Here is a 127,683-nt window from a genome sequence, read left to right as displayed (position 1 = left end):
CCGAGGGCAACCTGACCCGTTGTTACGGTGCTGACAACGGCGGTCAGGTACCGTTCTTTCTCCATGGAAACTTTGTTTCTAGGCGTTCCCATCCAAAACGGTTATGGCCGCGTTTGCACTGCTTTGGGCACATTTCGGTTACGAGAAATCCAAGCCCGGACTTGCACCCGTGCCGTCAATGGTGACATCCTCGGGTACTGTTGTCCTCCTTGGAGGGCACTGTTGTCCTCCTTGGAGGCATTGACGAGTGACCACGTTCATTGGTGGCGGCTGCTTCACGAAGTTGAAACTCAAATGTTGCTACATCTTATTATTACTAATTGGAGGTTCTTTTTAAAATCTCCAAGTGAAACCATCCAAAATTCTAAGTGGACACTCTAAAAAAAAAGAAATTATGAAATTCTCACAAAAACGCAAAACATCTAGCCATCAATCGGTAGACACAAATAATCATAGCCATTGGATCTATTATGTTTTTAAAAAAATTATCCACATATGCTATTATAAAAATAACCTAAAGTAAACCCCTAAATTTATATATAAATTACCCACATTTGCCATTATATAAAATAAACTGAAGTAACTCCTAATCTTCATCAAAATTACCCACTTATACCATTATAAACAATATTTAAAATAACCCTAAAATTTGCAACTAAATTGCCCACCATTAATAATTAAAAAATTACTTAAATTAACCCCTTAAATTTGCATTTATATTACCCACATATGTTATTATTAAAAATAACATGAGGTAATCCTACATTTGAATTCAAATCACCTTATTGAAAAATATACACTAATATATGATTCTAAATCATCTATTTTTTACACTATTGTTATATGATATAATAATTAAAGTATATACGCATGATGTGTGTCAACATTTATAAAGATATAAAGGAAGTGATGATAATATATATTTCTATGTTAAAATTATAGCTCAAACTTAAGGTCCATTAAACAAATTCAAGAGCATACCTATGATGCAAAGTGAAAAGTTAAAGATTATAAATGTGGATGAAAACAGTAATTACTAAATAAAATATATCACAATCGGATGAATATAATAAGTATATATCTATATAAGTATTGTGCTCAAATATTTAATAAATGAGAGGTAGCTTATGGTAATAGTTTGGTAGCAATGTGACCTCATTGTTTTTCCATTGGAGACTCCACATTAGTTCTCATGAGACACGCTAGAAAAAAAAAGAGATAAATTCTATAAATTCTCTCGAAAATCAAAATTATCAAACATTTATCATGTAAACTCTAATAAACATAGTAATTGGTATGTTATATTTTCTAAAATGTTACCCACCACTATCATTATGAAAATATTTTAAAAGAAACCCTAAAATGAAATCTAAATTACCCAACTCGACCATAATAAAAAATAATCTAAAGTAACCCATAATCTTCATCCAATTTACTCGTGCATATCACTATAAAACATAACTTAAATGCCATTTTAAATTTGTATGTAAGTTACCCATATATGTTGTTATTAAAAATAACCTAAAGTAAACACTTAAATCCTAATCTAATTATCTTAATGTGCATCGTATATAAATGTCCAAATTTAAACTAATATATGATTCTAAATTATCTATTTATATCATTGTTAATATAGAAATACTAAGTTAAAGTATATACGCATGATGTTTGCCACCATTAGACCATTTATACATATATGTGAAGTGAAAAAAATATTGATTTTTATGCTAAACACAATGTATGGAGGTGCAATACAAAATGTAAAAAGTGTGAATATGGATGAAAAAATGTATAGAGTAATTACTAATTAAAAATCAATTACAACTGGATAAATATAAGTACACACATCTATATGAGCATTATGTTGAAGTATTGAAAAAATAAGAAAGTAGTAGGTAAACAATTTTAGTTATTATCTATATGAGCATTATGTTGAAGTATTGAAAAAATGAGAAAGTAGTAGGTAAACAATTTTAATTATTAGTTCAAGGTTTAATTTTTAAATAATTTTAAAATACAATAGCTTTTAAGAAAACATTAGCCTGTGCGGAATCACGGGTTGATGGACTAGTTCAGGGAACATGGGGGGATAAGGAAATCGTCAGCTACGACCCAAACGAAGGCACATATAAAATAGTGATGCATGCTTGTATGTCACACAAGGCTAGAAGGCAATTGAGCTCGAATTTATACTAACAAGGCAATGATTTATAAACATATGTGATAGTAATTATTAATCCATATAAATATAACAAAAACGTGCATGTATGTTACATGGTTTCAAGGGTTGTATTTCGAGGACAATAAATTGGAAGTTAAAAGAAAAGATCTTCAAAGTCACCAGTGTATGTTGTGGTAAACAACATTTAAATATAGCAGTAGATAATGTGTTGACGCAAGGAGTTACGCCAAATACTCAAGCACTCAAACGTCTAGTGCAGCGCCTCCGCACAAACCGATTAGACTAGTTTGGAGGCGAGTTTCGCTGGTGAGCCCGACGAGGGACTAGCGAATACTCGTCCGGGAGGGATCCCACCAGTGCAAACGTACCTTGGGTTATTCTAGGGTTCAAGTCACCTAGAACATTCTCAATCACTGTTGACACATAGGAAGAACAACAAGATAGGGTTGGAAAAGATAAGGCAAAGAGGAAAAGGTAAAAGGCAAACTAGGAGTTTGGTTTGATATGATCAATTGGATAACCTTTACAAGTTCCGTGTTAAAATACAACTCCTAATCAAACTGGTCTCACCATCCTAACAAATCAATTTGACCGGTTTTCTGAGGTGCAGATCTTCCCGAAGTCATAACTCCATCATCTGATCTCTGAATCGCATGTTCTACATATGCATTTTAATCTTCTCATCAAGAGCTAACCGGTTTACACACCTGTCCGACCAGATCTGCCAATTTTAATCGTCAACACATGCCCTCCTATTTTTTTAGCAAAGCATGCGTGCTAGAAAATACTCCTCTAGACCAAAATTACCTAAGGACAATGATGAACAATACATCGACTGTATATATTTTTCTATGGGCGATAACAATCTATAGGCCACAATACTGTTTGCACTTTCGTCAGGTTGGTGCTACATGAAAGGGCAGCTGCTGGTGGTGTACGAGTACATGCCCAATGGGAGCCTCGATCAGCACCTGTTCCGCAGGGGCATGCACGAGAAACGGCCCATTCTCAGGTGGGAGAGCCGTTATGGCATCGTGGGACGTCGCGGCAGGCCCCTCCACTACGTTCACCAGGAGTACGCCCAATTTGGTGCCACTTTCTATTTTACCAACAAGTTTTTTTTTCCTCTGGACCATATATCCTCAAGAAGAACAAGCTAAGAAACTCCTTGTAACGAGGATCCAAGATCAGAGCAATAAATAGTAAGTTGTTCAGATCCTCTTTATCCTCCTAATATTTACTGAACTTCTTCTTTATTAGTTCAGACATTGTGGCTATAATAAATCACTATGTCTAGCAAGTTCTTTCAGCTTTGATTGCATCAGAACAAACTCATGAAAGAAACCACTTGATGTCACATAAAGAGAACCAAACAGACGCACTGTAACTTTGTGGAATATCTTCAAAAAATGAGTAACACGCCTAGCATTACGCCAATCAGACACAGATGAAGGAACATGACCCTCAAAGTATGTTTTGAATTGCTTGTTCTCCTTGTTTAACCTTGCAAATGCCTTCTCAAATATAACCGCATTATCATGTCGTGTGAGAGGAAATTGTAGAAATTTAGTTTGAAGTAGAGCTAAAGATCAAAAAGAGGCATGCAACTTATCAAAGGCACTAAACAATCTTAAATCTCTTTCCTTCCTGTCGCTTGCAAACGATAGACTTACAAATATAACAAATGCACTTCACGTGCTAAGGATCTCAAATAACCTCGTCAGTCATCACCCTCACATAGCAGATCTCATGGACGTCAAAATAAAAGGGAGAAAAGGATTTGGGAGTATGATCCGTGGGACTGTTGGAGCCTCAACCTTAGTGATGTTTTTGGTATCTATAGTACTAAAATCTCTAACCTTAACCTCTCATCAGAAGCAAGCAAGCAACATTCGATCCATTCATCCGTGCAAAGGAAAAGGGAAGCGCAAGGAATTGGGACGAGAGGAGTATGGGGATCAAATGAACTAACCTTCATAGTCACGCAGAGGGGATTGGATCGCCGCCTGCAGGGGATGACGAGCGGAGCTCGGCGGTGGCAACTGCGCCGATGCCGCGGCCATTGCCGATTTCGCAGGTGGCCTGGCGGTGGCGACAGGGCAACTCCTTCAGATACGTACATGAATTAGATGGGTCAGCTGAGTTGGGTTATGTACCTACCCAATAGGATATATACCCAATAGGATATATCAATAGATGGGTGGACCTGAAATCCAACCCAACCCTGGATGTAGTTTTTTTATCCAGATTGGGTTGGGTCTACACGGATGGATTGGGTGGGTCGCTTGACCCATGCACAGACCTAGTACTGAGGATATGATTGCTTCCTCGCCCTCTCCTACGGCTGAAGTGTCTTTGCGAAAGAAGTTCTGCTCTATTTTATAGCACCCTTTCGCGTTTAACATAATCCCTAGATAAATCTTGAGCACAACTGCACAAGTGACCACATAATAATACGAGCACAATCGTCTAGGCATGCATGTGTACAAAACCGAGCTAAACATGACTAGATCTACCATGCTCAAAGGATGGGAACACCAAATACACGAACCGAATTCATGACGGCCCCTACCAAATTCATGATTTTCAAAACGCAAGGACAAAAATGGGACAGATATTTGCACTCATATCCCTAGAGAAAGTACAAGGCATAAACTGTTGAAATGAATAGCTGGATGTTTCAAAATAACAATTTATGACTAAGAATTCAGGGGCTTAATTATTAGATATATTTAAAAGTTTCCATTACGAAAATTAAGATCATGTTACAATTTACTCAGTACATCTGAGTAACATGTAACATGACCTTAACTTTCGTAATGGAAGAGAAAAACAGAGCAACGAAGTGCACCTCCTCCTTGAAAGATGAATGCCAGCTTCTCATACATCCTCTGTTCTGCCACTTTGTCCATTATTCTCTTCTGAACGTCAGCAACTTTTCAAAATTTATGTTAGCAAGCCCATTTAGCAAGTAGCACTACACGACTTGTCTGCACTAATTTTAGAGATCGCATTGTGATCAAATTTTTCTAGTGGTGTCAAATCCTAACCACATTCGGACTATTAAGAATATTGACAGACATTGTCATCTTTGTAGCGGCAAACGTTCATTCTTTCAACTAATTTGCAAATGCTTCGCTATCGCCCCTATCGAATTCATGAATTTCAAAACGCAAGAAGATGAGAAGCACAGGAATCGGACACATTTCCACTCCATTGCCTAGGAAAAGTAGAACTATTTATGCTCAACAGAGACTTCGATATAAAGAAAAGTTCCCATGACCTGATTAAGACCATGTTACATATTATACCTGAAAATTTCATACACCCAAGGCAGATTTAGCATCCATTGATCTACTAAGAACTTTACTTCTTCCTTCCATGGGCAGCAACGAGAAGTTCAGCCATCATTGTTGTGCTGTTCGCCATCAGATCCTTGAACCCCTCCGTCTTCATGACCGTATCAAGATTTTCACATGACCCTCCAGCAATGAACTCCATGCACTTAACCTTGAGCTGAGAGCAGCCTTGCTGCTCTGCTAGAGCCAGCATTGTCGCTGCAGTGCTAGTGTCGATTGCAAATGCGAGCCTTTGCTCGCACAACACCTTGAGCCTGTCCAGCTGGTACCTATCAGCGGCTACAACCAAATGCTGAGCCAAATTCGCTGTCGCTGTCTCCATCCTATCGAGCTCCGGTACCGCATCAGTGTAGATGAAGCGAAGCATGGCCCCAAACACAGAGGGCTCCATCCCACGGATCTTGACGCGTCCAGAGCTCTTCTCCTGCATCTCTCCGAAAAACTCGGCCATGAAGACAGGGGACCTTGCAGCCAGCACGTTCTTGTGCGCGGCGAAAGACTTGCCGGACACGGGGAACGTCACGTCCGCTCCCACCTTGCTCTCCAGGAGTTCACCAAGGTGTTTGGGAAGGTTAGGGGACGGCACCAGGATATCTTGAATACAGTGACCGTGCATTCCACTGTCATAGACTCGTTCTTGATGTAGCCAGATGAACGTGCTTCCGCCGCTCTCAGGAGCGCAACAATGGCAGACGAACCTGAGGGATGCTGAAACGACGCAGCCGTAGTGGCCTTTGCTGCCGATGGTCAATGCTCCCGGTTGGATCTACCAGCCGGCAGCTTAGAGCCACCCTCACTCTGTTTGCGCCGGCGTCGCTGAGGAAGACGAGCGTGAGTGCGATCCGGTGGTCGCCGGAGAAGAATCTCCAAGGGTAGAATAAACAGATTTCCCACTCGTACCCATCAACTTCACATCTGCATCCAAGGGTGGTCATGGCGCCGGTGTGGTTGCAGCCGTCGATCTTGAGCCGGAGCGTGGAGCACGCGCCGTCACCGAGGTGAGTGCGGGAGAGATTCATCACGGCGGAGCCCTACGACCGAAGGATTGGGTGGGAAAGGGATGAAAATGGCAGTGTTATGGTTCTTTGGTGTGATCCAGTCGCTGCTCGCCGGCACAATTTATAGCGACTGCGCGCTCGGGTACAGTGGAGAGGCGGTCAACCTCTCTCTCAATATGGAGACGAACCGATGAGGCGAGCAAATGCAGCAGAAGATCATGCGTCACCGCTCACGGGTCCAAACGGTCCAAACTGATTTGTAGACCCGAGCGCTTCATCTACTTGCCCTGCGTAGGAAAGGCTCACTACTAGAGAAACAGCCATCCCAGCCACCCCATCACCACCGGTTTTCGGCAATCCAGCAGTAATAACTCATCACCGCCGGTTTTTTACATAATCTAGCGGTAAAAAATGAAACCGGCGGTAATGATTTAACATCATGTCCGGTTTGTAATACGAGCCAGCAATGATGTCTCCCTCGGACCCAAATTTTTTATGAAATCCTATTTACCATCCACTCACGTCCACGCACCCCCTTCCTTCTGCGACCCCTTCCCCCACCCGCACACCCTCCTCTCTCTCTCTCCCCACTTCTTCTCCAGCGCCGTCCCTCTCTCTCCCCACTTCTCCAGCTCTCCCTCTCCTCCCTTCCCCAGCCGGCCGGCCGGATCCCCCTCCCTCCCTCCCTCTCCTCCCTCTCCTCTCCTCTCCTCTCTTCCCTGGCCGGCAGGTTCCCCTCTCCCTCCCTCTCTCTCCTCCCTCCCATGGTAGATCTCAACCCCTCCCTCTCCTCTCCCCCAGCCAGATCTCTGCCACCCCTTCCCTCCGCGCGCCCCTCACTCGCCGGTTGCAGCGAGGAGCGAGCGCGGCGGCGCGGGCGCGGCATGCTCGGAGGCCAGGGATGCGGGCGCGGCGTGCTCGGAGGCTGACGGGCGCAGGCGCAGCGGGGCTCCGCGGCCGTCGAGCGCGGCCTCAGCTAGCAGCGCAGTGGCAGGTACCCCTCTCTCTCTCTTTCCGGGTCACGAGGAGGATGCAGCCGCCGTTGCGCTCCGAGCTTGGCGACGGTTGGATCCGGCCCGCCGTGTCGCTCCGAGCTCCGTCAACGGCTTGATCTGGCGGTGGAGCGACGGTAGGGCAGCAGCGGGGATTTTTTTTTGTTTTTTTAATAAGGCTTCACCGCCAGTTCCAAAACCGGCATCACAACTGGTACCTCCATTACTGTCGAATTTCATATGACAGATCCTAAACCGACACTGAAGGAGGTTTTGGAACCGGGTGATGGCATTTTCTCTAGTGGTGGCTCTGTCCAGTAGGAGCTTGACACCTCATTATCTATCACACCCAAAAATTCCTATTTTGGATTGTGAGTAGAAAACACTAAATAAAATAAATATTTTTTATTTTCTTAATTTTACCAACCTTAATTTAATTTGTTGTCAATTTAGATAGGTAAAATAGTTTTCTAAAATTTTAAATTAAGGTTACGTGGGATGTTGCATTCATGCTGGTTCAATAATATTTTGAATGAAAAATGAATTTAAGTTGTTGTTTTAAAAAAAATAACGATTAGGTTTTCGTTTAATCCAAATCTTGTAGTAGTCATAATTCAATTCTTAAACCTTTTGTGCCGGCTCTTTTTTAATCCTGGTTCAACTTTCTATTTCCTTTCTTTTACTGGCCGAGCCACCTTTCTCTCTTTTCCTTGTCAATTTTCTTTCTTACCATTTTCTTCCTTCAGCCTTTCCAGCATGCACGTACGTGAACTATAGTGCTCAAACAAGCTAGCATCCAGGACCTTCACGTACGTCAGCATGCAATACAACAAGTCCATCCTCAAGCCAAGCCCACAATACATGCTTACCTGTTCCTCTCCTTCAACCTCACGACGTTTCGCGTCGTCGTTCTGGCAGCCTGAATGTCTGCTAGTGCATCTTCAATGAGCACCCATGCCCATGAATGAGCAAAACGGATCTCACTTCCGCATCGTGATAATTTCCTTGCACTCATGATCACAAACCGCCGCCTGCCAACAGCCTTTGAGCTCCAGGACGTTCAGCTTCATTCTCCCCTCGACCCCTCGTGCTGCCTATAAAAACAGAAGAACTCAGGCATCCCTCACGCTATCTCACCACGAATAATTGGGAGGAAGAAGGATTTCAACAAACATGTAGCTGGCATATGTTACCTCATCTTTCTAGCAGGCACAAAAGATGCTTCTTTGTCTATCTTTATCTCTCCTTCCAAGCTGTGTCCCAAAAAAATGACTGAGGACAGTAATTAATAATTAAATAAGATGCAATACTAAGAGATAAGGATACAGAAGAAGAAGAAATGACGGACCTCCGTGTTCCTTGCAGATCAGCCTTTTCTTTACTCCAAAACATCTAGAGCTGACTCAGTTCTTTCTCTTCTCCTAATTATTTTTTAGATACAAAGGGGTATTTAGAATTGACTTGCATCACTACTGAACATCTTGGCGAGCACGCAAGCATTAATATTCAGAATTGACCCACACCAGTACTGAACATCCTTTCTAGCGCAAGCAGGAATTGTATCAAACAGGTGTTAGGCAGAATGAAAACTAAATGCAGTAGAGTAGATCAAAGTTGAGATTAATAATTCCGTTGATTAAATCAATCAAACAACTCATCCATCACAAGATTAAAGGAACTGCTGAGGGGGGAGAGATAAAGAGATCTGGAAAATGGAAATTGAGAAGGAACGACACTTACACCGATGTCATTGACGGTGTTTTGCCGCCGGGATGTGTTCCTCCCCACTACCCTTGTGCGACCCCGCCGCTGCAGGCCTCGGAACCGCATGGTCTTCCGGGGAAGGGAGGGAAAAGGGTGGTGGTGGCTAGGGTTTTGAGCATGATTCGCCCGCGCGGGGCTACTGCCGTTGCCGCCGACCGGCGTCGGCGCCTCCCAACCGACTACTCCCACCCTCCGTCGCGCATGGCCGCTCCTTGCTGCTGGCTTGGGGGAGCGGGGCCAGCGAAGAGGTGGACGGGGATGGCCAGCGAAGTGGTGGACGGAAAAGAGCTCGAGAGCGCAACGAGCAGCAGGAGAGGAGGGGCCGTTGGAGTCCTCGGGCTCCTCCGCCGCGGATCCGGCGTGGTGGCGCACGGAGGCAGCGCGGTCTGGGCGAAGGGAGCACGGCGTGGCGGCGCACGGAGGGGGCGCGGTCCCGGCGGAGGAGGACGCGGGGTGGGTCACGGAGAGTCGGCCTCGGCGGCGGTGGCGGCGGGCTGGGGCTGTGTGAGATGAGGGGAGCCGAGGGGGAGCTTTTGCATAGTTCAAACGTTTGGCTTAGCAGATTTTGCCACCGCTGGTTTCGCCGATTTTCCATCAATAACACCTGCAACCTTGTTTTTTTGCCACTATGCTATTTCTAATCCATTTTAATTTTCTCTCCCATACATACCCACGTGAAATGACAATCTTATCCCTTATCTCTTATTACAAAGGATTCCTCCTTGGATGGCTAGTTCATTCAGCTCCCTCATTCGAGGAAGACAGAGCACTTCGAGGATCAACAGTGGCGATCTTGGAGGGAGGGTTTGCTGCTCCAGCCGAGGTACGTGGTCCCAATGGCGCTCCTTCCGATAACCTTTATAGTCTGAGTTCTCAATTTCTCCTCTTTCTCGTTGACCTGAAACCCTAGGTTTCCGATGCCGGTGAGGAGAAGCTAACGACGACAAGAGCGGGCGATAGAGGGTTGTGCCCTAGCTTGAAGGACAACACTGTTGGGTAATTTCTATTTCTCAAACCATCTTTTCATTCTTTGTTGTTGCGTCGTGCATAAGGGGAACTGATGTTAGGTTGAACTCTAACTCAGTTCATCCCTTTATCTTTGTTAGGGATAATCCAGATAAGGTTTTTAGTATTTCGATTAGAGTAGTTCCCTATGTTGCGAGTCTTGATGATGGAACTGTCAAGCAGTATGAAAGGCAAGATCAGGATTGGGATGTGTCCTTGAATGGGTACACAATGGATAGTTTTCTTGGAGATCTCAAGTAGAGAGGTTGCATTGGGTTAGTACACAAGAGCCTCGCATCTGGTGCACTGACATGACCACAAAGACCTAAGAAAGGGTTCAAATTAGTGAGCATTTGTTAACCATATTCAAGGATAGATGGTCTGTAAAGTGGGTGTGCTTTTTAGTTGAAAATGTTGAGATAAGAAGTAGTTTTTCATGTCAGTCAAGTGTGACTTTCTCGAACAGTGGCACGCAGGAACCACTTCTGCTTGAGTCAGTGCCATGTGGGCTACCTAATTTTGAATCGATTGATTGGGACCCACTGGTAATTTAGGAAAGCCATGATGAGGAAGGAAGAATTGAAACCATTGGACAAGATAAATTGTATGTTATTTTGGGATTGAAGGATGAGGATGAAAGGGTGAAGAAGGCCGTAGAGGCTGCAGCACAAGCTGCTGAAACCCAAGGAGGTACCATGCCATTGGACATAGAGGGTGCAACCATTCCAGTGGATGATATCATACTAGAGGAGTTGCATATAAGTTATGACAAGGATAATTCACAAATGAAACTTGGCCTTTGTTACCCTGATATGGATGAGTTCAAGTTGGCTAAGACAATATGCAATCAATGAGGAGTTTGAATTGGGTACAAAGAAATCAGATCAAAAGCGATTTAGAGGGTTCTGCACAGGTGAAGATTGCCCTTGGAGAATAGTCGGCAATCATCAAAGTAATAAGAAAACTATCATGGTACTAACTTGTTGTTTTGCATGTGTTTGTAGTGCCTGACCTGTAGCTATTTTCGTGTTTTCACTTGCTCATATGAACTAATTTTCACTGCAATTTGATTGTAGATCACCCTTTTAGTGGATAAACATGATTGTATATCAACTAGTAGAATAAAGACTATTACAGCTTCAAAATCCTAGGTGGCAGCAAAAGTTGTCCCTATCCTCATCAAGGATAAGAAAATGGGTGCTAAGAAGTTGTAGAAAAAGTTGGAAGATGACTACAATATCACTATTGGGTATGATAAAGTATGGAAGGGAAGGGAGATGGCTTTGAAACAGATATATGGGTCATGAAAAGAGAGTTTCCATACATTGTATAGTTGGAAGGTAGAGATTGAGAAGTGTTGGGGGGAAATATTAACGATCTCCCCTAGCCCATGGAATCAACAAAACGTAAAGGCCCAGGCCCACCTAAGGTGGTAAGATTGCCGTCGGCCCAATATGGGAGGGAGAGGCCACGTTCCGCCTCACCCGACCCGGAGTCCCGAGGTCGGACGTTCCCGACCCCTTGAAGACTAAATTCCGCCTCGCCCGACCCAGAGGACCGAGGTCGGGAGTGCCCGACCCCCGCCACAAAACTCCGCCTTGCCCGACCCTGAGCGCGGGGGTCGGACTCGCTCGGGTCCACAAGACAAATATCCGCCTCGGGCGCAGACTGGAGGATCAGGGTGCCGATCTCGTGGGTCCCCCTATCGACCTCACCATAAATGCGTCGCGACCCTGTCATGCAGAAAGGGAGTGGAACCCCCAACGTAACCTGTCACGAATACCCATGCGCGACCGTGCGGCGCGAGCTGCAGTGGCCGCGGCTCCCTCTGATTTGCCGCAGGGTACTCATGGCCCGCCCCGAACGGCACAGGAGGGCGCTCCGCTCGTTCTCGCGTCCCGCGCTCCCGATGGCAGGGATGCGACATCCGCGTCTCACGGGTAATCAGCAGGGTAACAGAATCGGCCATCCTCCCCGGCGGGCACAGATGCCAAGGCTGAGGATCATCATCGTGCTCGGCAGCAACGGCGACCGGGGAGATCATCGACAGGATCTGGAAGAAACCGCCCTCCCTCGACGGACGCGCTGACAGGGACCGGAGGCCAGAGCAAGAGCGGCGGCCCTGGGACCCTCTCCTTATGCTATATTTTACTTAGCTTATCTCTTTTACTTCTCCTCATGCCTGGCTCATCTGTAACCCCGAGCTCCCCCTTCGCGCTATAAAAGGAGGACCGGGGGCCCTGAGACAGGGGACTCTCTCCCTCAAGCAAGTAGAACACACTCACACCCACTTAGAGCATCGTTGCACTCTCAAGAGACCTGGGATCAGCTCCCTCTCTCGCACTACTGTAACCCCTACTACAGAACCCCGCGTGGGTAACACGAGCAGCTCCCGATACTGGACGTAGGGCCTTCCTCTACCCGAACAAGTCTAACCTCGTGTCTCCCACGCCACCATCCGAAGCCTTACGCGCATAAAAGAAATTTACTAGTCTAAGTCTCGATCCACAAATCTTGACAACGACAGTTGGCGCGCCAGGTAAGGGACCTTTGCACATACATCTCCGACTTCAGATGGCCAGCCACGACGCCAGCTTCGCTCCGGGCTCCCTGATCTGCTTCAGGAGTCTGGACTTCCTCGCCACAAGGGAGGGGATCGAGCTGATCCCTCTCCTCGTCTTGCCCGCTCGCCCCACCATCCCCGGCTCCGCCGCCGGGACAGCGGCGAGCGGCCAGGCGCGCGCCGGAGGGCCTTTCCCAGGGGGTCGGCTTCGGGTTGCGCAATGCCGCGGTGACCTACGGTCGCCTCCTGACGCGGTCCATGACCATGTCACCCGCAAGCAGCAAGCTCGCAGGCGTGGTGAGGACGATCTCCGACACCGGTTCCGACAATGGGAGCCACCACCCCTCGCGCGAGTGCCTCATGGCCGACGTACACTCCGAGGGGTCCAACGACGACGGCGCCGAAGGGAGGCAGAGGACTCCCCCACCGCGCGCCGCGGCTACGACTGGGGCCCTTGGCAAGGCCCCGGTGCGACCTCGGCAGCCGGAGGCGCGCGCGGCGTCCCGCTAGGAGGTCGAGCGCCCCCGCCACAAAAGCGGAGCACGACAACGGACGCGCGACGTCCAGTAGCGCATCTGCACGGACGAAGAATGCCCTCAGCTCTTCGCTTGCGCCAGCCAGAACATCGTTGCCATGGCAGCTCTACTCCGATGACTCCCCGAGCCGGCGACGCCCGAGGAGCAACGGGCGCGCCAAGAGGTGCACGACCTGCTCGAGTGCGCCGCTGTCCAGTAGGCGGAAAGCTCCGCGTCCCGGCGACGCGGGCAAAACACCAGCAGGGCAGTTCCCGAGGCGCCTCCGGAAAGGCGGGGGGAGTCTGTCCACTAGCCCCTTCCTAGGCAAACCGGGCCGCGTCCGCCCGACGGACACCACCACCCACAGGAGGTGGGGCTCGATCCGTTCATCGACGCGTCGGCCCTGTCCGCGACACCCTGGACGCGCGGAGGTGCTCCCGCGCAGATAGGGATGATGGGGTGCATCATGGCTACCACGTCCACCGCGGCGGGTGCTACGACAGCGAAGAAGACCACAGCCCGAGCCCTGACCCAGCGGGGCCCCGGGCCTTCCCCGCGCGCATCCTGAATGCGCCGTTTCCTCCGCGCTTCAGGCAACCGATGAATGTGGCTAAATACTCGGGGGAGACGAACCCCGGGGTATGGCTCAGCGACTACCGGCTTGCATGTCAGGCCGGTGGGGCGGACGATGACTTGTTCATCATCCGCAACCTTCCACTCTTTCTAACCGACTCAGCACGAGCCTGGCTGGAGCATATCCCTTCAGGTCGGATCCGCTGCTGGAATGACTTGAAGGAGATATTCATAGGAAACTTCCAGGGCACGTACACGCGCCCCGGCAACTCCTGGGATCTTCGGAGCTGCCGCCAGGGATCAGATGAGTCCCTCCGGGACTACATCCGACGCTTCTCCAGGAAGCGCACTGAGCTCTCCAACATTGCGGACGCCGACGTCATAAGGGCCTTCCTGGCAGGAACCTGCTGCCGGCCCCTCGTCCACGAGCTAGGGTGCCGAGGCCCGCGAACCACGGAGGAACTCCTCAATATTGCCACCAGCTACGCCTCGGGCGAAGAGGCCGTTGGAGCGATCTTCGACCGCTCCAAAGGCAAGGCAAAGCAGGAGGAGGATGTTGATGAGGGCACCTCCAACCGCCAGCAGAAGAAGAAAGGCAAGCAGCGGCGCGAGGCTCCCCTCGTGGCTGCTGTTGAGCGCAAGCGAGGACAGCCGCCCCAGAGGGCACTCCCGGCTTCTTCGACAAGCTGCTCGAGGGACCATGCCCAAACCACGAGTTCCCCCGCAAAACACGCCTACAAGGACTACAACCTCATGAAGAGGTACTTCGTAGGCAATCCGGTGAAAGGCGACCGGAAGCGGAAGCCTGACGAGGAGAAGAAGGACGACGAGGAGAAGGAAGACGGCTTCCCCAAGGTGGACGGCTGCTTCATGATCTTTGGCGGCCCGGCGGCGTACGACTCCAAACGCCGTCAAAAGCTGGAGCGTCGTGAAGTCTACGCGGCCGAGCCTGCGACGCCAGCCTTCCTCGACTGGTCGGCATCCGCCATCACCTTCGACCGGTCCGACCACCCGGGACGCGTCTGGCATCCGGGACGCTACCCTCTCGTCGTCGACCCCATCGTCGGCACGACGTGCCTCACCAAGGTGCTCATGGATGGAGGCAGCGGCCTCAACATCCTCTACGCCGAGACCCTCGACGCCATGGGGATTGATCGCTCCCGCCTCCGCCCCAACAAGGCGTCGTTCCACGGCGTCGTGCCAGGGAAACAGGCAATGCCACTCGGGCAAATCAACTTGCCCGTCACTTTCGGGACCCCTTCCAACTACAGGAAGGAGGTCCTCACCTTCGAGGTGGTAGGATTCCGCGGAACCTACCACGCCATCTTGGGGCGGCCATGCTACGCCAAGTTCATGGCCATCCCCAACTACACCTACCTCAAGCTCAAGCTGCCGGGGCCCAACGGGATCATCACCATCGGCACGTCTTTCCAAAAGGCGTATGAGTGCGACGTGGAATGCTGCGAGTATGCCGTAGCCATCACCTTCACAGGAGATTTGGCGGTCCAACTCGCGGAGGGCGCCGAGGATCAGCCCGACTCCAAGCAGTCGGCCACCCCCTTCGAGGCCACCGAAGGCGTCAAGGAGGTCCTTCTCAACCCCAGCAGCTCCGACGGCCGGACCGTGCGGATCGGCGCTACCCTATCTCCCAAATAGGAAAGCGCGCTCGTCGACTTCCTCCGCGCGAACAGCGACGTCTTCGCGTGGAAGCCCTCGAACATGCCCGGCATTCCGAGAGAAGTCGCCGAGCACTCCTTGAACATCAAGGCCGGCTCCAAGCCAGTAAAGCAAGGTCTGCACCGCTTCGACGAGGAGAGGCGCAAGGCCATCGGCGAGGAGCTCCAGAAGCTTTTGGCGGCCGGATTCATCAAGGAAGTGTACCACCCTGAGTGGCTAGCTAATCCTATTCTTGTACGAAAAAAGAATGGGAAATGGAGGATGTGTGTTGATTATACCGGTCTCAACAAGGCGTGCCCAAAGGATTCGTTTCCTTTGCCACGCATAGATCAGATAGTCGACTCAACCGCCGGGTGCGAAACCCTTAGCTTCCTTGACACGTATTCCGGCTACCATCAAATCGCGATGAAAGAGTCCGACCAGCTCGCTACCTCTTTCATCACCCCCTTCGGCCCCTACTGCTACGTTAAGATGCCATTCGGCCTAAAAAACGTGGGGGCTACGTTCCAGCGATGCATGCTGAAATGTTTCGGGGACCTCATCGGACGGACCGTTGAGGCTTACGTCGACGACATCGTAGTCAAATCCAAGAAGGGCGACCAGCTCATCCCTAACCTCGAACTAGCCTTCGAAAGGCTGAGGGACAAGCGTATTAAGCTCAATCCCGAAAAATGCATTTTCGGGGTTCCGAGGGGCATGCTGCTAGGTTTCATCATCTCCGTGCGCGGCATCGAAGCCAATCCGGAGAAGATAGCGGCCATCAGTGACATGGGGCCAATCCAAAATATAAAAGGAGTCCAGCACGTCATGGGATGCTTGGCGACTCTGAGCCGCTTAATCTCGCGCCTTGGTGAACGGGGGCTCCCTCTCTATCGACTCCTAAAGAAGATTGACCGCTTCGAATGGACCGATGAGGCCCAAGAGGCACTTGACCGACTCAAGGACCTCCTGACGAAGGCCCTGATCCTAGTCCCGCCGACCGACGGCGAGCCCCTCCTGCTCTACATCGCAGCGACCACCCAGGTGGTTAGCGCGACCCTAGTGGTGGAACGAGAAAAGGAGGCACACGCCCTCAAGGTGCAACGCCCGGTGTATTTCGTCAGTGAAGTCTTGTCCGAGTCCAAGGCGTGCTACCCACAAATCCAGAAGCTCATCTACGCCGTCCTCATCACGAAAAGGAAGCTGCGTCACTACTTCACCTCCCACCCGGTAACAGTTGTTTCGTCGTTCCTACTAGGCGAAGTGATCCGGAACTAGGACGCCACGGGACGGATCGCGAAGTGGGCGCTCGAGCTCATGGACCAAGGCATCACCTACGCCCCCCGCACCGCCATCAAGTCCCAGGTACTCGCCGATTTTGTAGCAGAGTGGACGGAGATCCAAACACCATCGGCGTCGGAGAAGCAGGAGTACTGGACAATGTACTTCGACGGATCGTTGATGAGGGCCCGTGCCGGAGCGGGCCTCATCTTCGTCTCTCCTCTAGGCGTGCGCATTAGGTACATGATCCGCCTCCACTTTCCTACGTCCAACAATGTCACCGAGTACGAGGCCCTCCTCAACGGGCTTCGCATCACCATCGAGCTGGGCATCCGTCGGCTAGACATCCGGGGCGACTCTCAGCTAGTCATCGAACAAGTCATGAAGGAGTGGAGCTGCCACGACCCCAAGATGGCAGCCTACTACAACGAGGTTCGCAAGCTTGAAGACAAATTCGACGGGCTGGAGCTCAACCACGTCGCAAGGCGCTTCAACGAGGCAGCCGGTGAGCTGGTAAAGGCAGCGTCCGGCCGAATGCCCGTACCCGACAGAGTCTTCGTCAGTGACCAGTTCAAGCCCTCAATCCGTTACCAAGAACCGGCGAGGGTCGGCGAAGCGCCACCAGCTCTGGACTCGGGGGAGGTCGGCAGCGCGCCACCTGTCCCAGGCCCGGGCGCCGGCCATGACAGGGTCGGCACGACTTCACCTGTCTCAGTCCCGGAAGCCGACCCCTCCGACCCCGTGGTCATGGAAATCGCTGCAGACCCTACGGCGGGGGCCGACCCCCCACCCGATTGGAGAGCCCCGTACCTCGACTACCTCGTCCGCGACACGCTCCCGGCGAACAAAATGGAGGCACGTAGGATTGTGCGTCGTGCCAAATCCTTCGTTATTATCGACCAAGAGCTCTACAAGAGAAGCCACACCGGTATCCTCCAGCGCTGCATCCCAATCGGGTAGGGAAAGGCACTGATTCAAGACATCCATGCCGGAGCCTGCGGCCATCACGTCGCGCCAAGAACCCTTGTTGGTAACGCCTTCCGGCAAGGTTTTTACTGGCCAACAGTGGTCACCGACGCCACCCACGTGGTCTGCACCTGCAAGGGGTGCCAGTTCTTCACGCGCCAAACCCATCTGCCCGCGCAGGCGCTCCAAACCATCCCCATCACGTGGCCCTTCACGGTCTGGGGGCTGGATCTCGTAGGGCCCTTCAAGAAAGCGCCCGGGGGCTTCACCCACCTGCTTGTCACCGTCGACAAGTTCTCCAAGTGGATCGAAGCATGACCGATCGCGTAGATCAAGTCCGAGCAGGTGGTACAATTCTTCACCGACATCATCCATCGCTTCGGAATCCCCAACTCCATCATCATGGACAACGGCACGCAGTTCACCAGGAAGAAATTTCTCCAGTTCTGCAACGACCACCACATCCGAGTGCACTGGTCGGCCGTAGCACATCCCTTTACGAATGGGCAGGACGAACGAGCCAACGGCATGATACTCCAGGATCTCAAGCCACGGATCTTCGACCGCCTCAAAAAGTTTAGCGGATGGTGGGTCGCGGAGCTTCCCGCAGTCCTTTGGAGTCTGAGGACAACCCCCAGCCGGGCGACTGGCTTCACCCCGTTCTTCATGGTTTACGAGTCCGAGGCCATCCTGCCCACCGACCTGGAGTACGGATCGCCAAGGGTCAAGGCATACGACGAACAAGGGAACAAAGCATCGCTCGAAGACGCACAAGATCAGCTCGATGAGGCACGCGATGTGGCCCTGCTGCACTCGGCCAAGTACCAGCAGGCTTTGCGATGTTACCACAGCCGCAGGGTGCAAGGCCGAGCCTTCAACGTCGGCAATCTGGTGCTCCGCCTCGTCCAGGATAACAGGGGTCGGCACAAGCTGACTCCTCCGTGGGAAGGTCCCTTCATCATCGCGCAGGTACTGCGGCCAGGCACCTACAAGCTAGCGACCCCCGACGGACAGATCTTCAGCAATGCTTGGAACATAGAACAGCTAAGGCGTTTCTAACCCTAGTTTTCATTTCCAAGTTTTGTACATGAACTTTTCTGTAAATTTAAAGATTTTTTATGGAAAAAAGAATTTTGAGCTGGTCCCATTCAAGTTTCACGTTGAACTCAGGGATATCCGACCCTGGTTTCGTTCCAGGGCCGCATATCCCTCGGGGGCTATCAGGGGCTCCGGCTCAAGCCACTTGGCACCATCTCAAAAATGTTTTCATTTCCCGAGCCAACCCTCTTTCTGAACTTTCGGGCATGAAAAGGAGAGAGCGCATGAACGGTGTTCAGGCAAGACTGATCGGACTGCGAAAAACCTACGCCCCAGCGGCTACGGTGCCCTCGCTCATCAACGCTTACTGACACGCCCGACAACGCGCTCTAAACTTTCCAAGTCCGAAAAATAAGAAAGTGGATCGGAAACTTTTTTACGACAAGTTATGGAAAAGGCCTCTATGGCCATCACAAAATGAGTCTAGAACTAACGTATTTACACCTTGGGCGCCAGCCCGATACAGTTAACTCGTCGGGGGATCTTCAGGAGGGATGGCTTCATCCTCCAGGAGCTTCGCCAAGGCCTCCGCCGGGTTGAACACCGACGCGTCGATCTCGTCCAGCTCACCCTCGGAGTAGCCGACGGCGTATCCTCCGCTCATCCCGGCGAAGTTGATGCCGGAGTAGTGAGAGCCGAAGACCCCGAAGGATCGCCGCACGCCGGTGTGGAGCGCTTCCACGGCGATCTCGCGGGCTCGGCGGTACATCCCGAGGACACGAGCCGTCAGCGAGCTCGTCCCCTCCCCCTGACCACACTGAGGCCGTCGCAGACCATGCGGACCGCATCCCGCAGGGTGCCGTGCTCAGTGCGCTCCGCGTCAAGCACCTCCCTCAGCTGGGCGATTTCATCTGTAAGGACCACCCGGAAAGACCCAACAAATCAGAAACCGCCGCAACACCACAGAGACAAAGAAACGAAGAGAAGTCTCACCCTCGGACCGGGCCTTCAGCTCACGCTCCCGATCGGCCCCCTGGGACACAGCGGTCTGGAGCCCCTGCACTTGCGCCTGGAGCTGACCGACCTCTGCGCCAAGCTCGGCTGCCATCTTCTCGGTCTCGCCCTTCCGGGCCACCTCGAAGTCCCGCTCCTGCCAGGCCTTTTGCCGCTCGCGCCGGATCCGCTCGACGGTCTTATGAAGGGCATCAAGATCTCCCCTCAGCTGCGCGAGCTCCTCGGCATCAAGGCAGGCCCTCTCGGCAGCAGCGGCCTGGAGCTCCTCGCGGTCGAGGCAGGCCTTATCGACGACGGCTTGGAACATGACCTCCGCCCGCCGCGCGTCCTCCTGCGCCGCTTGCTCGCGCCTCTGCAGATCGTTGATGACCTGCTGGACGGCAGCAACCTGCATGGTCAGCTCCCTGGTCTGCTGCCTCTCCAAGTTGAAGCGCTCCCAGAGCCCCCGCTCCAGCCGGAGGAAATCGGATTTCCCCCAACTGCATTCATGGAGAGCCTGCAAAGCAATACGCCATCAGTGATAAAGCAACGGAAAGGAAACAACCACCAACGGAAAAGGTATCGCACTTGGCTACCAGGGAGGACGACGCTGTCCAGCTCCCCCAACACCGGGGATAGAGCCGCGCGGGCGTTAGCAGGCCGCCCTGCACCGCCTGCCACTTGCGCCATTCCACGGCGTCATCCAAGGTGAAGAGGTGTCTTGGCGGGTCGTCACGAGACGACCAACGCAGGACGGACCCTCTCCACGCGTTGGGAACGGGAGTGGCCGAGGCAGAGGCGGGAGCCGACCCCGACGCCGCCGTCGAAACGGGCTCCATCATCCCGTAAGCCGCCGGGCTCGCCGACAGTCCCAGCGCCCGCGCACCTGCCCCCATTGGGGCCGCCGTGGGCCCGCCCGATGGCGCCACTGCCTCTGACACGGACGGCGGAGCAAGTATCCCCGTGGCCATCTCGCCCTCCGTTGCGACCGCCGAGGCAGGCTCCTCCGCCCCTGTCGGGGCCTCTGGAGCAGGCACCTCCGCCTCCGCCGCCGGTGCCACCTCCGTCGGGACCCCCCGGGCGGAAGTCGCGGGTCCGTCACCACCGCCTCCACCGCCGCAGCCGTCGGGGCGGGCATCCCAGCCTCCCCCGCTGTCGCCGTCCTCGCCGTGGCTGCGAGGGCAGGCTCTCCCTACTCTGTCGCTGTCGCCATCCCCGTCGCGGCCGCTGGGACATCCGTCCCCATTTCCGTCGCCGCCGTTCCCTCTGCCTCGTCGGCGTCGAGGTCGATCACCTCCCCGGCCTCAGGGCCCCGGGGAACGACACTCTGCACCGCGGGGTCAGCCGAGGAAGCGGAAGGCGAAGCGAGGTCCACGCCCTCTCCCGCGCCCGATGGCTTCACCACACCACCGGTCGCCATCACGGGGGCCACTTCCGCGGTGGGACCCACGACCTCACCAGGAACCCCGCCGCTCGCCGCGGGCGGGGCTGCAGTCCCTCAGCATGGGCGGACAACACCCGCAGCGCCTTCTTGGGCGCCAGCTGCAGAACGAGGCCACGGGGGGCGGCGCTACGAAACAATCAACAAACATCAGCGGAAACAAACGCAATGTGTGGGAAGGAGCGAGGTTCGCAAGGAAATCCAACTCACGTTCCTCCAGTGCAAGGACGGCGTGCGCGCTTTGCCTCCGAGCCAGACGCTGACCCCAGGACGTCCGGCAACGGCCGCTTGCCGCCGCTCCTCTGCTCCTGGGCCGCAGGCGCGGGGGCGGGGGCGGGCTCCGTAGACCCCTGGGGAGCGCTCCGTGCCGACTCCTGGGGAGCGCTCTGTGCCGACTCCTGGGCGGCGCTCCACGCCGACCCCTGGGGCATGGCCCCGGAGCTTTGCGGGACCAAGCCCCGGGTGGACGGTCCACCCGCTTCATCCCTCGCGATCATTTGAGAGCGCGTCTCCCGAATAACGAGCGCGCCTGACCGGGGGGATAGGACAAGCTCCTCCTCCTCCTCGTCATCCTCCTTATCTTCCTCCTCATCATCGTCATCGTCATCATCATCGTCGTCCAACACGACCTGCCCTCGCCGCCGCCGTTGGAACTCCTTGGCGGCCCTCTTCTTCTTCTTCGCCGTCTCCTTGTCCTTGCGGCGCTTCTGCTCCTCAGCAAGGAGACGGTTCTGCAGCCGCCGATCGGCATCCTTCGGCACCAGCGGGCGTGAGTCCACGACCCGGGTCATGCTGCCCTGCAAACACAAAAAGGCCCGGCGTCAGAGCAACGACCAAGAAACACGAAAAAAGAAGGTCGGCGCACAAAATCCTTACCACGTCGATCAAGTCCTCGTCCGGGCGCATCGTAGGGTGCCCGGGCACCGGGTAGTCAGCATCCTTGTCCTCCAGCGTCTCCCAAATCCGCTGTCGGATCTCGGAGGCGGCAAGCGCACCCGTCGCAAGGACGGTACCCTCGGTCGGCGCGCCCGGAGTCATGTCGGCGAGCGAGCGGACCCGGAGCATCAGCGGCGCCACCCGCCGGGCGTGGTACGCCACGATGACTCCGGCTCTGGTCAACCCCCTCCCCTTCAAGTGCTCAATGGCCTGCAGCAGGCCATGGATCCGCTTCTTCTCCTTATCGACCGGGTCGTACGCCCACATCTCCGACGCCACCTCGATAGTGCGGCCGATGAACTCCGGCAGGGGGGAGTTCGAGTAGTTCTTCACGTAGAACCACTGATTATGCCACCCCTTGTGGGACACTGCGGTCTTCATCGCCATGTACTCTTTGGAGCGAGTATAGCGAAGGTGGATTCCGGCGCACCCTATCGGCACCGGGGGCGACCGCTGCTGGCTCCCCTTCTTCTCCGCCTTCTGGTACAGGCTGACCATGAAGAAATACTTCCACAGCGAGAAGTTGGGCTCGATGCCCAGGAACCCCTCGCACAGCGCGACGAACACCGCGATGTGCTAGATCACGTTGGGGTTGAGGTGCTGCAGCTCAAGCCCATAATAATGCAGGAGCCCGCGGAAGAAGTGGCTCGGCGGAGTCGCGAACCCCCGCTCGTGGAAGTGGGCGAAGGAGACGATGTAGCCGGCGGGCGGCGCCAGCGCCTGCTCTGACCTCGGAAGCTCCCACTCGCCCGCCTCCGTCCTCTCGCACAAGAGGCCCTTCCTCACTAGGCCTTCAGCGCGCGAGGAGTTGAAGTGGGAAATCGCCCAGGATCCCATCGCCGGAGGAGGAGGAACTCGATGGGGGATGGGGAGAAAGGGCGCGGCACTGAGCGGACGAAGACGAAGCGGGCGCAGATGGGCTGAGGGTGTGCGAGGAAGGCGAAAAGATTCGAAAGCAGATGGCGGGTGGAACAAGTGAGGCGAAGCCCTCGTTTTATAGGGAAGGCGCGAGGGAAGCAGAACTGACGCCCTTGCCGCAATAAATGCGGCGCCAGGTATGCTCCCGTCACGCCCGCTCTCTTTTCGGAAACCGCGCGCACGATCTGCAGCAGAAACATCCTCTCCTCCCTCGATCCGCGGGTCGGCGCCCTCCGAAACTTCATCTCCCGGAAGACACGCACACGACGTCCCCCACGTTCGGCCCAGGACGCGACATCCGCTACGATTCAGCCCAAGGCCTATCAAAAGGTAAAGAGGGATACGGGGCTGAAAACACCCCTACAGCCCATCATGATCCAGAGGTTCGAAGGCTGGCCCGCCGCAGGTTCGACAGCCGCCTCAGGATACCCCCGAGCAAGCGGTGAGAAGGGACGGGTCCGCTAGCGACCATCACCCGGGCGCGCGACAGCCCCGGGCGTCTCAATCTCACATTCGAGTCCGGACCGGCATCAAAGTTCATGGTTTTTCCCGAAGAAAGGCAACGAGCCCCCGGATCCGACCGAACGGACTCGGGAACTATATGAACTGGCCGGCCGGAGCCTGGGGTACACCACCAGCTTGGCCCAAGCCGGACCCCCCCGAACGGGGACCGGGATCCCACTCGAATCGACCCGTTAGTAGCTCAAAGAGCACCATAGTTCGTCCGATGAGGATAGCGTGGCACGGCTCGCCTCCTCCGTCCTAGCGAACAGACGCTTGAGGGTGAACGAACAAAAGTCGACCCAACCTCCGACCGGTCCCCTGCAACGCGCGGGGGCTCGGGGGCTGGCCTCGCAACCTAAGGCCACGCGGGTGGTCTCGACTTAAGGCTCGCAGATGGAAGGGTACGACCAGAAGTCCCCCCGTGCCGAGTAGCGCACAGGATGAGTCGTCCAATTAATCCCCTTAGTCAACACCATCCGAACAACTCCCCCTGTCCCGGATCAACTGTGAGGATCCCGTACTGGTGACCACATCAGCCTCTGGAGGAGCGTTCCCGCTCCACCACAGGCTCGGGGGCTACTGTTGGGGGGAAATATTAACGATCTCCCCCAGCCCATGGAATCAACAAAACGTAAAGGCCCAGGCCCACCTAAGGTGGTAAGATTGCCGTCGGCCCAATATGGGAGGGAGAGGCCACGTTCCGCCTCGCCCAACCCGGAGTCCCGGGGTCGGACGTTCCCGACCCCTTGAAGACTAAATTCCGCCTCGCCCGACCCGGAGGACCGAGGTTGGGAGCGCCCGACCCCCGCCACAAAACTCCGCCTCGCCCGACCCTGGGCGCGGGGGTCGGACTCGCTCGGGTCCACAAGACAAATATCCGCCTCGGGCGCAGACTGGAGGATCAAGGTGCCGATCTCGTGGGTCCCCCTATCGACCTCACCATAAATGCGCCGCGGCCCTGTCATGCAGAAAGGGAGTGGGCCCCCAACATAACCTGTCACGAATACCCATGCGCGGCCATGCGGCGCGAGCTGCAGTGGCTGCGGCTCCCTCTGATTTGCCGAAGGGTACTCATGGCCCGCGCCGAACGGCACAGGAGGGTGCTCTGCTCGTTCTCGCGCCCCGCGCTCCCGATGGCTGGGATGCGACATCCGCGTCTCACGGGTAATCAGCAGGGTAACAGAATCGGCCATCCTTCCCGGCGGGCACAGATGCCAAGGCTGAGGATCATCATCGTGCTTGGCAGCAACGGCGACCGTGGAGATCATCAATAGGATCTGGAAGAAACCGCCCTCCCTCAACGGACGCGCTGACAGGGACCGGAGGCCGGAGCGAGAGCGGTGGCCCCGGGACCCTCTCCTTATGCTATATTTTACTTAGCTTATCTCTTTTACTTCTCCTCATGCCTGGCTCATCTGTAACCCTAAGCTCCCCTTTCGCGCTATAAAAGGAGGACCGGGGGCCCTGAGACAGGGGACTCTCTCCCTCAAGCAAGCAAAACACACTCACACCCACTTAGAGCATCGTTGAACTCTCAAGAGACCTGGGATCAGCTCCCTCTCTCACACTATTGTAACCCCTACTATAGAACCCCGCGTGGGTAACACGAGCAGCTCCTGATACTGGACATAGGGCCTTCCTCTGCCCGAACCAGTATAACCCTGTGTCTCCCACGCCACCATCCGAAGCCTTACACGCATAAAAGAAATTTTACTAGTCTAAGTCTCGATCCACAAATCTTGACAACGACAAGAAGGTATCTCCAGGAAGTGTTGTTGAGATTGATACCAAGGTTGTACAAGGGAGAGTTTAATTTCGTAGATTTTTTTGTGCAATGGCCCCTTGCATTGAGGGATTCAAGTCTGGTTGTAGGCCATACCTATCCATTGATGGAACTGCACTTAATGAAGGTGGAATGGTCATTTAGCTTCTGCTACAGGTATAGATAAAAATAATTGGATGTATCCAATAGCCTTTGGATTCATAGATTCAGAGACTAAAGATAATTGGGTTTGATTTATGAGTCAGCTCAGTAAAGCAATACGGAATGCTTCCCCTGGCCATCTGTACATATGCTTGTAAAGGTTTGGAAAATGCAGTTAAGCAAGTATCCCCTTAAGCTGAACATAGGGGATGCTTTAGACACTTGATGCAGAACTTCATCAAGAAGTATTCTGGTGACACATTTGGACAGATGTATCCTGCTGCAAGAGCATATAGAACTGTTGTTTTTGATCATCACATGAAAAAAAATTTGGATGCAAATTCTAAAGTGGAGAAGTACCTAGCTCAGTACCATCACCTGAAGTGGATGAGGTGTGCTTTCAACCTAGCCATCAAATGTGATTATATAACAAATAATATTACTGAGATGTTTAATAACTGGGTAAAAGATTATAAAGACCTGCCTGTTACAGAGCTAGCTGACAAGATAAGGGAGATTATAATGGTACTATAGGATAAGAGAAGAAGGATGGGAGAAAGGTTTCATGGATGGTTATTACCAACTTTACGGCTTCAGCTAAGGGCAAGGACTAGAGGATTAGGACACCTGAGAGTTGTCGATTCTGCTAGATTTTCTGTAGAAGTTTGGGATAACAGTAGAGATAACCATGTGAGGGATGTTGTCAAATTATTGGACAGAACCTACACTTATGAGGAGTGGCAACACACAGGTAAACCATGTGAATATGCCTTGGCTTTTCTGACGACACAAAAGCAGGTCACATTCAATGATTATGTTCAGGAGTACTTATCAGTTCAAAGGTTTATAGCAGCATATCAAGGAGTGATTGAACCAATGACTGATAGAAGTCGGTGGTCTAAGGTCGACCTTGGCTATGTCTTAGGGGCACCTCTTGGGAAAAGGGGAGTAGGAAAACAGAGAAAGAATAGGATCAAAAGCTTCCTGGAGGGGGGTAGCAGGAAAGGGAAAGTAGGAAAGGATAATGAGGAAGAGAAAGACACAGAAAGGGAAAGGAGAAGATAACGATTAGAGGCCCAATGACATGCTGAAGATGTGGATTCAAGGGTTGTAGACAGGCTAGCTACAAATGCCCACTAAATGGCACAAAAAATAAGCTGAGGAAGCCTAAGAAAAATAAAATAAAGCAGTTGAGAATTGATTCTACACCTGTGAAGTCCAACAACACAAGGGATCCACTACTAGAAGATAGCCCTAGGTGCTCACAAGAAGGTAATGATGCTCCTTCTTGTGCTAAAATTGCTTCGTATCATTGTTTACAACTTTACCTAATCTATTTTTATTTTTATATGCAGGCATCTAGAGATTCTTAGGGGAGAAGGCACTTCCAATCAGAGCACTGCAGCACCTCCTGCTACTCCAAGCACACCAACAGCTTCAGTTAAGACTGCTGGCAAGACTGCTACTAAAAAGATTACTCCAAAGAAGAGGAAAAGGAACCTGGAAGACTGCTACTAAAACCCTCTCTTTTATATCATGAAAGTGCTCTATTTTGTTGAGCCATCTAAATTGTGTGATGACTCTGCTATTTTGTTCAGCCATCTAAACTATGTGATGACTGCTATTTCAAATTATGGTCTGTATGCTAAATGGTTGCATCCTGAACCTTGCAACGAAGTTGACTGAATTTGTGAACTCATTATGAATGAATGAACCATGATATTGTTGGGTGTAAAATTAATTCTCAATGTTTCATGTCAATCGGACTGCAGCACATGAATTTTGGCAGGGGCGACACTAGGACCTGGTCTGCCGTGGCACTCATCCTGTCAGTACTCGAGAACAGCTTCGAACAGCCTTATCTGGAACGTGAGCACTTAGGAAAGGTGTAAGGGGTAAGATTGTCATTTCACGTGGGTATGTATGGGAGAGAGAATTAAAATGGATTGGAAACAGCATAGTGGCAAGAAAAACAAGGTTGCAGGCGTTATTATTGGCAAATCGGCGAAGCCATTGTTGGCGGTGGCAAATCGGCGAAGCCAAACGTTCGAACTGGCAAATAGGCAAAAAGCTCACCGAGGGGAGGGGGATAGGGTTTCACAAGCAGTAGATCCGTAGATGGCGGAAGAAAAAAATGGGGGTGGAGGGCAGACCAAAGGCGTAGGGAGGAGCGAGGAAGACCCATCAGGCAGAGTAAGGGCGTGTTTGGGACTGCTCCGCTCCAAGCTTTGAAGCTCCGCTCCAGATTTATCTTGCCAAACACCTCCAGCTCCACTAGCACAACTCCAGAAAAAAGGTAGATCTAGGGGCCAACTCCAAGGTGCTCTGAAAACACTAGTTTCAAACCTTCTCTTGGAGTTGGGTGGAAATTACCCACCAATGCCACTGGTTACACATACCGTTTCACGGAGGAAAAAAAGATCGAGGTTTTCCTCCCCCCGCGCGCCTGTTTCTCTTATGTCACCGCCGCCTCCCCTCCCTCACGAACTCCTCCGTTCCACCCGCTGGCTCCCAGGGGCACTCTGCCTCCGCGACATCGCGGACGTCGCTGTCGCTGTCCACCAACATCATCGCGCGAGCAGTCCTTGTAGGGGCAGTAGGTCGTCTTGGCCCTCAACAGCATGGCCTCGCACAATGCGACGCCCCACTACTCAAAGACCTCCCGGGGCAGAATGCCTTCACAGAGCTCCGGGTCTAGCGCGCCGCTCCTCGGGGCACCGGATGTCAGCAATCCGCTCTTGGATCTTGGCACCGACGTAGCGCACCAGGCAGCCACCGCAGAGGGCGTGCACGCAGCCCCGACCAGCGCGGTGCGCGTCCGACAGCGGCACTGCGTCCATGCAGATATTGCAAAAGATGAGCAACGTCGCGGCGGCGGTGGCGAGGGGCGTTGACAGCCGGGACGACAACGAGGTGTAGGAGCACTCACCTTTGTTCTGAGCCGAGGATGCCAGAGTTGCTGCGGCATTATATCATCGAATATCGGGAAGAGCTCATCGTCATCGTCGTTTCGCCCGTGGGCAAGGATGGAGAAGTAGAAGTCATTGACCTCGCCCACGAGGCCCGCGCTGGAGGACCCGGCTGCCATTTCGTGCGAGGCTAGCGGCAGCCGGGAAGGCGGTTCCGTTCGCACGCTGAGAGGCCAAGGACAGAGCAAGAAGGCCTCCAAGGCAGCCAAGAAGAATGAAGAAAAGGATGTGGCTGGAAAAAAAAACCACCCAAGGGCAAGAGTGGCTATTCCCACTAGTTCCTACAATTCCTGGAGCTGGATTTGTATCCGGTAGCCAAACAGGTACATAGCTCCTTATTTTTCTGGAGTTGGTGGAGTGGAGCTAAAAAAGATGGAGTTGGTGGAGTGGAGCTGCTTTTTTTTAGCGGAGTAGTCTCAAACAGGCCCTAAAAAAGGTATGATGATGTTTTTTTCTCCCTTTTGGTTTTTTAGCCGTAGAGATAGTGCATTATGCGTCCATCTCTAATAATTCTCCAAAACACAAATTGCATATGGATCCACTACATTAGTCTTATGAGCATTTAGTTGTTTGCATTTTCTGGCTTTAGTTTGAATTAATCAGAATTCAATATTGTCCAAAATTTTGACAACTCCTCTCAATTTGTGCTCTTGCATGTGTATATGTGCTATTTGTTCTTATCCGTGTGTATATACGAGAGCGATTCGTTGCATGTGCATTGCCTTTTCTTCTAGGTTTCATATCATCATTACTAATGTGCTACTTTGATTGATCTTCCAAGATGTAGATATTGGATTGATTTACTGCAATCTACTACTTCTACTTAAAAAGATGGAGTTGGTGTCTTTGTGCTCCCATCCATGGGCTCCCGGTTGGACAGTTCTAACCGCTAGCGTAAAACAACGCTACAAATATTGATGAAGGAAAATTTCAGAGCAGGCGTTTTGTGAAAACGCCTCAAAAAGTGCATTCTAAGACATACTCATGGCACTTTCTAATACTTCAGCAGCCGATTCTGCTAATACTACCTCGAAACATATTTGGGGGCAGTTTACTCAAACGCCTAGACGACCCTTTTGAGACGTTTTACAGAAATGGCCTTCCTTCAAAGCATTTTACCGAAGACACATGCTAGGGAGAATGTGTCTTCTAGTTGTGTTCAACGGACCGGAAAAGGACATCAGGACATATCATCCATGACATCCATATGCTAGCGAGTCCATTGGAGTTCACCCCGGCTGGCGGTTGAAAGAGACGCCGCCATCAGAGGTCTCGCTTGCCCTTGACCTGTCATCAGCAGCAAAACTTGACGGCCCTGCCATGAATGCTGGCAGTGGCAGATGAGGGGTCTCCACATCCCTAGACTGCAGGGCCCTCATCGCCTCTGCGATCGATGGCCGTTGGGTTGGGTCTGGGTGTGCGCACCAGAGCCCCACGAGTAGCGCACCCTTCATCTGTCCCCGATCAACCGCCGTGGATTCCTCCCTGAGAGCCACATCCGCTGCTTCAAGGATGGCTTCACCATTGTTCTTGCCCCATACCCATAACAGCAACGGGGTGACCATAGTTTGATGGTCTACAACAGCTGGACGCCGTCCTGAAACGATCTCCAGCAAAACAATGCCAAAGCGGTAGACATCCGACTCTCTGCTCCGCTTCCTCGTCGTGACAAAGTCTGGGTCCACATACCCTGGTGTTCCAGCTATGTTACATGTCGTCTTCAACTCGATCTCATGGTCAATAAACCTTGCCAAGCCAAAGTCACCTAACTTGGCAACGTACCGTGAGTCCAGTAATATGTTGCTGGACTTGATGTCGCCATGCAACACGCAGGAGCTGCAATCTTCGTGGAGATACTGTAGGGCGCGGTCTAGGTTGAGGATGATCTTGTACCTATGCATCAACAAAAAGTGCGACCGATGAACCAAATAATATTCTTACAATTGAAATCCTCCCAGATAATGATAGAAAAAACAATGTGAAATACGGAGTAGTAAGGCCCCGTTTGGAGACAGGGACTAAAGTTTAGTCCCTGTCACATCGAATATTTAGATACTAATTAGGAGTATTAAATATAGATTAATTATAAAACCAAGTGCATAAATAAAGGCTAAATCTATTAAGCCTAATTAGTCCATGATTTGACCATGTAATGCTATAGTAAATATGTGCTAATCATGGATTAATTAGACTTAATAGCTAGATTCGTCTCACGAATTAGCCATGATTTATGCAATTAGTTTTATAATTAGTTCACGTTTAGTCTTCTAATTGGTATCCAAACATCCAATGTGATCCGAACTAAACAATTAGTCCATGGATCCAAATACCGCTGAGGTGATCTTCGATCATATCAACATACCTCATGGTCCACAACAGCCAACTCCGCCCCCCATGTAATTAGTTTTATAATTAGTTCACGTTTAGTCTTCTAATTTAGTCTTCTAATTGGTATCCAAACATCCAATGTGATCCGAACTAAACAATTAGGCCCTGTTTGGCATGGCTCCAACTCCGGGTGGAGCTGCTCCACTCCTGAACTCCACACGGAGCCAGCTCCGCTCCAAAACTCCAGAACAAAAATGGGGTGTTTGGCTAGATGGGTGCTCTCAACTCCAAAAAAGATCGATTTCAGTGTGGATTGCCATTGTTGCCCCCTAATTAAGGTCCCACTTGTCATCCTCTCTATCCCATCTTCTTCTTCCCCTTTTTCCACTACACTGTGCTGCACACAGGAGACCCTCCACGGGCGGCGGGGTGGGTGGCGGGCTGGGCGGCAACGGGCGGCGGGGTGGGCGGCGGGGTCGACGGCGGGCGGCGACGGGCGATGACGGGCGGCGGGCGGCGACAGGCGGCGGGCGGCGGGTGTGGCGACGGGCGGCGACGGGCGATGACGGGCGGCGGGCGGCGACAGGCGACGACAGGCGGCGGGCGGCGACGGGCGACGGGTGCGGCGACGGGCGGCGACGGGTGGCGGGCGGTGACGGGCGATGACGGGCGGCGGGCGGCGACAGGTGACGACAGGCGGCGGGCGGCGACGGGCGACGGGTGCGGCGACGGGCGGCGACGGGCGGCGGGCGGTGACGGGCGACGACGTGCGACGACAGGCGGCGGGCGGCGACGGGCGGCGGGCGATGACGTGCGACGACAGGCGGCGACGGGCGACGGGCGCGGCGGCGGGCGACGACGGGCGGCGGGTGGCGATGGGTAGCGGGTGGCGGGTGGCGACGGGCGACGGGGGCGGCGGCGGGCCGCGGCGGGCGGCGACGGGCGGTGACAGGTGGCGAGGCCGGCCGGCCACGGGGGCAGCGACGGGCGGGGCTCTGGCGGCGAGTGGGGCTCGAGAGAATAGAAGGGAGAATAGAATGAAACGTTTTTTGTGTAACCAATGGCATTGGTGGGTAATTACCCACCAACTCCACGAGGAGGTTCAAAAGAGAGGTTTCTGGAGCAACAAAAGAGGTGCTCCAAAACTCCACCTCCATTTGCACTACAGCTCTATGGAGTTGGCAACTCCATGGAGTTTTGGAGTTGGGGTGTTTGGCTGAATTTTTTGATGGAGTTGTTGAAGTTTAGGAGTGGAGCCGTGCCAAACAGGGCCATAGTCCATGGATCCAAACACCGCTGAGGTGATCTTCGATCATATCAACATACCTCATGGTCCACGACAGCCAACTCCGCCCCCCATGCAAATGTTCATCAAGATTACCTTCGGTGACAAGCTCGTAAACGAGCAACAAGCGGTGCTTCTTCCCATCATTGCACCAGCCTACTAGCTCAACAAGGTTGCGGTGTCTGACTTGACTGATGACCTCAATCTCATCCTCAAAAGCTCTCATGCCGATACTAGACGATGTTCCTCGCTTGAACCTTTTTACTGCCACCGATCGGCTTGGATTTGCCAGCTCTCCTCTGTAAACACAAGCATAGCCTCCCTCGCCGAGCTTCCGTTCCTCTGCAAAGTTGCGCGTCGCCTCGGCCAGCTCATGGTAACTGAAACATCTGGCAACATGGGCTGGAGTCTCGTACCCTGTATTGTTCTTTCTTCTGGATCGTCGCCATAGATACACAAAACCGGCGATGACTGCTACCACAACCGCTGCTCCTGTTATTATAACAACAATCTTCCAAAGACTAATCTTGGAGAACGGCGAAGGAGAAGAAGGTGCAGGTGCACGGGGGCCATCCAAGGTGGAGTTGAACGACCAGGCCAGTACCCGGTGTAACTCCGACGACACACCGGTAGCCGCTGAGAAGCCGATGGCCACTACGCTAGGCAAAACTTTCCTCAGGTCGATAATGGAATCCACATGGTAGCTCACGTTACCAATCTGGAGACCAGCAGCGAGGCGCTGCGTGCTGTTTTGGTAGCTGATCTGGCACGTGATCACCAGGCCGGATGTCAGGTTCCTGCCTGGCACTTTGGTGTTGGTATACGCCATGGAGATGAGGGAGTTGACGTCGATGCCGATGTGGTTGTCGCTGTTGTCGTAGCCGGTGTTAAAGTAGGTGTCGAACTCCACCGCCACGGCCCGGTTATCCCCCGTCGCGTTGGTGGTGTCCAAATTGAACAGGCCGAGGCCGCCGCCGCTGCCTGAGGCAGGAATGATCGACGGGTAGTGCCCGAGGAAGAAAGCCATGCCGTCGCCGCTGCTGTGGTTGGTGTCTGGCAAGATTTGGAAGGAGAAAACGGTGGTGAAACTGGTGAGCTCACCGGTGATCTCGTCCCAAATGGCTACCGCTTCCGAGTAGGACGCCCGCCCTACGCTGTTCTCCGAGCCTTTTCTCGTCAGCTCGATCACTTTGTCCTCCATGCGGGTGTCGCCCTGTAAGCTTAAGTTTCCAGCCTTGTACCCACTGCTGGGTTGGGAGAAATCGAAGTCGAAGGAGACAGAGATTGCCTGAGGTACGTAGTAGAGGGTTGACAGCAGCATGTGGCACAGCAAAAATTGGGGTATGGTCATTGCTACCGGCTGTTGTATTTCTGTGGGTCGAGTTGTAGCGTGCTAAACACATGTGTCAGCCCTGTGGACATATATGCACGAAATGGTGGTGTTCTCACTATTTGGCAATGTATGTATGTCCATGGCCTCGGGAGTATCTGTTTCCATTATATATTCATATAATGATTGCTATCTCTCTTGTTTCTAGGAGAATTTAAATGCAAATTGTTGCTTTTGCAAGGGGAAAAATAAAGCTTAATTATAGAATAATGATTCCGTTTCAGCACAGTAATGGTTGGTTAAAGGTTCTTTACAACGAAATGAATTAAGCCTAGCTTATCCTCGCAAAAAAAAGAAGAAGAATTAAGCCTAGCTTGTAAAGATGAACAGAGGGAGTATCATCTGAATGTTTTTATTACCTATGTCGGTATCCTTCGGGACCAATGTAAAAAACAGCAAATAAATATGAAAAGAAAAACAATAATGGATACAACCAAAAGAACAAACTGCAACACCAAATGCAATGTAGTTATTATATTACTAATGCGAACCTGTTGTGTCTTGAAATATATGGAGCCTACCATTAAGGAATTGAATAATACACATTAGCACCTTCTATTTTGAAGGATCAAGTTTTCCTGATTTTACTAGGAGAAGCAGCAGCATAAGCCAAGCAGTACAGCTCCATGTATCCAGAAAACACGGAAAACTACAATTTGTACATCCTGAACAGATCATTTGCAGCTAATCGTGCTTCTTCCGCACCTTAAGCTTCGGGGTCTCCGGAATTCGATTTGGCGATATGGATGGAAATAAACATGCGTGGCCATCTCTGTGCTCGCTTAAGGAGCGAAATGTCGTTCGGGTGGAAAAACATATTCCATCCTCAACAAAAAATCTCGATTGTTTTTGACCCGGGATTAAAGAGGCTTTAATCACAAGTTTAAATTTAGACACCTTCATTCCCGGTTGGTAACAGAGTCCCCATGAGTTACTACAAAAGAATTGCATCCCCGACTCAGTCAGATATGCTGAGTAGGTGAGATGGTAAGGAATCTACAGGAGAGGCTTGGGCTCGCACAGCGCACGCGCATATTTCTCGAGAAAAATCACACGGCTTGCGACGTGCGCGTATGAGGGAGCCTTCCGGGAATTTCTAATATTTTTTGACGCAAAACCCTTTAGTCCCGGTTGGTATTAGGTGTGCCACCCGGGACTAAAGGTCGGGACGAATTATTAGTTCCGGTTGGGAAAATCGAGATTTATGAATTTCCCAACTTAAACGGTCGGAATCTGGTTTATTGATTGATGTAAAGTTTCTTCTTCCATCGGCAAGTTCGACGTAGTTATTCCATCCATCTTCGTTGCATCGTCCTTTTCCGTGTCGTTTTCTACATAACAATGACTCCGGTGGTTAATGACTACAAGATACTACAACATGTCAAATGCTGATCATTCTGATAATTGAATAAATATGCACGTACCTTTTTGTCTTAAAAATCAACTTATTTGTTTGAATCATTATTAATCAAAAGCTAAACAAATCAAAGGACACAAAAAGGTACTGATGACACTATACATAAACACAGAACCACTACTGGAAACTGTTTTTGAAAGGTACAGGAAAATTTATGTTCGTCAGGTTTGAAAGTTTTTTCCCTGTCCACAGAACCTGACAGAGAATATCGTTCAAACCGCCAGGAAAAAAATTCCCTGTCAGCATCCAGCCACCAAAATAATCTCATTTTCTACCGACAGGGAAATTGAACTTCAAGCAGCATTAAATAGAATTTAATTTGATACAGATGCCACATTTCAATAATACAATGATCATTTAAATTTGCTTCTCATACACACCAGAGTGGACACACATCTATCGTTACATTATAGCATATACAATCATGGCAATCCAAATGTTTGGCCATTGTATGAGTTTGAGTAGCAAACACTGTCCTAGCTAGTTGAACTAGAAAATATTTCTGCACAATAAAGATGCATTAAGGTACACATGAATCTGACAGCAGAATCGGCTATAGAGAAACAACAGAATCTATTCTAGACACTCTGCTTGCTGGAAACTGACCACTTCAATCAAACATTCATAGGAAAACCTCCAAACTCATGCACAATATGTGTAAGAGATTGCAAAACCAGTAAACCACTCTACTGAACACAATTAGCATATAATACACCAGCTGCTAAATAAAGGCTTGGATTTGAGATGCTACCTTCAGGTAGAAAATGTCGACCTGAGCCCTTCTTGGCAAACATCTTGGTGCCAACACCAGAGATATCATTGCCTACAGTCAGAAACTTGAGCTCATTGTTTGCTCCACGGAATGATCTACAGCAAGAGGTAGTATTTTCCATGTAAGATAATAAAGCAGGTACAGAACATAAATATGGAAATTTCAGAAACTGATGCTGCATCAGAAGCAAAACATAATGCTCTACAACAAGAGGAGATCGAATAATTGAAAATATTGAAATTATATAAGGCAACCCACACTTGCCTTGTTGTAGAGCATTACAGCTGCACCCACCTGACAGTTACAAGAGTGGGTTGGAAATTCTCCAGTAACTGTATATCGGATACATATCATAAGTTCAAAACTGATATGAATAATTGAAATGAGATACAGAATGATGTTTGTCCAGAATATTTTTGTTGGATAATATCCGGATAGTGTGTCGATTGAATATCTCATTGGGATAGTTGTATCCTAATTCGCTACAATTTTTTTTCTCAGATATACAAGAGCTACATATCATTGCAATAAGAGAAGGGAAGTTAGGCCAAAATAGCCATACAACCATTCACTACAATTTATTAAGCTCCACGTGAGTTTTATCCCATTTTGATACAATTATATATTTTTCCTTACCAAAAATTCGCTTACCTTTTTATAATGTACAATTCTAACTTCATAAATATTCTAATAAACTAAAAGCAAATAAAATGAAAAATTGCGATTTGAACTTCATAAATATTCTAATTAATAATCACTAAAATATTATGTAAATGATACGAAATAATGCCAGATTGGGCTGCCCAACCTGGCCTTGGTCCATTGCGCAATTCACTCAAAGTGTCCAATCTCGGGAAGGCCCAGCCCACCACAGCCTCCATAAACATACATGCATAAGCCCCACCACAGCTCTGCGCCTAACCCTAGGTCCATTGCATCTCCACCAGTTGAAAGCTACGGCGGCTTCATTGGAAGCAAGCTCCTCAACAAAAAAAAAAAAACAGTTGGAAGCACGGCCAGCACCCTCCGCCATGAACATGAAGCACAGCTGCTCCGGGGAGGACTTCCCCGATGAAGCCCGCTACGTGCACCATCTCAAGATCGACGACTTCGCCGTCACCAAGGATGCCCTCCGGGACAACAAGGGTTATTGCATCAAGTCCAGGTGCAGCGTCGATGGCCACGAGTGGGAGATCCGTTTCTACCCTGCGCACTGGCACCTGGGCTACGCGTACTTGGTGGCGCTCGAGCTCGCCTTCCTCGGCGGCGGAGCACCCTCGCGCGGCGTGTCGGCGACCCTGACCGGCCGCCTTGTAGAATACATGGGCTGTAATCTCCGGCCATTATCAGCGATCCTGCCCGCGCAGAAAGTATTCCAGGGTGCCTCGGATTCCCCTCTTCTATTATACATTGGAACCGGGGAAGCCAAAGATGTTCAACCAGCAGCAGGTTGGTTGATTGTGGAATGCACCATCAGCGTGCTCAGAGACAAGGAAGCCGTCGGCACGCCGCCTGCCTCCGACCTGCACCGGCACCTCGGCGAGCTCCTGCGGAGCGAGGCCGGGGCGGACGTCACGTTCTCCGTGTCCGGCAAGTCCTTCGCCGCGCACAAGAACATACTAGCAGCAAGGTCTCCTGTTTTCAAGGCCGAGTTCTTTGGGGATATGGAGGAGAAGACCTCCCAACGTGTTGAAATCAAGGACATGGAACCAAGAGTTTTCGAGGCCGTGCTCCGGTTCATCTACACCGACATGGTGCCTGCTGAACTTGATGATAATAAGCAGCCAGAGGCTACGGCGGCGGGAACCGTGATGGCTCAGCATCTGCTCGTCGCCGCCGACAGGTATGGACTTGACAGGCTTAAGGTGATCTGCGAGCAGAGGCTTGCTCTAGGTATTGACATCGATACCGCAGCATCGACATTAGCGCTAGCAGAGCGGCACAACTGCTCAGGCCTCAAAGCTAAGTGTATCGAGTTCATAGCTGGAACTTCAGCTGAAAATCTTGATGCTGTCTTGGCGACAGAAGGGTACAGACATCTGGAGGCGAGCAGCCCCTCGGTCCTGACTGAGCTTCTCAAGGTTGCCAATCGACGAAAGAGTAGGTCGACATATTTTTAATATGAGCATATGACTAGCATGGGTATTATGTCCATCTTTTAACTTTCCCAAACATAACGTATATCCATCTGCTATCTTGCACGTATTTGTATATGTGCGCTACTTGTTCTTATCATGTGTAGGGCTGACAGAAATTTGTCACGCAAGAATTGCAGTTTCCTAGGTTTATTAAATATATTTATATTTGCTATCTTGTAAAATATTATTTGGTCGATGTACTGCATTCTGATGGAGTTCGTGTCTTTGTGCTCCCCAATATTCCATGGTTCCTATTTCATAACATGAGCATGCCATAAGGCTTGTACTAAGAAAACATGGTAATGGAGAGAGTGTAGAAGCGACATTTTTTATGGAAATAGTAGGGGTTACCCCCCCCCCCCCTACTGGTTATATATTAATAAGCAAAGAGGTTTACAAAGAGCAAGAGAAAGGAGGGATTACACAAACTGATATAGCCAGTGCACAATCACAGAAAAATAGCTATTTTGTGCCCCATGGATAACCATGGTAAATTCATGTTTAAAAACAGCTGCACAATTTGTTCTTATCATGCGTAGGTCTGACAGAAATTTGCCACGAAAGCATTGCCTTTTTCTAGGTTCATATATGTATCACAGTTACTAATGTTCTACTTTGATTGATCTTCAAAGATGTAGAATATTATTGGGTGTTGGGTTGATGTACTGCATTTTGCTACTCTATTTTAAAACAAAGATGGAGTTGGTGTCTTTGTGCTCTCCCCAATCTGCTACTCTATTTCATAACCACAAAGAAGTTTTTTTGGAGGTGTAACAGTAATTTACATGAAAAATAATTCCCACATGCTATCCACTTCCCGCTCACTACACAAGCATGCCCTAAGGCTTGTACTAAGAAAACATGGGTAACAGAGAGAGTGGACAAGCTGACATTTTTATGGAAATAGTAGGCATTAGAGTATTATTAAAATTCATACTTTCCAGTTGAAAATTGGACGCTAATTAGCTTATTTAGCACACCAATAGTTAAAAAAACACAGACAAACACGAACATTGTTCCGGCCCGTCTTGGCTCATGAATGAATGTGGATCCATGACTTCTCTTCTACCTTGCCTTTGCCCACTTCCGAATTGCTGGGATGCCGAAGATTAGTATGAAGGACCGGAAATATTGCATCCCACGAACAATCTGGTAAAGCACCACTTCCTGTAGCGACGGTTTCCGGCTTCTTCCAATTATGGGAAGGGTTAATACAGAATCGATGCCTTCCGATGCCTTAAGGAGCCCACCAAATCCGAGAATAAACATCCAGACAATGATCACAATCGGAATCATATGCGGCTTTCTGGAAGCAGCACCAGGTACAGCCCCAAGGCCAAAGCGGCCACCAGGCTTCTTCCAGAATTCATCATAAAGGTGTATGCAGCATTCATAAGGAACAAGCGGCTCTGGAGGCTCCCAGCAGGCACCCCGGCATAGAGCTGGAGCGAGGTTGCGAATAAAGAGCAGATAAATGCCAGAGTGTTGGAGAGGATAAACGCATCAAAAGCGTAGCTCCCGGCAAGCACTGGTGTGCCGGCGACACCACCAACGTCGCCGGCTGATCGATCGGTAGCCTCCAGGCAATGTAAATGCTGATGCAAATGTCACAGTCGCAATGAGCACAGAGAAAATGGCCATGACTTGCGCTGAAGCTGTTAGATCCTCCGATATCTTGTCCTCGCCTCCTTTAAATTTGGGGTTGATCAAATTGTGTTTTTCATGGAAGAGATCGCCACGACTTTGACCATATGGGGCTGCCAATGTTAATAGTTATTTTCGTATGTGTATTCTTGGATCCTGCAAGAATTAATGTGTATATACATAAATACACATACATATACATACACTCATATAGCTAGTATAACATGCATACTCCCTCCGTTCCCAATTATAGCCTGTTTTGGCTAGTATCAAAGTGCATAGTAAAAACTATGTGTTAAAATGACCTACAATTTGGAACGGAAGAATCCATACATAATAAGCCTTTACAGGCATTGTGCTCCACGAAAGATCAATAGGCGTCATGGCTTCCTCATTCGGTACATCCAAACGTACGTGTGGGTTCCAAATAAGGGGTCCAAAGATGACCTGATCTCCAGCATGGACAGCTCGGTGCAGCGCAGTGTCCCCGTTCTTGTCCTGCACATTCAGGATCGATGACAACTCCGGCATTCCGCACACGTAGTTCACCACAGATCTGAGCTGCTTCTCTATAGATGGCAACGGGCATATTACCCGCAGGTAGAGGAATTATAAACCCGCACCCGCAAGGCAAACCCTGTGCCCGCACCCGCGCCCGCAACTATAGATGGCAACGGGTACAAATTACTCGTGTGCCCGCGGGTAAAAACCTGTTAGAGCGAGGATACGGGTGCCATTTTGTACCCACGGGCATGGGTGCGGGTTTGATTTTATGCTCGCGGGTATAAAAATACCATACCTGTGCCCGCAAACTTGTGAACCCGCCTGACATGTGGGCCACCAGCACAAGTATATAAAAAAAATTTCTAGGGTTCCATGAGTCCCTCCCGCTCCCGCCGCACACCAGGACCTTATCCTCATTCCTCCGGTCCTCTCCTCCCCCGCACGGCCGCACCGCACCACGCCCGCGAATCCCACCGGCCCTCGCTCCCCCCGCCGCCAGCCTGCCACCGCTCCCCGCCATTGCTCCCCTCGCCGCCACTGCTCTCCCTGTCGTGAGGTCCCCGCCGTCCACCCTCGGCGTCCGCAAATCTCACTCCCGCCGGCCTTCGCTCCCCCCGCCACCACCGCTCCTCCCGCCCTTGCTCCCCCCACCGCGAGGTCCTCGCCGGCCGCTGGCCGCCGCCGCCCTCGGCGGCTCGGCCATCGAATCCCTCCGCGAGGTCCCCCCCCCTCCGCTGCCGCAAGGTCCCCCGCCACCACTCCGCCCAGCACCCGGCCACCTCCTCACCGCCACACGGTCCGCCGCCATCTAGCATCTGGCTGGCGGGTACGTGTGTGCCTGCAGGTACACTTCGCCCGCGAGTGACGGGCGCGGGTTTAAGTTCGTACCCGTCACGGGTCGCGGGTGCAAGTACGGGCACAGGGTTTGCCTCGTGGTGCGGGTAATGTGCCCGTTGCCATCTATACCCGTGACCCGTGACGGGTACGAACTTAAATTCACGCCCGTCACTCGCGGGCGAAGTGTACCCGCAGGCACCCACGTACCCGCCAGCCAGATGCTAGATGGCGGTGGACCGTGTGGCGGCGAGGAGGTGGCCGGGCGCTGGGCGGAGCGGTGGCGGGGGACCTCGGGGCGGCAGAGGGGGGAGACCTCGCGGACGGATTCGATGGCCGAGCCGCCGAGGGCGGTGGCGGCCGGCGGGGACCTTGCGGGGGGACCACGACGTAACTGCTCAATGTTCCATGTGTTGTTGAGGATGTTGCCATTGTCGTCCTTCAATCGGTAGGCGCCTGGTCGGATCACTAGGCCACCGTGTACGGTTCTTCTTGTTCTTCTTGCCTCTCTATGTGGAAGGGCCCTCGTCCTGGACTTCACGCTTGGTCTTGCCCTTGTCCCGACCGCCGCTGAAGACCGTCCCGACTGCCTCCTCGCTGGAGGCATGGTTTGTGGTGATGTCAAGCAGGTCGCGGGTGGTCCGAGGCTTGACGCAGCCGAGCTTGTGGACCAAGGATTTGCAGGTCATCCCGGAGAGGAACGCGCTAACGACGTCAGGGAGGGAGTTGCATTGCCTCGAGAACCTGTGGATGTAATCCCGCAGGGACTCGTTGGGCTCCTGTTTGCAACTCTTGAGGTCCCAGGAGTTCCCAGGGCGGACGTAGGTCCCTTGAAAGTTCCCTATGAAGACCTTCTTGAGGTCCGCCCAGTCGTGGATGCTGTTGGGTGGAAGGAATTCGAGCCAAGCTCAAACGAACTCCCCTACACAGATGGGGAGGTATTGCGTGATGAAGTAATCATAATCTGCGGCGATGGCTCAACAGGCGAGCCAGAAGTCTTCCAACCATACACCGGGGTTCGTCTCCCTAGTATACTTGGCAATGTTGGTGGGCGGTCGAAAGCGCTGGGGAATGGCGCTTTTTGATACGACGACCAAAGGCCCGCAGTCCCGGTCTGTTCGGGCTGGGACTCCGGTCGCCGTTCCGGTCGCTCAGTCGACCATCACACCTAGGGTGCACCTCCTCGTGTTCCTCATCGGACCGTTCGTGGCCCGTGCCGCCCGCGCTCACCGACAGTTGGCGCCATCCGTGGGGAAGACGTCGTGCATTCGCGTTTTTGCAGGTCATCAGATGGCACCAACTGTCGGTGCAAAATCTGGCCGACTAGTAAATATTGTAGTTTTGCCATGCGTTAGATCGGATATGACCTAGCACACAATGACACAAGATGTATACTGGTTCGGGCCACGGACCCTACGTCCAGTCGGGGTCAGTCGGTCGACTATATTCTTGAGCCCAGGTGCTCAAAGTTTGCAATGGGGGTACAAACGAGAAAGGGATGAGAGAGTGTGTCCGAGACCTGGTCGAGCTCTGGTCCGAGTGGGAGAGAGTGACCGAGGGCTTAGACGTGTGCTATATGTTCGAGAGTGTGGAGTATGCAGGAGTGATGAAGCCTGAGAGAGCCCGAGTCAGTTCAGATGAGGAAGGCCCATCCCCTTTTATAGTACAAGGGGATGGCCTTACAACTCAGAGAGAGGGGGGGGAGAGAGCGCGGGCGCTGCCTAGTCTTGTCGAGGCCCACGTCGTTGGGTACGGTATGGCCGTCATCCTCGGTCCCTGTTCACCTCGTCAGGCCACTCCGTTGCAGCGGGTAGGTTGCGGCGGCACGGTGTGGGGCGTGTGTAGGGTGTGGTGCGGTACGGTTCCTTGTATGGTAGTTGACCTGGACGCTTCTTCTTATCCATCCACCTGCTCCCTGGGCCCACACCGAACGGGCGTCCCCGGTCGATCGTTCTAGTTGGCCCTGACCGTGTTGGTCGAGGGGAGTGGTGTGGTTGATACGACGCTTCCCCGATCGGGGGAACTCGGTCGGGTAGGATTGCGGTCCGACCCCGACTGGACCCTTCTGGTCGGGCCGCCGACCAGGCATCCTGGTCGGAGGAGTCGGTTAGTGGACAGATCTGGGTCTCGGCCAGCGTTGTGTTGATGGCCGACCCAGGTGCGCGTCACCGCCACGCCTCTTGTTGGACCAAGCGCAGCAGGAAGGCGTCCCATTAGGGATCCTAGGTCTATGGACCCGTCACTCAAGTTTTGGCAAAACTTTGTCATGCCCAAGTTTTGGCAAGCAACCAATCAGTCTCTACATATTTCCCCAACTTGATTTCTACATCATTTATTTCAAATTAGACCTCAACACTTGTTATTGTAATAGCATCACATGGTGGGTGGGGCTGCAAGGACATGTAGTAGCGATAATAACTGAGAGATGGTCGTGGAGGCCATTATCGCGGATCAGGTCGGAGCTCGACGAGCCGCCGCCATTTGTGGGGTATGCAGCCTATGGCAGGAGGGTGACTGAGCTAGCAGCGCAACCGGCAGGCATCGTGGTGTCGGCGTGGCTACTGCTGTGCGTGTCCGCAGCCACCGACGCATGCGTGGTATGTGTGCTAATGTTGGTTCGTTATTCATGACGCGTGCGTGGTGCGCGTGCTTCCCCATGACGACGAGGACACCAAGAGCAGCGACAAACAACAGCGTGCGGGCACAGTCGGAGTTTTGAGTTCTGGCACAGGACACCACTGGACAAGGAGAGAGAGGGAGGCAGGCGCAGGTGGTGGATCAGGGGAGGAAGGCAGGTGCTGGTGGTGGACTGGTGGTGTGGCGAAGGAGGAAGGGCCGCGACGTGGGCGAGGAAGAAAGACCGGATTGTGTTTTCATCAAGAACGTGACGGTTGGAAGAAGCAGGCGTTAACTTCAACGTTATTAGCTAAAGATAAAAATTTGATCCTCCCATATTGTTGGGAGGGAATTAACCGTTGAAAAGAAGAGAGAAGAGATGCTGGAGAACCCGATTCAGCAGGCTCCGTGAAGTCCCACCTCAGACACAACAGCTGCCGTGCTGGCCCGTCCAGCTCAGCTCAGACGGCAGAGTAAGGCCTGGTTTGGTTCACTGACTTATTTTTAAGCATCCGTCACATCGAATGTTTAGATATTAATTCGGAGTATTAAATGTAGACTATTTACAAAACCGATTACATAAGTGGAGGCTAAACGGCGAGACGAATCTATTAAGCATAATTAGTCCATGATTTGACAATGTGTTGCTACAGTAAACATTTGCTAATGATGGATTAATTAGGCTTAATAGATTCGTCTCGCCGTTTAGCCTCCACTTATGTAATGGGTTTTGTAATAGTCTACGTTTAATACCTCTAATTAATATCTAAACATTCGATGTGACACGTGCTAAAAATAAGAAAAAGAACCCAACGTCACCTAAGAAAGCCGGGTCCAGCAGTCGGGCCCCTCATGCTTCCCGAGAGAGAGAAACAGAGAGAGAAAGGGCCCACCACCTTCCCCCTCCGCCTCAGTGAGTCTGCGCGCGATCTCTTTCCTCTCCGCCGCATCCGATCTCGATCCCCCCGACGCGGCGTCCTCCGGTCAGCGCCGCCGCCCTCCTCCCTTCTCCGGCCGCCATCTCGCCGTCGCCGCCATGGTTAGCACCCCCGCCCCTCTCCCCTCCCCTTCTTCTTCCTCTCCTCTCCCCCAGCCACCCACTTCCAACCCCTCGGAGCGGCGACCTCTGGAGCCGACCAAATCTGGCTCTCGCTCCGTTGCGGCCAGCCCGCGGTTCGGCGGTGCGATCGGAGCCGCATACGGCCCTCCCGGATGGGTACGTCGATCTGTAGGAGGGTTTAGCCTCGGACCTAGTGGCTAGTTGTTGGCGCGGCCGGTGGGCGAAATTGCAGGGTTGCCTTAGGTAAATCCGGGCGAAGAGTAAGGGAGATGGTGCTGAATAATGGTGGGGCCACCCGTGCTGGGCAGTAGGCTGTAGCAGTGTAGCTCCTTTCCGTTTGCTAAATTTATTCATAGTTCGGCACTATGTGTGATCCAGATACAGCTTGGGCACAAGGGGACCTTGGTCAATTTCGCTCGAGCTGACTCTGTAGTGGTGGATTGTCAGTCTGAATTGCAGTGGAAACGAATACTGTTGCAACTTGGAAAAGTTTGATTCACATTCACATGCTTGATACTTGAATTCGGATCGAGTGACACAATTTATTTGTTTTTCCTAGCATTGATCATGTATTCAGTTGATTTATGACCATAAAATTTTCTGATGAACATTAATGCCCTGCATATAGAGATTCTAGCTCTTAATCTTCTTCCAATGTGGAAGTATTGGGTACGGGTTTTTCGTGATGTACCATAGGGCTAATGGAATTCTATGGGTATATGAAATCAGAATTATATCATTGGAGCATTCAAGCCACCATGTGACATCTCGATTACATTCTCTGATGGAAGGACCAGGAAGCAGGTACAGTTCTTGATAACCTCATGTTGCTGCCAGTTGGGTTTCAAACTTGAGTTCTGCTTACAGCTTACAAACGGTTGGTTTCTGATGTTGTCATTTCAAAGGTTTCAATTAAGAAGGACAATGGGAAGACAGCAATGGTCCCGGTTTTCCAGAGCCTGGAAACAATATCTGGAGAAGTATGATTTCCCTGTTTCCTTATTCTTATCTACCTTGCTTGGGTTGAGCCTAGTATTCAGTTCAGGTGTAATGGCTTTCAGGTATCAATAGCACCAGTCCCAGGTAAAAGGATTGAACACATGGGTGTCAAGATTGAGTTGCTGGGCCAAATAGGTATGCTATCTTACCCTTGGCTGCTGCTTGTTCTGTCGGTTCCTGCAGCAAGTTAATTACGAAGCAAGTAAACAACAGTTTTGCTTCTGGAGATGCCATCGACACTGTTACTCAATTCCACTGCTGCTTAGGTTATGTGAAGACGGATAGTTATCTTTGTTTGATGTCTTCACGAACAACTAGTTTCTTTTTATTGATTTATTGCATTTTGTCATGCTATTAAGATGTTCTTATGATTCTTCACACTAACTATAGTGCATATCCATTTTTGCTATGTTGCTCTAAGATGGTTGTTGTTTCTGATTTTTTTTTTCTGCACCCACTGGTTACTGTTATATTTATTGTTGCTGAAATGTTGCGCTATACAGTTTTGTTTACATGGCCAGTTACAATCTCCAATTGTAATTGATATATTCCGCATTAAACGCCAACTTCATGCTCTGCATGAATATGACTTATGTCCTGGATAAATATAAAATTTCCACTGTCAATTTAAGAAATTATTCCCTTCTACTGTTTCTACTTTTGGTCCTCCTAGATCCTGATATTTACGATGGGTGACTATTTCTTTACAGAGCTGTATTTTGACCGAGGGAACTTCTATGACTTCACTTCATTAGGTGAGCTTCTGGTGCATGATATGCCAGTACCTCCTACAGTGGATTTGTGCAATGTCTGGACTTGTCTTTAATATTAGAAGTCTGAGAACATTGGCTAGTTAGTAATTATTAATATAATGATATGCAAGCCCTGCCTGTTTGAGAAAGAAAAAGTTAATAATCATTATCCCTGCTGAATTCTCTTTTTGTCATCCTTAGTTTCCCAGCATGATAGTATTCAAATTTTACCATACCATTATCTTGGTATGTTATTCAAATGGTTAAACCTGCGATTTGTTAATAAAAAGAATAAAGCAAAGTGTAGCTTTATGGATCAAGGTTTACGAAGACAACATGAAAAACAAACGAAAACCACTGAGCCTGGTATTACCATTTACCAGGCCTCGCCTTAACCTCATGGAATAAGTCTCAGTCAGTAAACACCCCAAGGAAGACCAAGAACACACGTAACAGAAAGGCATTATAAATGCAAGCTCGAAACTAAAACCAAAATACACAACTGTTCTAATTGCTCTTTCTTTAAAAAAATTGTGGTTTGTTGTACCATATTTGGCTATTTTTATACTTATCAACTCAGATGTCAGTTCCCCTTACTGTTTGCCTACTCTTTTCTTTTAGTTAGACTGCCGATGTAAAATAAATCACCTGGCTAGACTAGAAGCATATGTTAGTAACTAAGTTGTGCCAATAGGATCTCCTGAACTTGTTGTTCTGCTAGTAATGAGTTGGTCAAGTTATTATTACTTATGGTTTCTCTTCATACACATTATTATGATGAGAAGCTATTATAACTTGAAATGCACTGTTCAACTGTGCAGTACGTGAGTTAGATGTTCCTGGTGAAATCTATGAACGAAAGACATATCCATTTGAGTTTTCGACTGTTGAAATGCCATATGAGTCTTACAATGGGACAAATGTCAGACTGAGGTAAGAAAATGCTATGATTTAGATCAGCACTCTTATTATGTTTGTTTTGCATATTTAAATTTTTACTGCCATTATAGTTCTAAATTTCGGTTCTGCGAAAACTCCTTGGTCATGGTTTATATTCGCGCACAGCTTGAAATGTTGAATTTAATTGTACTTGCAAATTGGCTCTGGGTAAATACTGTTAATCACTTAAATTCAGTTTTATAAATTTAGATTGAATATTTCAATGCCAAGATTTATTTTCACAGTACCCACAGGAAGACCAGTTACTAGTAGGATTGGGATTTGCAACCTTGTGTCACAATTTCTGATATCTTATTTTTATTGTATGAATTGGAATACATGGAAGCTTCAAATAAATATGATGTTTACGACATCTTTAACTGCCTTTATAGGCTTGGCATAGGATTATATCATTTCTGTAGTTGGGAATACAGTTTGCCTCTCTGTATGATAAGGATGCATGATTAGCTCACTGTTTTAGCACATATATCTTCCTGTGAAAGATTTTAGGCTATAACAAAGTACAAGTATAACCTTCTCTCATTATTTTAGCCACTAAATTTGAGAGTAAACTGTCATATTTCCTAAATTCTTGCATTTCCATTTGGCTTGAGCAAAATCAATGGTCAATCAAATGTTAACCATAACGTGTGCACTTGAGCGCATCTTACGGCATTTCACTTGTTTGAAATGTCATGCAAGTTCATGATAAGACTGAAATATTCATATGCTGGTTAACATATATAGTAAAGCACCCGTAAAGAACAATAATGTACCCTTGATGCGCTTTCAGGTACATTTTGAAGGTGACTATTGGCAGAAACTATGTTGGGAATATAGTGGAATACCGGGATTTCTGTGTAAGTTGATAACCACCATTATATTTATACTACCTACATGAAAGCTATAGAACCATAGATTTTATAGTATTTTGGAACAATTTCACCAGATTTTTTATATATTTATCACTGTACTCCATTCAATTTTTCCATCATTGACATGAACTAACCCATTTGAGACAATAGATTTTTTTTAATTTTCATGTGTTCCATCAGATTGCATAGTTAATTTTTTCAGAATAATGATCCGTTTTCCTACTTTTCTGGCAGGTACGAAACTACTCTCCTGTCCCTACAATCAATAACAGTATTAAGGTGAGTTCTTAATTTCTTTACTAACGGAAGCTATTTTTAATTTGATGCTTGTAAGATACTTTAATAACTTAGGTTATAACTTAACTGTGTCATATTATACTGGTAGTCTCTCAAATTGACATTGTAGATGCCTTTGTCCTTAGCAATGTTGACCAAATTTCTCTTCAGAGTTCATGTTAGCTTACCTTGCCACAGCAGGTTCTAGAAACCCGTGAAGCCTGGCCCCTCTTTTTTCATGAAAACTGAAAAATCTGGCCAGTTTGATTTCCATAAAATGGAATAGGTCATGGTTTAATGGACACCTTTATCCCCATTGCTTAAGAATGGATACTTTTTTTTATTTTGACATGATCCAGGTATTGAACCTTGAAATATCAGTTTTGATAGTTTGTAAACAAGGAAAGAGAAAAAATTAGCTCATTTTCACTAGCCACCCACGGGTCCTTCCTTTTATGCGGAAAAAACAGGTCATGAACTGTACTGATCTGATATTCTACCACCAGTCTGACATAATTAAAGTTTAGATACGAAGGTGAAGAGAAAATGTTTGGATGTCCAAAGAAAAGCCTTGGGAGTGTCCTGACCCTCCGTACCACTCTTAGATAGTAATATTCCAAATACACTTGTTCATTCTGAGGGTTGTGTCATATAACTCAAATGAGCTTATATTCTTGGGGAAATAATGTTTTTTGTTGTGTTTGTTCTAAAAAAAGAATGTTGTGTTGATGGTTTTCATTTAATAAGCTGATTGCACCAAAATATATATATTAAATAGCCTTGATGTGATGGAGTTTATTAGAGTTACTTCACAACCTTTTTTTTTATGACATGTCCTGGAGAGCAAGTTAAATAATTTATTTTCCTCGCACTCTATTCAGCTATATACTTAATTGCATGCCTTTTGCTATTTAATGTGATTAAACTAAGAATGATCTTTCTAAAAGATAGATGGTCGTGCATTTGATTATGAAATTCATGTTACTGAATTTTCCTTTTCAGATGGAAGTAGGAATTGAGGATTGCTTACATATTGAGTTTGAGTACAGCAAAAGCAAGTAAGATCATAGGCATATGCCTATCTTTTGTCTTTTCCGATAAGCTTCTCTCTATGGAAACCTGCATATCATTCACTTTTTTGCATTTTCCAGGTACCATCTCAATGATGTGATTATTGGGAAGATATATTTCCTTCTTGTCAGAATAAAGATAAAAAATATGGAGCTGGAGATTCGGCGTAGGGAGTCAACAGGATCCGGCTCTAACACATATGTTGAAACTGAGACTCTTGCTAAGTTTGAGCTGATGGATGGTGCTCCTGTCAGAGGTATGGTTTTCCACTTTACAGTGCAGTGAGTGTTTGCTTCGTTGCTGTAAAGCATTCATGTCCATTCATTGAGCTCATGGCTGCACTCTTTCTCACCTGTAGCTTTCAACACCTCAAAAGTTTAAAGCAATAATGTGCCTAAACATTAAGGAATTAACTTGTTAGCAATTTTAAACCTATGTGAAACACTGACAGAACCCAGTTCATTTGAGTTAACTGCTGGTGCTCATGGGAATTCTAAATTGCCGTGGCCACTGATAACTCCAAGCTGCTCAATTAGCTTTTTTTAAAATAAAAAAAAACTAGCAGTCCCTTGTATGCCTTTTGTCTTTTTGCGCGAACCATAGAAGTTGGTCTGGTCTGCATTTGAACTAGGACTAGCTGTATGGATGCTCATCATGGCAAAAGGATCATGATGCATAAAGTGACACCTTTTCTTCAGATCGACACCTATGGTTGGAAGCCTGAATCTGGTCAGATGTGGTTCCTGCTTACCTGCTTTGCCCATGTAGGAAAACCATTTGGTGAGCTGGGAGTGGACTGAATCATGGTCCATCCTTGAATGAGACATGGACGGAACCAGGATCCACCCGAATCCCATCCTATCGAAGCTAGGCCCATAGCATTTTTCAAGGATGTTGGTGGTGTTTCCCAGCATAGCTAATCGAATTGTGTTTGCAGGTGAATCTATTCCAGTGAGGCTGTTCCTGACGCCTTATGAGCTGACCCCGACTTACCGCAACATTAACAACAAATTCAGCGTCAAGTACTACCTGAACCTGGTCCTTGTGGACGAGGAGGATCGGAGGTACTTCAAGCAGCAGGAGATCACAATGTACCGTCTCCTAGAATCTGCCCCGTCTTCTTAGATCCTGGGGCCCGGAGCAGCATGATGTTCACGTCTCAGGTTTTGTATAATGGAGCATGAGGTTAGAGCGATGTCGTGTTTACCTGTATATAACTCCAGAAGAGCGCCCGTCAGTTTGACTGCTGCTATGGCCATGCAATTTGCACTGTCGTGTTGTTTATGTTCCTTTTTTTTTACCCACTCCTTACCTTGCTTATGGCACAACCGTGGTTAGCTGGGGGTGCTAGTGAATCACCTGCCTATTTATTTACCGTTCTTGTGAGGCGTCTGCAAATCATGTTTAATTTGTCGATATTTTTCTGTGGGATGTTAGTTTAGTCTGACAGCAATGTAGAATGTACTATGTTTTCGTAAGTCAAAGTGTCAAATAATGTAGATTTTACTTGGAGCGTCCTGTTAGATGGTAGATTATTTGTGGTTTTCATAATGTAACATGCAAATTCTACTTGTTTTATGCCATTCTCAAGCTGTTCATTAGCAATCTGTTCATGAAGAAGGTGCCTATATATCCAACTGTTGCTCAACTTATATGCTGCTTGATTCCATAAACTTTCAATTCATTGTTGCGAAATGCAAACCATGAAGAGTCCAATGTTCCCTTCCCCAATCCCATGTAAGTTCTAGATCAGCAGTGCAGCAACAAGCCAAACCAAGCAATTAAGCCAACACCAAACAGCATTATTCCCCTATCTATATAATCTTCAGCACATTAACCTTATCTGTACCACCTAGTCATGACCTCAGGCGAGGAGCCAGAAATCTCTCTGGCGCCTGGTGGTGATGAGGTAGCCGCCGCCTCGCCGGCTCTTCCGCCGGACGGCCAGCGCCATGCACGCCGCGTGCTGCACGCAGTAGTCGGCGGCGCTCCCACCGGCTCCGGCTGCCGCGCCGGCCATCCACATCGACAGCAGCCGCCACGTGACGGAGCGCTTCTTCTGGCCGACGACGAGGAGCGACACGCCCAGCTTCCTCGCCGCCTCCACGATCGCCGGGCCACGGTCCTTCCCTTCCGCCACGGAAACCTCCACGCGCACCTGGTGTTACGAAAATTAAAAACAAAAATCAACAGATCAGTCACCGTATGCATAAAACCTTTTTGAAAACAATGTACCAACAGAACTGAAACTTTTTATTTCTAGAATTCACTTGAAAACTAGTTCAAACATAAGTAAGGCTTTTGTCTTGAAACTCTTCTGCATCAGCTTGGGCTCTCAACACAAGGCATCAAAGTCAAAGCTGGAAGGAAATGTTGGGCCATGATCCTGTCTGGGGACATGATGCATGGTACCCTTTGATGATGCTCAGCCACATGCCCCCAGCCCCCCACCCCTCTGCTGTCAGTTGTGATCTTTGCTTGCAATTGCAGCTCTCTGCTGCCTGGCATCTTTTTCCCCTTTGATCTGACAGTAAACGGGGCCCTCTTTTTCAATTTGCTACTGTCTCATACAGAACGCCTTGTTTCAAGGACATGCTGTCCCGCGAGATTTAACTAGCCATGGAACTGTTTTTGTCTGATTATCTCCTATTCCTCTATCACAAAAGGTGTCGGCAAAGAGTTTTTACAGCTTGTTGTTGATAGCGGATCAGAGGCCTGTGTGTGTCACTTGATGTTATTACTCCAGCAGTGGAAGGGACACCTTGGGACATTTTTCATGAAATGCACGAACAAGTGAACATTGAGGCATTGCTTGGAACACCGAGTTGAATTTGACGGTAACATTGACGACAAGTTGTGTCGGCTCCATGAAATTCTTGCGTTCCAAACAGCCTCAACAGTGTCGATACCATGCTACTGATTATAGGTTATAAAATCTATTTTTTAATATGATGAACAATTATTGAATCATTTTTTTCTTTTTAATATGATGAACAATTATTGAATCCTTCTGATGTACATTCATTGGATTCTGTGGCTTGCACCAAAGGGCAAACAGCACAGGAGATGATGTGTTGAGCAGATACTTGCTGTACCAGCCCAAAAAGAAGTCAATTATTTAGGAGGACCATGTATAGCAAAGAGCTATATGGATGGCATCAGATCAAGGACTCCTCTTTATAGACCATCACTGTGGCACTAAATGCATAGCAGTTCTAGCTAATTGGCAACATGAACGCCAATCTTGATGTTGCAATTAGTTGGTAGTTCCGAGAGGAAATTGATGCTGCAATGCAATTAGTGTTCCCTTACATCGTACGTAGCTTGTTTATATAGATTGTGCCAATGCTATTTCTCAATGATGTACACCTAGATACGAAATTTACTCGAACGAACAGAGCAAAGAAGACCAACCAATTTGAATTACTTCATGTGTCATCTCAGTGTCTACACAATCTTAATTACTTGGTAAAGTGCTACTTGGAGCTAGTTCCATCAACAAAAGATAAAATTATAACGACACAAAGAAGATTAGCATGACCGATTGCGCAAAGCTGAATGTTTCATGTGTGATTGCAGTTACCTCTGGTCTTTTGGCCTGGCAGATGCTCCTCATGGCCTCCAGGTGCTGACACCCTCTTGGATCGCGTCCTGATTTGAGATGATCCTCAGTTCGCAATACGCAATTAAGTTTGCAATCACGGCGAGTCAGTTGGTTACGATATATGCAGGCTTACGCACGGTTCTTGCCGTTGCCGCCGCCGCCCCTGACGACTTCGAGCAGGACGAGCGTGTCGCAGGGCCGGACGGCGTGCGACAGCGCCCACTGCAGCGCCGTCCGGGACTCCTCGCTGCCGCCGTCCGCCGCCACCATCACCTTCCTCCCCACGACGACGGCGGCGGCCTCGTTGCCATTGCCGCCCTTCTTCACCTCCTCGTCCTTCACCGACTTGCTGTCGCCGCCGTCGTCGCTGGAACTGACCTCCTTATTGGCGCCACATATCGACGGCGGCGCGGCGGTGGACGCGGCGCCGCCGCCGGCGGACCTGATCCGGTGGAGGCAGAAGGAACGTAGCGGCCTGGCCATGGCGGGTGCGTGCAGCACAGCAGGGGTTTATTTCTTGAAGTGGTTCAGCTTGAGACCCGAGCTAGTGAAGTGGTGGAGAGGAGTGGAGTGCCGCAGCAGAAGAGAGCGAGGGGCAGAGTGGTCAGTGGTGTGATGAACTGGAGGACTGAAGCAGAGTAATTAGTGCTGGCTGGCATGTGGGTCCCGCAGGAGGGGTGGGGGTAAAATCGTAAAAAGGCACAGGGTGATTGTGCAGTTGTTCTTGTCCCATGCACGCTGGGGTGGTTTCGTAGGTCGGCCGGCGGCCACCTGCCCACCTACATTGGCGCCTTTTCATCTCATCTTCTTTGGATTTTTACCTTTCTGGTTGACTCCTGATTACAAGGATGGGTAATTTTAGGAGACATCTACTTATGAATTCGAAACCAGAGTACCATAGACACTTCTGCTGAATTCAGTTTTGAATTTACAGTTCAGTCCCTTGTAGAATAAGCAATGTGAACAATCTCAGGTCCTAACCCAGACAGTGCAAACTGCAATTTAATTAATCTTATTTTATTACAAACAACAGAGTTATCATGAGAAAATATTTAAATTTCAAGAATTCAGACATCTGCTGTTTAATTTAGGGAAAAGTTCGATTTTCAACCTCCAACTACAGCATAAGTCTGATTTTCAACCTGCAACTACAAAACCGGATAGAGAGGGTCATTCAACTGTCAAAACCGGGAAAATTTAACCCTTTGGGTGGTTTCGAGGGTGGTTTTACATTTTCTAGAAATTTAAAAAGTTTTAGTTTAATAAAAAAATCATAACTAATTCATTTCAAAACCTAAAGTTTTTAAAAATTTTAGAAAATGCAAAACCACCCTCAAAACCACTAAAAGGGCCAAATTTGCTCAGTTTTGACAGTTTTATGGCTCTCCCTATCCGATTTTGTAGTTGTGGGTTGAAAATCAGACTTCTGCTATAGTTGGAGGGTGAAAATCAGACTTTTCCTTTTAATTTATGATGATAGTTCTTTTGTAATCCCTAGATCAGACATATCACTGCACTTGATTGGCAGTAGTGTGATCCAAGAAAGACGAACAAGGAAGGGGAGCATAGTTAATTTTGGACATTCTGTCAATCAATCATCATGGCCCATGGATTCCAAGCTACAAATCCCTATCTTATCCTACCATGCTGTTTGGCCATAAAGCCTGACATTGTAGCACGATTTGGTGGACAAAAATGCAGGCTTGTTTTGACAAATGTGTGTCCTTATCTGAATCATGGCCATCTATACATGATTATAAATTGGCCATGAATATATGCAATAAATAAAGTGTTGTGTCACCGACAAGGCCAGCACAGCTCTCAGCTCTGGGTATGTTCACTCATGACAGCACCGTGTGTGTGCTGAACAGGTGATTGTTGTGAGAGGGAGTGTTGTTTTTCTTTTATGTTTGTGTGAAGATGGGAACTGACCATTTCAACAAAAGTTTGCTTGAGTTTCTTGAGGTAGCCGCATCATGATGGCACTTTTTTCATATAAGACTCAGATGTGCCACTAGAAGCTGCTGGTATTTGAACTCCAACATCATGGCAGCTTTAGCATGAAATAGGGAGGCAAATGTCATCATATATAACCCCAAGGTTCCATTCGCATGATTATGATGTAGTAGAAGTCTTTCTAAAAGTTTATTCATGAATGCGTGTTTAATTTTCTTTTGAATTTGATTTTTTTTTATTTACAGAATATCCAAGAGGATTTTTTTTTCCTGAAGTCATTTTTTCTATTCATGAAATTTTGATATAATGGACTTCTTTAGAACGTTTCCTAATATCTTAACAATAGTTTGCTCGCATTATTGCTACCGTGCCAAATGTCAGCATCAGCCTACCGATTTTGGTCAAGGTCTGGCAAATAATTTCAGTGAGTAGAGTGCCGACAAGCGAAGGTAGCAATAATAATATAGCTCACCACGTCACAACTAGGACCAAAGGAGAGCATCTTTCCGTTTACAATTATATTCTGATTTTCTTTCTTTTTTTTTGCGAGGAAGGGCAGCAGTTTTTTTTTTTTCTCCTATCTATCTTCTGGTAGACAGTTAGCTTATATATCTTTGATCCATCAGCAACCCAGTCTATATGTCTAACCGGCCCATAGTGGCCCGTAAACTTCCACGACACAAAAATAATGCGTGCGGTACTGGTTATTGCTTTTTGCTGCCTGTCAGCATCGTGCGTGCTAAGCCCCATGCAGCAAAGCACATTAGCAAGCAACAAATAGCCCCCATAATCATGAAATAAATATATTTTATGACCCTGTAAACACGGGCTATGGTAGTATTTTTTCACCTTGATCTGATGACATTTAATTTTCTTTTTAAAAATAAAATATGAGTCGTATTTAACGTTTTGTGACACTAGATCCAACATTTTTCCAAATATGATTCAAAACTTTGAACCAACTAGTTCAACATTTTTTTTCAAATCTGATTCAACATTTTGAATCAACTAGTTCAACATTTTCTCAAAACTTGTTTCAACATTTTGAATCAACTAGTTTAACGTTTCTTTAAATCAACTGGTTCTACATTTTTTCAAATCTGGTTCAACATTTTTAATCATCTAAATCTGGTTCAACATTTTGAATAAACTAGTTCGATATTTCTTCGAATTAGGTTTCATTTTGAATCAACTAGTTCAACATTTCTTCAAATCTAATTCAATATTTTGAATCAACTAGTTCAACATTTCTTCAAATCTAATTCAATATTTTGAATCAACTAGTTCAACATTTATATGGCAATGTTGCAATAGTATACCTAAATTGTTGAAGTAGTATAACAAAAATGTTGAACCAACATATTCAAAATGTTGATATTTAAAAAAGATAAAAAATAATATAGTTATATTGGATCTCATTTTGTTGAAAAAATTCTAAAGAATATCATGGTTCAAACGAAATTAAAATTGGATAAATTATAAAGAATATCATGGTTCAAACGGAATTGAATTGGATGCACCATTACGGAGAAAATCATGTTTGAAAATTTGGAAATCAAAAGTTCCTACCGCCGGCGATAGCCTGCCAGGCTGGCATAGACCAACCTGTAGGGTGTAGCGTCCTGCACGTGCTCTGAACTGCTGATTAGCCAGCCGGCCAGCCTCTGCCTCTCCTAACACACCCGCATTTGTTTCGTCCGACTGGTTGTTTGCGAATCGTAAAGTGGAACTTTCTTCCGGAAGATGGATAGGAAATCCGGTTTTTTTTTTTCGGAGCATGCATGAAAGGGGGCGGCCCACCATAATCTAACTGCAAGCTGATAGTTGAACATAGCCCAACATGCAAAACATAGCCATGGCGCATGCAGCAGGAGGACTTCCAGTAGGGAAGCCAGACAGCCCAGATAGCTCCCTGGCCCAGATAGCCCAGCTCGAATTCAACCAAGGCTGGCCCGGCCCATACGCACCCAAATTTAAGCCCACATACCAAAAGGCATCCTGGACCCTCTCTGGGCCTGGTTCTTCAGAGCAAGCTCGGGAAAAACAACAACAGCTGCTGACATGACATGGCATGGTCACATGAAGGACATCAGCATGTGTTACAGAAACCACATCAAACAAGAGGCACAAGCTGGAGCTTGCCACCACAAACTTTAAACAACAAACTACATGCCAGATGTTCAGAAACTACAAGGGGAAAAGATTGACATCTAACAACCTGCAGAGCACCAGAAGTTCAGTGCTCCTCTAGCCGCTGGCCGACGGCCGGGGGCCGTAGCATCCACCACGGCAAACCGCCGGTCGCCGTTCCGGGTGGCGCCGCCGGCGGTCCTGGCTCGTCGGAGTCGCCAGCACTGCGGTTTATACCGGCCAGTTTTCAGAATTTTTTTCTTTTCTTTTTCCAGTTGAAATAACTGAAAGAAAGAACGTGCCAAGCATCCGACTCCCATGGATATGTTGAGTTGCTCACCAGATGTTCAGGTTGGGAACGGCTGCTTCTGCTGCAGTAGAGGAAGCTGGGCTGTCCTTGGCGTGCAGGGATGGATCCAATGCAGCCTTTTCCTTCTCATATGAACACAGAAGCACACACCAGGTTACAGGTCAGATCAGCTGCTACTGAGCTGAAACTCTACGAACAATGCCTTGTGAGGTAATTAATGACAAGTCATCTATATATGAATTACTTCAAAGACGTACAACTTCCATGTTCCAAAAACGTGTCAGATATTAGACAGAGATTAGAATGCATCACTTATGACAGAGATTAGCTTGCCTTTACGTAAAAACAGATTAGCTTGCATTTCATAAAAGAGTCCTGAAAACTAAGTGCTGCACTACTCAGGAGGCAGGGATGCTTAGTGTTCCATAGGTGAAAATAAGAAGATTTACCTTCTGAAGAAGACTATTTTGTTCCACCAAAAACCTTTCCTGCAAGAACGGAACACTTCTGATTACTTTCACATCTCACCAAAAAACAGAAGACAAAGGACTAACAAAAACATTCAAGAATTAGAAGAATGAAAGCCGAATAGCATTTCACATGTTGAATAAAAATGTTTTTTCCTAAAAGATGAAAAGGTATAATTGCTTTATTTGGCACTTGCCTTCTTTCGGAGCTCCTCGATCGAGCTGAGCAGGACGTGGTCCTGAAATAAAGTTGGTACCCAAAAAAAAAAGTCACTGCGAGCACTGACGTTGTGGGTAAAAGACATGTACATTCAGCGTTGCATGTGACCTGTACCTTCCTGGATCTGATGTTCCTCAGAGCGCTGTCTATCTGGTGCTCCAGCTGCTGTACCTCTCTGAATGTAAGGGACTCAAGTTGCTCCCCCATGAGATTCCTGAGCCATTGGATAGCATGCATATGACAAGTGTCAGCAGATAAGGGCCCTATTTGTGTTTCATGTATCAGAGCTCTATATGCAATGAGACATGCCGATCGGGTGAACAGGAGTTTGTCCGGCAAGTGCACATGCATCTTCCAGAGGCTGTTTGGTTAATTTGATGCAGCCAAATCAAGCTTGATCTGTTTAACAGTTGTTTTATTTGGTCAGTAATTGTTTGCAGCTCGCATTGTTAATTACCTTTGGCTCTTCTGTAGAGCTTCAATTCTGGACCTCAACTTGATGTGGTCATAGCTCATGTTGCCCTGGAAATTGTAAATGAAGTGTGATTAGTAAGAACAAGCAAGGGCACAAAGTTTTCACAAATCTGATCCCAGATTCCAGCTTAAATTCATTCATATATACCTGCATTTCTTCAGGGTGGTCTTCCATCACATCCCCACCTTCACATAGCAAATACCTCTCCTATCGGTCAAGGATTCTCTCCATGCTGTTAAAAAGAAGAAATTGGGGGGAGATAATTACTAATACCTTATTGTCATCCTATTATTGCTATATCTTTTTAAAAAGCGAGAAATATAATGGAAAGAGATAGTTAAAAATTGATGAATTATCTCCCAATTGAGTTATGTGAAGGTCAATTTACGATGTGATGAAGAAGCCTTCCCCAAATCGACTAGAATATATATAAGCATAGAAGCAGAAAATAAAACCACTGCCCCACAAATCATATATAGACAGAAGAGGGGGTAGTACATGTAAGAGTACAATGCAATCACATCCAACAACTCGATCAATAATCCATCAAGGGCTGAGTAAAGGGACCCACATAGCTAATACTACGTGTGTTTTTCTTTTGATCTTGTCAGTTTCAGGAGCTGGTACAATGAGGCAGAGCACGGTAGATTAATGAAGGCAAAATTTGCTGTAGGACATGTAGAGTAATGTTCATTTGTTGGTGGATACCGTTCAAAACGCTCTAAGCTGATAGACACTTTCATTTGGAGATAATTTGCTGGAAGACACCGTCTCAATTAAAATAATATTTTTTGCCTGAGGAGATGAGAGAAAGGGGATTAAATGTCAAGTTTGCCCCTAGCTCCACCGGTCAGGTCTTTCTTCTTCCTCCCTCCGGCTCCTCTTCTTTTTTCTTCCTCTACCCCACCGATCCCCCTCCCATCTACAAGAAATTAACTCCACAAAAGACAGGACATTCCACAACTTGCGCTCGATACGACCGGACTTTATCCCATATCCTCATCCCGTACGCGCTCTCATCCACTCATTCTCTTTTCTCTTTCTTCCTCCCGCTCCCACCTTTTTTCTACGGCGGAAGCGACGCGTCGCGGAGCTCCTACGGCAGGAGCGCGGTGGCCGGGCGTGCGCTGAGCTCCAGTGACGGATCGAGGGCGGCGTCCTCAGTGCGAGCGTGCGGCACGGCCCGGCCCCGCGAGCTACGCAGCAGCGGCCCGGCGGTGGCGGAGCGGCGTGGCTCCAGGGCGATGCCGACGGTGACGCGCGGGCGAGGCCGCTCACAGGCGGAGGGAGCTCCACGGCCCGGCGAATGCGAGGCGGGTGGTGGTGGCGGGGCAGCGGTGGGCCTCGGCGAGCCTCGCCCACGGCGGATCCAAGCGGCGGCGAGCCTGGCGAGGGAGCCGATCAGAGAAACGGGAACGATCGTGGGGAGGAAGTAGATAGAATTTGGCCGGTCAGGGGCATTTTAGTCCTTTTACTCCATTTCTGTCTCTGCTCCACCGGAAACTAATATTATAATAGATGCGGTGTCTTTGGGCAAATTAACGCAGAACTAGAGTGTCCTCCAGCTAATTGCAATTTTTTTAAGTGTCTCAGAGCAAATCCACGTTACTTTGCATGTCTAGTAGCAAATTTTGCCATTATTGAAATCCAGGCAGCAGTTCATATTTGGGAGCAAGAGGCTAGCCGCTGTCCTTTGCAACTCAGCGACGCCCAAGTGTCAATAATTTCAGGTAGTTGCAGGCGGCACTGTTCTGCTGGACTCCACGAACAGCTTTTGTTAGACATGGATCAGTGTCTGTCAGCTGCCACAGCTCATTCATATCGAGTGGATAGGCAATGAAGATAAAGGTTGTAGGTCATGCTCATTGGTTAAAGCTTAAATTTTAAAGGCATGTAAAACGTACTACTATATATATATATATACACACACACAGCTTGTTCGCTTCAGCTTATTCAGCCGGCTTATCAGCCACCAAATAGTGTTTTCCTCTCACAACAAATCAGTCGTTTCAGCTTTTCAGCCGGTTTATAAGCTGAAGCGAACAGGCTAATAGCGACTAATAATATACTACAATAAAATATAGGTATATTCAGCCTGTTCGGCTGGACTTATAAGCCGGCTGAAAAGTTGAAACGGCTGATTTGTTGTGAGAGAAAAATATTGTTCGGTGGCTGATAAACCGGCTGATAAGCTGAAGCGAACAGGTTAATTGTAAGTTCCTATTTTTTAATAAACAGGTATAGTAGTAAGTGCTTATATAGTGTAATGCCGTAGTCTCTTCAATAGCGTAACCTTCCTGACTAACTGGTTAATGAAGCACCACCACCTTTTTTGACAAGGATTTTGTTTCATTTCTTGAAGAAATGTTTGTAGCAAAGTAAACATTAGAGTCCACTCCATGCAGTGACTACTAAGGACAGGGTTACTGAACACCGTGACGTTTTGTTTGCAAGGACATGTTTCCTTTTTTCTCTCTCTCATCGTATGCATGCATGGAATCTGGGTGTCAGTGTCACTGTACCTCCAGTGGGATAAGCCTGCACTGTGCAACAGGCGGCCTTTCCTCGTCTGAACAGGATCTGAGCTTTCCTTTCGTCGGTCATCACGTGTGCAGTGCAGTGCCGTGTAGAGTACTAGAGTTACAGTTGGGGTACACGGTGGCAGCTGCACAGTGCCGTACAAGGCAGGAAATGGACTGTACGATACTTCCATAAATAGTGCGTACGAGGTGGCCTCCTAATTATTGATATCTATAATCTGGTACTAGGGAGCTGAGCTAGATTCGTGTACCGGAAAAAGAAAGGCATCATGCATATCGATGGCGCCTGGCGCGCGGCGGCCATGCGATGCGATGCAACGCCGGCGATGGACGCACGTAACGGAGATGGTACCTGCCGTGCGCGGCGAAGTCGTGGAGCCTGCCCTTGTCGGAGAAGACGAGCATCGCGACGTCGGCGTCGCAGAGCACGGCGAGCTCGCGCGCCTTCTTGGCCAGCCCGCGCCGCCGCTTCGAGAACGTCACCTGCCGGCTCACGCTGTTGTCGATCCGCCGCACCTCCACCTTCCCGCGCCCGCGCCCCATCTTCTTCTTCGTCCTGTTCCGCCGCGCTAGCTGTCTCTCTCTTTCTCCAGCTCGCCGGCGGCGAGCTCTCTGCTCCGCTGCGCCCGTCGATCAGTGGCCAGACCACGGACGTGCAGGTAGCTTTGGCTGAAACGAGGCTGCCTAGAGCTATAGCCTTTGCGGCTATTTATAGCAGGGGAGTAGGCTGACTAGTAGTAGTAGCAGTTGCCTCTGCGCGGGCGCCGGCGCTGTCGACTGGTGGTTGGCTGCGTCGCCTGCCGCGGTGGGCTGCCACGTACGGCGCGTGGCCGGCGGCCGTAACGAGGCCGGCCGCCGGGCCCGCCGGGGGGCAGGCGGAGGAACAGCCAGATTCCCGTCCTCTTGCCGGCAGGACTGCGCGGAAATGTGGTGGCGGCGTCGCTGATAGGAGAGATCCGTGAGGAGATAGGAGGGTTCCTCTTTTCCTGTCTGCCCAAATGTGCATGTGCATGGGGTGGGACATGCATGGTATGGACTGTGCTGTGTAGTGTGTACTGCAGGTGATTAGGGGGTGTTTGGATACGAGGTGCTAAACTTTAATAGGGTCACATCGGATGTTCGGATGCTAATTAGGAAGACTAAATATGAGGTAATTACAAAACTAATTGCACAGATGGAGTCTAATTCGCGAGATGAATCTATTAAGGCTAATTAATCCATCATTAGCAAATGGTTACTGTAGCACTACATTGTCAAATCATGGACTAATTAGGCTTAATAGATTCGTCTCGCAAATTAGACTCCATCTGTGCAATTAGTTTTGTAATTAGACTATGTTTCATACTTCTAATTAGTATCAAACATCCGATGTGACAGGTGCTGAAGTTTAGTAGGTATCCACCCTTCAATTCCTTGTAACCAGCTAGTCTGTTCAAAATCGTGCTGATTTTTACGGATGGCATCAATCAAAAATTCAAAATGCTGGTGAAACCTGAAAAGGAGTTCATGCAGAGATCGATGCGAAGGTACTTGAGGTATCCTTTCCTTTATGTGGCCATTGTGGTGTTGCTACATCTGTATCTGCAATTCTGCACCCATCTGATGGATTCTGATGAGCCGCCTGGCTGCTGTACGAGTATGGCAGCAGCCTTTCTCCATCTTCGAAATATTCCGCATAGATTGGAGCAAGAAATTAAAAGCACGTACACCGTAATCTTCATGTCAAGAGTTCTGAGGATCGCATGTTTCACATGGGCGACGTCGAATGGGAGGGACACGAATTCGGTGACCAAGAAAAGAATGCAAGCAACCAATCTCGATCAACTCCGTTTTACGGCTGCTAGGATGGCGACTAAGGGGTGTTTGGACCGCCTACTAAACTTTAGCACCTGTCACATCGGATGTTTAGATACTAATTAGAAGTACTCCCTCCATCCCAAATTATAAGTCATTCCAAAAATCTTGGAGAGTTAAAGTTTCTCAAGTTTGACCAAATTTATATGATAATATAATAACATTTATGGTGTCAACTAAGTGTCATTAGATTCTTCATCAATTATATTTTCATAGTATACCTATTTGATGTCATAAATCTTTATAATTTTCTCTATAATTTGGTCAAACTTGAGATGCTTTGACTCTCCAAGATTTTTGGAATGACTTATAATTTGGAATGGAGGGAGTATTAAACATAGTCTAATTACAAAACTAATTGCACAAATGGAATCTAATTCGCGAGACGAATCTATTAAGCTTAATTAGTCCATGATTTGGCAATGTGGTGCTACAGTAACCATTTGCTAATGATGGATTGATTAGCCTTAATAGATTCGTCTCGTGAATTAGACTCCATCTGTGCAATTAGTTTTGTAATTAGCTCATGTTTAGTCCTCCTAATTAGCATCCGAACATCCGATGTGACCCTGCTAAAGTTTAGCACCTCGTATCCAAATACTCCATAATCTCCTGTTACACAAGTGCTACTTGCGTCTTGTTCAGCATATGAGAGTTGGGACGATGATATAGGGTTTTTTTTTTCTATTTATGATGTTGGGCGCTGCGACTTTATGAACATTATTTGCTCCTAAACACCGTCTTTTGCATGCTAAACTGATCATATTACGCAATTAAATGGTATTATTTCCCCTTGACAAAATTGTCAAGGGCTTAACGACTACCTCGCGGTGTGCAATCCTTTATGTATCTGAACATCAGGTGAGTACGCTTTTGATGGACATTTGCTAGTTCTTTATTGGGCTTTACTGAACCATTAGTGAAAATTGGACAAGGATGGCCGTTCCTCTAGTAGTAATCTGTGACGAGATAGTTTTTTTTTTGCTTCCCAAATATGCATGTGATGAGATTGATTGGAAAGATTTTCAATCCAAAAGTGTCAATTTATCATTTATGGGTTAAACCGTTAAAATCGTACCTAAGTGTTTGGAGATATGATTAGCAGTGTATAGTTGGTAGTTGGTTGGAGTCAGATTCCTCTGATAACAGGGGAACCAAATGTTGTCACCATGATGGACAACACACTGATGTCACAGTTATGTGGAGGAAGCATCGATCAGTGTAGGCTTTCAAGTCGCGCTGCAATATTTGATTAGTTGTTCCCATCTGAACCGTCGTCTGCAGCCATTTGGCAGCCTTCTCAATCTTCGAAATATTCTAGACAGACAAGTAATGCATACTAGCAGTTAAATTCGATAAATTACCAAATGGCGAACATATCAATTATCATCATCATAACACATAAGAGATCATGCGATTGTCTCGTTAGCGTTTCGTCAAGAAAATATCACACCTTACCTGTAGTTTCAGTGCGTTTGAAACTGAGAACTCATCTACTGCAGCTGAACATCTGACAGTAACTCATCTATCACCTCACCAATACAGAAAAGATAGAAACTTCTGAAGCTCAACAGAGCTTTGAACAATTTTAGTACAACAATGAGCATTAAACAGCAAACAACGTATCCAATACGACACAACTTGAACAGTTTTATACATCAAAGCATCACTCACGATAATGTCAACATAGTCGTGACGCCCAGTTCCATCAACAAGGATAGAGGTCAGCTCTTAGTACTAGTAGCTGCTGATCGACATACAACACACACGAACGCATGCGCACGCAAACAAGCAATCCGAGCAACGTACATACCATGAGCAGTTTGATAGTTACTCATGGGAATACAAGTTTTTTTTTTGGTTAAGTAGGAACCTTTCTTCCAAGCTCATGGTGGAACTAACAGCAGGTCGGCATCACTTGCCGTCCTTGCTGCCACTGAAAAGATAGTCGAGCGAAGAGCCACCACCTGGAGCAGCTTGCACCTTGGTTGATGGACGGTCCTGCAGCATCGCACGGCAGCTAATATAAGCATAAAATGTTTCATGGTCCAGATTTCTTAGATGTCTCTGAGCATTTTCAGCTCTGTTTCAAAAGGCGGCACTTAGCTCCACGACCTCCACCTAGGCACTAGGCAGACCATCACTGCCTCACCCAGCATCTAGGCATTTTGTCTAGGTACTAAGAGCATTTTCAAGGATTGATTTATATATGGAAATGGGAGAATTGAGGATGGAAGAAGATGAATTATGGTGATAGAACTCATTAATGCCTAATCATGTTAAATACGTTGTTTTTTATACCAAATTCATCTATTTAACATGCTATCGAGGAAAAAACACAATCTCCCAGGAACACCTAGGCGCTAGGATACCTGTTCAGAATAAACGATCATGAACATTGGGTTGTCATATATAAGGTATTTTAGTAAACTACTCACTATTAAGAGTAGAAGTGCATGACAAATTTAAGAATCCAAAGGATTGAAGGGACTATCCATCTGAAAGGCCAAACAACTCAGTAGATAGATTAATGCAAATTGCGTAAGCACGAGACATTGACATTTACATGTGTGGGAAATTTGAAAGTTTCGGGTCACTGCAAAGCATAAGTAGACCCAACAGTCTCAAGCGTTGTTCGAGAAAAAGTAAACCCAAATGTTAGAGTCTTGTCTTGTTTAATTACTAATGCTCACCACATAACAGCAGGCAACATAGATTATTCCCACTGATATTAATGCCATACTAGGATTTAACAGCTATGATTGCAATAAGATGTTACAAACATAACAAGGATGATCTGGGCTCTTCTAACTGTCAGCGATTTACTAAGATAGGTCAGTTGAAAGAGCTTGTCAATGTAACCATTCGTATAAATGCAAATGGAGAACAAATACTATAATCATATTCTTAAGGGTACTCGTTGCAAAATCTAAACGAGCACTTCTAGATCATAGGCTACAAGCAAATTATGCATGAGAGCAAACAGAAAAATTTTCTACATCCACCAGCACAACACCCAATCGCTAGTCCAAAATAGCATAATCAAAATGCCCAAGTGTCATTGGATACTGACCGTAAGGAAATTTCCACAGTTCTGGCCTTCAGCTCTCATGTAATTGTTTGATCTACTACTTTGAATACCAGCTGGGATATCTTTTAGTTTCTCAGCAGAGGACGGAGGTGTTGGCTTTTGAACAGGTGCAGGCTTCTCAGCTGATTTTGGAGCTTCATCACTACCAAAGAGGTAGCCTAAGGAACTCTGACCACCCCCACTGCTAACACCACGACCCATCTTGTTGAAGTTTGTCAATTACTCTGCAAAAATCAGTTTGAGGTATAAGAACAGTGTTATCTCCAGAGGACCCAAAAAAACTTAAGCAGCATGCAACACAATATAAAATTCTAAAGACAGAATCCATGCTTAAAACAACAAAAGGAGTTTCATTGTGCTACTTTTGTTCACCCAATAGACAGTTTACCATCAACAAAACGAAGAATTTTCAGTTGTTGGCATCTAATGACTCAATTTCTTAAGCTAAGGGGGTAGGTCACACTAACACTTTGCTGCATAGCATACCAATAATTAGGTAAACATGAGTACTCAAGTGCCCGCACATACTTCTGACTACTGATCAACCACCATTTTTACCCAATCTAAAGTACTAATTCATATGACTGTGAAACAATCTGTAAAAGGGAAATCCATACATGAGTACAGCTTACTACTTCGGCTTGCTTCCTTTTTAAGCAATGTCGTTGAACCACTTACACAAAATAGTAATAAGCCGGTGCCACAAGATTTGCTCAATTATTGGTTCAGAGAAAAGTGCAAGCCAACTAAAGAAACCTGGTCTGGTACAGCCTATTGATGTATCCACCCCAACTCCCCCTGACGGGTAAGCTATTGACAGTGGCAGCAAACAAGACACGATGGCATTATAAAATTTCTCATCTATAGCGACACAAACAAGGCCAATTGCGTAAAGGCACTGTTCAAAGTTCAAAAATAAATTCCAACATGCGTGCACGCACGCACCGTGGTTCGTCACCGACAAGCCAGAAACATTGCCATTTTTCTTTAAGAAGAAACGCAATAACTAGGAACAGATTCGCGGAATCTCTGCGCCTAAGCTCCTGTTCACAGCAACGAACTGTCGAGAGCGCCGGCAAACCGAGGAACAGATCGAAGACCAGCAGGCTCAAGCAAGAACTGGATCGCACAGCGCGGGATTACCCCCTCTTATCGTCAGGGAATCTAGCGATCCGGGAATCTAGTGATCCAGCAAACAAAGCCTCGCCAGATATCCACCTGAATCAGCACATCGCGATGGCAGATCACACCGCTGGAAGCAGCAAAATGAATGCAAATACACCAGCAACCTACCCCCAAACGTCCAACCCGAAACAGGAAACCAAAACCCACGCCCCAGCGCGCCGAGGACGCGGCATCAGGCCGTCCCAATCGCCAGACTGCCAGGAAATTTGGGGGAAAATCCCCGCCAAACCTCGGGGGAAATGGCGGCAGCGGGGGAGCGGCGATCGGTGCCGGAGCCCGCGGCGGAGCTAGATTCGGGGAGATCACGCACCTCGGTCGCCGGATCCGGGTGGAGGAGGCGGGGGATCCCGCAGCCGCCGCTGCTCGCTGCCCAGAGCCGCAGGTGAGGAAGGCACGGAGGGGGAGCCTCCCTGGTTGGCTCGCCGTGGCTTTTTTTAGTGGAGGGAGTTTTTTCGATACAGTTCCTCAAGTTATCGCTAATTGCGATTGACATTGACATGGCAACCGGGGGGTAATTGTGATTGGTAATTTATGCCGCATTTTATTTATTTTCTCGCCAATTTTTATGTATAGTTGAAATGAACCTAGCCATTTCAACAGTTATGGTAAGTGATTTTGTATACGACACTGATTCCAAACTAAAAGACTTCATAATTGATGTTCTTCACGGGTTATTCCGTGTAGTCCCATGTGTTGGATGTAGATGGTTATACATGTAGATATTCTATAAGTAAGGACTAAAAACTAATACAATTATTTTTCTCTGATTTCTGTTGGCCACACAAAAAGGCAAGTTTATTGTGTAGCATTTTACCATTTATTTGATGGCTAGAGGCCCCATTGTTGGGTGCATTAGGGTCATGGTTTCCAATCAGAGGTGGGTATGATGCAGGGCAATGGCAGGTTCTAATGATCCAGTGGGTGGATTTGATCGACTTGTATAGGTAACAGGGCCCCACAAAAGGATTCTTATGTGTGGATTGTAATTAGAACATGTTGTGATGTCTAGAATTTAGAGCCCAACGAGTATCAGCCATTGGATCATCCTTCCTCATTGCACACGCTCATTCCATTCCCAACAATTGACATGCACCAGGGGACGATGCGGATAGTAATATATGTTGAGCAATATCGGGGAATGGTGATAATATCCGTTGTGTTCGTTTTCTCATCGAAGTTTATATTTTAATATAAATGAGCCTTGCTATCGAAATTGTTGCTATAATAGTTTATTGCTTCGCACCAATTTAATAGAACTCCAGACAAATGGTATTCGCAAAAAAAAAGAACTCCAGACAAATGAACTCCAGTATAACAGTTTCTCGATTCACACCCATCTAATAAAACTCGACGAATGATCTCTGCAGTAGACCTATAGTAGTTTGTTGGTTCACATCGATCTAATATTACTCCACACAAATAGTCATTTATATGCTTAGACTTACATTTACCATGCATGCACATGTTTTACATGTGAGACCTAAAAAAATGATATGTCATATTTTTCTATTCAGGTTTTTAAGACCAGACAAGCATCTTTGCTATAGATCTAGATCTGATGGCTAGAGGCCCTGTGTGGGGTGCATTCGGATTGTGGTTTTGCATCAGGTGGGTATGATTGAAGATGATTGGTTCCGGCCTTCCAGGTGGATTCGGTGGATCAGGTGAGCGAGATCTAGGTGGGGGTGGGGCCATGGAGCACGATAGGGATGAGCTATATTTTGGTCCAACAAAAAGGAGTTATTGCATTCCATTCCCATTTCCTCTTACTAAAATTTTATTTACTTAGCTCCAACGTGTCCCTCTCCTTTGATGATATAAAAAGTTATCAAATGATGTGTTGAATTTTCTGATCTCCGAATCCCTGATCATTCCCACTTGCCAAGGGCAGATTTCAAGTGCTTGGCATAGCACTCAAATCGAAGTCAATGAGCACATTTCAAGGGGATCATACCCAGAAAAGAAAAGAAGATCAAGTTTTTGAATAAACTGCTAAATATAGGTAAATTAAACAACCATAATGATTGTGATGCCTGATCTGCAACACTTGCAATCCACAATTGATTCCAATAATGTAACCCAACTAATGAGTAGGAAAAAACTCTTTTGAAAGAAAAAGGTCACAGGCTAACAGCACAACACACCTCGTATCTCACTCTTCTTCCTCGTATCAACGACAGATGAACAGTTATGCACAGGTAAAAAAGTGGAGGTGCACATATCATTGGTATTGCTATAAACAGGGCATAAACGTATTGGTGCATATGTTCATCCGACAGCTCCCTGGATTTCAATCTTGTCAAACACAATTTACAGCCATCTGAGTAGAAGGGCTTAAACCCAGAAAGGAAATATAATCATAAGCACAAGGGGAGATACTTGATGTTAGCCTGCTCCCTGTGTATGGTATTTATTCGCTGGATCCATCATCATCTTTGCTACTAAGGGTGTCATCTTTGCTACTAAGGGTTCGTATTATCGCTTCTAGCACCTTGATATCACTATCTTTCTTCGCAATCTCCTCTTGCTTCAGCCGCAACTCCTCCATGTGTAACTCAAACACTCCTACAAGATGTAATCGTGATCAAAGAAAGCATTCAGTTCTCGAAAATGCTTAGCCTATCAAAATGCTAGGCATGCTAGTGTAGAAACAGGACAGTACATACTTGCAGTGTTCTCCAGCTCCTTTGTGACCTCCTGTGCACGTAACTCAGCGGCTCGTTGGCCGGCTTCAGCCTGCCGTTTCTCTGTACGAGCTCGAGCTGCGGCAGAAATGGCAGCATCGAGTTCGCGTTCAAGAGACTGAACCCTCTGGTCAAGAACCTAATCCACAGAAACAAGTGCAAACTTAGGTAACTTATGCCAGAAAACCAATAAACATGACCACCTATTTCCCCATCTAGAACATATATGGATCCGGCCGCAGCAGAGTCGAATGGTCAATGGAATTTGCATTTATGTACTTCCCTCTGGATACATATACTTTTCAAATTTGAAAGTACATGCAAATCAGGGAAATAACATGTTTTGGTTTTGTACCATATACATTGTTTCATAAATTACAATAACTATAACACATCACTTCATAGTTCATACACTGGATTTATTACTACAGATGCACTGAAGACACAAACTTTATTAGATATTTATAAAAAAACCTTATCAATTACTATTTATGCGGAGATCCTGAAATACAAAAATGTCCTGCAATCCGAAGGAACTAACTTTAGTTTAAACTCAATATAGAAAGTGATGAGTTTACAACAAATCAACTAAATACTGATGTCTTAACTTATGCTTCAACAGACTCCAATTAAGTTGCTATAAGCTGGAGTTCGTTGCAATAAGCTTGAGTTAAGGACCCCAAGCTATCTGTGATAAAACACAAAAGAGAAAACAGTACATAACCTATTCTCACAATAGAGTTTAACAAATTAGCATAGCATGAACTTTTGTTTCTGGAGATTGTGTAATCTCTTCCATATCATCAAATTGACAATATATGTAAAACTCAAAGGAGCAAAATTTGACAGCTAGAGTCAAACAGATGGACACATCATAATATCCTACAGATGAACACGTCATGTGTTACCCAGACAACCTTGTTCTAATTTTTTTTATCAAGTTAGACACCCTGCACCCATATCATCCAACTGATATTTGGCGTGTCCCCAAAAAATCTGCTGAATCGGACACTGACACCCGCGTCCATGTAACACAGCCTATCCAAAAGATGGACTTGTAAATCCACCTTTCCAGATTTTTCCGATAGTTCATCGCGTCGCTAGATCCAAAATTTAGGCTGGTAATGCACATTTTGACAAAGTACATCCCTGTATCTTTACATTTCCGCTTCCCAAACATCATATCATTGTTGGCATATTACAGTAAAACAACAAGCTTGCATATGGAGTGCAAACATCTTAGAGTGTGTCAAGTCCAGCACCATTCTACAATAACAACGAAAGATTGAGAGGTTTCATTGGCAAGCCTTTAGCATTCAGTTTGACCGATCAATTTTTCCATTCCATTCAAAGAACAAATTCCATTTGATCGGACTCGATACCAAAACCCATGCCAAAGAGACACAGGCCACACTAGAGCGAACCATTGAATCACCCAAAACCACACCCAGCTCAAGGTCCCCTCTTGCTTTCAGAGTTGCGGGTTCCGCATTTCAAGTGAACTGGCTCGAATCCGCGCCCTTCAGAAGGCGACGCCAAGCAGCTGGAAGCGGAGCCGCAGAGAGGGCAGGACCGCAGGAGGGATCGGGGACGGACAGGACACGGCAGCGACTGTGGGGAGTACGCCGTACCTTGATGGTGCGCGCCTGGTCGGCGGCGAGCGAGGCCTTGGAGAAGATGTCGTCGTCGACGAAGACGGCCTTCCGCGCGAGCAGCTTCTGCAGCCCGTCCACGTTGGCGCCCAGCTCCCCGAGGTTCCCGATCGCCGCGCTCCACCGCTCCCCCGACGCCGCCGCCGCCGGGGCTCCGGACGACGACGAAGGAGACGGCGATCCCGAAGCAGCCGCGGCGCCGGGGGCGGGCGCGACCGCGGCCGCGGACTTCTCCCTCTGCGCCGCCATGATGATCCCCGCCGCCGCCGCCGATCTCGGCGGAGTCGCTTCCTTCCCCCGTTTTTGCGCTCTGGCCCCTGCGCCTTGCCCGAAATTACAGAAAAGGGACGAACCCCGTGCCGACAACCCGCCAAGTCACTGACGTCCGGGACCACCTCACCTGCGGGCCCCACGCGTCATCGCCGTTAGACGCCATCCCCTCCCGTTACCGCCTCCGCCTGAAATATCCGTCGCCCACCCGCGGGCGTGGAAAATATACGAGCGGATCGGACGGTCCGATCCGCCGCCGCTCGTGCCGATCCGATGGCGGAGGCCGCTCCCGCGAGCCCTATATGTGCCTTGCTCCCCCCACCCGCGGCCTGCTCCTCCTCCACTCGGCTGTCGCCGCCGCCTTCCCCTAAACCCTTCTCCCCGAATCCCCTGCTCATCGGGTAAGCGCTTAAACCCTAGCAGCTAAATCCCTGATTTTTTAGGCTGTTTTCGGTCCGATTGATGCGGTCCGTCGCGTGGAGTGATGCGCGCGGCGGCGATCCGCGTCCTTTCTCTCTGAGATTTTTTTTTGGGTGGGTTGGCGGGGGGGGGGGGGGGGGGGGGGGTTTGCTGGATGCGTCGTTGGGGAGCGAATGGCGCGTGGAGTGGGGGCAGGGTTTAAGATTTCGTGTTGTTTGACGAGGAGAGCAGATGCGGCAGTTTATGGTTGTTTTCGTGCCTTTGCGCGGGTAGGGGTTTAGGGTTTTGCCTACCTGGATGGCTCTGAGGGGGTGGGGGATCGAGCGTTGGTATGTGACATCGCTTTGTGGTTTCGCCCCTTCGCGTTGGGTGGTTAATCAGCTGCTAGGTTACCCGCAGGCGTTTCCTGTGCTTAAGGTAGCATGGAGCTGTCGTCTAGCATATATACAATATGGTATTTCCGGTGCTCTGTTTTCCCCTGCAGTTGATGGAAGCTCCATTTTGTCACTTAGTTGATGGATGCTTTTTGTGCACTTTTTCTTTTATGTTGTATTCTTTCTGTTACGATCTTTTGATATAAGAAATGTCAGATTCGATAACTGTGAGTCAGGCTCTATGTAGCAACAAACTTCACCTGTTTCTGAGGCTGCTTTTTGAGGATTACTCCCAAGATCATTGTTCCATATAATCGAATAAAAAAATACCAAGATCTATACTGAATTAGTTTGTTCCATGTCTTTTCATGTACAAAAATCAAATTGTTCGTTGAATCTTTTGACTGTTGAAACGGCATCATAGTTGTTCATAGTGGTGGCTATTTGTCTCCTATGAGCTTAGAGGGTTCATGGTTTGCCTGGTGATTCTTGCTTTGTTAATTGGAGAAATCGCTTGTCCACGCTACTGATAAGGCCTAGCTTCTCCATGAGTTTGAAATCTTATTTCCCCCCCCTGATTCGCTGTTTTCTCAAGTGTCATAATGTTTGCACATCGTTTTGGGTTTAAACAAAACACATATTTTCAAAACATTGGAAGTTGTCCATGCAATTGATTGGTGTCTGGAACATTTATTTCCTGCTGTACTTAGTACAAAAGTACCTTCAAGCATCTCCGTTATTATTGGATATAAGTATTACATATCTGTTTCTAACACTAAATCTTCTCCTATTGCAGTTTGGAACAATGGCGCTGGCTAACAAGCTTGGTGGTCTGCTCAAGAAAGCCACTAGTTCAAATCCTTCTATCTATCAAGCAATCAGATGCATGTCATCATCCAAGCTCTTTGTTGGAGGTTCTGGCCTGTGAATAATTTATATGCTCATCTGCTTATTTGTCAATCAACTTGTGCTCTATAATTTCCTCATACCTGTAAAATATTGTTCAGGGCTTTCTTATGGTACCGATGATCAAGGTCTCAAAAATGCTTTTACCAGATATGGACAGGTTATTGAAGGTATCATGCCCTTTACCCTCTTCGTGGCTCTACTTACTTTGCTGTGCCTGTCTTGGCTCTACTCTTTTTTTTTTCTGGACCTCTCTTGGCTCTACTTTTTGTTGACCAGATATGCTTCAATCTGTCCAGCTAGGGTTATCATGGATCGTGAGTCTGGGAGGTCTAGAGGTTTTGGCTTTGTAACTTACACATCAACTGAGGAGGCTTCAGCTGCCATCACAGCAATGGATGGATCGGTTAGTTCATACTTGGGATGGTTATTACTTGTGTTTTCGTTTGCATGCTAATGTTTTCGGTTGCATGCTACTGATATTTCATCATGTTTCAGTTAAAATAATTTTGCTATAACCAACTAAAATTTATCCTGTTTGCATTCTTAACCTTAGTTGGGGCTAACCTCTGTTCAGGCCTAATCCTAGCTTGCTCCCTCCAATCCTTTTAATTTGTATGCATTAATAGAAATTATGATACATTAAGAGTGTTGATAGATGGTAAGATTTGTTGAATTTTTTGTTGATTGTGTGTTGTTCGTTATTCACGTTCATGGTCTGTGGTTATATCAGTAACAGAAAGCTTTTTAGTTCAAGTGTTCTGCTAATATGAACTCCAGTGAGTTGTAGCTTGGGCAGTACTAATGTGTTATTTGATCAATGTTAAGAAAACCATGATATTCAGAGTCATTAATGGAACCATTTCATTATATTGGGTGATTCTATACTTCTTTTCTGCCGCTTTTTAAAACGTCAATTTCTATGTATGTGGTATGTTAATTTAATCGAAACTGTTTACGTATGTTCAAAAGGGATACAATGATTCCTTGATTTGTAGGCTTACTATTTGCTCCGTGATTTAATGTTGATCTTTTGGTTGGTTGCATTGAATTCAGTTCCATACGAAACATGCAGTGGTTTATATCTTTTTAATTTCAAATGTCTTATTCTCTTATTCTTATGTAATTACTATCCTGCACTCTACTTCCTTTCTTTGCTGATTCCAGGATCTCGATGGAAGGAACATTAGGGTTAACCATGCTACGGAGAGAACAGGTGGCTTCCGGGGCAGCGGTGGTGGTGGCTATGGCGGCGGTGGCGGGTACGGTGGTGGTTATGGTGGTGGCGGTGGTGGGGGCTATGGTGGCAACTATGGTAACAGGGGTGGTGGTGGCTATGGGGGTGGAGTTGCAGGTGGAGATGAGGGCAATTTTGCTGCTGGAGGAAGCAACAATTTTGGTAACAGCTTTGGTGGTGACAGTGGGTTTGGTGGAAACCCTGCTGGTGGATTTGGTGCTGCCAATGGCTCCCCTGGTGGTGACGAGTTCTCTCCCAGCTTCAGCGGCAACAAGAACGACGAAATCATGGATGACATGTTCAAGGATGACGAGCCTGACAACTACGCCGACAAAAGGGCCTAGCTTTCATCCTCCGAGCTACCCTAGCATATCAGTAGAAATGAGGTGAAATGATCATCAGGATCAATTCCAGAACAATCTGTAGTGGCTGGTGTTTTTCTGTTAACTTTATAGGTCTCTTCTGTCTAAATAACGGAACGAGGCACGTTGTTTTGAGTTTGCTGAACTATCGAAGTGTGCTTTATTTGACCTGCTCTGTTGCATGTTTGCACTTCTGGCAAACGATGGCAAACATTCCTGTCTTTAGGCCATTTTGCTAGTGTTATCTGTTATGTCCTGGCCTGCTAATCCATCTGGCTTGCTTTATGCCATCTGGAATTATGTAGATTCAGAGTTATGTTAGTTTAATCCTTTAGTCATTCATTAAATTTGTTTTCTAGGATTGGCCAAAAAAAAGTTGCTACTAATGTGAAGATGGTCTGTCCATAGATGGAAAGATCTGTAGATCTACTCTAGGTTGATAATTTGTAGGTGAACATAATCATTTCTGAGTTCCAGGTTGAAGTTCTCAATTGCGGTAAATCTTTTGACTTTCCAGAATACTAATCTGAAGAAGATGGTTTCTCAGATTTTTTTTTTGAAATAATAGATGGTTTCTCAGAATTGTTTTAGGGGAATGCTACGTATGTATCGAAGCCAAAAGAGTTTGTGTCGCTACTCAAATATTTGGTGTCGAAATCAAAAAGGACGTAAACTTAGTTTTGCATGTATCGAAGCCAAAAGAGTTTGTGTCGCTACTCAAATATTTGGTGTCCATATCAAAAAGGACGTAAACTTAGTTTTGCATGACAAATCGGAACGTTTATGTTGCTGGGAGTAACCTGAGGAGTGCTTTCGGCGTCGTAACAGATAAATTGTATCCCAGATCCTTGAGCACTCTCCACTCCATTTTCAGCATCTACTGATGAGGAAGGTATCAGCTCTTGTTGCAAGTGCACTGGAAGTTGAGACTGGGTCAACAAGAAACAAATACCAGGAGCACAGAGATCGATCTCATGGTATTGTTAGGGGAATTTCTTTGCAATCCTCACTACTGAACCGTGCACCTTCATGTTGGTTGCGGTGATCATTACCGCGCTGATGAGTTTGGAAATATCATCTGGAAGATTTCGTTGCTGTTACGTGTTTTGCTTGTACTCTTTCTTGTGCTGCTGCTGCTGCTGAGGCCCTGTTGGACCCATCCCATCTGTTCGGAAACGTGTGGGATTGGTGTGGCACCGAGCTTTACGTCCCTGTCTTGGTCTCCATTTGCTCGGGGGAAGAAGACACAAGGGTCGCTGTTATCATCTCCAAACGGTGACACGAGTGCATCGTCGCTTGTCCGCGTCTCGCCATCCTCCTTTTCCAGCTCCCCATAAATCAATCTCCCAACTCCATTGGTGAAGGTGGTGAGATCCCCATGCGCCGCACGAGTTGAAAACTCCATTGATATCAACTTATCAGGTCGGGACCCTTTTTTTTTCCCCTCAGTGATAGGAAGAAGGATCTCGCCAGAGTTTTTGCGTCAGCGGCCGCTTCGCACTTGCCGCCGCTAGCTACACGCTTAAAATGGCCGTGGACAGCGTTGTCGCATGTGCGTCTTCTCCCCTGCTCGCTTGGGACAAGGTAAGTGGCTCTTCTTGGCTTCTTTCGGTGTTCATGTTCGTCTTGCCCTTGTCCATGGATTCTTCGTCTTGGGATTTGGGAATTCTTGCAATTTCAGAGATGGATTTCCAGAACACTCATCTTCTTGCAAACTAGCAGCTAGCATCCCAATTCTCTGACGAACAGATGTGAAAAATTAACACTCTTGCTCAAAGCAGGTGATCGCAGGAGGAGCCCTCAAGATGCTGGTGATCGAGGACAAGGCCGGCGCCATCGCGCTGATGCTGGCGTCACTCCTGTTCCTGGGCACCTGGCCGGCCCTGCTGACGCTGCTGGAGCGCCGTGGCCGGCTGCCGCAGCACACCTACCTGGACTACTCCCTCACCAACTTCCTCGCCGCCGTGCTCATCGCGCTCACCTTCGGCCAGCTCGGGGGCGGCAAGCCCAACTTCATCCCGCAGCTAAGCCAGGTGACACACATCTCTTGGTAGTAACTGATGAGGACGTTCTTGCAACGACGAAATCTGAATGATTCTGAAATTTGGGTGAATTTTTGTGTTGATGAAGGACAACTGGCCTTCGGTGCTGTTCGCCATGGCCGGAGGCGTGGCGCTCAGCGTTGGGAACCTGTCGACGCAGTATGCCTGGGCCTATGTGGGTCTGTCAGTGACTGAGGTCATCAGCTGCAGCATGGTGGTAGTGATAGGTAAGGTTTGAACTTGCAGCAACAAATGTTCTTGATCTGGTAATGCTTATTATGAAACATTCTTGACTTCTGGATGTTTATTAATTTCATATTACATCTCATGTGCTATCTTATCTCTTGTATTTTTCAGGCACGACGATGAACTACTTCCTGGACAACCGCATCAACAGGGCAGAGATACTCTTCCCTGGTGTGGCGTGCTTCCTTGTTGCCGTCATCCTCGGCTCCGCTGTCCATGCCTCCAATGCAGCTGACAACGAGGAAAAACTTAGGTAATTATGCTGTACTCCTATATTGCTCATATTTTTTTCTTATTTTGCACTATTCGCTGTTCGACAAGGATCTTTCGGTCTTTCGTATTTTTCACCACGTCTGTAACTGAATTACCTCCTACTTTCAGACATTTTTCTGAACGCTAGGCCTTTAGCATCTTCCATTCACTGGTCTGATCGTCATATCACATAATGTTGCAGGGCAAGTGAAAGTGAGGAACCAAGCAAAGAAGCACTTAATAAAGGAATGTTATCCAATTATGTCGGAAGAGCTGCTGCTGCTGCTGCTTATGACGATCATTTCTTGCAAATTGTAACTTTCCATAATTTCTTCAATTTCAGATGCTCCCAAGGACTTGGAGAATGGAGCCTCTGGAACTAAGCATGTCACCAAAGCTGAGGCAGGCACTGCAGAATTCCTCATCGAGCTCGAAGAGCGGCGTTCCATCAAGGTAACATGTCGTTTCATCATCCAGTCATCCTTAACATCTTTGTTCTCAACATTTTTCTGAAAAACTGGAACATGCTCCACGTAGCAACACGCAGGACTGATCTTCAAGATCTTCCATTGTACTACTTACCTGCAGGTATCCAGGTCAAGCACCTTCTTCGGGCTTGGTATAGTGTTCTTCTCCGGCGTGTGCCTGTCGCTCTTCTCCCCGGCGTTCAACCTTGCCACCAACGACCAGTGGGACGCCCTCCCCGCCGGCGTGCCGCACCTGGCGGTCTACACCGCCTTCTTCTACTTCTCCATCTCCTGCTTCGTCATCAACGTCGTCCTCAACATCCTGCTCCTCTACCGGCCGATGGCCGGCGCGCCCAAGTCCTCCTTCAGGGCCTACATCAACGATTGGAAAGGCCGGCAGTGGGCCCTCCTCGCCGGCCTGATCGGTGGCTTCGGAAATGGGCTCCAGTTCATGGGCGGCCAGGCTGCTGGCTACGCTGCTGCTGATGCTGTTCAGGCATGCCCGTTGCTTGTCCTTTGTTTAAATTTAAATTGATGACGTCTAAAACCCTGAACCTTCAAAATGAAAGTTTGCAACTTTTTGAATCACGAGTTGTGTTTAAGAAAATTCTGATTTCTGTTACTTTTACCAGGCATTGCCGCTTGTGAGCACGTTCTGGGGCGTCGTTCTGTTCGGAGAGTACCGGAGGTCGTCGCGGAGGACTTACATCCTGCTCGGGTTCATGCTGTTCATGTTCATCACTGCCGTCGCGGTGCTCATGGCTTCGTCAGGTCACAGGGGCAACGAGTGATCACCCCTTATGCTTCTCAAATGATGTTCATCTTCTGTTTGCAAGCGCCAAACCACCCTTGCCGTCAGGATGCAAAGAAATTCAGGCAACAAGGCAAGGGCGCTGCTTCAGGAACCAACAAGGGGGATTCCATTCATGAGATTTAAAATAAAATGGAGATGTAAATAAAAATGCTTGTGGTGCGATTCCATGATAACTTAAAAAGTATAGAACTATATGTATGATAGTTTTTTTTCCTGTTCTTTCCAAAGAATATTTGTGGCAGAAAGGATAGCAACTGAAAATTGTTCAAGAAGTTTCTCAATAAGCTTCTCAGACTTGTTGCGTTCATCATGCAACATTAAGAGGCAAACAATTGCAAATGCAAGGAACAGTATTTAAAATGCTTTGACATGTTGAAACTTTAAAATATGTTGCAGTTCTTGTCTTTCCAGAATATCAATGTGAACTTGTGAAGAGAAAGCGGCCAACCCTCATATGTAGCATTTTAGGGGTATTTTACAAGAACTAAAATTGTTTCCATAGTTTGACCCAATTCACGGTTTCCACCAGAGATGTGTAGTAAACTACCCCATTTGTTGAAAATTTGATTGACCACCTCTATTGACCCTTCAATTTCTCTGACCAACATTCATTCAAAGATCTTCAAAATTTGCTAGCTATATCTTTTGCTTCCTAATCTTTCTTCAGCTTGAGGGACATTTCATGCCTAATACCTTTACATCTATAAGCTATTACTGCCATTTCCCTTTTGAAAAGCATTTTGCCAGGCACAAATTTTCAATGAAGGTATCTTACAAACGGTATCTTGTCATAATTATAACGATAGATGGATTGATAGTTACAATCCTGCAATTATCAACTCAGGGCAGCAGCCTGCACACAGGCTTGGCTTTACACGCAGGCCATTTTTATGCCGGTCGGAACAAATGCTAATAATCTATTCTAAGTCTAATGCAAGATCTGAAAAAAGTTCGGGAACAGAAAAAAAAACTACTTGGGGCAGCACAAGGAGATCAGATGAGTAATTTATTGATTTGGTGTCAGGATGGTTGCAGCAAATGGTTGAATCAGCGGGGAGCTTGTCAAGTGAAGAGTGACTGCAGCAGCTCCGGTGACCTCAGGTTGGAAACACACTCGAACTGCAACGGAACACATTTCATTACATGGTTGCAAAACAACAGGCTTTTTGACTTGCACAGCGACAAGAAGGATATTTGTGATTTCGTTTGCAAGTTTCTACTCTGATAGAAACTCAAACAGCAAATTCGTGATTGTATACCTTTTGCTGCCCGTACTTTTCACGAATGGAATTGAGGGGACAATCTCTGGTGTTGTGCTGCAGTTCCTGTAGAGCGCACACACACGTTCGAATATTGGAGCTTTTGTAAGAGGTGTAGTACTCAAGAGTAGGGTTCTGTAAAAGAGAAGCCACTGATTAAATATAAGACAAGTTTTAAGATGATGTAGAGATACATATGCAGTGCTTTTTGTACAAACCCATGGATGATCTGATTGGTTTAGTGTCCATTTTGCAAGGAAAACTGAAGATGCTGCCACCACTGAAGGAAGAAATTTCAAGAAACCATAGTCGATCAAAGTCAACTCCGCTAGATATTTGGCCAGGTAACACAAAGTAGACAAAGGAGCCTGGAAATGTAGTTTGGCAACTTAGCGTTGAGGATAATAAATATAAATTGGAAGGAATTGTTGCAATGTGGTTGGGTGCTGATCTTACGGTACAAGAAGGTTGTGCTGCTCTAAGGAATCTCCTGATCAAAGTTAATGAAAGCAAGAAAAAGTATGTTAGTGAAGAAACGACTTTGGTTGGAAAAAGGTATGTCAATATGTGTGTGGTCACCAAGAGTAACCTGAGAAATGTGTTTGTTGTTGGAACAGATAAATAAAATCCCAGGTCATTAAGCACTTTACGCTCCATGTCCAGAACCTGTGGATTTAGGAGGATGTCAGCTCTGGAAGCTCAATGGCTCTTTGCATATATGTTGAGCAATCCCTCAGACTCCAAAAGAAACAAATACCTCAGCCTTTTGATATGTACTGTCTGTTATGATACAGAATTCTTCAACGCTTGGAGCACAGAACTCTTCATATTTCCTGAAAATAGAAAGCTTATGAAATTTCTAGTGACATGGAAATCACAGGCACTGTATCATAAGTAAAAATAATCACATAGAACTTGCAGAGTCATTCATTTGTAATTATTCAATGCATTATCTAGAGAATAAGATGCCTCTGTAGCTAGGCAAACCACATGCCCATATATTATACATTCTCCTATCAACTGGACAACTGCAAAGCTTCTCAACATTAAAGTATTAAAATCCAAAACTTACGACGCAATCAGCATACTGGTTATTCCTAGAAGTTGTAGTTCCTGCTTTTGAATACATTTCTGAGAAAGATACTGATCAATAAGATATACTGTAAGGTAAAGTGTATCTGCCACAAGCTTATATTCTTCAGAAACCTGAGAAGAGAACAATATATAAAACTTCATAAGCTGAGAAGCCATGAGAAGCAAAGATTCAAATGTGTACAAATGATAATTATCACGTGAAAAGGAAAAGGCAGATGCCTTGAAAGCATGAGACAAATGTATCAAGTCTGATTCTTATGCTGAAGACAACAGTCATTATACAATGACTGCTTCAGCATATCATGCTCTCACCAAGTCATCATCAACTGGTTCAGTTTTTTTTTTCAAATAAGCAGGAGCTGCGCAACATTGCATTCAGGAGAAGAAAATATTTAGAATACAACCCACACACATCCAAATTGGTTCAATTATTTCACATAATTTCTTCTCTTCTCTGACATCAGATAACTACGATATACGTGGACAGAGAAGGAAAGAATTTGCATAGGTACAGTATGTAGCACCCATATATAACTAGATACTTCATGTTTACAATGTGAAGTTGTGCAGTGACATGCCAATGATGAATGCCCAATATTGGCCTAAAAACATAGTTGTAGAATTTATTCATCAGCAATCCGTACAAACCTCAACAAGCCAATCAATTAGAAGACCTCGCATGCTCTTTGTGATATCCTGTTGCAATGTCTCCATGTAATTTGGCCTAGGTCTTCTTATAAGCTGGGGGATAAGACAAGCACATAATGGAGTCTGAACGCAATCAATCTAGAATAACATGCCAACAATGCAGCACAGAGATGAAACACAAGTATCCGAAACAAAACATTCTAGATCATAGGAGTTGTGAAATGTGAGGGAACCAATGGTCTGCCTAAACAGTATTAAGAAGATTTTATTTTTCACCAAAGAACATTAACTTACCTCTGAGGCCATTAGATTTCTGTATATCTCTGCAACGTAAGTAACACACATTTGAGGATCACCATTATTTTTGTCAATGTCTACAATGTTAAAACCATCAGACCCCCCTGTAACAAAATACAGATTTTTAGCTGCTATACCCACTAAATAAGACGTATGAGATTCTACAAGTATCTCAGAAACAAGGCATTACAAACACATTTACGTCACAGTTTTGTTGTTTCTATGTTCCATGGCTGCAGAATTACTGAATGATAATCAATAGTATACTCAGAAAAGATGCAGGCCAGCCAGCAACACAGGGTAACATGAGTACATGACAAGACAAGAATTTTTGTGGAATTAGCTGTTGTTCTGAGTTCTAACTAATTTTAAGCATGGCAGGATGCATTTTCAGATGTAGAGTCCAGGATATGTTTCATTCTATCATCTAAAAAAACTAATTTTAACTAAGAGAAGTCAAGATGTTTAATGCTGAAAAAAAAAGATGCAACTGGACTAACCAGCCTTTAAGGCAGCAGTTTCGAGTTTATTCCTGGCATTTCTTTCCTCAAAGAATGCCTCATGACAAGCATGGTCTCTGTTTCGTTCAGTATTCTGTAGTGACAGAGCCCCCTTGTTTTCAACCAAAACATTATGCTTCTTTTTCTGTGCCAAAAGGTCTACCTTTCGTGTTTCTTCAGCACTGTTAGAATCATTCACAAATGAACTCCCCCCAACATCCAGGGGGGGAAGCTTGGGGATCTTTGCACACTGCTTGTTTATGCTCGGTCCATCCTTCTGGGAGGGCCCAGACTGGAACAAAGGACATACTCATCATTCTATTGACAATGATTGGTAAAGTGTAGATTGACAAATAATGGTAGGATAAAGTAGTATTGTGTCGAATATCTTGATACCTGCAGCTTAGTCACAACAATGCACTTTTTGGAAGCTAATTTAGCACAGCTGTTGTTGGTTACATTCTTGAGAACTGTGCGCCTTTTAGGCTGAGGAGCTGAAGCTCCAGCAACGGTGGAAGAATTTTCATCTGAAGCTTTCCTTTTCATCTTTCCTGTTGCAGCATGTTTTTGTTCATTTTTCAGATGAAGTGGTAAAGAAGGAGCCGCCCCAGATCTTGTACAATTTGCAGCAGCAGCTTTAGATCGTGTGATTCTACCACTGGTTGCTTGACAAGCAATAAGTACTGGTTTTTCCTTTCTTCCAGCCATGTAAGCCTGAATTTGCTAAAACAACAATGACATTATGATATGTAGATGGAGGGTAAAGAAAAGAATAATGTGAAAAAGACGTGTTTTTGAGAACATGATAGAGCTGTGGAGCCGAACAGGTAAATTGGACTATGAAGTATGGCATTAGGAATGATGCTACTTTATGAGATAAGCAAGGGCAAATGCAGGGCTAACATAAAAATAAGTTTTTTGGTGAGCATACGAGACATATTTGCAGATGTTGAATTAAAACTATCTGATGTCATGAGAGCACAAGCATAAAAATCATGAATACTTCGACATACTCCATTCTGTGCCACATTTCTTTTGAATTAGAAAATTAATAGAAGTGGAAACCCACAGCCATGAAACTAAGATTGCACATTTGCAGAACCAACTTGAAATGTAACTAAATGTGAAACTGGGTTATGTTGTTTCGTTTTCTTCAACAATAAAAGGGCTCCTTTTTTTTTCCAGAAATTATGGTGTTCCTGACACGATAATGTTTACCTGTTCACGAGCAGTTTCTATTTCTTTTCGATTCTGCACGATTGAGACAAAAATGCAAAGAGGGATACTAGCGGTTGATCGCCACACAACTAAAGTTAACTTGCCCATGCACCATTTTTTAAGTAGATCAAACTGGAAAACATAGCACATCTACACCAAAGAAAAATCAAAGCCCGTTTTTTTTCAGGGCACACAACCTAAATCTCAATGGGGCCGGATGTACCTTTAATCCCCAAGGTTATTTGCAGGGAAATGAACTTGTACTACACAATTCCCACCGTGTATCACCCAAATCTGGGATGAGCCGTACGCCGATTCGGGGAGAGATAAAGATTCGGGTTTAATCGCTTGCAGCGAAGGGAATGCGCTGCAGAAAAAAGACGAAAGATTTGCTGAAGAAGGGAAAGGTCGCCGAGGGGACTTCCATACCAGCAGAACGGAACCAATAAATCAATCAAGGTCCGTACCAGCGCGCAGATGAGGACGGCGGTGGCTGCGGGACGGCGAGTGCCCTGGATCTCAGCGCCGCCCGGCGGCGTGAGGCTCAAGAGCAACCCGGACGCTGGTTGGGGGTTTTAGGCGTTCAGGGCGGGCTGGGGTCACCATTTGAAACAGGGCCAAATCCGTAATTTTGGCACAGTAAAACACGGTAATTTTTGTAGCTTGTTGTACTTGAAATTTGAAATATATTTTTTTACCATTTTCCTATCATGGATCTATCGTATATGGTTATTCTAATTACTGATAGAAAGTTATAGGGCTTGAATTTGAAAACGTGCGCGGGCATTTGTGGAAGTTCAACCTATAATACACCCTCCTCCTTAACCTTTGATTATGGTAGTATAATCCCACAATCAATTGTGCCATCTGTTTGACTCATTTGTTCCCACAAACAACAAATCAGATAATAAATTCCAATCAGTTCAAGTAACGGTTGTGATTTTCAAATCCAGCGGATGTATTGGTCCCTAACTGAAGGATTTGAAACCATGAAAGATGAACATGATATGACTGCAGCGGTTGTATGGGTTGACTTGGTGTGGTGCAAACATTCTCTTTGGTTCATGTTGTCCGTGACCGATAAAAGATCACATGAAAGTCACAAAATTATCAGATAGACATCACATTGTACTGGATTCACAGGACATAACATTGGCTCCCTCAAACCCTCAACATCCACATAAAAAAGATGGAGGTAAAAAAGAAATGGTTCACCCATCATGGAACTCCTTTATTGAGGTTCTTGAAATCAGTGGTGGGGATAAACACAAGAACCCGCTCACAGTTCTTGCCCCACCTCTGGATTACTAGAACCCAGTGTTAAACCAAAGGAGCTCCATTGGTAGTTAATTATTCATCGGTCGACACTTGACACTGTAAGGATCGGTATCAGTGTTGCTAGGAATAACATTATGCCAAGTAGGCCATCAGCTCGGTGAAATCAGAGACAACCCAGTCGGCTTTTCTTGCAACTGCCTCCCTCATCTGGACTCCTCCATAGCAGATAAACAAGTCCGCTCCACCAGGTTGCCGAGCCTGCCAATGCCATATGTGTAAACATGAACTTGCAGTAAAAGCTAAACAACATATAAAGTTAGGACCCGTTTGGCACGGCTCTACCTTATGCAAACTCAACATGTTTCCACATTGCAATGCTTATATCAGGATGGGAAGAAAGAACTCACGCATCTGTAATCAGGCTAGCGAAATCGATAGATCCCTCTTACCATTTCTTTACCATATGTAAAGACAATAAAAGTGATTAATAATTAATCCGTTAGCCTTTTAGGGAACATTTGCATTTTTTAAAAGCGCTAATGGAACCCAATTTATGAAATGATAATGAATGGCTCACTACTGCAGTGCTACCTTGGTTCCATAGGTACAATGTAGTGAATGTACAATTAAATATCTCAAGATCAGTTGCACCATCTCCAATCATAACAAGTGATTTGTACCTGCATTTCTGCACACACAACAGTACATCAACAATGCACCAAATTGCCAATGCCAAGCAGAAAAAGGTGCAGTGGTAAGAGTTGCATTCAGACCTGTCTTATGTGTTGAACTGCCACAGCTTTACCCCCAATTCGTGAAGTAGGCTTGGTGGGGTCAAACCCAGCATACTCTCCAGAGGTTCCAAACAGTAACTGATTAGCAAAAATGTTCTCATGGGGGACACCAAGCTCCAATGCAACAGACTGGCAGAACGAGCAATGGGTAGGTCAAAGACAGACTTTGTTGAATATGGAATAGCAGCATACATATTACCTAAACTTATCACATTATTTTATAAATTAAGAGTGTAACACATATCAGTTTATGAGGACGGAATAAAAAAATGTGTATCAAAGAATGGAGGGATCTGGTTTTGTTTATTGTTGTAATCTTTGAAACTGTGTCAAAAGTAAGGCTAAAGAAACATAAAGTTGAAATGAACAGAAGCTTGTGGGATCAAAATCAGAGTATAAAATGCACACTGACTTCCCTGAGATATCACTGGGAAAGTATTGGACAGCTTTAGTGTTTATACCTTAATCATCTGTTGGAAGCCCCCAGAAACAAGATACACATCAGTATTTCTAGCTTTTAGCTTCTCGATCAGTTCAGAGATGCCATTAGATATCCTATAGATCAAATGTCACTTGCATCAAGACTAGTAGAAAAACGAGAGGCCTAGCAACAAGACTACAAGTAATGGGTACAAGCAATATTACCATGCAACATGAAACTTGTATCAGGTGGCTGCATCGATATGTACATGCAGGAGATAGAAAATGTATCAAAAGGCTTGGAGCATTGCGATATACAAAGCCACCTCTGTTTGAAATGAATAGGAAGTTATCAAGTACTTCATCATTCAATATGAACCAGGAAATGTGGCAGGAAATCAGGATTACAATCAATTAAAACAATCCATTATTTTCTTCTGTGATCTAACCATCTCAAAAACATAACTAAATGACAATAGAATATCCCTTAAAAGATAAATACAAGAATGCGACAATGAACTTGCATGTGGGCTTACCTTGGTGGCCTCTTCTCTATACAGTCCTGTACTTGGTCAATGGATGGCTTGAATAGAGATAACCGAGCAGCAAGCGCCTCTTCAAATGCAACTGAACCAGCCATGGCCCTATAAACAAGAAACCAAGATCAAAATTAGCACTCAAATTGAACATTCCACAGCAACTTGCAGCATTACGCAAATGGATTACTTGGCTACAGCTCCAGAAGCTAACTTTTTTTTAATTACTTAGCTGTCCACTGGGCAACTGCCTGCCCTGCCCCGCAGAAATCTGCAAGCTCATCGATGCCCTAGTCCAGGAAGACTGTGCTGTCGACGTCAAAGCACACTGCGTCAGCATCGCACCAGGTCCTGATAACCTCTGGAGAGAATACCAAGGTTGGCATTAAGCGATTCTGACTAGTAGAGAACCACAACGTAGTGCACAAAAATAAATCTCACAGCACTGACGTTTGGAAGGCTGGTTGTTCTCCAAATCTGAGGAGGAAGCACTCTTGTACGCCTCAAGTGCTGCTGGTATGAAATTGAGATGACTTGAAAGTTTAACTTGGTGGGACATAGGCTTCCTCAAGGCTCTTGGTAAACCAGAATTTGTTCGCAATCTAACTGAGGACACCTGAGGAATGTAGATCAACTGGGCTGGATAGATTTGCTCTCCATTCAACTGGGCCATTTATGTATGCATCTGTATAGAATTAATAGGAGAAAATATATAAAAAAACATAGCTTTTTATGATCATTGCACAAAGGAAACCCACAAGTTATTGGACTAGCGCCCCTTGATTTGGTGGGGTGAAGGTTTTTTTTTGAAATCTTATGATCAATTGATAATAAAACTTGGGCTTAATTGAAGTAGGAGTAACATGTTATTCTGAGTTTAATAATCACTTAATGAAAAACCAGCGACACACTTTACAATGTACAGCAGTGACATCATCCCATCCTGAAACCAAGCGAGAAATACCGGAGAAGTTCTTCTTTCGCATTGTACGCACATTCAAAAGGACTAAATGTAGGCATCTTGACGGGGGATAGGCGATCTGGCAATGGATAGGTTCTCTAAAGACAGATCCCATCCCATCCCGGGATTTGTCAGAAACTGGCGGAATGCAGGGTTCTCCGTTCGGATTCTATCCCCTTTTCTCCATTCCTGACAGGATTCGAGCTTCCGGAGCAAAGAAGAGGGAAAAAATACTCACCTCTGACTTCCCCCGGGGGCGGCGCGGCGTATCGACCGGCGAGCAGCGGCGGCGCCGGCGCGGTGTCGTTGGAGGGGCTCTCCGCTCACCAGGTGGAAAGCGGCGGCGGCGGCTCAACTGAGTGGTGGGCCCCGCCGAGGAAAGGCAACGCCAGTGGGCCCTTCTCACATCCAACGGCTGGGAGCAACCGACCCCATCCAACGTCTGGAAAGCGTCCACGTGGCAGTGTAAGTGTAAGTGTAGCCGGGGTCAGGCGGTCGCTGACGCATGGCCCTGGCTTCCCTCGCGGCCTCGCTCCCCATCGCCGCCGCCGCCGCGAGATTCCGATTCGGCGTCCGCTTCCGCGGCATGGCCTCCGCATCGGCCGCCGGAGCCGCGACGGGCGCGGCGGCGAGGGTGGGCGTGGTGCAGATGACCTCCGTGGGGGACGTCGACGCCAACTACGCCACCTGCTCCCGCCTCACCAAGGCAAGCTTAGCCCGCTACCCCTCCCGTTGACTTAAGATCTAGATAGATAGACCGCCGGTGTTCGCTGGGCTAGCGCTAGTTGTGCCGCCGTCGACCGTGCCGTCCCGGGCTTAGGTGTAGTAGGATGCGGCGAGTAGGGAGAACGGAGAACTAACCCTCCTAGTTCACCATTAGGCCCACTACTAGCAAGTGATGCTTAAGTTTTCATGGTAGGGACGCACAGCAAATGCAGCGCCATGGTCCAGCAGCCGATTTGATAGAGAACATTTTGGAAGGGCAAATAATTGAGATTATGGAAATGGGAAGAAATGGAGGTGGGATAAGAGAAATTTTCCCCCTTTTTCATGTGTGCGGGTGCCGATGAATCAGAGTGCAAAAAAATGCGTTGTTGTTTTTACTGTGTTATAACCATAGTTTGGGTGAACCCATATGAATGTTGGAAATGGGAAGAAATGGAGGTGGGATAAGAGAAATTTTCCCCATTTTTCATGTGTGCGGGTGCCAATGAATCAGAGTGCAAAAAAATGCGTTGTTGTTTTTACTGTGTTATAACCATAGTTTGGGTGAACCCATATGAATGTTGGTTGGAAGTTATCATTCATGTCGTGCTTCAACGCCATGGCACAGCCAGCTGTCTTTCCTGTAGAATGACAGTGCTAAGCATATTCAAATATGGAACTTCATGCTATTATGTACCCCCTCCATTTTAAAGATTTGACAAGGATAAGCGAATTACTTCAAATATGGACTAATCTAATTAGCTTGTCCTATTATGTATCTGATGTTCATGAAACCACCATCAATAAGAATAATAGTTTTTAGTAGTTACTAGTTAGTACCCTCAGTAGTCCCTATATCCTTGCTGTTTTGTAATTTTATGTTCTCTTAAGTTGTTTCTTCTATTTGCCCTGTTTTTATTATCAGTAACGCTGATTAGACTAACATGGTGTATTTTATTTTAGGAAGCAGCTGCCTCTGGAGTGAAATTTCTTTGCTTCCCTGAGGTCTTCTCATTCATTGGATCCAAGGATGGCGAGTCTGTTAAGCTAGCTGAACCATTAGATGGGCCAATAATGCAGAGATATTGCTCACTTGCAAAGTTAGTGAAAACAAAATTGTTGCTTCTCTTTAATATTTCACATCTGTCTCGTTTCAATGTGAATAGACTATAGAGTGAATCATTTAACTTCCGAAAGTGCTCCTGTATCCAGGGTAGACATTCTTGTTGTCTAACTTGTATCTTTTTCTTTTTCTTTTTCATCTCACGTAAGTATCTTTTTACCATGTCTCTTGTGTTATGCTCCCCTGTCCCATCTATTATCTGATTCGAAAACTTCTTTTAGCTCATATGCATGTCTACAAGCATATTTAACACTGCTACACTTTCCTTTTACCTGTGTCCTTAGTAGCATTCACAATTTTTTTGACATTGATTTTCTATTAGCGGGATTAGCACTTGACTTATCAGGACTCTACTTTGGCAGAGAATCAGGCATGTGGTTATCTCTTGGGGGCTTTCAGGAAAAGGGACCTGATGATTCTCACCAGTACAATACTCATGTGTTAATTGATGATTCTGGAAAAGTTAGGAGCTCATATCGAAAAATACATTTGTAAGTTTGACTTTCACATCTGTGGTAGTGTTCCTGTTTAAAAGCAGTTCACCTAAAACCGTTGTAATCAGTTGCCGAGGTGTTTGCTTAGCCTCCTAGCTTGAATCAGGTTAGGTGTCTTAGAGCAAGGCCAGCGTATAGTCATTCCAAAATTTTTGAAGCTGGACATGTCATCTGGGTGATAGCTAAGACAAAATGCTCCAGCATATAAGCTAAAGCAAAAGCAACCTTTTATCCGATAAACAATTATGGTTGTCAGCTTTTTCCTCCCATGCATGTGGTAGTCAAGTAGTAGTGATGAGTAAAAAAACTACTTTATTTGAAGCACTAGGTGCAAAAGCAAGCACCACTGCTAAGCTAGTGCTTGCTAGCACCCTGCCCTCCAGCATGTGGCGCCTAGAAAAAGTGGTACTGATGCTTTGGAGCACCCCCTCAAAACTTATGTTGGAGCTGCTCTTAGGCTGTCGTTTTACTCTTCCCCCTCTGTTTCTGTACTAAACCTGGAATTTCTGTTGCTTTCAGTAATGGGAATGGGGGATGCCTCGATTCGAAAAAAGAAACTTTCACATCTGTGGTGAAAACTTGCTTCTGTAAATATTTGCAAACAGCTAGAACTTAAAACACTCGTGTTTTTCTAATCTAGAAGGATGTATGTGGACTTTACATTGCATCTTCCTAGTGTTAAGTGCTAGATTCTTTTTATCGTCTGCATCAATAAGGAAACATGATGATCACATTTCACTATTTCAGTGCTATGAGTTTGTTGTTTTTTAACCAGGGAAACACTACTCATCATAATAACCTTAAAAACATGGAGATGTTTCAGCTAACTAGTCATAGCACAGAAGTGTATTTACGAATGTTTCTGTCAAAATGATAAATATTTGGTATCAAAGTGACTGTGCATTCTTTTCCTTTCCTTTGTGGCAAAGGTTTGATGTTGATGTACCTGGCAATATGGTGTACAAGGAAAGTCGTTTCACAACTGCAGGTAACTATATATTTCCAAGAATATCTGTTTTCTGGCAGAGGTTGATGTATTTATGTATGATGTATGTAAACTTTTCAGTGTTGGTTAAAAAACAACTGCTATTTGAGTTGAATTTTACACATTAGAGTTGTCAGGCAATGTGTCCATGAAACTATGCAAAGCATACACATAACAGGGTCATAAAATACAAATATACTCTTGTAATAAAATTTATTCATAAGCAACTCTGTGCTTTTTGTAAGTTTCTTCAAGATCATTCAAATACCTATAGGTTATGCAAGAATTGCATGTAGCAGTTTGTTTATAATAATTCTTGCCTTGTTTATTTTGACTTCTGAGTATCTTATAAATAGTTGTGGACTTGTGGTAATAGTTATATCACATTGACTTGGCTGCAAAAATGACTGCTATTGTCTTACTGTCTTGGATAAAGTAGTATCTACTGTTGTCATAATGGATTGCAGTTTATTCCTTATATGCGATTTTCATGATGTGTTATCTCTCTTATCAGGCGATACAATTGTTGCTGTGGATAGCCCTTTTGGACGGTTGGGGCTTACTGTTTGCTATGATTTGAGATTCCCAGAGCTTTATCAAATTCTGCGCTTTAAGCATGAAGCACAGGTAGTTATGTATTCTAATTTACTGTACACAAACTATATGATGGTTATAGGAATGCCTGCCTATCATACCCCCCTTAAGAAAGTGTAGGGCGATTGCATATTTTCTGGTCCTGTCTTAATAATTTTTCCTTTTAGGTATTACTAGTACCTTCCGCATTCACCAAGGTAACCGGGGAGGCACACTGGGAAATCCTCCTCCGTGCTCGTGCAATTGAGACACAATGTTATGTATGTAAATCAACTCCTATCTTCTCATTTACTTGTGTATTTGTAAATCCAATTATTTTTGTATTTTCATGTTATTTGCAACATGAGATAGATAGCATATAAGTTAATACTGGACAAATAGCAGCATCTTGTTCTCGTAATTTTACATGGTAGATAATGTGTTCAAACCATATCACTAGGTTATCTATTTGAAAATCCACCATATGCGTCTTTGTGATTGCCAATTCAACATGAATGAGCTATGCTTATTTCAAAATCCATTGTTTATGTAATTTACTGAAATATGTATATCAGTTGTTTGGCCTTGCATGATCTAAGCAAGTTAAATAAAGAAATTCCCAAACAATTCATAGGTTATTGCTGCGGCTCAAGCTGGAAAGCATAATGAGAAAAGAGAAAGCTATGGTGATTCTATAATTATTGATCCATGGGGAACGGTAATAGCTCGACTTCCAGGTATACCTTTTTCATCTCCTTTATTAAATTAGGTTTATTTTGTATATCTTTACTGAGATTTGTTTTCTCAAGACTTATTATCTGGTTAATTCAATACCTCGTTTCGTAACTACCATAAATAATTTGTTTCCGCTGAATTGATCATCAACATCTGCTACATTGAAATTCTTGACATGGAAACTGTTATACACATACATTGAAGCACTGGTTGATTAAAAAAATTGTGACTACAGATCGGCTCTCCACTGGATTTGCAGTTGCAGATCTTGATTTGTCAAAAGTTGAGGCTGTGAGAACTCGAATGCCAATCGCAGAGGTACTAATGCTTTCCCAGGGACCATCACTTTTTGTCAAGGAACTTATGTTCAAAGTTCAAACATAACCCGAAGTTTTGTTCATCTCTAACAGTTTAGTGTTATCCTATGTTTTGCAGCACCGGAAATTCGACAGTGATTGGAAATCCTTGACTCACCAATAGCTGAGAACTGGTCTTGTATTTCCTCCGTTTGTACATTTACATTTGGCATATTCGTTTATATGCACAATTGCCACAAGTTTCGTGAATAGCTTGTTTGGACTTTGGAGACCTTCCAGTAGGACAAAGATGTTGAACAAAATAAGCTGTAATGACGATGACATTGGGTCGAAATGGATGTATTACAGACTTACAGTACGAGTAAGAGATTTGGTGCTAGTTGGAAATTTTTGGCTGATCTGCCAAGTTTTTAGTGGCTACAGTATTGGAATTTGGAATGTGGATTCAGGCATCACGATAAGCGTGTCTGCGTGTGAATGATCTGAAATCAAATAGAGTACGCCTTGTGTTTGTATCGTGGGCTAGAAATTGATTTTTACTGAGATGCTTATCTTCACGTGCAAAGCACTAAAAGAAATTGATCTCTAAATTCAACAACCAATTTTCTTATAATATAAGCTTGTCCAGTGTGACTCTGCGAAACCAAACAAGCAAAACCCCAGCCAATCATGAATCACTAAGAAACGAAAGAAAACCTCTGTTATCAAATTAAATCGCATAACACCAGAGTTAACATTTTACAAATAGGTTATCTTGAACGGCCAAACATTATTTTAGCGCAATGCTGCATTACCAACTGTTTCCCTGTCGAAACTGACCGCAAGTAACCGTCACGTGCACACAGATATTACGTACTTTCTAAATTCTAAATTCTTAGAGCACTCCAATAGACTCTCCATATTAAGTTGTTCATTCCAACAAACTATCCATTTCCTACTCTCCAAATCGTAATAGCTAAGTTCCTCTCTAAAAATCTATAATCTCTATCCATTCAGAGCAACTCCAACAGACTATCCATTTTTAACTCTCCATTTGACTCTATCCAAATTGGTAAAAAGATTTCTCTTCATATTGAGTTGCTCATTCAAACAGGCTATCCATTTCCCACTCTCCAAATCCCAATAGCTAGTTTTCTCTCTAAAAAAACTACACTCTCCATCCACTCCAACAACCTCTCAATTTCGCACTTCAATAGACTCTCCATTTTGCACATTTGGCCAGCCAAACTTGCTTGCTAAGTATGGAGAGCGTGCGAAAGTATTTGGCAAGCCGGATGGGATGGCCATCCGGATAGCAACTCTGTTGGATCGTGAATTTCCAGCAGACTTGCTAAATTTTGGCTTGGAGAGGAAGATGGTAAGGCTGTTGGAGTTGCTCTCAGCCTCTCCATTCCGCACTGACTCTCCATTTTTTGTGCGGGACCCACATTTAGTAAGGCAAACTCGCTTGCCAAGTTTGGAGAGTTTGGACGATCATTTGGCAAGCTGGATGGGATGACCATCCTAACAGACTTAAATTTTGGCTTGGAGAGTGGGATAGCAATTCTGTTGAAGATGCTCTTATGTCCAGATGAGTATGTGTGGATACCACACGTCAAAGTGAATTTGATATTTATAAAGCATTTTGCTTCACTCCGCAGGTGATGCAAAATCTCAATTTTCAGACTACCCGATTCTTCCTCACGAAAGAATAATTTCTTGTAAATTTGGAGTGAACAAAAACTAATATCTTCAGCCTGTTTTACTCAAATCTAAAGTCAATTTCTACATCATAGATACCAAATTACAGAAATGCTAAGTTACATTACGAACAAAAGCACCTGAGATATTACAAAAAAAACTTTTTTTTGAAAGTTATTACAAAAACTGTTGAAGAGACTACTAGAGAGAACAATTAGTAAATGTTTCGCATACAAAAAGGAATAATGAGTAATAGCTGAACCTAGTGCCCACATAATATACAGTGTTGGTATCTATGTTTTAACGATTAAACCAGTAAAGAACATAGATTATCAAACTCTTAGTGTTGTGCAAGAAATTCCTTTCATTGGGAAGCCATCACTTAAAAAAACAGGCAATTTGTCGCCTAAATGGACACAACTTGCATATTGATTTTTTTAACTATAATATATGTGTATTTGATAGCAACTAATTGAATATAACTAACACAAATATAAAACAAAAACAAGCTATATTTCAGTAGTATAGATGATTTCAGCAAATAAACATAGAATCCCACACAGGAAAACATCCACTGGAACCAAAGTGAAATATTAATATCTAATACACAAGGACTACAATGCTAAAGAAAGAAAGAAAAAACAAAGGAGAACATATATTTTGACTGCATAATAACTCGCAATGCAAGACAGTATCGAAAAGGGGCGAAAAAAGGCACGGTGGATAACAAGCATACCAGAAATTAACATAAAACAATGATATCATACACTCCTAGAAATTGTTTGGCACTGCCACATTGCCACATCATACACAAATAAATTAGATAACGGCAAGTAGAATTACTAAGTTAACTGAAACAGCTAGCTCCATAAACTGAGGACGCATGACACATGAGTGTACTCATGCACCAAACAAAAGTACAACAGCATCCAAAAGACACATATAAGTAGTACCCGCTGCTGCTGCAACAGAAGACCACACTATGATCTGATGATCAGGACCATCTTAAAAGGTTGAGCCGTGCTGATAAAGTCAGATTACTGGTTCCCATTCCCACCACCTGGTAAGGACTTTGAAAATAAGGGAACATATGGAAGAAAATGTTTATAGCCAGAGTGTCCAAGATTATGGATGATGTGCACTCTCCTGCTATGCATGTCATAAGACATTAGTGTTTTCTTTTCACGGCCAAAAACAAAAGAATACCATGTTGCGGTCTGGGTGGAAAGCAACAACACTAAAGTCATGAAATCCATATGGTTGACATGCTTCTTTCCGACCAGATGCTTAAAGCTTACCGGGTGCTTTAAGGTCCATTCTTCACTGTCCTTATCCTCAAGTACCCAGATTTCTATCTTATCATTGGCTGCATCATCATCACCAGTTGCAAGATGCAGCCGCCCTTGGGAGAGATGAGTAGTAGGCTAGTAGCTACTGCAGCTGCAACTGAAAACCAGATGTCAATATGATCAGAACCATTGGCAAAAGTTGAGCCATGCTGAGAAAGTCAGATTGCTGGTTCCCTGTTCCCACCATCTGGTAATGAGTTTGAAAACAAGGGAACATATGGAAGAAAATGTTCATTGCAAGTGCGTCCAAGATTACGGATGATAGATACTTTCCCGCTATCCATGTTATAAGAGATTAGTGTTTTCTCAAGACCAAAAACAAAGAATACCATATTGCGGTCTGGGTGGATGGCAACAACTATAAACTCATGAAATCCAAAGTGGACATGCTTCCTTCTGACCAGATGCTTATAGCGGACTGTGTGCTTTAGGGTCCATTGTTCATTGTCTTTATCCTCGAGTACCCAGATTGCTAGCTTATCACCGACCATATCATCATCATTTGCAAGATGCAACCGCCCCTGGGACAGATCAATGAATCCACCACCAGTATCATAGAACCGTGAATCCTTGCTGCGTGGAAAATTGATTATCCTCCAAGTTTTCCCCTCCACATCCACTGACCCAACCACACTCTCCCTGGCAATTACATACAGCATGCCATCAAGAAATACGCTTTTAAGATCGAGCTCGAACGAAATTTCCATGCTCCAGCCACTCTGCCTGTGGCTCCAAACTCCAGTTGCGGACAAGTAGATCTTCACCCCTAGGACATGGCCATCCCCAGCATCATAATCATCGTCATCTATATCCACTTGAAACTCAAAGACATGGAAGTGCGAGGAGACGGCGGGGTCGAACCCGAGGTGAACCGTCTGAACCTTGCTCGACCAGCGCCGCGTGATAGGCACGGCGACCCACTTCTCGGTGGCAGGGTTGAGGACAAGGTAATCGAACTCGCCTTCGTCAGGGAACCTGTAGCAGCGGAAGAGGATGAGTCCGTTGCAGCTGTCCACCAACACGAGTTCCTCCCGCTCGCGGTCGGGCAGGAACGAGAAGGAAGTGTGGATGAGCGGAGGGGCGGTCCCGGGCACGCTGGCGAAGCAGTTGCTTGTCGACGTTGACTCCGGGGAGCCGCCACAGCCGACGGCGACGGGTCCGTGATAGAAGATGCCGGCGAGGGTCTGGGGGAGCCTCGCGCGGTGGTCGGGGTGGGAGATGAGCGCGCGCCAGCGCTTGGAGACGCACCGGCAGCGGCAGAGGGACCTGTACGGTACGCGCGCGAGGATCTCGACGAGGAGGTCGTCCGTGAGCAGCGCCGTCGGGTCCGGCTTCCGCGTCCTCCGGGCCCTCTTCTTCGAGCCGGAGCCACCGGTCATCATCGGCAACCGCCATCTCCACCTTGCAGACGGAGCCACGGAGGAGGCGAGAGAGGTTAGAGGCCAGTGCCGTGTCAGGAGAAGTGCCAGTCAGTTAAAGAGAAGAGCCTTTCAGTTCGTCAGAGAAGGGAACAGAGCAAGCCGGCAACACGTAAAACGCTTCACCTACTTCTCCAGCATCGCCCATCTTGCAATTGAGGCTCTCCTCGTCTTCCTCCTTCCGTTTTCAGACAGTTAACAGTACTCATTTACTTCAGTTAAGCTCGTGTTAATGTAAATGACGCAGCCACTGTATTTAGGCTGGTCAGCTGGTCTGTAAGGGGCATCGAGAACTTGTCCCAGAACCCTAGTAGTGGTAAAGTAGGTAGCCGTAGTTCGTCGTCTCCCCGGCGGCGCCTTGTATCGAATTCGCCATCGTTTTGCCGATTCCGTTAACAGCTATCTCTTTATCATCTCTGATTCGAGTTCTCCCTTTGCGTCTTTGAGTTCTTGATTCGTTTTCCCAAGTTGAGTTCGTCAGTTCTTGACATGCCGCCGGAGGGGAGGGGGCGGATGAGGAGGAGGAAGGGGATCCGTGTGGAATGCGCGTACCAGAGGTGCTGCCGCGGACGGCGAGTGGCTGCAGGCGGCGGTCGCATCGTTTCCTGTGGTGGCGGCGGCGGATCGATCCCCTTCCTCCTCCGCAACAGTGCCCTCTCTCTACTCACGAGCCGACGGCGGTGGCGGCGACGGCGAGGGTTTGGCCGTGGACGTGGCAAGCGGCCCACAACGAGGGGATCAAGTACCGATTGTGTTGTGCGTGTACGGGGGCTTGGGCCAGAAAGCCCACTAGTACCATTTTGCTCCACGGCTGTGCCTCTTCTTTCTTGTCGTCGCGTCTCGGTTTGAAATCAACCGGGCCATCAGTCTTGTGCAGTTGTGCCGCAGGCCCACAGCCCAGTGTGGCCTGCAAGTTGTCGCTGCAGTGATTTTACTTCGAGTAAAATTCATCTGAAACACCGTAACAGTTTCTGCAGGGTAGTGTCATATTTCAGCATGGAATCTGAGCATCGTATTTATAGGATAGCCGAATTCATCAAAAGCCAACCAAAAGTAACATATGAGCATAAGTAGCAATGCACCCTAGACGGTGAAATTTTCACGCTTGATCTTTTTTTTGTTTTCCTTTGGGGAGTTCACGCTTGAACTCGAGCTAGCATAGATGACCAATGGCGTGGAAGAGGCAAGCAAGTGAATCATAAATGCCATAGTATCATGTTGTAAGCCAACACATTTTAGGAGAATAAGTCAAACTACAATTTTAGTACAAATTCAAAAGTATAGTTCTTGAAAAGTTGTTATGAGTTAGACACAAATTGTTCTTATGAGTTAGAGCATAAATTAACTAAGCAGTTAGGTTCCTATGGTCGTTTACATAAATCTCAAGAACAGCTAGCACAATAGGTTTAAACATGTTCCATGCTTTTTACTATGAGTACATATGCTTTTAAGTGACTAAGTGAGTGTCTATTGGTGCACAGTGTTTCAAAATTCGTTTTGGCAAATGGCAATATTAGCCATGAAAAAAAGAAGCACAAAGGTGCAGGGAGAAGAAAGAAAAAGAGAAAGAAAAACCAAACAGATAAATTGTACTGCGAAGTAGCTTGCACGGTAAATTGAACTGCTGGTAATAAACATAACAAATTCTAGTCGAACAATATTACGAAATGGGTTCCATTTCTCTAAAATCCAAAGTATTACTAGTACTTATAATTCTCAAATAAAATTTTTAGGCAAAGTCCAAAGTGAATACGGTAAAAATCACTGCACCAGTAGCCGTATCCTTATCCGCGTCAAATTACAACTTCGTCCTCGAAGAGAAAAACAAGTTGGACCCGCCGTGAATCCCCTCCCCCTTCACCCGCGACACCTCCGGGAGCCCAAACCCTAGCGCGGCGGCGGCCATGGCGTCCGCGGCGGGCGGCGCGCCGAAGCGCTGCTACTACGAGGTCCTGGGCCTCCCCCGCGACTGCTCGCCCACCGATATCAAGCTCGCCTTCCGCCGCCTCGCGCTCTCCCTCCACCCCGACAAGCAGGGCCCCGGCGCTGACCTCGCCGCCGCCACCGCCGCCTTCCAGGAGCTCCAGCACGCGCACTCCGTCCTCTCCGACCCGCAGGAGCGTGCCTACTACGACTCCCACCGCTCCCAGATCCTCTTCTCCGACGCCTCCGCCGCCGGCGCCAAATCCGCCTCCCCCGTCCCGGACCTCTTCGCCTTCTTCTCCTCCTCCGCCTTCTCCGGCTTCTCCGACACCGGCCGCGGCTTCTACAAGGTCTACGGCGACGTCTTCGACAGGGTCTTCGCGCAGGAGCTCGCCTACGCGCGCCGGATGGGGGTCCCCGAGCCCGCCGCGCCGCCCGTCATCGGGAACCTCGATTCCCCCTACACGCAGGTCACCGCCTTCTACAATTACTGGCTTGGCTTTGGCTCGGTCATGGATTTCGGGTGGGCGGCCGAGTGGGACGCCGCGCGCGGGGAGAACCGCCGCGTCCGGAGGCTCATGGAGGAGGACAACAAGAAGGCGATGCGCAAGGCGCGCCGGGAGTACAATGACGCCGTCAGGGGCCTCGCTGCGTTCTGCAAGAAGAGGGACAAGAGGGTGGTGGACATGGCGCTGAAGAAGAAAGCAGAGGAGGAGAAGAGGAAGGCTGAGGAGAAGGAGAGGAAAAAGGAGGAGGAGAGGAGGAAGAAGGAGCGGGCCATGGCATATCAGGAGCCCGATTGGGCGAGGGTGGAGGAAGAGGAAGGGTTGTATGATGACGAGGAGGAAGAGGAGATGAAGGCCAAGAGGAAGGAGGAGCTGTACTGTGTGGCGTGTAATAAGAAGTTCAAATCGGATAAGCAGTGGAAGAACCACGAGCAGTCGAAGAAGCATAGGGATAAGATCGCAGAGCTGAGGATGGCGTTTAAGGAGGAGGAGGAATCTTTGAAGGAGGCAGAGGAGGAGGGGGAAGGTGATTTGGATGAAGTTGATGTGGGGTTTGATTTTAAGCCTATGCAGGAGTCGGATGATGAGAGTGCATTTTCAGATGCCGCAGAAGAGTTGGCTGAAGACTTGGAGGAAGGCTTGGAGGTGCGTGATAAAGAGGATGGTGATAAGGTTTTTGATAGTGCAGAGCAGGAGGTTGGTTCTTATGATGAGGCGAGTGTTTTGGAGGCTATGCTGTCAAGCCGCAAGAACAGGAAGGGTGGTTATGTGGCTCCTACAGAAAAAACTTCATCAGGTGCTGCTGAGGAGGATGATGATGACAGAAGTTCTGAAGTTAATAATACTAAAAGGAAAGGACGCAGGAGACGGGCAGCGAAGAAGGAACAAGATGAAGGTACTTATGCTGATAATGAGAGGCATGGTAAAAGTGAGGTTCAGCCTGAGGAATCTGGCAATGGTAATGGTGCTGATGATAAGATGGAAGGGCCATCCTCTTCTAATGAAGGCAGTGCTTCAGCAAGCAAAGGAGATGAGCAGAATGGGAAAAATAGCAATCCTAAAAAGAACAAAAAGAACAAGAAAGGTGCAGAAAAGAAAACCAATGTTTCTGCTGACCAGAAGAGTACATCAAAGGCTGAACAGAAGAGTAAGGGGAAGAAGCAAAAGGTACACATGCTCTCTTTCCTTTTTCAAGCTATAATACTTAAACAATAATTTCAGTCTTCTATATTTTGCAACAAGCTTCCACCTTGCAGTTGAATTGGTTATAAAACCTACATGCTGCCCAGTCCTGTAGCAAAAATATTCACCTCCATGCTTTTAACTTGAACTACAAGTGTACTACGTAACTGATTAATGTCCAAAATCACGCATTCCAAATATTTGTATCCTGAAAACTATGTGGATAGGGTATTTTCTACTTCAGAACCAATTTTTATATCACTAGATATCCTCTTCCCATGACAAAATGTTTTGAGCAAGTTTTAGATATATTGGTAATGTAGAGCAAAGACATTGCACTGGATTAATTCCTAGCCAGCTACCCCTGAGGGAAAGGTAGCTTGATGACCATGTAGAAAGTTTGTTACTCACCTTTATGACAATTGCAGGTGACTAGAGCTGTCATCTGGTATATTGAGAATATTGATGATATTGAACTAGGCAGTTTGCTTGCACCCTTTAGTAAAACAACATTTGGGCTCTGGTGGCTTTACATACCTTTTGTGTAGTGCCACTGTTGTTTTGTAAAATAAATTTAGTTGGTACATTTTTTTGGACTTTCCCTGCTGTCTAGTCCAGATACAAATGGGTGGCAAATCTTATAATTACAACTTCCATTGATCTTATTTCTTCTTCACCACAATTTTGAAAAGAAAGCTGGGATGATTAACAAATAACAATATGAAAAATTGGTTAGGAGTTCTTGGCTGCATGTGCTGTTGTAATTTTTCTTACTAGGGTTTGATATGATGTTTGTATATTCTTTGGCAACTCTAGTAGCCTCCTGTTTATTATTGGTATGTTTGATATTTTTGCTTGTGTTTTGCACCCGTCTAAACCCACTCACATCTGTGCTGTTTTGGTGTAGTCCCTTGCTTTCACTTTTGTGATGGATTGTTTAATAGTATAGCCTGAAATTGTGCTAAAAACATCTGGGTTATGGTTATAGATAGGTGCATGGCCAACGTTAATTTGCCATTCTTAAAAATTATATGTTTGTATTTTTTATTTGAAAGCTGATATCATGTAAAAGTTTGCGAAACTTTGTTTGAGATCATTGAATTGTAAATTGCATATTATTGACTGGCCTGTGGTGAACTATAATTTGTCAAAACCTCGATTCTGTCATACAATTTTATGACTTTACGATTAAAATTAATGGGCCTGATTCTACAATTATGGTCAAATAGGTTCTACATTTCTATGATTTTTTTAAGATCCTATGATGGCGAACTGTGATTTTGACTGCCGTGATGATAACCTTGATACCGAATTGTAATATGCAATCCATCAACTGTAGATTTAACTGTACATACCCTGTTTCAACGATAACACTTGGTATATTGTATCAGGAGGTCTCAAAAGCACCTAGTAATGATTGTGAAACCTGTGGAGGAACTTTTGAATCAAGGTATTGCTAAGTCCATTTCCTACTCTTCCCCTCCCAGTACTATGTTGCCACCATAACTTGGAACTGGAAAGAAATTTGTGGGTTATCTGAAAATGGTCTCCTTGCAGGAACAAGCTGTTCTCTCACTTGGAAGAAACAGGCCATGCGATGCTGAAGACGCGGCAGAAAAATCGTTGATGAGGGAATTTAGTTAAACTCTCAAACATTTTGTCACTTGTTGATTCTGCTAACTAGCACATAACAGCATGATTCTCTTATTTATGGCCCAATTTTGATCTGTAGTGGACCGGAATTTTCCTTGCCGTCTGTGGTGGGGAGATGTTTTAGTTACAATGCCTTTGTGGTACAGAGCTAGAAAGGAAAGTTTGATGATTATAATAACATTATCTGAGCGGATTTATGCCATTATCCGTCACACTTTGCTCCTAGTATTGAGCTTATATTGCGAATTTTATATGCTGGTACAATGGCACGATGGTACTTTGAGCAGCATGAATCTGAAAAACATTATGGTGTGAAATAGTGTACAGTAAGGGTGTGGTGCCGCTTTATGGCTCTTGAAATTTGTATCGTGAAATGGTGTTTGTACTGATGTGATGCTGGATGTCTATTTGGCATACTAAGCCGATGGCTTCCTTTTCCATGTTTTAAAGCATATTTTCACCCTGTTCACAGTGATAATGAGAAACTTTCTGGAACACTTCCGTTCCTATCCTACGCGTCAACTGTCTTTGGGAAGAATACAAATAAATGTTCTATGTTTCAACAATCACAACACAAGCATTTTTATGTACATCTCCATTCTACTGAAATTTCATGAATGGAATGGGATCCCCTCCCCTTTGCTTCCTGAAGCAGTGGCCCTTGCCTTGCTGCTTGAATTTCTTTGCATCCTGACTGCAAGAGTGGTTTGCGCTTGCAAACACGATGAAAAACACTTGAAGAACAACGGGGGATCACTTTGTGCTCCTGTGACCTGACGAGGCCATGAGCGTCGCTACTGCGGCGACGAACATGGAAAGCATGAAACCGAGCAGGATGTAGGTCTTCCGCGACGACTTCCGGTACTCACCGAAAAGCAGTATGCCCCAGAATGTGCTCACAAGCGGCAACGCCTGATGGAAACAGCAATCAGAATCTCCATAAACAATTCATGACGCTAAAAGTCACCAACTTTTCAGTAGTATATTTTTGTGAGATGCTGATTTCAAAGATTCAGAGTTTTGGATGCCATCAACTTGAAAAATGAACGAGAACTCAGGCATACCTGAACAGCATCGGCAGCTGCATACCCGGCAGCCTGGCCGCCCATGAACTGGAACCCATTGCCGAATCCGCAGAGCAAGCCGGCAAGGAGAGCCCACTGCCGGCCGTTCCAGTCGTTGAGGTAGGCCTTGAAGGAGGATTTGGGCACACCGGCCATTGGACGGTAGAGGAACAGGATGTTGAGGCCAATGCCGATGACGAAGCAGGAGATGGAGAAGTAGAAGAAGGCGGTGTACACCACCAGGTGCGGCACGCCATCCTTAAGGGTGTGCCACTGGTCGTTGGTGGCCAGGTTGAACGCCGGTGAGAAGAGCGAGAAGCACACACCAGAGAAGAAGACGATGCCAAGCCCAATGAAGGTGCTTGATCCGAAGACCTGCGGGAAGAAAATAGGTCTAGCAGATCAGTCCAGGGCATGGAAACAAACCATGCTCTTCTTTTCAGTAAAATATTTTGTTTCTGAAGAATGGAATTTTCAACAAAATGTTTGGAACAAGGACTAATGCTATTGCTCTTGTTTCAAATAGAGGGATCGGATGATGAAATATCGGTTACCTTAATTGATCGCCGCTCCTCGAGCTCAATGAGATATTCTGCTGTCCCTGCCTCAGCTTTGGTAACATGCTTGGTTCCAGAGGCTCCATTCTCCAAGTCCTTGGGAGCGTCTGAAAATAGAGAAGTTACTAAAAACCACCATCTGGAAGAAATCAAGAGTAGCGGTAGTCTGAGACTCTGACAATGTACCTTTGTCTAGGACTCCTTTACTTGGTTCCACACTTCCATTTGCCCTGTAAATTATGGTTGTCATGATCAGTTCAGTGAACACACGATGCAAATGGTCTAACAATCAGTACTGCTGCTTCTGAAAGAATTCAGAAGTAGTTCAGTAGCAGATACGGTTGAGATAGGCTGATACGGCGAAGAATACAAAAGATCAGACTCTTTGTTGTAGAACTCAAAAGTTCAGAAAAATGTGGAATATAATTACCCACCCAAGTTTGTTGGAGGCATTGAGTTTCTCCGCGTTATCGGCGGCATTGGAGGCATGGACAGCGGAGCCGAGGATGACGGCAACTAGGAAGCATGCCACACCGGTGAACAGAATCTCTGCCCTGTTGATGCGGTTGTCCAGGAAGTAGTTCAGTGTCGTGCCTGAAAGACACATGGAACAGCACATGAGATTTGTACTTATAAACATCTCAAAATCAGGGAGACAACCAAGAATCCTGTCGAACACATTGATAGTAGCTAGTTTTTTACAAATTCAGTATTCACTTGAGATATTTGTCCCACCCACACTGCCACACCCTCCCAAATTATTCCGAGAATGCTCTTTAACAGACTAACTAAATGCTGTACTTCTATTTCAAAGCTGCTAGTGACATTTCTTCAGTTGTATAAATACACACATGTTGCACTGAGAAATGAGCTTGATTACTACTGATAGGCCAATACCAATTTGCTCAATAAACTTGTTCTGTCAGATAACCACTGCATGATTTGCCTGCACCTAAAAAGATATTTGTGTCAACATTTTCTTTTTCCTTGTAAGCAACACCTGTTTGTATATATTCATAGATTCTGAATCAAGCAAATTCCATTTATGAGCAAAGAAGCTAATATTGTATAATCATTTAGGGTCTCTCCTATGTGATTAATAACGATGGTGACATGATCAAGAGTAAGTTCTCTCATCAGCATCGCCAAAAAGTTCGGCAGATAGCCAGCAACGATGATATTTGTTGCAAGATGCAACCTTACAGAGAGGAGTGAGTTGACCAACCTATTACCACCACCATGCTGGAGCTGATAACCTCAGTCACCGAGAGGCCCACATACGCCCACGCGTACTGCGTCGACAGGTTCCCAACGCTGAGCACCACACCGCCTGCCATGGCGAATAGCACCGAAGGCCAGTTGTCCTTCAACACCAAATTCATTCAAATTTCAGAATCAGCGCCCACAACAGTAGATTTCATCGACAAGAATGTTCTCATCAGGTACCAAGAGAGTATCTCACCTGGCTGAGCTGGGTGAAAAAGTTGGGCATGCCATCCTTGCTGTTCCCGAGTTGGCCGAAGGTGAGCGCAATGAGGACGGCGGCAAGGAGGTTGGTGATGGAGTAGTCGAGGTAGGTGTGCTGCGGCAGCCGGCCCCGGCGCTCCAGCAGGGTGAGCACGGCAGGCCAGGTGCCGAGAAACAGGAGCGACGCCAGCATCAGCGCGATGGCGCCGCCCTTGTCCTCGATCACGTACATCGTGAGGCCGGTTCTGACAGAGGACAGGGAGCTCAGGAGAGGGCCTTCAAGCACCTGCATCAGGGATGGAGAAATGGTTTTCACAGCCGTCGAAGCTCTGCAAAGATTCTGCGAACTGAATCTGTTTTCATGGGGAAGTTTTCGTCCTTCCCGGAACTAATCATGCCGCTTTTGCTCCGGGCGTTTGCTATAACTGAAATTGAAGAATCAAAAGTTGCGCCTAATTTTGGAACATATATTATCTTTTTTTTTCCTGCTATTCTGCAAAGCCTAAATGTTCATTTCTTCATACTTTCAGAACAAGCAACAGAAACTTCAGAGTGAGAGGAAAAAAGTGGCATAGAAAATCCGTTGGGGAAAAGGAGGCCCCAATTATTGAGAACCAAACATGAACAAGAAAGTGTACCTCAGCTACTGTCCCCACGGAAGAGATTCAGATACAGATTCTTGGTTCTTCAGAGTAGGAGAGGAACCACCCCAAATTCCCAAGAAGGGGAGGAAACGGAACAAGGGAAAGAAGAGCAAGGAAGCCTAGCACTGCCTACCTCGTGGCAAGTGAGCGGAGAAGACGCACATGCAAGAACATGGTCCATGGCCGTCTTATAGCAGCGACAAGCACTGCCCTCGCGAAAAAAATCCCCTAGCAGGCCACTGACTGAAAAGTCCAACTTGATCTGCGGTGATTTGACTCGCACAGCGAACGCGAGTTTGCGGCGTCTACTACCTTGAGATTCACCAATGGAGATGGAGCTTTATGGGCGAGTGGGAATGGAGGAGGAGATGTGAAGAAACTGACAAGGCGTGCCCTCATCACGGTTAAGAATAATTGGATAGATGACAGTGACCTCTAGCTCTTTTGCCTCCAAGCAATGCTAACCAAGCACACCTTGCAGGAAAGTGCAGAGCCCAGGGTCCGCACATTTCTGAATGTTTAGTAGGCCGTAAGTACCTTTCACAGTCAGTACACTGTAATGATCTTGGAAAACAAGGATTTTAGGCGTCTGCTGCATCCAATTATTATGGATGAGGTTTGAGTTGAAAACTCGATGTTGAAAAAGGAAGAGAGCAGAGGAACAATGGAATCTCTATCATCGATCAGAGATAGGGATAGATAATATATACTCCCTCCAACTCATATTATTTGGCGTTGCTTAGTTCATTTTTGAACTAGCCAACGTCAAATAAAACGATATGGAGGTAGTATTTATAAATGGCATCCAAAAAAGCCCACACCTTTCCAACGATGCCATTCAAGCACAAGAACAGAGATGAAGACGTCAACATCGCGGAACAGGCAAACCCAAAGGGTTGTTTCGCTGCCCTGTTCTCTCGCAACCGCTTCTACGACTTGGAAACGAACTGATCAATCGCCCAAAAAGCTTTGGAAGTTCCTATTCTTTTCATAAGAAGAGAAAAAAAAAGACGACGAAGAAGAATCCAAACGGATGATTCAGCCAAGAACATTTGTCACATCGGCAGCGGCGACGAATCGAATGGGTAGGAACAGAACAAGAAGCGTAGGACGAGAGGTGAAGGGTGAGAACAGTTTAGTACCTGAGACGGCGAATGCGCAGAGCACGAAGCAAGGCCAAGAACAGATGGTTCCTCTTCCTCCTGCCGCTACTTATGGAGTTGATGATCCACGGGGAAATAATTGATCCAGTACATGGGTCTTCCTCTGGCTGTATTCTATTGTTGAGCAGGGTTGTGTATAAATAAACAAGTAGAGATTCTTGTTGTTGGAGGCGCTTTCGCTGACAAGTGCTAGCATCCTTTGACTTCGGATCTGGGGAGCGGATGGAAGGACAGATTCCCCCGTCGCCGATCAATCCGTCGAGGCTTCTCAAGATTCCCGCGCCGTGCGGCCCGGTTCCGTTTGTTCCCATCCAATTCGCTCTCCTCCACCATGTGTGGATGCCGTTGATTTGCGTGCCACTCTGCATGTGTAAAATCGTCTTCTAAGGGAGCGTTTGGTTCCTTTGCTTATTTTTTATGTGTCACATCAAATGTTTAGATACTAATTAGGAGTATTAAACGTATACTATTTACAAAACCCATTACATAGATGGAGGCTAAACGGCGAGATAAATCTATTAAACCTAATTAATCCATCATTAGCAAATGTTTATTGTAGTAACACATTGTCAAATCATGGACTAATTAGGCTTAATAGATTCGTCTCACCGTTTAGCCTCCACTTATGTAATGGGTTTTGTAAATAATCTACATTTAATACTCCTAATTAGTATCTAAACATTCTATGTGACGGGTGCTAAAAATAAGCAAGAGTAACCAAACCAGACCTAAATTGCCTTTCTTAGTAAAAGCGCTTGAAGGTTCGTTCAGACCCACGTGGAAGGGAAAGGGAGTTTTTCTTTTTCTTTTTTGCGAATCAATGTATAAACGCTTACAAACGCACACTCAACCCTATGAACATTAGTAGACACCGAGCCAGAAACTCATTATGCTAACAAGCTAGACTGAGCCGAGCTGAGCCGTCCAACCCTAAACACACGCACACAACCATACCTTTTTAACACAGTTGAGAGACAACCATACCTTTTTAACACAGTTGAGAGACTTTTCTGATCCAACAGATCCTCGAAATTGACGAATTAGTGGTTAGTGCACCTAGCAGGCTCGGGTTCAACTCCCTGTGGGAGCGAATAAAATAGATCTGGAATAAACAAATTATTCAATAGGTAGGGCTTTCCTTACTGACTTCTATAAAAAAATCTATTGTTTGTCTGGTGCACATCGGAGTTTTATTGGATGAGGAATGAAAGTTTGGAGGGGCAACTTCCATCAATCACTTCCAGGAGGAGGGGTGGAAATTGGGTGAGAATTTATTTTAAGTGGAAGATGCATGGATGCATCTACACCGTTAATCATGACTTAAGATATAATTTCCCACCTCTAAACCCACGCCAAATAAAGAATATGAAGTCTTACTTAAATTATTAATCTTAATTCTCTTCAAAAGACAAATCATATTCCCGTGTAAATTCCCTCCACCAACTCCCACCGCTAATTCCAATGCCCCTTCCCATTAGTTGCTAAACACACTCAGAGTATATATATACTTTCGATATTGCCATCATTAATTAAAATCATATTAAAGTTGGCTATGTAGTTTGGAGACTAAATAGTGATTGAAATATCTGTATTTAGTCTAAATTATGAATAAAATCGATTCATCTATATACTCTTGATGTGCATGCAGTTCCAGTTCAAGGTTTTGTTTTTTTTAAGCTACCAATACCTAATTCCATGTCTTCCAAAAAATTCATGGAGCCAAAAATCTGTCGAACAAGATCCTAATTTGTCAATCTTAAGATTTATTGGTTGAGTTATTTTAATGGTGTTCATGAGGATATGGTGACTGTACATGCATTTAGATGAGCGTATGCTTCAGTACCGAGTTAAAAAAAGGGTAAATGCTAATACATGAGCAAATTGTTTGGACCCGTTGGAGTGATTTATTGTAAAAAAAAGTTCTTCTTTTTCCTCTTTTGATTGATACACTAGTTGGAATATCAGCTGGTTTTGGTTACGCTTAATTTGGTCTGCCTAGTTGACGTTTCAAAAGCAATATATCCGAGATTCTAGGTTCTTTTCTTGAACATTCCCACACCTTAGTTGAGTGTCTAGCTTAGCATATGTACTTTTCTTTATTTATGGCTTATTGTTTTGACACACCTTAGATGTAGCCGTTGATGGCGAGAAGCATATACTGACTTTGTTAATCTTAAGATTTTCTTACCGGATCTCTTGTATATGTTCATATGGGTAGGACGGAGTGTGTTAGGTAAGCGTCATAGTTAGCACCGTGTTTTAACCAATATATGCACAAATTATTTGGACCACTTGGAGTGATTTATATATTGTAGTGGTGATGATATTCTTTTTCCTCTTTTGATTGCTTCGCTACTTTAGCTGGTTTTGGTCACACGCTTGATTTGCTAGTTGGCGTTTGGATCCGATCGATCCGGTTCATTACAAAAATCGTTTGTGGCCTTCACGTGGTGGAGCGAGAATCACTTGGTCGATTCAGCCAGGAGAATTCATGTGGCGCATGCTCACCGTTCACGCTTCCTAATGGATCTTTTAATCTAGCTCAAATGTCGCTACAATGATGATCACTGCAAGTTGAAAATGGAATCGGTGCCCGTACGCACAAGGCCAGTCTTGGTGCGAATTTTATGGATAGTTTCATGGGCATTAAATTTTATACCACATCAGCAATTTTGCTGATTTGGTAAAATCTTTATGAGGAGAGAGAATGAGAAGTTTCATCATATGTGAGAGAAGTTTCATCCCCATAGCACTCAATAGGCACAGTTACCTAATTCATGATCTTGGTAACAGTGCAATGAAAATGTGCACTGAGACTGGCCTAAGAGAGGGAGGCTAGGGGTGAACTATTTTTTTAAAAAATCTTGCGTAACATATGCTTTGAACTAAGATAAAAATCTAAACATAGTAAGGTTGAACTAAGATAAATTTAAACATACTAAGGTTTATGAACAAATTTTGCAACCTAGAACTCAACCCAACAGTAGAGCCCAACCTAACAGTAGCTACCATTTCAAAATAAAAGCACACGCCTTGCAAGTAATTATTTTTTAAATACAAATGTAATGACATCAAAATTGTGTCAGACACATCGTGTATTATAGAGTAATTATTGGTCCAAGCTTTGTTTTAACAAAACAAAATTAATCAGTGGGATTTAATTAGTACAATACATGGAGTAATCTCGCTACTATAATGTGATAGAATCCTTGAAGATATGTAGCCGGAGTCTTGCGGTTGGTCATTGGACCCACGGCAAAAGTAGCACGTGGCATGTGACGTATGCGTTGGCTAACAGCGATGCAGCACCGCTACTCCACGTATTTTATTCAGTCGGCAAATGCGTCTCGCTACTCGAGCTTGTCGATCACGATAAAGAATACAAGCACGGCAAAGCTAGCCAACGACAAAATCTACCCTTTCGGGTCAATACTTGTGCAGCATGCGTAGAAGTTCTAAAAAATTGCTTCCACAAGCAGATGGGTAAACCTTGGAATACAATACACTGCGAGAGCATGAGGTGGTAGCAACTAGCAAGTTGCCAATGTATGCACCTTTGTTCACCCTAGGCTCTAATTGTAATATCTGCAGCATGAGTGAGATTGAAGTTTCAAGGATATTTTGGGTATAGGATACTTGGATCTTGGGGAAGTACACTAAAGTAGTACTCCATCATGCTGCTATATGGATCTTTTTCGTAAAACCGTCTTATAGCAGTGACAAGCACTGCCTCCTGAAAATGATCTCCTACAAAGTTACTGACTGAAAAGTCCAACTTAATCTTCGGTGGTTTGACTCGCACAGCAAATGCGAGTTTGCGGCGTCTACAACCTTGAGATCACCAATGGAGATGGAGCTTTATGGGAGAGATACGAAGAAACTGACAAGCGGTGCAGGGAATGATTCGAAAATAGCATTTCTGAAAATATAGGAAGCACCTTTATTTTTATCTAAAAAATAATGTTTTTTCTATTATGGCTACTATTGTTATTATTTGGATTGGAAGAATTTGAAGCTTCTGAATTCGGTCCAAGGAATAAGCAAACAGGAAACTATTAACTAGTGGAATTAGAGTAGCGCACTCATCAGTCAGAGCTCCTCAGATGGAAACAACCAAACATGTCTCCTTCGCTCATGTCATATCCGAAGAAAGGAGCATTATCAAAATGCTTTGGACGAACCCAACAAGGGAAGGGCTTTGATTGTTGACCCTTGCACTTTCTCCCATAATGAAAAAAAAAAGAAATCCTCCCGTCTCCTTCCCATCCTTTTCTTTTTTTTTTACAAACCACCAGCACACCAAAGGCCGCGTCCAAGGAGCGCTGAATCCGATGTAGAACGCAAACCAGATACAAGAAACGGATAAGAAGAACAGAGGATCGACGGACAGGTACCTTAGAGAAGATGATGAGCGATTCCCTCTCCTCCTCCTCACTTCTCCTTGGGAGAACTAACGAAGCCGCCAAGAACTCGCGACGGTGGTTGGTCTCTCTATCCTACCCTGTTGAGGCAGATTCTGCGGCGACACGATACGATCTATGTTGAGCTGTGTGGAGAGATTCTTGGTGGCGCTGGCCGCTGGCCAGCCTTTAATTAATGGTGTGCTTTGACTCCGGATCTTGAGAGCGGTTGGAAGGACGGATTCCCCCCGTCACTGATTTTTTTAGAGCAAATACCAGAATTTCTTTCATCACAACAGCCATTACAATCTTTATCGGTTATCTCCTTAAGTCACTCAGGAGTGTAACCGATCCAAGAGCAATCTGGGTTTACAATGGAAGCCCTCCTCGGACAGCCATGAGGTGCAGAGTTTAAACCAGCTATCAGGGATTCCGGCTCCCGTCACTAATTAATCAGTCAAGTTCCTCAGATTCCCGTGCGATCCGGCGCAGTTTGTTCTGTTCCCACTCGCTCGATCTCCGCAGTGTGTGGATGCGGTTGGACTTAATATTTTTTTTTTATCTCTACAACATAATACGTAGGAGTAACTAAGTAGTGATTAGTCAAATGATTACATGACCTAAACTATTGTCAAATGGCACTATATATCATTGTTAAACCGAGATGAGATGATGAGTGCAGTAGTTTAGTTAGTTAATGAGTTGATTTACGTTAATTAAAATATAAGAGGTGAATTAATGTTACACTTTTGCAATTATTAAGAGATAAAAAATATACTTTTTTCCATTATGTAATCAAGTAAAATAAAGCGTGAGAGTACACATTGAAAAATCCCATCATTTTTTTGAAAACTTAGCAGGAGCACTACTGATTCATTTAAGAAGAAAGAAGTTTAGAGGTACAATAGATTCGATATTACATAAATAAAAGTTCTCTCTTAACTCTAACATTAATGATAACCTGGATACACTAACCTAATTCAAGGTTCCCACATGCTCTCTTGCGCCAATTGATATCCTCTTGAATCATGTCAAAGACTTGGTGAGGCCGCATACTTCTTCCTTCGAAAACCCGTCAGTTTCGCTCCTTCCATATGTTCCAAGCTGTGAAAATGAGATAAGCTGCCACCGATCAACCTTGCTTCTTGTTGAATGGTAACAAGGATCGCTTCCACCAGTCCTCAACATCCACCAAGTCATCTTCCGGCATTTTGATCAAACCACGAGTCCAGTTGCTGACTCGGAGCCATACTTCCTTTGCAAAACTACACTGCAAGCACAAGTGTATTGCCATCTCAGCCTCTTGATCACATAATGCACACTTGATCTCACATTGCCAATTTCTAGCAATCATCTTGTCAGCGGTTAGGATTTTTCTTTGGACTAGTAGCCACGCAAAAAACATATGCTTGCGCTCCGCATGAGCCCGCCAAACTGCCTCCCCATCAAATGTGTTGTAAGTTCCATTCAGTTGTGCCATATATGCTGATCTTGAAGTGTAAGAGGCATCTGCAGTCCATCTCCATTTAATCTGATCCCCCTAGTCATTTAGATGCACATTCTATAACATATCCCATAAAGTGACAAACTCCACCATTTGCTGCACTGTATTCATACGCCAAAGCCCTCTAGTCCAGTTGTGATCAGTTATGTCTTCTCTAACAGTTTCGTTCTTTCTCCGTGCAAGCTTGTACAGGCTTGGTGCTATGTCTCTCAGTGCTCGACCATCTATCCATGAATATTTCCAGAACTTTGCTCAGTTTCCATTGCCCAAAGTTACATTTGTACTTGCCCTGAACAATTGTCTATCAATTTCATCACAAGGGGTGTTTGTTCCAACCCACAGCCTGTTAGTGTCTGTCCATTCATACCATAATCGGTGCAATTGAAGAGCTCTATAAATATGTGCAGGTCAAGGATGCCAAGTCCTCCTAGTTCCTTTGGCAAAGTTGCCTTTTGCTATTTCACCAAACAGTGACCTCCACTGGCCTGCTCTGAACCTTTCCACAGAAAGTTCCTCCTGATCTTGTCAATCTTTTTAGGATCCATTTCTTTAGTGCAAAGACTGTGATGAAGTAGATTGGCATCGAAGTTAACATTGATCTGACCATGGTGAGTCTTCCTACTTTATCCAACAATTTTCCTTTCCATGTAGGTAGCTTGGCTGCAACTCTATCAATTAATGGTTGCACTTCCACTCTCTTTAGTTTTCTCAAACTAAGTGGCAATCCCAGATTGATAGGGAAAGCTCTTTACTTGACATGGAAAGCTTTGCAATATGTCAACTACATCTATGTTTTCACACTAAATCGGGTAAGAAGCACTTTTATCCAGGTTTATTTGTAGCCCTAACACTCGTCCAAAAGCATCAAAAATTTCTCTTATGTTCTCAATTTCTTCCTTCGCTGGATTCAGAAACACTGCATCATCATCTGCATATAGGCTTATTCTGATCTTAGCTACTCTATCCTGAATAGGTGATAATGCAGAGTCACGCTCAACCATGCTTAGCAGCATCTGCAATGGCTCAAGACCAATGATGAAGAGCATTGGCGATAATGGGTCTCCCTGTCGAAGTCCAGTTCTATGTCTGAATTTCCTTGTTTGTGATCCATTTATCATGACTGAAGATGCTGCTGTTGCCAGTAATGTAGAGATCCACTCCCTCCATCTGATCCCAATACCCATTTGCTCCATTACCTCCATTAGGTAATCCCATCTGACAGTATCAAAAGCCTTGGCAATATCTAACTTGAGGAAAAGAGATGGCCTCTTTGCTTTGTGGAGATCTCTAATAAGATTTTGAGTGTATAGAAAATTGTGATGGATGCTTCTTCTTTTTATGAATGCACTCTGATTTCTAGACACCAGATCACTAAGGCACTATGCTAGTCTTGTTGCTAAAATCTTAGATATAATTTTTGCAATGCTGCTTGTTAAACTTATTGGCCTGTAGTCAGGCACCTTTTTGCTTCAACCTTCTTTGGGATCAACACAATATGTGCTAAATTTAGGGTATTAAAATGTTGTCCATGCTAGTTATAGAAATACTATAGTGCTTGCTTCAAATCATCTTTATAATATCCCAATAGGTCTTGAAGAATTTTCCAATGAATCCATCTGGCCTTGGTGCCTTTTCAGATTGCATGTCCATGATGACCCCCTTAATTTCCTCCTCTGTGAAATCCTCCTCCAGGAATTGCAGATCATGCCTCTGGATGTTCAGTGCTTCCCAATTTAGAGTTTCAGTTCTGGCAGCCTCATTTCCCAGGAGTATTTGGAAGTGATCTAGCACTGCTTGTTCTTTTTCTTTCTGCAGGTGTACCATGCCATGTGATGTTTCTATACTGTGAATAAATTTTTTTCTCCTCTTGCCATTCACTCCAAGGAAGAAAAATTTTGAATTTGTATCTCCTGCTTTGATATAAGTGAGTCTAGATTATTGTCTAGCTCTCAGCTTCTTAATGGTTGTCAGGGCTAAGAACCTATTTTTTAGGTCTCTTTTAAGAAGTAATTCATCATTACTCAGAGCTCTGTGCTCTTGCACCACATCAAGAATCCCAATCAGTTGTCTTGCTGCTAGCAGTAGAAGTTTGGTATTCCCAATTTTCGCCTTAGCCCAATTCCTCAGCCTCTTTGCTATTCTCAACATTTTGGTATGCAGCTTCAGGAATGGGTTGTGCAGAGTAACTTGTTTGTTCTAGGTGTCAGTTACTTCCTCCTTAAATCCTCTAACTTGTGTCCAGAAAGCCTCAAATCTGAACCCCTTATATGTTGCCAGAGCATTATCACAAGTGAGCAAAAATGGGCAGTGGTCAGATACCAATATAGATAAGGCCTGTAGCATGCAATTTGGTAGCATGGTTTCCCAATCTGTGGTGTAGAAAATCCTATCAATTCTGGTGTGAGTAACATTATTTGTCCATGTGAACTTCCTACCTCTGAGGTTGAATTCTTTTAATTCACGATCATCAACTACACTTTTGAAAGCCCCCATGATTCTCCTATTCAAATTGTCATTGTTCTTGTCCTTTGCATTCAAGATCATGTTAAAGTCACCAAGCAACACCCATTTTTCTGATGTCAACGATTTAATTTCCTTTATCTCATTTAGAAATTCAAGCTTTGCATTGTCCTCCTGCGGACCATATACCACCGTGATCCACCATTGCATTGGTGTCGTTGTGGTCTCTAAACATGCTATGACAGAGTTTGGTTTGAGGAAAGATTGCTTTATCCTGTAGAAATCCCCATGAACTGCTAATAGAATCCTCCCTCTTATCTCTTGTGCAGGTAAATAGACATAACTATGTGCAAATTGAGCTCCCACACTCTCTGCCATAAGGTGACCATTAAACTCATCAATCTTTGTTTCTTATAAACATACTATAGTGTTGTTCATGTCTCTGGCAAGATCCTTGACCACCTTCCTCCTTGCTTTAGCATTGGGCCCTCTCACATTCCAATTGAGCATTATACACTGCTGTTCATTCATTGGAAACTAGTATATTTAGTCTGGCCTCTCCTTGATGTCTCGCTTCTTTTGTATGAATCGACTGCCACATAGACAAGCAATCTCCCACATAAGTTATACACAAACTGATCACACTCATGCTGGTAGTCATTACAAACCCCACAGATTGAGATCGGATGCATATAGGCACACATACACACACACAAAAGTGATGAAGGACACATCAATTGTCAGCCTCCAGTGCAATTGCGCCTAGAGGGTCTTCAGCCACATTGTCAGTTATGCCAAAAGCATCACGAAAACCATGGACAATCTACTTGTGGAGGGGTTCAACAGAAGTCTCTCTAAACCTGCTGTGATTGCTGTGATTTGCTTCATCAGGCTTCTTCCCTTACTCTAGGGTGCCACACTTTTTCATTAGAAGCATAGTAGCTTGCTCTTCCATGGTCAAGTCAGTTTTTGGCCTACTAGCAATCCTGCTACTTTTCCTCTGTATTTCCATGATTCCTTTTGGGTTGTAGCCAGCATTCTCTTTGCCCCTTCCTTTCTTTACTACATTCTCTGTTAGTGGAGTGGAGAGGACCGCCATGGGGATTCTCTTTGTAAGCGGCGTATTGAATCCCATTGCTGCTGCAGCACCCTGCACTGTAGCAGATCCAACAACCCCAACAATAGTGGTGTTGTTCTCAATCTCATCATTGCAGGCCATAGTAACTTGCTTGACCGACCCAATTACCGCATCCTCCTCTGTAGACTCAGCTTCCAGCCTAGTTGTTGCAACCTCCACAGTAGCATCATCATTCGGCCCAATTAATGCAGTCTCCACAGTAGCATCATTGTTCGTCCCAGCTGCTACACTCTCCATAGGAGCCTCATTGTTCGGCCTAGTTACTGCGACCTCCACAGTGTCATGCTCATCTAGCCTAGTTGCTGCAACCTCCAAGTGGGTTACTCCGGGCCCATCCAGTTTAAGCCCAACACATTCGGGCTCAATGTTCGTCTCTGTCATGGGAGCAGGCTCCTCATTGATGGCCCCAGGCTTCTGCCCCCCACACTGTCCGTTCTAGTCAGCCGGGGCGGTGTTCAGATCGGCGTGCACTGGATGCATAGCCTGCTGCAACACATCAGACTCCTGTCGCTACACTGTTGCTCTCTCTTCTAGACCAATCCACTTCATGCTGTTCCTAGCCCATGCTACCACTCTCTCTCTCTCTCTAGTCCTGCACCATATTGGCTTCTTCCTTCATGGGGTCCATATCACCCCATTGACTAACCAATCTTTCATTAGAAAGGCAACTAAAGGCTGCACCCTGGAAAGGTACCATAAACTCCTCCCCTGTGTATCCTTCTCTTTCCTTCATGCAACACACGTTGTCTATGCTTCCGATGAGGTTACCACCTCCCATCAGAACATGGCTTTCTTCTCCAGCAGCACATCGTCGGCCATTGTAATCTTCCCAGCCATCTCTGCTACTACTGCCAACATGGAAACCACAATCCCTTGCTCTCTCCAGATCAAAGCGATTCGGAGGAGGTGCCTGAAAGCACCCACAGCCTCTAGCACCACCACCACCTCCCTGCGGCGATCTATCCCTACGTCCTCCAAGTCGTTCTTGCATGGGGACACACCTTCTAATTGAACCATCAGGGATGCCATAATGCCACACAAATCTATGTTTAACTGGCCATTCCACCTCCAACTCATCATCAGGCAACCCGCTAATGTTACTCTCATAGCTCTTGTAAGATGGACTACTAGGCAAAGGTGAATAGTCAAGCACTCAATCCAAATGAATGGTAACAGCATAATCAAGCATCTCAACTGGTCCATTTCTAATGCAAGGCATTTCAGGGTTACCCAAATGCATGTAGGACTCCTCTAGGTAGTGAAAGGCTCTTCAATTTGCATAGTTGCTATCTTTGCTAACCCATTAGGATTTGCAGTTCACACCCACAAACACAAGCAATCTTTTTCTTGTTCAGTTTGTTTCTCATTGTCATTCTCATCTATGAAGGATGGGGCACTAAACAGCTGGGCTACCGACTCAATCTGCTGTGCATGCTCTGGCACTCCCTCAATGCAAACCCTAGCTCGGTACAGGATCTTGGATGCTGATGCACTAACCTGTCGAGTCCAAGGCATGAGTCATAGTGTTATCTGCCGAACGGCGAGGCCCCCCCAGCCGGAGCACCGTATTCCGCTGCTCCGGGGTGGAGAAACACAACATGAACATCGAGGGATCAGTCGTTTCACTCCCATATCATACTCCGAGATGCGAAGCTGCTGTAGAGCATCCCAACGTACGATGTCAGTGGAGATCCGAGCTCTCGCGTCAACAAGGATGCCAATGAGCGCAGTCAGTAGTAACCTCCTCTCCTCGTTGCGCACCGTGCTAGAGTGCGGTGCACATACCGTGATGTGATCCAACCTGTTGCTCGCCTCCCCCGGGATGAGCTTGGGAAAGCCGTACCCCATTGGAGCCTTCTTGGAGGCGCCCCTCTTCTCAAGAGGCGCTTCTTGTAGCTATGACGAGGGCACGGACGGTGAAGGTGACTTGGTGCAAGCTGCAATAGCTGGAGATTTGGTAGTGGGAGTGGCAGTAGTGGATGCGGAGCAGTAGTGGCGAGCTTTGTGGCCAGAGTGTGAGCATAGGATGCACCTATGGGGATCCCTGCACTCAGCGATGCAGTGGTTAGGAGCCAAGCAGTTGAAACACCGTCACCCTGCCTTGGCTCTGAGGAGTTCTAGCCACTGTCCTACTTGAATGATCCTTGGTCCAAGCCACTCATGGACGAAAGGTACTCTTGCACCCAACCTTTCATGAATGCTTCTCTGCCTTGCTCTGAGCCTAGACCAAATAGTAGCTGTGGTTCGGTGCGACGCCTATCTCTTCATCCTAGAATGCCATACTTGCTCACCATGATGTGAATGACCAGAGTTCCGCGAGGATATATAGCTCGAAGACGACGAACAAAAATGCGTTCATTTCCCTAGCAGAGCTGGTTGGTTTCTGCAGAGAAACGCTTATCCTTGGGGAATCTCGGCTTGAAGGTTCTTGTGAGATGTGGGCTTTACAACGATGGAGGGAATCCTGCGTTGTGTGCCATCAACTTTTTGTCCTCCGTCCTTGTCCTAGAATCCTTCTCCTTCCTTTTTGTCGCTTCCTGGTCTTGTGCTATCTTCAATGCTGTGTCATTGATGTGACAAGGGCATGGGCTCTCCTCGTCGGAGTAAGAGCAGTAATGGAGGTCGAGTAAGGATGGCAACGGGGCGGGTTCGGATCAGGTGGAGTGTTTGAGCACCCAAAACCGAAACCCAACCTAAAACCCGAATCTGCCCCGAACACCAATTCAGGTGAAAATCCATCCTCGAAACCAAAACCCGCGGATCCCCGAAACCTGACAGATTAACCAAAACACATCCTTAACACACCCATGCACACAGGAACAAGCTGGCAGCGCATGGCTGGCCGTGGCCTTGGCCGGCAGCAAGGAATGGCGAGGCGTGGCGGCGTAGGAGGCAAAGGGGCAGGTCGCCGAGGTAGGGGAGATCACGAGCAAAGGGGCTGGCGGTGAGAAGGAAGCGGCACAGCAGGGTCTTCGGGTGACGGCGGACCGGCGGATGGGGAGCGGTGCTAGGAGGCCGGCACAGCGAGGGAGAGCGGCCAGTGATGGACGCAAGAGCACCAGGGCTTCACCACAACCCTATTTTGGCGGCTTGTTGGGGATGAAGAGGTCAGGAAGTTGGTGTTCGGCGGCGGCGCCCGAGCTTGGGCCGGTGGCAATGGTGGCCGTAGGATCTGACATCCCCGGCGCTAGGAGCTACGGCGGCGGACAAGGAGTGGTCGAGGGGGAAGAGGAGTGGTCGTGGGAGGCGGTGATTTCAAGATGGTGGAGCGGAGGCTGTGGATTTGGCCGGCAGAGTGGCGGACTGGAGGCACCGGGCAGACTGGAGGTTGCTAGGTGGGGGGGCTGAATGTTTCGGGGCCCCGATGGAGCTCCACGGGTGAATTTAAGAATCAGTCCCAAACCTGTAGTATTTTGGGTATCCGAACCCGCAAATCCATGGGTGAAAACTAGGAACCAAAACCGAAACCCGCGGACCCAAAAGCCTCGGATATCCGCCTCGAGCCCGATCCGCTGCCATCCTTAAGGTCGAGGGCCTCATTCACAAGGTGTGCTGAGGTAGGGGAGTTCTGGTTAGTGGTGTAGCGAAGGTCTAGTTGATATGATTGGTCATCGCCGGCGAGGCGTGCTCAGCGGTGATTGGGGCTGGTTTGTGGTTATGGTGGGGCGTTGCCGGCGAGGGGCCAGGAGGGGGGAGGGGGGGAGCTCAGCAGAACCCATCCCCACCACAGCCCGTCAAACTTCTCCGTTCTCAATCAATCTACACGGTCACTTTGGTCTCAAAAAATCCCATCGTTTGAGAGATAAATCCATGCAAATGCTCTGGACCAGCTGCAGGAGTATTTTATTATCGACATTTCGCCTTTTGTTTTTCTCTTTTGATTGATTACTTGGAATATTAGCTGGTTTTGGTCACGCCTGATTTTCTCAGGATCTTGCTAGTGGCCATTCTGATCCCATCCCTTTCATTACAAAAATCATGAAGTTTTCTGGTGGCCTTCACATGGTGGAGCATGTGGCGCACGCGCACCAGTTCATGTTGCTACAATGATGACAACTCCATGCTAGTAAATTGAGCACTACATGGTTCTGATTTAGTTTTCAGTTTTGCAATTTTGAACATAATTTTCGCATATAAGAACAATGCAGTGAAAAGTTTGCAGCTTTTCGAATATATTTTTCATCAATTTACCTTTAGCAAATATGTCCTTGCAAAAAAGAGTGTAGCAAATATATGTAGTCAAACAAGAAAAAAAATGAAAAAAATTGAAACGATGATACACGTCATATGGTAGGGGTGTGGCACGAGGTTGGCTTGTCCAACATCTATCGTTTGGGATTGTTTAATTGGACGAAGGCATTCAGCGACGACGCACCACCACCGCTCCGCGCATTTTATTCAGTCGGCAGAGACATGCCTCCCACAAATCATGTAATAGTAAGCTCTAGCAGGTCATCATCATTTTGTACGGTTCAAACACGGCATAGCCAACGACAAAATACACCCTTTGAGCCAGTACTCATACGTACATGCACCCTGTGTAAAAAGGGCACCGGAAAATGTTGCCCTATCAGAAAGTGTACTCTTTTTTTTATTATTTAAAAGAAAAAAGAGAGCAGAAAGTGTGCTTTGGAATACACTGTGCGAGAGGCCGTGAGCATGCGTAGTGGCGGACTGGCAGGTTGTCAAAGCACGTGCTGCCTCCTAGCAAAAGGTGTGTTGTACGTTTTCCAGCTTTGTTATCATGGACGTATCTCGAGACGTAGACAGGTGAGAGCACTCTCAATTCTCAAACACGCCCTGCTGCAGCCCTACGATGCATCGTATGCCTGCTGGGGAGGGCTGACTCCTTTGGCGTTTCATCGTCTGGTCAGAATCATCCCCCCTCACGGCCTCACTGTCTGCAGCCGACTAATATTAGGAGCCGTCCGATCGATTTGCAAGGATCAAGTACAGATAGATATTCAACGACGGCTTCTAAATTTCACTCAAGGGCACTGTGTGAGAGAGACTTTCGGCCTGCTGATCGGCCCACCCGTTGTGAGATGGGCTGGACAAGGAGGGGTCGCCACACAAAATTCTACTGGGCTCACTTGCTACATGCATACAGGTTGTGAAGCTATGGACCATTATGGGTAATGGATGTCAGTATACTTTTTATTAGTTATTAATGACGCCATCTAACACCCCTGTGCTAAAAATCCTAAATAAGGTCATTCAGCAGGGTAATATGAAATTTTTGGCGTAAAAGAGATAGACTGAGACAAGGTCAAATTGTGGTCAAAGTAGGTAAATATTCACGTCAACATAGGATAAAAACATGGCAAAAATCTGAATAAAAAGTTTGGAATGTAGAGAAAATAATGGAATCATGTTTGGACCAAGAATTTGATCATAAGTGTCTCACATTCAAAGTCAAAGTTGATGAATAGGGTCAACTCTATAAAAATTCTGAAAAATTCTTAGTCGAAAGCAGAATTAAGTGACCAACTTTGAGATGAATTTTTGAGATATTTTGAATCTAAACTTTGGATGTTTTTGGACTACAAGTAAACTTGGACATCCTGATTGTTGATAAGAGAAATCAAGGATTTTACATTCAAATCAGAACTTAAAGATTGAGAGTTCAAACAGTTTAGGGGCACTTGACTGATGAAACTGAATCGAGAAGCCGATGAACTGTGAATGACCGTGTTGTACTCAATCTTCGGAGCTCCAAATCAAGAGATTTGTTAATCCTTTGATCATAGTCCAAAACTAGAAGTTAAAGCCCTATGGTTCATGTACAAGTTTAGTTAAAAGAGTCCGATGAGTTTGGATTTGAAATGTGGAGAAATTTTGGAGGTGAATTCAGGCGGATTTCGAAAGAGGGAGGGGGGCGCAGGCTGCCACGTAGCTGTTTGCCACCGACGAGCTGAGGCGGTTTCGCCTGTGCCACGCGCCAGCGAGCCGTGGAGACAGCAGCCAGCATAGAAGCAGCAGGTTTGTTGTAGACAAGTAGTGCGTGCTACACGACAGCGGTTCTGGATACAACACGCGATGAGAAAGAGGAAAAAAGGGAGGGTTACAGGGAGGGGAGGAAAAAATAAGCTGAGTGGAGGTCATGCGGATTGAGGATGGTAACGGATCGAAGGGGTGTTGGCAAATGAATAAAAAAAATGTCAACATAGGATAAAAACATCAATTTGATTTCAAGATTCATCTTCCTCTATGATTCACCGGCAAAAAAGTACAAATAATGTTTATTGTTTTTTCAAGGAGAAACAATTATTCATTGAAAATAAATAAAATAAATTATATTTAATCTTCATCGTTGTAAGTACAATCTTTCATTTTCGTTAAGCCATGAACCACCTCATTGGTGACTTTTATCATATCTTCTTTCTCCATATAGCAAATAATGTATTCATCAGTAATGCGATTGTGCAAATGCGTTTTCAATATTTTATGGCTGAGAAACACCTATCAACTGTAGTGTTAGCAACATGCAACACTTGTACAAGCTTGTTGATATATCATCCAAACATGAATTTGCTTCCTTAATCCGTGATCACATTTAATCTCTTCTTCCCAAGTGATATTATCCAAACATGAATTTTGGGTATTGTTGGCAGTTGGCACAATCTTCCGGCTCTGCGCTTTTCGTTTGAAAATTCATCCTATCACTTAAAGGACATTAGTACTCAATTCAAGATCCTGTAAATAAGTACTTACTTTTACCATTTGCTAGTTGTCTAGTTTAAGAATCGAAGAACGTGAAGTAACGGGCTGACATGTCATACATCCTTCAACTCCAAAGTTTCCTCTGATTTGCAATTACTCTAGCCTCTCCAATCCTATTATTTGCCATCCTATGTATGCTACGGAGAACAACCAATTAAGGCTTTCAACTCTTTATCTAACAGAGAAGTTTGATTGAGAAAGAAATACAAGACTTGAAGGAGCGCTGCACCCCCGACGTAACGGCGAGATGACGAGTCGGCGATGGGTGGCCGTCTCGTGGCAGCGGCACCGTGCCGAGGCAGCCAGCGAGGGTGGAGGCCACTACTGTAGCCTGCGGCTCGCCGCCCTCCAGACAACCAGCGACGGCGGTCGGTGAAGGCACCAAGCGAAATGATAGGGAGGCTTGGAGACACAGAACCGTAAAAACCAGAGAGATGCTATGCTCAGCAAACCGCGTATAGCTGTACACAATACGAGCCGCCAGAGGAGGATCGATCTGTTTCTTTTTGCTCGCAGGCTGCTAATGGGCTGCCAAAGCTGTTGGCTGGGCTGGGGGTGCAGTACATTGGGCTCAGGGGATGCATATGGGGCTGAAACATGGAGGGCAACAACTGATTTCTTTTTTTTTGGGGTGCATTTGCACCCATGGGCTTCTATTGGGCTTTGCCCCTGCCACATGTAACTCTCAGATCTCCGCCGCTGACCACTGCCTCCACCCTGCCTGTACCTCTCAGATCTCCGTCGCTGACCGCCACCTCTACCCCGCCTGTACCTCTCAGATCTCCGCCGCTGACCACCACCTCCACCGCCTGCGGCATGACCGTGGCTACTTCCTCCGCTGGTAAGGAAGCCACATCCCTGCGCCACCCCCAACTGAAACATCCCCACTCTCACTAACTGCCTAGCCGCAACTTCCTTGCCTGACTTGTCCGAAACTACTGGCGACCACCACCTTAGCCGGTGGCGCTCCGCCACATCATCACCCCGCCCGTCCACCGCCACCCACCACTAAGGATTTGGAAGACAACATCCCACGGGACTGAAACTCCCCCACCCGTAACCTTGACGGCGGTGCTCCAGCTTCGACGATGGCGGAAGAGGTAAACTTGTGCTCCTCATCTTTTGTTTTTTATTTTTAAGGAAAAACTATTCTCCCGGGGAGGATCAATCACTATTAGTCTCGTTCCCGTGGATATATTTGTCTTCATTCTTCTGGTTGGTTGTCTATTTTATTTTACATTTTTAGCATAAAAAAGAACCAATTTGCTAACCACTGTAGGTGCTTATGTGATTCCATTTTTTTGGAAAGGAAGGTGCACCATTATTACTACCATACGTGTAAAATTGCCACTGTCTTTTTCAATGTTAATTCTTGCATTATATTATTCAATAGGTCTTAGACATGCAAATGGACTGCTAATGGGAAGATATTGAAGGTTCAACAACTACCCACCCAAGGATTTAATCCCTAGAAATAGAACTTAACTCATTTCTTGATTCATTTTATAAAGAGATGCATGGTAGAATATCTTTCCCCACTCTTTTTAGTGGAGATTTTATATTAGTTGAGAGCTTTGTACTATGAAAAATTTGGATTCTTCACAAATTTAAAAGAAACTTAATGCAACTAAAGCTCCGTCCGGCTCATATAAGCAAAACAGAAGAAAGGTTGCTTGTAGTATCCCGCCATAGTTCGCGCCATTGACTACCTGCTGGTCATAGTGCTGCATCGCATCGTCATGTGACATCAGCATGGTACATGTAACAGTTACATATTAAGAATCCAACCCATTCTATGGAAGAACAGAGGTTTCACCTCATCATCATACAGAGTTTGATGCACAAAGGGGTCTTGGCGACTATGGAGAACATCATCACCAAAGATGGCTGTGAGAGGCCGGGAACACCCTAGTCCGATCTTGGATGTCTTGGGCATTTATAGTTGTTGAGGTCGGTTGGGATGTCTTCGGGATGAAGTATCTGCATAAAACCCCTAGGGTGATCTGTATTCGGGCTGTTGAGTGGGTTTGATTTGGGCCCGAACCGATCGGCCTAGACCCGTTTGGGTCAATCAGCTTGACCCCATATAGGACTCAAGTGCCCGGGCGTTCCATACGAAAGTTATAGATCTTATTGAGCCATGGCCCGTGCAAGTTCTACTACTTCTGCGGCATTGTGACCCAATGTTCCTGTTTGTGCATTCCAATACCCAAAGTCCTAGCCCAAATCCAGCTTATGCAAAAACCCTACATTTATGATTTATTTCCTATGATTTTGCATCATAGTCCAAAATACAATACATATGCGAATATGTGGTTAATTTGGACACCAAGTGGTGGGTTAGTGTAAGAATTAGTGCAATAATGCTAGACATTGATAAGAGCCAACAAAGGATTTGGGATTGCCCTTGTTAGTGATCTCACCCTTAATGAGCTCAGCCAACCGGTCATGGATGTTAGTTGGGTTCAATGTCTTCTTGATCTATTGGGTAGTGTCATCTAGCCCCTCATGCTCAAACATGGTGTGGATTCGATCCTTGATGGGTTAAGTTAGTTGGTGGAAAAATTTCAAGATATCATAACTATAGTCAAATCTTTTATCCTTTAGTTTAGGGATAAGCTTGAGTAGCTTCTTCACTTGATCCATGTCAGCCTCAGGAGAAATAGCAGCTCAATTAACCTTCAGTACTGGATGATGGCCAGTGGGAAGGGGAAGAGTGGGTTTTTGGTCATTGATGTAGAACCATCCAGAGTGCCATCCTTTGTTAGATTATTTCTAAGAATTGTCAAGGTAGTGGTGTTTAGCCCCTTCATGGAGCTAGAGGCATGCACCCCTAACCATGATTGGATTGGTGTAATTTAGCTAGTATTTAAGTTTAAATAGATACTTGAAGAGATTGAAGTGGGGGACAATGCCAAGAAATGCTTCACAACGGTGGACAGAAAGAGAGCTTTTGGCAAATCGAGTCAGGATTTAGATGCAAAAACTCGATCCCATAGTATAATTGAAGACTATGGAAAGAAAGTGCAGTCAGGATTATGAATCTGCACTCAAAGGATGTGAGGATGATGATCTCACTAGGGTTTTGATTAGTGGGGAAAGGATCGCCATTCACAAGATGCCACTCCAAGTGATGACCATAGGGGCATTGTGCCGGTGTTGATCAACCTCTCCATGTGCTCTACCATCATGGTGGACGGTTCTAGGCGCATGCTAGAGATGGGGTTGGGCCAGTTTCTCAGGCTTGTTGTGCTTTGGGAACATTATCTTGGTGGTGACGGGGCCCTAGGAGCATTTATGCTTGGAGGCTCAGGTTCTAGAGTAAAATGGACTAGAGTAGGGTCGTGCGGCACAAAGAAAGTTGTGGAAGAGTTAGTTCTACTATACAATGATGAACTCTGTGGCGGCATACTCTGATAGTGCTTGTGGCCGTAAATGTTGGTGAATAGTCCTTTATTCTATGCCGATTCAGCTTATGCTGATGGCAACACTATTAACATATTTGACAGATTATTTTACGATGGTTAGTGGGATTTTGCAAGAAAATGGCAATATGGGAGTTTATTGTGAAAAAAGATAGATGGAGCATTGGCTTCCAATAGAAGATAAAGGAATAGGCTTTTTCTCATATGGGCATTACTGACCAATGCTTGATCTAAGATCCACTCTCGGCTATTGAAAATTGCTGTATGATCCCTAAGTTCTTCCGAAACACCCAAAGGGGCATATAGTAGGCCCCAAGGAGCACTCGTGGCATAAACCACCCACGAGGATGCCCAAACTTCCCTCATTGTAGACCCAATTGTAGATTCAAGACCGGTGATGAGTCCATACACCCGGGGTCCCCAATGGGACTTTCTTCCCGCAGCACTTGGCCCA

The 127,683-nt window shown here is 46.3% G+C and overlaps 14 protein-coding genes and 2 pseudogenes across 21 annotated transcripts; 6 read left to right on the top strand and 10 right to left on the bottom strand.

Annotated features, from left to right (window-relative positions):
* Positions 1–28,063: 28,063 nt before the first annotated feature.
* On the bottom strand, positions 28,064–28,696 carry LOC140222296 (uncharacterized; annotated as a pseudogene).
* An 837-nt stretch (positions 28,697–29,533) lies between these two features.
* On the bottom strand, positions 29,534–33,620 carry LOC117849341 (L-type lectin-domain containing receptor kinase IX.1). Its single transcript, XM_034730888.2, has 2 exons — positions 32,232–33,620; positions 29,534–30,470 (listed from the first exon to the last, which is right to left on the bottom strand). The coding sequence occupies exons 1-2, from the start codon at positions 33,539–33,541 to the stop codon at positions 29,807–29,809; spliced, it is 1,974 nt and encodes a 657-aa protein (XP_034586779.1). The 5' UTR covers positions 33,542–33,620; the 3' UTR covers positions 29,534–29,806.
* A 3,158-nt stretch (positions 33,621–36,778) lies between these two features.
* On the top strand, positions 36,779–38,164 carry LOC117849339 (BTB/POZ and MATH domain-containing protein 1). The gene has a single exon (XM_034730887.2). The coding sequence runs from the start codon at positions 36,801–36,803 to the stop codon at positions 37,887–37,889; it is 1,089 nt and encodes a 362-aa protein (XP_034586778.1). The 5' UTR covers positions 36,779–36,800; the 3' UTR covers positions 37,890–38,164.
* A 6,220-nt stretch (positions 38,165–44,384) lies between these two features.
* Positions 44,385–51,082, top strand: LOC117849669 (vacuolar protein sorting-associated protein 26B). The gene is made up of 11 exons (XM_034731305.2): positions 44,385–44,544; positions 45,295–45,369; positions 45,471–45,545; positions 45,627–45,699; positions 46,275–46,319; positions 47,138–47,249; positions 48,049–48,115; positions 48,365–48,409; positions 49,409–49,464; positions 49,558–49,733; positions 50,415–51,082. Exons 1-11 carry the CDS (start codon positions 44,542–44,544, stop codon positions 50,600–50,602), a joined length of 915 nt encoding a protein of 304 aa, XP_034587196.1. The 5' UTR covers positions 44,385–44,541; the 3' UTR covers positions 50,603–51,082.
* A 35-nt stretch (positions 51,083–51,117) lies between these two features.
* On the bottom strand, positions 51,118–53,697 carry LOC117849670 (universal stress protein PHOS32). Its single transcript, XM_034731307.2, has 3 exons — positions 53,219–53,697; positions 53,061–53,128; positions 51,118–51,635 (listed from the first exon to the last, which is right to left on the bottom strand). The coding sequence occupies exons 1-3, from the start codon at positions 53,562–53,564 to the stop codon at positions 51,342–51,344; spliced, it is 708 nt and encodes a 235-aa protein (XP_034587198.1). The 5' UTR covers positions 53,565–53,697; the 3' UTR covers positions 51,118–51,341.
* A 3,324-nt stretch (positions 53,698–57,021) lies between these two features.
* LOC117847128 (MADS-box transcription factor 20-like) lies at positions 57,022–62,220 on the bottom strand (annotated as a pseudogene).
* A 2,419-nt stretch (positions 62,221–64,639) lies between these two features.
* LOC117847378 (protein SPIRAL1-like 3) lies at positions 64,640–67,779 on the bottom strand. The gene is made up of 3 exons (XM_034728586.2): positions 67,620–67,779; positions 66,107–66,348; positions 64,640–65,034 (listed from the first exon to the last, which is right to left on the bottom strand). Exons 2-3 carry the CDS (start codon positions 66,323–66,325, stop codon positions 64,948–64,950), a joined length of 306 nt encoding a protein of 101 aa, XP_034584477.1. The 5' UTR covers positions 66,326–66,348; positions 67,620–67,779; the 3' UTR covers positions 64,640–64,947.
* Positions 67,780–69,506: 1,727 nt separating this feature from the next.
* Positions 69,507–71,969, bottom strand: LOC117847377 (uncharacterized). Its single transcript, XM_034728585.2, has 3 exons — positions 71,625–71,969; positions 69,976–70,132; positions 69,507–69,874 (listed from the first exon to the last, which is right to left on the bottom strand). Exons 1-3 carry the CDS (start codon positions 71,892–71,894, stop codon positions 69,720–69,722), a joined length of 582 nt encoding a protein of 193 aa, XP_034584476.1. The 5' UTR covers positions 71,895–71,969; the 3' UTR covers positions 69,507–69,719.
* Positions 71,970–72,160: 191 nt separating this feature from the next.
* Positions 72,161–75,382, top strand: LOC117847376 (glycine-rich RNA-binding protein 4, mitochondrial). The gene is made up of 5 exons (XM_034728584.2): positions 72,161–72,316; positions 73,506–73,623; positions 73,717–73,785; positions 73,915–74,021; positions 74,783–75,382. Exons 2-5 carry the CDS (start codon positions 73,515–73,517, stop codon positions 75,194–75,196), a joined length of 699 nt encoding a protein of 232 aa, XP_034584475.1. The 5' UTR covers positions 72,161–72,316; positions 73,506–73,514; the 3' UTR covers positions 75,197–75,382.
* Positions 75,383–76,435: 1,053 nt separating this feature from the next.
* LOC117847374 (ureide permease 1) lies at positions 76,436–79,327 on the top strand. 3 transcript variants are annotated; one of them, XM_034728579.2, is made up of 9 exons: positions 76,436–76,578; positions 76,664–76,798; positions 76,996–77,247; positions 77,345–77,483; positions 77,614–77,755; positions 77,957–78,000; positions 78,098–78,207; positions 78,343–78,717; positions 78,854–79,327. In XM_034728579.2, the coding sequence occupies exons 2-9, from the start codon at positions 76,742–76,744 to the stop codon at positions 79,010–79,012; spliced, it is 1,278 nt and encodes a 425-aa protein (XP_034584470.1). In that variant the 5' UTR covers positions 76,436–76,578; positions 76,664–76,741; the 3' UTR covers positions 79,013–79,327. The 3 variants fall into 3 exon arrangements, with proteins under 3 accessions (XP_034584470.1, XP_034584471.1, XP_034584469.1); XM_034728580.2 differs by having other exon boundaries at positions 76,469–76,581; XM_034728578.2 differs by having other exon boundaries at positions 76,493–76,798.
* Positions 79,328–79,761: 434 nt separating this feature from the next.
* Positions 79,762–84,674, bottom strand: LOC117847372 (cyclin-A2-1). 4 transcript variants are annotated; one of them, XM_034728574.2, is made up of 13 exons: positions 84,520–84,674; positions 84,276–84,419; positions 83,231–83,557; positions 82,835–83,126; positions 82,332–82,438; positions 82,038–82,130; positions 81,367–81,500; positions 81,052–81,127; positions 80,884–80,960; positions 80,751–80,784; positions 80,513–80,662; positions 80,295–80,429; positions 79,762–80,154 (listed from the first exon to the last, which is right to left on the bottom strand). In XM_034728574.2, the coding sequence occupies exons 3-13, from the start codon at positions 83,540–83,542 to the stop codon at positions 80,098–80,100; spliced, it is 1,467 nt and encodes a 488-aa protein (XP_034584465.1). In that variant the 5' UTR covers positions 83,543–83,557; positions 84,276–84,419; positions 84,520–84,674; the 3' UTR covers positions 79,762–80,097. The 4 variants fall into 4 exon arrangements, with proteins under 4 accessions (XP_034584465.1, XP_034584466.1, XP_034584467.1 ...); XM_034728575.2 differs by having other exon boundaries at positions 83,231–83,548; XM_034728576.2 differs by lacking the exon at positions 84,276–84,419 and having other exon boundaries at positions 84,520–84,645.
* A 788-nt stretch (positions 84,675–85,462) lies between these two features.
* LOC117847379 (phosphoserine phosphatase, chloroplastic-like) lies at positions 85,463–87,184 on the bottom strand. The gene is made up of 5 exons (XM_072292459.1): positions 87,081–87,184; positions 86,586–86,679; positions 86,136–86,253; positions 86,011–86,018; positions 85,463–85,588 (listed from the first exon to the last, which is right to left on the bottom strand). The coding sequence occupies exons 1-5, from the start codon at positions 87,182–87,184 to the stop codon at positions 85,463–85,465; spliced, it is 450 nt and encodes a 149-aa protein (XP_072148560.1).
* A 1,347-nt stretch (positions 87,185–88,531) lies between these two features.
* LOC117847375 (deaminated glutathione amidase, chloroplastic/cytosolic) lies at positions 88,532–93,386 on the top strand. Its single transcript, XM_034728583.2, has 9 exons — positions 88,532–88,747; positions 89,710–89,846; positions 90,232–90,360; positions 91,293–91,351; positions 91,863–91,975; positions 92,110–92,202; positions 92,556–92,658; positions 92,892–92,974; positions 93,092–93,386. The coding sequence occupies exons 1-9, from the start codon at positions 88,547–88,549 to the stop codon at positions 93,134–93,136; spliced, it is 963 nt and encodes a 320-aa protein (XP_034584474.1). The 5' UTR covers positions 88,532–88,546; the 3' UTR covers positions 93,137–93,386.
* Positions 93,387–95,373: 1,987 nt separating this feature from the next.
* Positions 95,374–98,155, bottom strand: LOC117847569 (F-box protein At5g07610). The gene has a single exon (XM_072292890.1). The coding sequence runs from the start codon at positions 97,382–97,384 to the stop codon at positions 96,161–96,163; it is 1,224 nt and encodes a 407-aa protein (XP_072148991.1). The 5' UTR covers positions 97,385–98,155; the 3' UTR covers positions 95,374–96,160.
* Positions 98,156–99,252: 1,097 nt separating this feature from the next.
* Positions 99,253–102,896, top strand: LOC117848337 (DNAJ protein JJJ1 homolog). The gene is made up of 3 exons (XM_034729692.2): positions 99,253–101,016; positions 102,423–102,481; positions 102,589–102,896. Exons 1-3 carry the CDS (start codon positions 99,325–99,327, stop codon positions 102,656–102,658), a joined length of 1,821 nt encoding a protein of 606 aa, XP_034585583.1. The 5' UTR covers positions 99,253–99,324; the 3' UTR covers positions 102,659–102,896.
* A 263-nt stretch (positions 102,897–103,159) lies between these two features.
* Positions 103,160–107,707, bottom strand: LOC117848338 (ureide permease 1). Of its 3 annotated transcripts, none has more exons than XM_034729695.2 (8): positions 107,559–107,707; positions 105,768–106,058; positions 105,531–105,669; positions 104,740–104,899; positions 104,492–104,535; positions 104,303–104,412; positions 103,749–104,123; positions 103,160–103,596 (listed from the first exon to the last, which is right to left on the bottom strand). In XM_034729695.2, the coding sequence occupies exons 2-8, from the start codon at positions 106,002–106,004 to the stop codon at positions 103,438–103,440; spliced, it is 1,224 nt and encodes a 407-aa protein (XP_034585586.1). In that variant the 5' UTR covers positions 106,005–106,058; positions 107,559–107,707; the 3' UTR covers positions 103,160–103,437. The 3 variants fall into 3 exon arrangements, with proteins under 3 accessions (XP_034585586.1, XP_034585585.1, XP_034585584.1); XM_034729694.2 differs by lacking the exon at positions 107,559–107,707 and adding an exon at positions 106,411–106,805; XM_034729693.2 differs by lacking the exon at positions 107,559–107,707 and adding an exon at positions 106,550–106,805.
* Between the last annotated feature and the right edge of the window lie 19,976 nt (positions 107,708–127,683).

Source organism: Setaria viridis, chromosome 3, assembly GCF_005286985.2.
Source record: "Setaria viridis chromosome 3, Setaria_viridis_v4.0, whole genome shotgun sequence".
Lineage (NCBI taxonomy): Eukaryota > Viridiplantae > Streptophyta > Magnoliopsida > Poales > Poaceae > Setaria > Setaria viridis.
This window is presented reverse-complemented; position numbering and strand designations above follow the sequence as displayed.

What these genes read in the sequence shown, in the direction of transcription:
- LOC117849341 (XM_034730888.2), bottom strand. Translation starts at nt 33,541, where the DNA reads ATGACCATACCCCAATTTTTGCTGTGCCACATGCTGCTGTCAACCCTC. An exon ending in TGGCTGTCGTGGACCATGAG is followed by an intron (nt 30,471 to 32,231) that starts GTATGTTGATAT and finishes GTTGATGCATAG; the next exon opens with GTACAAGATCATCCTCAACC.
- LOC117849339 (XM_034730887.2), top strand. Translation starts at nt 36,801, where the DNA reads ATGAACATGAAGCACAGCTGCTCCGGGGAGGACTTCCCCGATGAAGCC.
- LOC117849669 (XM_034731305.2), top strand. An exon ending in TTTGAGTACAGCAAAAGCAA is followed by an intron (nt 49,465 to 49,557) that starts GTAAGATCATAG and finishes TGCATTTTCCAG; the next exon opens with GTACCATCTCAATGATGTGA. An exon ending in GGATGGTGCTCCTGTCAGAG is followed by an intron (nt 49,734 to 50,414) that starts GTATGGTTTTCC and finishes TTGTGTTTGCAG; the next exon opens with GTGAATCTATTCCAGTGAGG.
- LOC117849670 (XM_034731307.2), bottom strand. Translation starts at nt 53,564, where the DNA reads ATGGCCAGGCCGCTACGTTCCTTCTGCCTCCACCGGATCAGGTCCGCC. An exon ending in CGGCGGCAACGGCAAGAACC is followed by an intron (nt 53,129 to 53,218) that starts GTGCGTAAGCCT and finishes ATCTCAAATCAG; the next exon opens with GACGCGATCCAAGAGGGTGT. An exon ending in GCCAGGCCAAAAGACCAGAG is followed by an intron (nt 51,636 to 53,060) that starts GTAACTGCAATC and finishes TCGTAACACCAG; the next exon opens with GTGCGCGTGGAGGTTTCCGT.
- LOC117847378 (XM_034728586.2), bottom strand. Translation starts at nt 66,325, where the DNA reads ATGGGTCGTGGTGTTAGCAGTGGGGGTGGTCAGAGTTCCTTAGGCTAC. An exon ending in ACTGTGGAAATTTCCTTACG is followed by an intron (nt 65,035 to 66,106) that starts GTCAGTATCCAA and finishes GCGATGCTGCAG; the next exon opens with GACCGTCCATCAACCAAGGT.
- LOC117847377 (XM_034728585.2), bottom strand. Translation starts at nt 71,894, where the DNA reads ATGGCGGCGCAGAGGGAGAAGTCCGCGGCCGCGGTCGCGCCCGCCCCC. An exon ending in ACCAGGCGCGCACCATCAAG is followed by an intron (nt 70,133 to 71,624) that starts GTACGGCGTACT and finishes TCTGTGGATTAG; the next exon opens with GTTCTTGACCAGAGGGTTCA. An exon ending in GGAGCTGGAGAACACTGCAA is followed by an intron (nt 69,875 to 69,975) that starts GTATGTACTGTC and finishes TACATCTTGTAG; the next exon opens with GAGTGTTTGAGTTACACATG.
- LOC117847376 (XM_034728584.2), top strand. Translation starts at nt 73,515, where the DNA reads ATGGCGCTGGCTAACAAGCTTGGTGGTCTGCTCAAGAAAGCCACTAGT. An exon ending in ATCCAAGCTCTTTGTTGGAG is followed by an intron (nt 73,624 to 73,716) that starts GTTCTGGCCTGT and finishes AATATTGTTCAG; the next exon opens with GGCTTTCTTATGGTACCGAT. An exon ending in ATATGGACAGGTTATTGAAG is followed by an intron (nt 73,786 to 73,914) that starts GTATCATGCCCT and finishes CAATCTGTCCAG; the next exon opens with CTAGGGTTATCATGGATCGT.
- LOC117847374 (XM_034728579.2), top strand. Translation starts at nt 76,742, where the DNA reads ATGGCCGTGGACAGCGTTGTCGCATGTGCGTCTTCTCCCCTGCTCGCT. An exon ending in GACAACGAGGAAAAACTTAG is followed by an intron (nt 77,756 to 77,956) that starts GTAATTATGCTG and finishes ATAATGTTGCAG; the next exon opens with GGCAAGTGAAAGTGAGGAAC. An exon ending in CAAAGAAGCACTTAATAAAG is followed by an intron (nt 78,001 to 78,097) that starts GAATGTTATCCA and finishes CTTCAATTTCAG; the next exon opens with ATGCTCCCAAGGACTTGGAG.
- LOC117847372 (XM_034728574.2), bottom strand. Translation starts at nt 83,542, where the DNA reads ATGGCTGGAAGAAAGGAAAAACCAGTACTTATTGCTTGTCAAGCAACC. An exon ending in GAAATCTAATGGCCTCAGAG is followed by an intron (nt 82,131 to 82,331) that starts GTAAGTTAATGT and finishes CTTATCCCCCAG; the next exon opens with CTTATAAGAAGACCTAGGCC. An exon ending in CAGCACAACCTTCTTGTACC is followed by an intron (nt 80,663 to 80,750) that starts GTAAGATCAGCA and finishes CTACATTTCCAG; the next exon opens with GCTCCTTTGTCTACTTTGTG.
- LOC117847379 (XM_072292459.1), bottom strand. Translation starts at nt 87,184, where the DNA reads ATGGCTGGTTCAGTTGCATTTGAAGAGGCGCTTGCTGCTCGGTTATCT. An exon ending in ATAGAGAAGAGGCCACCAAG is followed by an intron (nt 86,680 to 87,080) that starts GTAAGCCCACAT and finishes TTTGATCTATAG; the next exon opens with GATATCTAATGGCATCTCTG. An exon ending in GCTTCCAACAGATGATTAAG is followed by an intron (nt 86,254 to 86,585) that starts GTATAAACACTA and finishes TCGTTCTGCCAG; the next exon opens with TCTGTTGCATTGGAGCTTGG.
- LOC117847375 (XM_034728583.2), top strand. Translation starts at nt 88,547, where the DNA reads ATGGCCCTGGCTTCCCTCGCGGCCTCGCTCCCCATCGCCGCCGCCGCC. An exon ending in AGATATTGCTCACTTGCAAA is followed by an intron (nt 89,847 to 90,231) that starts GTTAGTGAAAAC and finishes CTACTTTGGCAG; the next exon opens with AGAATCAGGCATGTGGTTAT. An exon ending in CAATTGAGACACAATGTTAT is followed by an intron (nt 92,203 to 92,555) that starts GTATGTAAATCA and finishes AACAATTCATAG; the next exon opens with GTTATTGCTGCGGCTCAAGC.
- LOC117847569 (XM_072292890.1), bottom strand. Translation starts at nt 97,384, where the DNA reads ATGATGACCGGTGGCTCCGGCTCGAAGAAGAGGGCCCGGAGGACGCGG.
- LOC117848337 (XM_034729692.2), top strand. Translation starts at nt 99,325, where the DNA reads ATGGCGTCCGCGGCGGGCGGCGCGCCGAAGCGCTGCTACTACGAGGTC. An exon ending in GTAAGGGGAAGAAGCAAAAG is followed by an intron (nt 101,017 to 102,422) that starts GTACACATGCTC and finishes ATATTGTATCAG; the next exon opens with GAGGTCTCAAAAGCACCTAG. An exon ending in GGAGGAACTTTTGAATCAAG is followed by an intron (nt 102,482 to 102,588) that starts GTATTGCTAAGT and finishes GTCTCCTTGCAG; the next exon opens with GAACAAGCTGTTCTCTCACT.
- LOC117848338 (XM_034729693.2), bottom strand. Translation starts at nt 106,597, where the DNA reads ATGGACCATGTTCTTGCATGTGCGTCTTCTCCGCTCACTTGCCACGAG. An exon ending in AATGCCTCCAACAAACTTGG is followed by an intron (nt 104,536 to 104,739) that starts GTGGGTAATTAT and finishes CATAATTTACAG; the next exon opens with GGCAAATGGAAGTGTGGAAC. An exon ending in TAAAGGAGTCCTAGACAAAG is followed by an intron (nt 104,413 to 104,491) that starts GTACATTGTCAG and finishes CTCTATTTTCAG; the next exon opens with ACGCTCCCAAGGACTTGGAG.